At 38.0% G+C, this 144,179-nt stretch overlaps 1 pseudogene; it reads left to right on the plus strand.

Moving 5' to 3' along the window:
- The first annotated feature begins 1,341 nt into the window (after positions 1-1,341).
- On the plus strand, positions 1,342-2,155 carry LOC125361639 (annotated as a pseudogene).
- The last annotated feature ends 142,024 nt before the right edge of the window (positions 2,156-144,179 follow it).

Raw genomic sequence — 144,179 nt, forward strand, 5'->3', positions numbered from 1 at the left:
TCGTGGACTTTGCTGCCTCTGATGACTTCGAGCTGTGATCATCAGATCTCAGCCTCTTGTATCTTTCATCATAGGCACGACCCACTGGTGAAATGTCTGTATTGGCTGTTTAATTCTAGTTTTTCATAACTCCACTTTCAAACAGTTGCTTTCCCGTGGTGGACAACGTGTCTTGTGACTAGAATTTGCTTTGTTGTGTAGTATCTGAACTCCTTGTATTTTTCAAGAGCTATTTTATAAGGAGATGACGTATTCTTCCATTGAAAATACAAATTTTAAAAAAGAACACAAACAAGTGAGTGAATAAAATACAATGACTTTAAAAAATTCTCAGTGTGATTTGGGCACACAGGTGGCTCACATCTGTGATCCTAGATACTCAGAGGCTGAGATCGGAGGATGCTATTTCGAAGATAGCCATTGAGGCCCTTAGTTTACATTAACTAAGCTCAGGGACAGAACTCAGGGCTGGAATTCAAGTCCCAGGATCCCTCTCACTCCCCTTCAAACCAATATTACTCAGTAAATTCTGTGCTTAAAATGCATCAGCAGTATGAGTTCTCCTTAAAATGAAGAATTTATACGATCATAGGTGTCATTATTGGGGCTCTGTTTTAGCTAATGCTGTGTCTCAGTCTATGCTCAGGCTTGGTAGTTTAGGAAGAATAGCAGTTGCTTTCTTCGACTCTGAGTGTTGGAATTCCAAGGGAGTGTTGCCAGTGTAGGAGTAGGCCTTGGTGTTGTGTCCTAACATGACAAAGGGAATTGCACGACAAGTGAGCAGGAGAGAATGACGTTGATGCTCTTCCTCCTTTATAAGGAAAGCCATTAATGCCACATGGATTCATGCTGTCTGGGACTTCTCTAACCATAACTGATTCCCAAGGCTCCGCTTGCAAATACTATCCCTGTACAGACGGGGGATTGTGATTAAGTTTATAATGCAGTAGACAAGAATATACCCCCGAACACCGACACATACCCATCTAAACCAGAAAAAGAAAATAGTTCATTTCCTTTTATTATGTGTGTGTGTGTGTGTGTGTGTGTGTGTGTGTGTGTGTGTGTGTATACACACATGCATACTCATGGCCTAGTGCTTGCTAGGAAGGTGGTGTAGAAGGTGATACATAACTCCAGTAGTGCTGTTAGAAATGTTCTTTTAAAAGGTGTCCTTGGGGCTCTCCGTGGACCCAGTGGAAGACAGGTTTGTCTCAGAGGCTAAGGGGAGGCTCAGCTCGCCCTCCCGGGCCTCCCCGCCCAGGCCCGTGGGTTCCCTCCTCTTGTAGGCCTCTAGTGTCTGGTTTGGGGGGTGGGGAGTTGAAAGCGGGCCAGGGAAGGCAGGGACCGCCTGGCAGCCGCTGGCGCTGCTGAGATGATAGAGGTACCAACAACACCTGACATCCAGAATCTTCTACACTCGCTGAACATCCTCCTGGATCAGGAGTGGAGATGTCAGCCAAAGGTCTGGGGCTTGAGACTGATCGCGTCTGCCCATGACAGTGGTCTCAGGATGACTGTGAGCCTCAGGGACTTTGAGGTCAAAGATTTCTGAGCCTGACCCAGTCCTTGGGCTTTGACGCAGAGACCTTTTCTCTGGCTGTGAATTTACTGGACAGATTGCTGTCTAAAATGAAGGTGCAGCCCAAGCACCTTGGGTGTGTTGGACTGAGCTGCTTTTACATGGCTCTGAAGTCAGAAGAAGAGGAGAGGAGTGTCCCTTTGGCAACTAACTTGATCCGCTGAATCAGTCAGTACAGGTTTACAGTTTCAGACTTGAGGAGGATGGAGAAGATTGTCTTGGAGAAGGTGTGTTGGAAAGTCCAAGAGGCCACTGGCCTTTCAGTTTCTGCAACTCTCTGCTTCCCTCATCCAGGAGAATGTGCCATCTGAAAGGAGATGGAGCCTTAATTTTGAAAGACTAGGAGCTCAATTGAAGGCATATCACTGCAGGATCATATTTTCTAAAGCGAAGCCTTCGTTGTTGGCCTTGCTGTCGTGGCCCTGGAGGTCCAGGCCCAGAAGACTGCAGAACAGAAGGCATTGAATGTCTTCAGAAACATTCCAAGTGAAGTGGTCAGGATTTGATCTTCTGGCAAGAACTGCTATCCAAGTGTTTAACTGAATAGTCATGCAGCAAGTGTTCCAAACTGTACATTCAAATGTTGAAGGGGATTGTTTCCAGGCAGACACTCAACAGCTGAAGTACAGTACAGTTACTGTAGAATAAGTCACCTCCCAACCATCCCCAAAAGGTTTCTTTTAAATGGGCAAATTTGGCCCTCTGTGTAGAATAAAAAAATAAAAAATAAAAAAAAAAACGTTTCCAGTGGTAGTATTTTCTTCTCCCATTGAAGAATTGCAATATGATCTTCAAAATAAGCCAAATGGAATTGGAAATAACCTTACTAATCTAGTCAGTAATACTGGAAAGCATTGATTTTTGTATGCAGCAGAACCACCTGCATTCCTTGAATTAATTCCTGTAATCAGTTTAATTCATTACCTCCCCTTTGACAATGGGCATCATTTCAATCACCAGTGTAGGAAACTGTGGCCTCCTTGGTAGTCTGAGTTTGTAAGTTAGCATGGAAGTAGTGATTTGTATTGCCTATCTTGCTGTAGATAAACCCCAAATATAACTCAAAGTAACATAAGCCAGAGTTGAGAAGCGGGACCAAAACTCTGCGCTGTGTAGAGAGACTCGGGTGGTATTGGCACACAAGCCCTAGCGTTTCAACCTTGGTGAGAAATGAGGCTATGGGCAGTGCTTATCTTTCTTCACCCTGTATTTTATGTGTAATGATATGCTTTAAAAAAAGGTAGGTTTGGTCACATTCTCCACGCATTAGCCCTCCAAATTTCCTAACCCAGTTATCATTTTGTGCTCAAAAGTAAATCTTAACATTTAACAAATCTACATATAGTTATGAATCTTAGATAGGAACTATTACTTTTAGAAGCTAGTTGATACTTAGGCAGACTTCAATGCAATTGGGATTTTTGTTGACTTAAATTTGTGTTATTGAAGAAAAAAATAAAACCCTTTGGAACCTTCCTCCACGACCCTAAGTATGGATCCCAAGTTATAATGGATGTAAGCTTTGAAACGTTACAACACCACAACTATAGGTTAGCACTGTAACGCAGACCTGGCCAAACTGGCTAATGAACGCTTAGTACGACTGTGCTCAGATTTGAATTCATCCGGAAAGCATTCAAGGCTAAAGGTATCAAGGGGAAATAATAACAAACCTAGGAAGATAAACTGTGACTCTTCATTTCTTTGCTCTAAGTTTCAGTATTGGATCTATTGTTTGTAAATGGTATTAACAAAGGTAAACACTTAATGTAAACATTGACATTGTAAATTATGAAGTTTCCATTAAAACCAACATTTCACAAATGTACTTTAAGACTTCAGAGTTAATATTCTAGGCAGTAAATGGCTTCTTGAACTCAACACAGGTAGCAGGTAATTCGATGAAAGGGATTTTACTGCTAAATATGAGGCACATTTGAATTTACAGGCATTTTATATAAAGTAAAATAAAAGACCTGGGAAGTTTGGTATATCATCTTTAACATTTCTCCTAAAACACAAGTGGTGTTTAAATCCATGGTGAATTTTTATAATCTACTGACTTAACTCTAGTCCCACTCATGCCCATTGTGGTAGTAACTCAAAACTCAAGTGTTACTCTGAAAACTTTTACCTCCACTAAAATAGCTAACAAAACTAAATAACCCACTCCAGTTTTTATAACAGACTGATTTTTTTATAAAACTTCAATTGCTTCTAATGCAGAATTTTGCTTTTAAAAGAAGAGATGGTATTTTCACAAACACCCCTCTGTGTCTTAGGAAAGATCATCACCCGCATAATCACAAGATGGCAGAAGTAGTAGTGAGTATTGTTCCCTTTGGCAGGTCGATGTAAGTAGACATAGAAAGTGTTACAGACAGTACTTGCATAGCCCGAGTCGCTCCAAAATGGTGGTTAGCAATTCTGACCTGTTACGGATAAATGAGTGCTGAAGAAACAAACCAAAGCCCCACAGAATATATTTTCCCTGTCTTTTGTAGACCGTGCTTTATGGGTAGCCTTTCAGTTTCCCCTAAGTCCTGATTCATTTCAACATTTTAAAAACATCAATATTAACTTTTGAGTTGGCAGATGCAGCCTGACCAACTACTGCTTGGTACCTTTCAATAAAATGATTGAAATGCAAAAAGAAAAAAAGTGTCCTTGCTTCAATTCTCATATTTCTCACTATCAGAAAGAACATCTTATCTGAAGACAGAAAGAACTGTACTCAAATTCTTAGGCTTCTGCTCAGGAACTGGGGGGCATGGAAATGGCTTCATTGGCACACAGTTCTTCATTATCCCAGGGGATGGGAGGGAAGGATAGAGGTGGGGAAAATGTATCACACACTTATTTGTGGAAAATAAAAATGAACATCGGATAATGCATAAAACTCATCTAATGCATAGCTCTTTCTTTCTTCCTTTTTTTATGGTACTGGAGTTGAGCTGGAAGAGCTTGATTGCTTTTCTGATGCTCTGCAATCTGAGCTATGTCTCCAGCTCTGATTTCACTAGTTATTTTGGAGATGGACTCTAGTGGAATTTTCTGCCTGGGCTGGCTTCAAACAATCATCCTTCAGATCTCAGACTCCTATCTTGCTAAGATTACCAGCGTGAGCCACCAGTGCCTTGTGCCAATCATCTGTCTTGTGTATGGTTAGAGTTCAAAAGCGTGCGTAACTCTGTCTTTCATTGTTTTTGTTTATCTTCCTGACTTCCTTCATGCATGCCTTTTGTAGCATAAGAAAGCAACTGAAAAGTTGAACTGACAAGAAACTCGGTGTGGGTGGTTCGTGCTATAATTCTAGCTACTTGAGAAGCTGGTACCCTAAAGGACCCTGGTTTCAAGCCAGCCCAGGCCGAAAAGCCAACCAAAGTCCCACTAAAATTAACCAGCAAAAAATCAGGCAGTGGGCATGTCTCAAGTTTTAGGGCACCGGTCATGAGTAAGCAAGTAGAAAGAGTGTCAGGCTCCTTGGTTTTAAGTTCTGGTAACAGAAAATAAAAGGAAATTCGAGAAATTTGAAGTAATTTGATTTTTCTAGCATTTGATTTCCAATGTAAAAGCCTGACTCTTAGCGAAGAGTTCTGGATATTATAGAAAGAATTCAAACACTTAAAGCTTTCGGGCAACATTTAGACAAATGATAAGAATGATTATTTGGAGACCTGAGCAATACCACTGTAAGTGTCTGAAAAATAGTTATATTGACTTTATATTTCAGGCGCAAAACAAACTTGTGATGTCACAAATGAGCCAGTACAAGCCTGGCTACACTATTCACTCCTTCCAACAAATCTGTTCTGCCAGTTTCTAAGCAGAGAACAAATCTGTGTTATTAGTCATGGGACAACTACTCTGCCTTAGAGAAGGTAGCAAATTATGGTCTCTTAAAGCCTTGTCAAGTATTTTCCAGTTCTGTAGGGATTCTGGAACACCATCATTTAACTTAGTTTTATCTTTGCATTGATGCTTCTGTTTCCATTTTAATGTCTCAAATGTACTCGCTTCCAATTATTTATTTAAGTGGGATCAACCTTGTACAGAGCCACTGTTCACATAGAGAGGAGCTAGAGCCACTGTGACATTGTGAACTTAGTCTTTAACTTTCATGTAGTGGCATTTTCTAATGAAATCCTGATATTACTAGATCTCTCAGCACTACTAAGGACTTCGAAGCTCTCCAAGGGGTATTATATAACTTTTATTTCTGGAAACATTTTGGTTCCTCTGTAGGGAAAATGTAGACTTATTTCAAGAAAAGTAGCAGCTGAGTCAGGAATTGGCAGAAAGTCTGGCTGAGCTGTGTTAGTCATGATTAGCCTCATGATTGCCTGGGGAAGAAAGCAAGCTGGTGAGGGCTGGCAGGATAGGGACAGTTTCTCTTTGAAATTCATGTTGAGGTGATGGGGGAAGGTTGGAAAGACACATCTTCTAATCTCTGGCAGACAACTGCACAGGAGATAGAGCTGATGAGGTAAAAGGCCCCTGCCTTGGTGCTGCTTGGAATAGATCTGCCAGGCATAGTGTTTGGGCAGATTGTGTAACTCAACTCATACTGTCACTGTCTGAATACTTTTCATCTCTCTGGGTCATTCACAAGGGTACTATGTACCCAGGCCAGAGGATCTGAACACCTCTTGGAACTATCTTCTTCTTCTTCAGCCTCTATCCATCATCAAATTTTATTAAATAGTCTGGAGTATATTCTAGAAGGCTTTCAAAATCCATCTACTCTGTGACAACTTTACTATTACTCTCTTGGGCCTAACTACATTAATGCTGCCCTAAGTTACTACAAATGGCTTCTAACATGCTTCCTGAATGTTCCAAACAGCTCTGACACAGACTTTGCCACCCCTAGTAAATACCAAGAGAAACATGCCATTCCCCTATTTATAACCCTTCTATGTCTGGCTAGTATTTCCAACCTCATCTTCGACCTTCACTGCTATTCATATAACAGTAGGTTTCTTTCAGTTCTGTGCCTTGACTATCAACCTTTTATTTTCTCTATGCTTTGCTTTTCCATTTGCCTGAAATAGTGATTTGTCCCTCACAGACTTCAAGTCTTAACTGAATCACAAACTGTTCAGGAGAACATTCTTATTCACGTTAACTCTGGTCAATTATTCCCCAGGCGTTTTCCTTGTATCCTATTCTTTCTTTAATTGGTATACAACAAAATGTTTAAAGACTAATTATTGAAAACTTAACTACTGCAACTCTAGCTGGCTCTATTGTGTACCTATTTATTTTTATCTTTCCTTGATAATTAGGTTGTAAAGAAAAAAGCCAGATATATTTGCCTACATAGATGTAACATTAAAAACTTACTTGGTGCCTAGTCAAAGGATTATTAGTGAAATGAATGGCTAAACAAACCCTCCTCCTCCTCCTCCTCCTCCTCCTCCTCCTCCTCCTTCTCCTCCCCCTCCTCCTCCTCCTCCTCCTCCCCCTCCTCCTCCCCCTCCTCCTCCCCCTCCTCCTCCCCCTCCTCCTCCCCCTCCTCCTCCTCCTCCCCCTCCCCCTCCCCTCCCCCTCCCCTTTCCCCTCCCCTTCCCCCTCCACCTCCTTCTCCTCCTCCTCCTCCTCCTCCTTCTCCCTGGGCCTTGAACTCTGTTCCTGAGCCTCACTATGTTCAAGGCTAGCACTCTACCACTTGAGCCAGACTGACATTTCTGTTGCAGGGATATAAATAGCTATTTTATTTGGGGGTGATGGAAAATGAACAACTAAAGTAACTGCATGCATTTCTAGAAACAGAGGGAACACCCTGAGAAATAACAGCCAGGGACCGAATCCTCGCCTCTATCAACACCTTAATATTTTCTTCTACCAGAACTATTTCTGAGAGATATGGCATGAGAAAAACGAACCTTAGCGAGGTGGACAGTATGCTTTCAAAATGAGGAAGTGGCAGATCCAGGCTCCGACATCGATTTACTCCTCTCAAATCCCAGTTTTCCATCAAATTTCAGATGCTGGCAGAGGTAGGATTCTGTAACTTTCTCTTAAGGACTCTGTGCCTTCTTACTTTTCCAAAACTCAGGTTGACCTACAATATAGCTCTCTAGTCTTAAGGACCATTCTAATCAGTTCTCATTGGAAAAAAAAAAAAAAAAGGAAAGAAACCTGGTGAATCACGGTGTTTGGTCCAAAATCAGAGGATAAATTAAGTTCCACGCTGCCACGGCACTTTTCCCTAATGCATATGTAGTATCAATCAAAATCTCTCTTGATGACTTAGTGGGAAAACACAGCAGGAACCTCTTCAATATCCAGCAGGAGGCCTGGTCTAGGGCCTGCTCCAAGCACTGAGAAGAAAGAAGTTGGCAGGAGGCCACAGATGTGTATGGTTGGGTAGCCAAATTCCAGTTAGGCTGAACTCAAACTTTCCCAACGTATTCTGATGCCTTGCATTCCTAAATCAACAATAGCACTTCAGTCCCACCATTTTGGAGCATGCAAAAGACACCTCCCATATTCCCAGGCAGCATTAAGATAAATTTTCATGGTGGAGAATATTTTTTCCTATTTAAATCTCAAAACATAAAGGATTTCACTTTTGCTTTTCTTCTTGCACATGGTTGGCAGAAATGAGTTACAATGCAAGATAAGTCAAAGTCTTCAGTGACCCAGGAAAAGTTAAGCGTTCCATCCCTTCCTCTTTGGCTTTCTGACAACGGTGTGGTGAGAAATTTGGCAAGATAATTTGGCAAGAGACATTTGGAGAGATTATTTGGGCAGTGAATCTGTTGTCTACTTTCAGCTCTGTATTGTTTTACAGGGAGCCACTGAGACTGTTCCAATAATAATAATGAGTGACAACACCAGTAATAATATAACACAACCGCCAACATTTGTATATTAATCAGGACTTTCCTCATCATTCAAGACCCAGTGTTTACTGTATATCCTTCTAGGGGGTGGGAGGATGGTCAACCAGTAGAAAATATGAAGGCTGAAATGTCCTTTGGTTCCGCACCACCAAATACAGGCTGGACTACCAATCTGATAAATCTAAGTGCCTTTTTGTTTCCAAAGTGAAACACAGTAAATCTAGGTCCTTGAATGGAGTTATAAATATCTAACTGTACCTTGGCCATAAAATGATTTCCCATGCCACACGTTCTATGTGAAAAGAAAGATTTCTGTCACTTTTTTTATATTACTCAGAGCGAAGTATCATAGCACCTCATTCGTAGTGGGTACTTTGCAAACAGTTGTTAAATTCAAATATGAGATGAACTTTCTATTTGCAGTGACCACTCATCTCTGTGTCCTTTTCTTTATTGAACATCGTCATTGCCAATGCTGACAAGCACTGACAGCCTCTGCTTTCTTCGATTTTCATGCTTTTTCTATACTAGCGGATCTTATTTATCCTCACATCTTAAGAGGCCAGAAGTGTGTCTAGTAGTGCCTTTAAATAAATACATTCTTGTAGACTGAATATTTTGGTGGTGATTCAAAGGAAGCCATTCATATTTCTGCAGGTTTTTAGATTAACTAGAGTTCATCCTCCTCATATTCTTCTCCAAATAAGTCTTGTCTTTAATTAATCATAGCTATTACAAAAATATAGCATGACTTTCTACATGATGAACACAATACCAAACTCTGATGTAGTAATTATTATATACCAGATATAATTCTCTCTCCACTTCTCTCTTTTAATAACCCTCCTTCTCTCTTTCTCTCCCTTCCCCTCTCTCTCCTCTTCTCTCTCACACACATACCCACAAACACATACATATATCCACACACTAGCACTATTGCTGATATATTTTTTAATGTCTCTATACTTTTTCTTTTAATGAGGAAACTTATTTTGGGCCACAGTAAAATAGGAAGTTACTAGAACCAAGATTACAAACTCAGCAACTGTGCGCTTAAGTTCAGGAATACCTTCGCCTTGATACTTCTTTTCAAACAAGGTGTCCATGTAGATGCATTGTAAATTGTATCTACAGTGATTCCATAATGCTGTTACTACTACATTCTTTTAGCCTATAATGAAACCAAGACTCAAAAATATTTAGTTAACTTAGTTAAATCCTATATTTTGCAACTGTCTAAATTCAGTATTTGCCTGAATAAAACTTTTAATTCAGTGTCCAATACATTTTGCACGCTATAGTCCATAATATATTTATTAACTATTCTTTCATACTTTTTCATGTTTCTTCCAAAAGGACATTAAATATTTTAAAGGCAAATTATATGTGAAATGCTAGTGCAACTACTTCCACATTGATCTTAATTCCTGGCAAATAAGAATTAACATCAATTATTATGCTCTTAATGAATATTAAATGAGGCTTGCAAATGTAGTTATAAGCCTGTGTATGTTGAAGAAATGAGTGAGATACAAAGATGAAGACATGGGCCACGCCAAGAGAATTTTAAGCAAAATGTAGCCACAGACTTAAAGAAAATTTATGGCTTTGGGTTATTATTCACACAGCATGAAATTGAGAAGTAATTTGGTCTTGTGGGTAAAACACAAGGAAGTAGAGAGTTTTAAGATCTGTGCTTTAAATATTACTTTATATGACTTGCTTCACAAAGCTTCTCAGTGTATGAAATGTAGATCATTCAAATGTTGTCAAAAAAAGGAATCAAATTTTCCACTGAGCAGCTCATACAAAAAGTACTAGACAAACACACATAACTCACCTGAAGCCAAAGCCAGCTAATTCTGCTACCCAGTATGTGTGCAACCCAGCAACACTACTAGCTTGAAGCTTGTTAGAAACTAAAGCTTGGGCCTCTTCCTGGATGCACAGGTTCAGAAACTGCAATTAGAATAGAAACCCAGAGACCCACAGGCACAATAAGGCTTGAGAGGCAGTATGCCCTACCAGAGGAGAGATCAAAAACCCTATTTCAATCAACTTTTCCAATCTTAAAACCCTATGAACCGCTACTGAGTTACTCCATCTTTTTGTTTCTTAACGTATGTTTGATTTTATCAATCATTCTTTAATTCTAGTAAGAACAATTAACAAGAATACCTTGAGGCCAGGCCTTTGTAGTGTTCTTATTTTATGTTTCTCTAGTAAGATTTGAACAGCACTTTAATGAGTTTTAAAAATTAATTTTTGGTTAAACACATTAAATCAGATTGTGAGACTGGGCAATGTAATTCATCTGTCTTGAATTCAATTTGGAAAGCCATTAATGAGAATGAACTATATGATTTCCAAGGTCTTCTTTGATCTTAGACTGTACTTATAGGAAATATCCATCATATAGGAAGCAAGTGATAATTTCATGCATATATTAAATACAATTACATCCTCAAAATATGAGCCATCTTAGAGTATACAAACAGTGCATTCACATCACATATAAAAAATAAACTTAGCATACATTCTAGGCAGGTATGAAACCTGGCCATGATTTATTTTTACCAACAGGGATCCCCAACCATTATGAAAATAAATAAAGTGGTTTTGCCTATAAATTCATAATCTTGGCTTTTGTATCTTTTTTTCCATTCTGCTTTAATCTAACAAGCCAGTGACTTTTATTTCTTCATTCTTTGTAGTTTTTTTTTAAATTTTTTAATTTAGTTTTATTGTCAAGGTGATACACAGAAGGGTTACAGTCCCATACCTAAGTTAATGAGTACATTTCTTGTAGAACATTGCTACCCCCTCCCTCCTTTTAAAATATTTTTAAAAGGATGAATTAAGTTTTGGAACAATAGAAACATTAAGGCTCATACTACATTTGTAGCCAACCACAGAATGAGCTTGCTTATGTTTTTACTATAAGGTCAGACTCCATATTCGAGGCCACATCCTACATAAAACAGAGCAAATAGCTACGAACTACTACTCCACCCAAAACATTATTTCTTTACGTTGATGTTCCGTAATTGCAACCAATGCCTGATGCCTTATCATCTATTATCAAAGTCATTGTTGCAAATTATGCCCCAATTCACCCTGCCACAAGATAAGCAAACTAGTAACAAACCCCATATACACTTATGTATGTATTTTATCTCTTCAACAAGAATTTTGTGTTATATCTAAGGCCAAAATCACTGCATACAGAGACTAGCATGGGCCTGACATCAAGCAGATAAGATGGCCTTGGGAAGGGAAATCATGAAATAAAGCTCCATGAGGTGAAGCTGTCCGTGCTGCTCATCCTGAACCTCACTCTCTGCCTAGCTAAGCTTTACTCTGTTTGATAGCAGTAATTCTAGCTGCTTTGTCTACATGACTCTAAAACCTGTGATTTTTTTTCCAATGAGCTAAAACTGTACTTGCTATAAATAAAACAAGATTTGAAACAATCCCTCAATAGGCTCAAGCTTTGTCCTGTATTGATGCTCAATTTATCCACAGCTACCAAGAAAGGGCATCTCAAAGCTAACAGTAATAGCAACTGGCAAGTGAGCATGGAAGGGGAATCGGTTTATAAACTAATTTTTAATATTGTAACTGAGTTCACGATTATAAATTTAATATTTTGCTGTACAACGTTTTGATAACTTCAAAGGTAAAGGCAAGAAAAGAAAAAATATGTTTTTACTGCAATAACAAAGCTTCTTGTATATCTGCTTCTGTTTTTCAGGTTTTTAATATTTCTATCCGACTGTATTCTTAAACAGAAATAGAAAAAAGTGCCTGCCACCAGTGGCTCACACCTATCTTCCTAGCTACACAGGAAGCTGAAATCGGAAGATGGAAGTTCAAAGCCAGCCTAGGCAGGAAAGTCCATGAGACTCTTTTCTCCAACTAAATACCAGAAAACTGGAAGTGGCTCTGTGATTCATAGTCCTTGAGTGCTAACCTTGAGTGAAAAAGCTTAGGGATAGTACTCAGGCCCTGAATTCAAGTCCCCAAAGGGGGGTGGGGAACAAAACGTCAGATTGGCAGCACACATTAGGGGATTGAAATGAAAAGCCTACAAGAAGGCAGGGACAGACAGGGAGGGGAGAGTCATGCCTGTTACACAGAGTTCTCAGCAGGCAGCAACCAGGAACATGGTGGTTCCAGGCCGGCCTGGGTAAAAAGATATAAAGACCCCATCTTAACCTCAAAACCTGGGAATGGTGGCATGTATATGTCATCCTAGCCATGCAGGAGGTTTAAGTAAGAAGATGAGACTCCTGGCTTGTTGGAGGAGTTGGGAAGGGGAGAATATTACAAGCCCCTACCTGAATCATACTGAATCACAGCTGGTTAGGTGTGCAGTTTAAATGATAAGAGTACAAGACCCATAATTCAAATGACAGTGCACTCTTCCCTCCATCACCTCCTCCTCCAAAAAAACAAAACAAAACAAAAGGCAAAAGAGACCTTTGTCATAATGGAGTGAGTTTGGGTTGGGCAGTAAGTCTGCCCCTTAGCTCCAAGTACCAACAACTTCCACAGAATAAAATGTCAACACGGATACTTCACCAATTCCTCGGAATTGAGATTACAGCAAAGGCTTGGTAGACACCACATGACATTCTTGTCCTTACTCGGAGTGCTGCGTCAGTTACCATAAGCAATATTCTGTATAATTGCTTTGGGACAGAAAGAAATGCACCTTTGAAATCTGATTGTTTCGTGAAAACCAAGACATCTGATTCAAAAGATCACTTTTACTTTCCTCGAGAACATCTCTTCACTTCTCACTTTCTTACTTTACCCATTGTTTTTTTTATGTCAAGACTCCTCTCACTCTTCCAGTGAGAAATTTTTATTAGAAATGAATCTTTCTTAGAAAAAAATCCTACAGGAATGATCAGATCCAAGCACACCTTGGCTTAAATATACCAAATCCCTTTTATTTAAATATTCATTTAAAATCAGTAGAATTCCAATGTCACATGTAGAGAGCACATGGAATTTTTGCTTGAATTAAAGAAAATGACTCATGGATGGGGCTCTTGACAGTTTGTTTTTGTGCCGTTCCTGGAGTCTTGAACTGAAGGCCTATGTGCTGTGCCTGAGCTTTTGGTTTTCAGTCAGTGCTCTACCACTTGAGCCACAGCTCTACTTCCAGCTTTTTGGTGGCTAACAGGAGGAAGAGCCACATAGACTTTCTTGCCCCAGCTGGCTTTGAACCACTATCCTCAATCCCCTTAGTAGTTAGAGTTATAGGTGTGAGCCAATGGTGCTGAGCTGAGAAGATTTCAAAATAAGGTAAAGGTGCATGAGGGAGACTATTATTGAGAAAGACGGATTTTAACAATAAAAGTATTCTTGAATTATTAATATAATACTTGAAGAAAGTTGGCATCGTTTGAATGTTACATGGGTTTAAAACTGGAGAATACATAATTAAAATTCATTTTTTAAAGTAAAATAGAGTGGTGAATATAATCAAAGAGATGTGTAGCTAGAAGCAAATTGTATTTATCTGTGATCTTTTAAAAAGCAAAATAGACGTTAATGAGTAGTAGCAATCAAGAAAAGGAAGAATTCAAATATGCATATCTGAGACTGACAGCCACACTCATCAGAGAACAATATTTTTATGAAGTTGCCCTTCACTCAATGGGAGTAACAAGAGAGTGGCACAGAAAGTGTGCAGGTGAAAGCACAGTCATGCACACCGAGGCAGAAATGAATCTGAATTCAGTATTTCAAACTCAATAGATGTAGGATGACGGGGGAAACCCTACACAGCATCAAAATAGACGATCGCCCTAGCCAGGCCCAGTAGCTCCTGCCTGTAATGTGAACTACTCAGACAGCTAAAATCTGAGAATCAAGGTTGGAAACCAGCCAGAGTCCATGAGACTCCCCCCGCCCCCCCCCCCCCCACACACTCGCTGCCCCGTTAATCACCAGAATCCTGGAAGTGGAGGTGAGGATCACGTCATCATGTCCCAGCCATAAGCAAAAAAGCTAAATGAGAGCTGGAGCCACCGGGTTCAAGAAAAACAACCAACCCACCAGATGGATCTCAGGGCCATTTTCTATGAGTCAACTCTTCATTTTCTCTTAAGACAAAAGAAGTCCTTTTTCTTCACCTACCAGTCAAATGGCTCCCTCCTCTCAAGGCAGGAATGGACACATTACAAGAAGCCCTAGTAACAGAAATTAGCATTCAAAGTAAGGTAAGGCGTCCAACGGGACTCCTATGGCTTATAGGAGTTAGTAAATACTCAAAGTACAATAGGTAAACTTATTTTCACTTATCACCATCACTGTTTGTAAAACTCTGGGGTTGGAACTCAGGGCCTGACACTTGCTAGGCAAGTGCTCTACCCACTGAACCACACTTCCCACACTTACTAATTTTCTTACACTATTTGTTTATTGTTTTACACAGAGTCATCCTTCCTTCCAGGAATGTGCCAGCAAGGTCATTTGCCTACTTGAGGTTTCCCATCCTAGCTAGAATAGCAGGCATGTACCACCTTACACAGATCTTTGTTAGGAATGGGTGTCGAGAACTTTTCAGCTTTAGCTAACTTTGATCTCTGATCCTCTCAATTTGAGCCTTCCATATAGCTTCCATTATAGGTATGAACCCATAGAGGTCAGGAGATACACACACACACACACACACACACACCCCTGTGCTCAATTGAGCAGAGCTTTGTCTGTCTTTTCATCCAGGGTTTGCCTTTTAAAAGAAAGCAAACTATCTTTCTGCTCTGTCATTCGTTGTTGTCCAAATATGCGTGACAGAAGAATATCTCAAAGGTCATACATTTTTAAACATAGTTTGCCGCACTTTGAGATATTTAGTAATCTTTAAGTTATAAAAAGAGGAATTGCATAATCCGAGATTTTTTTTGTCTTTTTAGTACTTCATAAATTGAGTAAGGATACCCCCAGTTTGTAATAATAGATATTTAATCTGACCTTACCTGATTACTTTGAATTTAATAAATGTGAAAGCGAACTACAATGCAAAGGCCAAACTGTTACCATGTTATAGTAGTTTCCTATTGCTATGATAATATATTACATTACATATAAAAATAAGTTTCTTCTGTAGTTGTATAGAGTTCTGTATTCTGTAGAGTCTTGTAGACTTTGGGAGAGAATTATTTTTACTTGTCTATTTGGAATCCAAGTGCTGCTTGGGTTCCAAGTCATATCCAAAGGATGCCTGGGTCTATCTAAGGTTTTTAACATTTAAGTATTTTAGGCTCTCTGTGACAAGGACCAGTGTTTTTACATTGGGCACACCAAACCAATCAAGATAATCTTTCTATCTCTGAGTTCTTTTGCCTTTTAAAAGAGCATATTCACTACACATACATTTTTTTCATTTTTTATTTATTAATTAAAAAAAATTTGACATGGTGTTATGCAAAAGGGGTACAGTTACATAATAGGGCACTGTGTATATTTCTTGTGATATCTTACACCCTGTTTTTCTTTCCCTTCCCTAGATCAGGTAGACATATATACAATACACAGTGTAGCAAAAACATATGCAGTAGCCACGTGGCCTACGGCAAAGGAAATTCACCAAGGACTTTAAATGTAATGTCAACAATAGAGTTTGCTTATCCTTGTCTTATATGAACATACATACATAGCTTTTGAGCTATTGTATTCCACTGAGAGGTCTATTTTTGACCTTTATATGTTGAGTAGTTGTTTGGTTTTAGTTACATAATGTTGGGTCTCTGACCCAATCCTGTGGGAAATACCATTTGACAAGAGGTTTTTGGTTTCACAGACCTGGTCTCTACTGTCTCTCCGTCTCCCCATCTTAACAGTTATATATCAGGGACATCATGCCCCTTTGTTTTCTGTGTTCTGGGCTTGTCTTGCTCAACATTAATTGTTCGAGTTCTGACCATTTCCTTGCAAATACCAATATTTCACCATTCCTAATCGCTATGTAGTATTCCATTGTGTATAGGTACCATATTTTTTGGATTTATTCATCTGTGGAGGGGCATCTGGATTGTTTCCAGATTTTTGGCTATTGTAAATTGTGCAGCGATAAACATGGAGGTGCAGATGTATTTTGATATCTTGAGGCCTGTTGTTCAGGATAGATGCCTAGGACTGGTATGGCTGGGTCATAAGGTAGGTCTATGTTGAACTTTTTGAGGAACCTCCACACTGTGCTCCAAAGTGGTTGTACTAATGTATGCATACATTTTAGAGAGGGCTAATATTTGGCCTACAAAACCTATTGAGTGAATTATTGTGAGAAAACTATAATCGAAGAGAATCAGAATCTGCTTTAGAATATTTTTCACTGGAAGTAGACTCTAAGGCTCAGAGGTTTTTGTGCATTAATATTATTGGGAAATATTCCTAAGTAGAAAGTCTGTGAGGGAGTAGAAGCTAGGAGTGCTTTGGCTCACCGTACATGCATTTGGGAGAAGGACTTTGTCGGATACTACAAAAATCTAGCAACTCAGATTACCCTTTTGAGGTTGGATCTGAATTGATGCGGGAAAGTCTGTGAGAGACCTTGCTGGAATGTGAAATCTTATGATAAGTAATGATATAGCATTTTCTTCGTTAAATTAATATCCCATCCTCTCCATGAATATGGCATCCTTGAAATCCATTCACTCTCCTAGCAGCTGCTATGCCTTTCTGGCTCTGTGTCTTTGTGATTGCTGCCTACCTGTTGACAAACAGCATTTTAGACAGACACTGTTGTAATCTGAGCTTAGCGTTTGTTTTCTCAGCCAGAAGTGGAGGTTGGAATAGATCCTGAAGTGAAAGCCTTGGAGCAGTGTAAGAGATCTTGACTTTAACCAATGGGGAAGGCCACTTCGACAGATCCAGAAATTTCGAAAGAATGTAGAGGTTAGAGATGGCAGATGTATCGGCCTGCATAGGCTCATTCCAACCCTCAGAACACACTTCTTCCTCAAGGTCCTGACCTCGGTTCAAGAAGGCTTGCCAGGTTTGAGAATTTAATCATTTTCAGAACTTCATGACACATATAATTAAATTCTGAATCTGTTCTTCCTTTTTTTTTTCTGTCCCCCAGGTACAAGTGGTGAGAGTCTTTACAAGCTGTCAAGGAGGCCTTCTGGCTTTAATAGCTTGATTTTAATTGATGATTATGTTTCTTGGCTTTCATGATCATTTCTAGCCCATCAACAGTACTTAGAATTAGCTACTCAACTGCGTAGTGCTTACAAGTCAGTCCTCAGTTCTCAGTCCTCAGTCCTCTCCAATACCTGGGCCACTACTTCTTGGGCAGAGCCTTGCCTTCCATGATGGCCCACCGAGGTTCAATTTCAGAAAGTAGTTACAACATGAAGGCTATTGGCACTCCATCCCTACACTGTCCACTACAGAGTGACTAAATCAATATTCATGTTTGGATTTCTCAAACGTCTTCACCAACCGATCATCCCACATTATCAAGCAGATATGTATATCAGGAGCCAAGTAAAACAGTCCACGGGGAAGGGGGAATGTTTGAATAAATGAGAGAGAATGTGGGAGGAGGTAACAGTGTTGAAGAGCAAATGTACTCATTACCTTACTTATGTAACTGTAACCCTTGCTTATCACCTTTTCAGTAAAGATTTTTAAAAGGGAATTTGAGAAGCACATGTGGCCAGAAGAGACATCTGAGTTGAGATACATCTGGGAGAGAGACTTCAGCATACTCTAAGAGGGAGGAATTCTTGACACAGAATCACTCTTCAAAGGAAGTCAAAACTTGAGACTGTTCTTATCTGTCACTCATTGCCTATAGACTTCCAAAAGAAGAGGCAGCCTAGGTTAAGGTAATTGTAGAGGTGCAAACATAATGAGAAATTAGTGGTCAGTTGTGCGCAGCTCATGCCTGTAATTCTAGCCACTCAGGAGGCTGAGATCTGAAGATCAAAGCCAGCCCTGGCAGGAAAGTCTGTGAGACTCTTATCTCCAATTAACCACCAGAAAACAGAAGTGGAGCTGTGGTTCAAAGTGGTAGAGCTCCAGCCTTGAGTGCAAAGTTCAGAATTTAGACTAACTTTACTTCTAGCTGACTGCTTTCACACCTTAATTGGTTCTTATAAATGTATTAAATACACACACACTATATGTATACATATCTTATGCACCCGAATACAGCAGGAAACATAAAATAGGAAGAATATGGGTACAGTTGGCTTGGACTAAAAGCAAGATACTATCTCAAAAACTCATTTGAGGAAAGGGCTGAATGCATAACTCAAATGAGAGAGTACCCCCCTCGTAAGTGTGAAGCCCTATATTCAAATCCTAGTAACACACACACACACACACACACACACACACACACAATAATTGGAGATCTGAATAGAAACTTTGGCTTTTCTGTTGTCTAGCTTGTCATATCTGTCTCTGTGACTTATACCCTCATCTCTAAAATGGAATGATAATCACCACCAGAAACATCTGATTACCTCAGTGATCCAAGAACACAATGAAAACACTGACTGAAAAAAATGTAATCTCCTTATTATCCATGGCAGTGATTTCAATGAAGCTCTGAACTGGTGAGATTCTAATTTTCGAGAAGTTTTAAAGATAGACTGAAAATGGGGAATTCAAGAATTTAAAACAGAATAAAAATGTACTATTTTTCTTTCTTAAATCTATTGTAGCATCACGAGATTCATTTTGGAGTACTTTTTTCTGAACTTGTTATGCTTCTTATAACTTCAAAATAGTTAATAATAATTACAAAGGTTTGTGTAAAGAAGAACTAGTTGAGGTTGCTTTTATTGCCATAGATAAGATTTAGACCAAAGTAGCTAGAAGCATTAATGCAATAAAACACAATTATCCAGCTGAATTATTCTGTGAATTATTGATGCAATATTGACTCATTTAGTATCTCTCATAACAAATGGGCAGCATATACATTTACAGGTTAATATGCCTACCAAGGGAAGAAAGGCAGTGCAGCCAAACCCATAAATTCAGTAATTTTATCACCCCATGTTTTATTAAAATCCATTAGTTCCTTCAGAAGCACAAGGTCAAAGAAGAACAAAAAAAAATAGGTGTTCTATACTAGTTTAAACACATTCAAATAGATATAAAAACAATGCCAATTATGTGATGTTTGGCATCTTAATAATCAGCATCCATTTTTGTTTATTTTCCTTAATGCAATGATGTGGTTAAACAGTAGAAATTGTTAATAGCTCATGGCCTCACTGTTCTCTAATTATCTATTTCCATGTGGACTGTCTTTGTTTTCCTGGAAATCTTCTTACATTTACTATTTTGCTAAGAACTATGAATCATCGTGACACACATTTAAATACCAACAACCCCAAGGATAATGCTGTGCAGACAGCAAATTATTGGTACATGATTTTTAAACTACACAAAACACTTCTATTTTCCATTTTCAACAACTCATATTTTATTTACATTTACATATTTATTATTTATATCTATGTATTTCTTCTTTCTTAATATCTAGTTAGCATTGTGAAAAGAGTCATGTTTTCAGCTGTTAGTGCATCTCCCAAAGGTTCAGAAATTTTACTACATTCAGGGATAAATATGTACAGAATTACTTAAAATGTTTATCAGTTGTCAAATGCAGGCAAAATAATATGGTGTACTCTCAGTACACCCTGAGCCTAAATATTCAGCTACAGTCATTTAACATCAGTTTTTTTTTTAATATAAAATAAATGCTGTAGCAAAGAACAGTGAATATCTTCAAAGCCTTTTTGATCAAATAAAATTCTTTGGATAAGCTGTCTTGTAATGAGGTCCTGCAGTCAACTAAAACATTGAGCTTTATGGAGTTTCCAGATAATTACTTTGAGTAAATAAAGGTATACTGAGTCCTTAAACATAAGGGCAAGTGTTGCTGTTCCGACATTTCAAGTTCACGCCTCAAACTTCCACAGAATTTTTAGGACTTGTTCTTTGTCAGTTTCTTTCTTGTCAAAGGAAGCACAATTTCACCAGGCATTAACTATTACAACAGTACATGAAGAGAAGACATAGATGGATTTTCCCCGCCTCTTTTTCCTTCATGATCAGTATTATGTATTACGGTATTATGTATCATTATAATAGTGTGAAGGGCCAAGTGTACTGGAAACAAAAATTTTACTGAGGAGAACATAATTTCTTTTTTTTTTTTTTTTTTTTTTTTTTTTTTTTTGGCCAGTCCTGGGCCTTGGACTCAGGGCCTGAGCACTGTCCCTGGCTTCTTCCCGCTCAAGGCTAGCACTCTGCCACTTGAGCCACAGCGCCGCTTCTGGCCGTTTTCTGTATATGTGGTGCTGGGGAATCGAACCTAGGGCCTCGTGTATCCGAGGCAGGCACTCTTGCCACTAGGCTATATCCCCAGCCCACATAATTTCTTAGTCCATTTTTAAATGAAAGGAAATTATTTTCTATATTTACTTTAAATTTTATTAAAGAGGTGATTATAGAGGGGTTACCATGTACACTGCAGCATCATTTACTGTAGCTAAGATAAAAAAAAAATCAACTCACATGTCCCTCGGTAGATAAATGGATCAAGAAATTATGGATCAAGAAAATATGATATGTATACACAATGGAATTCTATGTTTCCATCAGAAAGATGACATTGCCCCATTCATAAGGAAATGGAAAAACTCAGGAAAAATCAGACCCAAAGAAACACAGGTTGGGTTTCCCTCATTTGTAATAACTACAATATGTCTATAATTCTACAAGTTAATCCAATACATATTAAAAGACAAATAATTACAATTGGACACGATTAATTAAACAGTTAGCCCGTTTTTATCTTTTAAGTCTCCACAAAAGTAAAACGCACTTCAACAATTCCCTTTCTCATTCTCTGAATGTGCTTCAGCACTATGATGGAAATAAGTTCTACCCTCCTTCTGGATCTAAAGCCAAGCTACAGAATGACAGGAGCTCCAGCTGAAGTTGACGCCTAAAGAAAAGGTTTTCATAGGGCTGGGGATATGGCCTAGTGGCAAAAGTGCTCGCTTCGTATACATGAGGCCCTGGGTTCGATTCCCCAGCACCACATATACAGAAAATGGCCAGAAGTGGCGCTGTGGCTCAAGTGGCAGAGTGCTAGCCTTGAGCAAAAAGAAGCCAGGGACAGTGCTCAGGCCCTGAGTCCAAGGCCCAGGACTGGCCAAAAAGAAAGAAAAGAAAAGGTTTCCATAGCTTCTTTGTGTCTTCTCTGTCTTGTCTAGGGAATGAGGTGGAGCCCAGTGGTAAGGTATACTCCGCATGCACGACACCCTGAGTTCTATCATTTAACAGATGTGCAAAAGTGACATGGAACCTGTAAGATGAGACTTAATAATTAAGTTGGAGATTGCTGAGGTATTATTTCCAAATTTGGAAAACAATTATCTTTTTGGGCTTGGACTTAGGGTCTGAGCACTGTCCCTGGCTTCTTTTTGCTCAAGGCTAGCACTCTGCCATTTGAGCCACAGCGCCACTTCTGGCCATTTTCTCTATATGTGGTGCTGGGGAATTGAACCCAGGGCCTCATGTATACGAGGCAAGCGCTCTTGCCACTAGGCCATATCCCCAGCCCCGGAAAACAATTATCTTGTGATAACTTTCACCTGCTTCATCCCTCTGCAATGTGCAAAGTTCATGACAATCCTCTGAGCATTACCAGAACCTCCAGAGTTGAATCTCTTTATGATCTACGCTGCCTCGATCTCCAATACATACTTCCATCTCCACACGTCTCAATCAATATATGCACCACACCTTTCAGTTGAGAAAGACTGTGGATTCTTTGAAGATGGATGTCTTCTATAGCTATCTGTAGGAACCAATATAATTTTGGGAGTATAGAAAGTTTTTTTATTAAAGTGTTATTAATAAAGGATCAATAAATATTCCTTGCTAGAAGTTTTCCCTCCCACCGACCCTCATGTGATTTCCAGTTCTTCGGATGGGAAAGCAAGATACAGTTGCACAGGGCCTATCTGTTCCATCTGCTGGGTCTTCAAGTTTAGTGTAATGGGAAGAAAAGGGGAATATCGAGAGGGGAATCTATGAAAAGGTAATTAGAATCTGGAAGTGCATTTCAGAAACCTTGGGCTGTTTTTCTTCTGATCTTGTCTTACTTAGAGTCATTTCATAACTTATACCTATTTATCACTAAAGTACACAGTACAATGACAATATTATGATATCTTATTTTAATTCTTTACAAGGCATTAACCTTAGTCGGCTTATTTTAAGTATCGTTTATGCATTGTATAGAGAAGTATTTACCCAGTGTCTATCCACTCCGCTTTTCCATAAGTTGGATTATGTAAACTAGAGCTGATATTACTGCTTATACCTGTAGGTGTCTAAAGACCCCCCCCCCTAGTTCAAACAAATGCTTAGAGCTTTTGTTGACTTAGTTGATTTGAAATTTAATGATTGTAATACATTATATGATAGTATTTACTAAGTTTTTAATACTCTCAAATGTTATCTGAGACTGTTTCAGATTTCTCAAGCAGAAATGGCATACCTGAGAAGTGAGAAAGTCGAAGTCTTAAAATCTCTCACATATAGCAATATAGGTGAGAAACGAAGAGAAAAGTGACAGTGTTCAAATGCATCTTCAGAGAAGAGAAGAGAAATGCGAAAGGAACACAAGCAATGGAAACCAGGCAGCGCAGAAATATCAAAACTTTTAATAGGCAACTGTTTGAAGACTGAAGTAACTACGTGAAGGAACCGTTACAGTAATATCCAGATAAAAGCATGCCTTTATTTTCTGGTGATGGAAGGTGTATATTACCAAAGTGTTTTACATAAATTGAATATTGAACTCCATTAAAATTAGTCTAAAGGGGAGGGAAAGGAAAAGAAAGAGTAGAAGAAAAGATACATTTGATCTTCCAGACAGACAAGGCCATGTGGCCACAATGATCACTAGGCTTCAGGCAGCGTGCAGAGAAGAACTCTCCCTGAACCTCCTAGAAAACCTTGAGTCCGTATTGCCTGCACAGTCTCCCACCAGTAACTAACTTGTCATCCGCATAATGTATGCCAATGACGAATACTTTGAAAATGTGTATTTCACTTTCTTGTCCCACACAAGATGCTAAGCTCATGGCAGAAGTGTCTTAGTCATTTTTGTTTCTGTGGACGCTGATTTTTGGATGCAGCCAGTTCTGAGGTGTGGCTTCCAGGCTGCATGCTCTTATTCAACACTCTTGCTCAAAGCTGGCGACCGAGCACTTGAGCCCCACCCCTGGAGAGGCATTTGGCTGGTTCCCTGGAGATACATTCTACATGTTTCCTGCCTGCACTCAGAATTATTTATTCATTTCTGATACAAGCTCTGAGGAATGGAATTGAAGTAGATCAATGTGGGGTAGGGAAGGTCTTCGTGAGCGAAGGACGCTTCCTGGGTGAGCAAGTTGCCTTCCTGTCCCTTGCTGTTCTCTTTCATGCCATGTGCAGCCCAGGGCTCTGGCAGCTGAGGGAGCACGCCTGTTAAACAAGGACGGCAAGGGAAAGGATTTGTCACCAGGAGCCTTTGACCTAATCTGGAAAATACCTTACCATAAGCAAGGAAAAGGGAACGAAGATAAAGGAACTTTATGTTCAGAAACAGTGAAGGAAATTACATTCGTACCTTATGTTTCTGGGTAATGACACTCTACATGACCAAGCTGTCAATTAAATCAGGCTTCCCATGTCTCTTCCTCTCTCAGACCTAATCCTTCACACTTTCCCCTCCCACCTGTCTCCTATTTGCTGCCTTTTTCAATTTGGGTTGAATGGAGTATGTGATTAATTCCCCATTTATGTCCTTCTCTGAAATGTTCATGAAGACAAACAAAGATGGCCCCCTCCATGGCCTTTGTGGAATCCTTTCGTGCCTTTCCCGCTTAAATGGATGCTTTAGCGTTTACAAATCACTTTTGTTTTCTCCTTGTCTGCTAGGGAGCCTTGAATCTCAGTGGTGGCTTTCTTCTCCAAACACCACCGTTTTACAAGGATCAAATAAAGTTAATAGTGGTTTATCTCAATTTCTCTGGGAAAACGCATATTTCAAAAGGAGAAAGTCAGAAGAAGTCAACAGCAGCAACAAATAGTGAGGGACTTCCTTCTGTAGGCAGCTGCTTCCTCATCTCCACTAAGAAATGAATTCACAGTAGAGTTTCAAGATGAGGAGATCGGTACTCAGAAGACATAAAGGGCAAAAACAGCTGAATAAAGCATAAAATGACACCCCAAAAAACAGATCTGGAGAGCACCTGTAAAACACAAGGGAGAAGGACACAAACAACCAGAATACTCCACAGAAGACCATGGAACAGGTCAATGGCTGAATGGGTGGGTGGTAGGCAGACATTGTAGCTGTCTGATGGTGCTATTTCGAATAGCAATGGAGCTTTCTTATTATTTATACAGGCTGTAATGTTGGGCGATGCACTACAGAGACACATAATTTATGCAAACCATATATTGTGCTATCATATATGTTAATTTTCAAGTAAGGAGAAGTATATTCCCAGTGGTCATACACACCATTCATTAAAGTATCCTGTTAATGATCATTCAGAAGCAGGCTTTGAAGTATATCTATACCACTCAAGCAGTTATTAAACAAGCTTATTATACTGTAAGTGATAACTGTTTGCTACAGCATTGTTCCCCAGTCAATCCCTAGTTGTAAAATCATAACCAGTATGAAGAGTGTGGTGTTGTGTGGAGGAAAAAAATAATCTCTTTAACATAATTGTTCAACCCTCCTTCCCTCATCTGTTAAACTGAGACATTATGAGCATCTGTCCCAAAGTTACATTGATTAGATAGCTGATACATGAATGGTACTTGCAATCACTGTTTGGGTTTATACCAAAGAAAGTAATAAGGGGGTAGAAGTAACACGACTTATGATTGCTATGGAGGTGCCAAAATGGTCGTAGCTAAAGGGGAGGCAGATATAAAAACAATGAATTATTGTAATAGAGACATGAAAAGAATAAGTACAAAAGAAAGTGTCAATATAGAGCTGATTAGAGTTGGTTTATTGCTCAGGCGAACTAAAAAGCTTATGCTATGATAAATATCAAAATGATGATAGGTTTTGGAGAGAAGAAAGTGTTGATCACATGTAGTGGTGTAGCTCTTTCACTTACACAAGCATCCATAGTATTATCATTCTTGTTTTCCTTAAGGAATGAGACTCAGAGGATTATATTCATAACTAATACTTTGGGGTATGGTCTGCCTAACTCCAGACACTATGTGCTTCCCCCATAAATCAAGGGTGACATATTTCAGATTTCTGTAGTTAACCTGGACATCTTGTCCAATAATGTTTACCATTCCTACTGTGTGCCCTCTTTGAGGGTATGAGCGCGATGCTTTTTATGTGAAAGATCAAAGTACGGAACACACAAGAAAACATAATCATCATATCTGAGAGAATAAAACAAAACGTCAGTTTCAATGCTGCTGTTGCTAACTGTATGGTAAGACAAGATGAAAATATTCCTGTGAGTTCCTACAGCTATAGAAACTTAATTTGCCTAAGGAGACAAACGCTCTGGTATGGAATTGTACAAAGCGGTGATAATGTTTCACAGTATTATACTGCATATCTCAACATGCTAAAAGGATTTGAAAGTTTTCATCATAAAACAAAATGTCTCAGAAGATGTATCTGCCAATTGTAAATTAAAACATAATTCAGTAGCTAGGTGTGTTAAAAAGTAGAGTCGATTCCATTAACATGTATTTTGTATTTAAATTTCTATCACAATTGTAAAAGATATGTAAACTTTATTGTAAATATATTAAAACAGTAACAGGCCAAAGGCGTGGACTCTGAGAAACAGAAGTGACCAGGTAATCCAGGAAAGATTGATCACCACAAGCAAGCTTCTCAACCATCCTACCAGTGCAGTTCATACTCTGCATCAACTCACCAATCTGATTCATGGTGGAAATTGGGAGACTCTGAACAACTAATTAAAATACAGCGTGTGCGTGAGCTCCTAAATCTTTCGGACTCCAAACTCAACTTACTTCATACAAAATATTTAAGTTGGACCAAATCACACTTAGAAAGTTAGGGTTTGGTAAATACTGTCTATGTACAGGAGTGTTATGGGTAAATCACCAAAGTCAGCTGGTGATAAGAAGAGCAGCCTAAAACAAGTGGGAAGTTTGGGAAGGAAATAATGAAACCAGATTCCTTTGGAAATAGGAATTGGAAGTTCCTAAACTACAAGCAGGCTTAAAGATGGATGTGTAGATAATAGACATGTCTGCCTAGAATTTTATTCTGAGAAAATTCTCTGGGAGGAACATGGTAACTTACATTCAGAAAGATTTAGTAAGTGCTGTCTATATTTGACGAAAAGAGCTAGAATGAGTAGCCTATAGTAAAAGACAAGTTCTCTATGTTTATATAAGCTTATCCAATTTTACTCACAAAAATACAATTATGAAGGCTATATTCATATGGTAAATGTTGTACATTTGATGTAAAAAGGCATATTTTTAAAACTTATTTGTGAATCTGGAATATAACAATGATGTTAAATCAATTACCATGGGCAGTACCAGTATAAACATTCAGTAGTTCAAGAAGTGTATGGAATTCTCATGTAATATATTAATTTGGTGGTTCTATGATGTTTTGGTGTGTGTGTGTGTGTGTGTCTGTGTGTGTGTGTGTGTGTGTGTGTGTGTGTGTGTGTGTGTGTGTGCTGATCTTGGAGCTTGAACTCAGGATCCTGGGCATCTGTCTCTGAGCTGCTTTTGCTCAAGGCTAGTATTCTTCCACTTGAGCCACAATGATACATCTGGCTTTTTTTCTGAGTAGTTTTTAATCAGAGATAAAGAGTTTCACAGATTTCCCTGCCCTGGCTGACTTTGAACAAGGATGCTCAGATCTCAGCCTCCGGAGTGGCTAGCTTTATGAGCATGAGCTACCAGTACCTGAGTATGATGTGTTAAGTTAAGAAACAAGGACCCAAGATGTCATTTTTGGAGATGAAGCTTTCTTTTCTCTGAGTACATTAGCCGAGATAGCATACAAAGGAGTACAAATGAGCAGTGAAAGCGTACTCAATGTGAAGCACAGGAAAAAAGGAAGAAGATAGCAGGACAGAGCCTGGAGAGAACTTGAAGAAGGAATCTATTGGAAAGAGAACAGACTAACCAAATATCACGTGACTGAGCCTTGACATGGTGCAAAAGTGTGGTTCTCGATAAAGTGAGGCCACATGAATATCTTTTGCAGCAACATAGTTCTAGGCTGCCCAAGATGCCATAGAGTTTTCTTTTCATTATGAGATTCATCTGTACAGAAAACACTGCAAACAATTATAGATTTATTAACAAGGACACATTACTTATCTTTTTGGAACCTTATACCCTATATTTTAAAAGGTGAATACTATATTGTAACTATTTTGTAGGATTATTCTGTGAATGGCAAGGTATGAAAGTATTTTGGATAATGAGTATTTTAGTAGGATTCCTTACATAAAACTAAGGATTGCTACTAGTAGAATGAACAGTTGTTTTTGTTTGTTTAAACAGACCAGAATTGGCTTTAGTCTACTTTAAAAAAAATACAACCAAGGAGTTAATACAAATTTCTTCAATAGAAATTAAAATTCCTTGTATATTAATTGTGCTATTATGCTGTTTTAAATTTATTTAAAAAAAAAAAACCTTTAAAAATTGCCTGTGGTGCAAATGCTAGAAGAAATACCATTACGAAAAGCACATAGATGGTCTGCCATATGATGAGTAAATAGAAGCCTTCAAAAGCATACACACTGGCCAAAGCTTAAATAAGCACACCCATTCACAGGGAGTAGAGTCAAAGATCAGAATAGAGTAAGAATCACAAGATTCTTCTACACCAGCACTTGGCTCCTCAACGATATTTGAATGCCATTCCCTTTCTTGTCCTATTATGAAACAAACTCTCTTAGAATCTTGGGGTCTTAACGAATATTACAACTCCCCACAGAGCTTTCTATGATGCTTCTGAAAGCTTATAAAGACCTTTCCTCCTAATGTAAGACTTCATGAACACCCTAAGGAAATAGCATTTTGATTTAACTTCTCTGGGCACACAGATCTTGCCTTTCATTCTTAGTTGAGCGTTTTTAGGTACATCTTGGTATTTAGCAGGTAATTCCTTAATGCATTTGTATAATAACTGGGTGAATGGCCAGCCAGGTTCATTACCTCACCTCAGCTGTAAACCAGTGTCAATACAATGTGTCAAAAATGGCAACAACATCCATTATTACTTCAGGTTCTTTGGTGGGTGAAGTGAACCATGGTAATCTGGAATGTTCCCTTGCTCTGACCTCTCCCATACTCCCCATCCTGTAAGTGGGAGTTTCTCCAACTCCTGAGACATGGGGTGAGCTTCTAGAGCGAGGTAGAAGCCAGCACTGTGTAAACCCGAGGGTTAATATTCCTAAGGGAAGTTAGTGGGGACTTGCATTGTACACAATGAAGACAGGAAGGAGCTTGGGCACACTTCCACACCAGGAAGTCTGCCACACCTGTTTTCACCTCGTTTTTGATAAACCAGTTCTTACTGACAATAGAAAGTCTACATTTCGATCTGATTGATATTTGCCTATTCTCATGCCTTGAGACTACAGCAAAGTATTCCAGACTTATGCACAACTATTACTTAGGACTTTTAATTATTTCAAAAAAAAATGAAAGTTCATTAGTGTAGCAATAAATAATATAAGCAATATTGATATGTGATATCTTTTTTTTTCTCAAATTTTTATTATCAAACTGACGTACAGAGAGGTTACAGTATCATACGTTTGGCATTGGATACATTTCTTGTACTGTTTGTTGCCTTGTCCCTCATGCCCCCCTCCCTCCCCCCCTTTCCCTCCCCCCCCCAGGTGTTCAGTTCACTTACACCAAACAGTTTTGCAAGTATTGCTTTTGTAGTTATTTCTCTTTTTTTACCCTGTGTCTCTCGAATTTGGTATTCCCTTTGAATTTCCTACTTCCAATACCAGTAAACACGGTTTCCAATATACTCAGATAAGATTACAGAGATAGTGTAGGTACAAACATAGGAAGGTGATACAAAACATTATCAATAATAGAAACTACACATACACATAGGACGTTGAAAGTAGTTACAACTGTGATATATCACTTGTTTCCATAACATGGAGTTCATTTCAATTAGCATCATCTTATGTGTTTCTAAGGGTATAGCTATTGGGCCTTGTGATGCTCTGCTATGGCTTGCCTAAACCTGTACTAATTATTCCCAATAAGGGAGGCCATAGAGTCCATGTTTCTTTGGGTCTGGCTCACTTCACTTAGTATAACTTTTTCCAAGTCCTTCCATTTCCTTACAAATGGAACAATGTCATTCTTTCTGATAGAGGCATAAAATTCCATTGTGTATATGTACCACATTTTCCTGATCCATTCATCTATGGAGGGGCATCTGGGTTGGTTCCAGCTTCTCGCTATGACAAATTGTGCTGCGATGAACATTGTTGTGCTGGTGGCATTACTGTGATATGTCCCTTCTTTGTTGACAGATATGTTTAGTACCTAAATGGTTAAAATGCTGTGGTTAAACTATTAATATTCATTTCATCATATCCTATCAGAATTTGCTTAAAATATTATAATTAGTGATGCATCTGATGTTAATTTTCTTTTCACAGTTAGTAATTTACCCATTCACAAAGTAAAGAAAACAAGATCAAGGATCTTCTTGATATAATTCTATGTCTGTGTGTAGGTACATGTTGACTCTCTTCCCAGGCTAGAAGTCTAGCTTGCTCAGTGTAAGGCTTACTGATCCTCTTTCTATTATATTTTCACTCACAATACAGTATCACACACACACAAACACAAATACACAGGTATATTATACATATATGTCTTATATAAACATATGTACCTATATAGTGTACATATGTGTTAAGAATGCATAATGAATAATATATGCATTATAAATTACCTATACATATACCTATAATATGCATATGTATCATATATAATAGATATATAAATCTGCATTTAATTAAGAGTAATGAAATAAATGCAGAGATGCATAGATTTAGTAACCAATGCATTTTTACATTTCTATAAATTATCTGAAATGAAAATGTAGACTTTTATATTCAAATTTTTTATTAAATTTCAAAGTACAATTTGTCATTTCTAAACTTACAATTTAACTAGAAGATGGAGAAACAATAAGCTAAAATTAACATTTCCATAGTTTAGAATAATTGCAATATTTTGGTATGCTTTATTTCAGTTTGTTTTTGTTTATGCAAAATTTTATATGAAATTATGAATTAATTATCATATAATATATAGAGTTAAATATCTAATTTTATTTCTCTTCATATAATATATATACATACACACACACATATATATACATATACACTAAGAAGCATTTTGAAGTCTGTTCTTATGTAAGGTTTAAAGAGCATTATGCACACTACATTGTGTCTGTGGGTTATTTATACCATATTCAGGAAAATATGCTGAATGCATCATGCTCCCAACAAAAGAACGTTAATGCTAAACATGGGGCACATAATTTATATGGATTTTAATTGTCGTAGAAAAATATAACCATAAATCCGCATGCTACATTGAAAGCTTTATGAATTGAAAAGGCTTTTAAATGCCTATTTCAAGGTTGACAGTGTCATGCTATTTCAACCAGAATATCTTTTGTGCTCAAGGTGCAATGAAAAGATGCCAATAAAATTTTCCCCACAAAAACACCAGAGAAAAACATATTTGAGTACTTAGAAGTTTATTCTAGCCAGTCTAAAATAATGAACAGAATAAAAAAAACCCTCCAATATCAATATTCCCAATTTGCTATAAAAGTATTTTTAGAAGTTGAATTGTTCTCAGTAATAGCTTGCATAGCAGAATAATTTAGTACTGTGGAAAGACCAATTCTCGAAGTTGAACAGCTGTTTGAGTTTCATATTTGTAATTGAAATAATTTATTAATCTCCTCCAGTCCCAGTTAACATATTTTTTGAATTAACAGTATTACCATTAAAAGTAGGGTTGTTTCCTTAGAAGCTAATTGCAAAGATTAAGTGAAAAAAAATATTTTGAAGTGCCTAGAAGACTTGTAGCCCATAACAAGGATTCAGAAGGGACAGTCCTAGGCCGAGAATGGGGAGGGGTGTCCACCATGAGGTGAGGTTTTATCCCTCATGGTCCTATTCATCCTGGAGTTGTTCTGGAAAGCTGTGTCATTACACCAACAGGTTCAGTGGTGGAGCTTCCATGCATTTTTAAGATATTGACTTTCCTTGTAATAAGAACACTGTAACTGAAAATATCCACAGAGGAAAGAAAAAATAAAAAGATCCAAGCTAAACCAGCTTAAAGCCAAAAATAAATTAATTACCATTAATTCACATAATTAAAATTTCAGCGGCAGTTCAGAGGTTTAAATATAGCTTGATTAGAGGCATGAAGTCTTGAAGCAAGAGAGAAAATTACATGCATTGCTGCCCTTCTTCAAGCATTAGCAAGTGGAGATGGTGTGGGTTCTAATTGGCTTGGCTCAGGCGCTGCACTTCTTTCCGGAAGCCGGCTTTCTGACCTGTGGAAGGGAGGAGGACTAGTCCATCTCATGCTCCACACCCCAGATGGACATCCAATCCCCAGGGGAGGAGGATGCCTGAAACACAGCAGCCTTGTTCTGCACCAGCCAGTGGGATCAAACTCTCAGGAAAAGCCAAATAAGCACAAGATCTCCAAGAATCCAACGAGATACAATGTAGGTGATGCTGGTACTATCAAAAGTCACGATGAAATTCAGAACCATAATGACATACACTTCTGTTTTGTTGCCCATTTAATAAGTTCATCTGAAACTTAATTTTAGCATTTAGCAAAGGTTAGCCAAGATTACTCTCCCAGGAAAAGAGAAACTAACAGAACTAAGCATTTCTTTTTTTTTTTAATGTATTCTATTTGATTCCTTTATTGTCAAAGTGAAGTACAGAGGAGTTGCAGCTTCATAGGTAAGGCAGTGAGTACATTTCTTGTTCAACTTGCTACCTCCTCCCTCATCCCCCACCCTTCCCTCTCTCCAGCATGAGTTGTACAGGTGGTTTACACCAAATGAGGTAAGCATTATTCACTATCTTATTTATGATTACTAGCCTTGTGACTAGTGATTTCATTAGTAAACAATAGCACTGAAAAGCAAAAGACTGAGTTGTGATGAAGTACAGTTGACTAGTTTATTCCTTTATAGAACATGTGAGCATCTTTGTATATGAGGAAAATGCCTCATCCAAGTCACAAAGAAATTCCAAGTCTTCCTTTTTATGTTGAGCAGTTAAAGATTTAAGCTGTTTATATACAATGTGATATACAGAATAACATGTTTTTGTAAGTAGCTATTCAATTGTTCTAAACATTTTATTATGTTGATTCTTTTGAATGTTTCCATATAGCTTGAATTGTGGTATTTTTCTCTGCCTCAAACCTCCTGCCTGTGAGTAAATTCAGCTGTTGAAACAGGTAACCTCCTCAGTGTCATGGTTTCAGAATAACACATCTGGGTCTGACGCTTCATCTGGGTTGGAAGCCAAAGGGCAGATCAACATGCTCGAACTCAACTGCTTCTTAGGCATTCAGCACAGTGCCTAACTTTTAACACAGACACTGTACGGATACCATACACCCTTTATCCTTTTAAAATTAGCCAAAAGCACTCAGAATTGTTAACTGGGTGATTTTAGCATGTAAGGAGCAGGATGGGATTTATTTTTAAATCCCACTGTCTCAAACAAGGGTTTTTCTGAAGGAATAACATTGGAAATGGACAACGTGAGGCAGATCTTGCATGGAAACAGCCATATCGCCACCCCCTTGAGCTGTCCTGATGAAGGAAAGCGGGGGAGAATAGTGGGCGATATTTTTACAGCCTATCCCGAAAGACATAACACAAGTTACTATTGTTGCGTGTAAAAAATGAAGTAAATTCAGTATATGAAAGACAAGTTGAGGTGTGGAGAATGCTAGGTCCTGGAGTATTGTTTGAAAGAGTAAGAAAGAAAGTGTGGGAGAGACAGGAAGGGGAGTGGGAAAGTAGGACTGGTCCACATTATAAAGATTATGACTAAAATCGAATGTTACTCCAAATTTTCCTGTGTGTTTTTGGTTTTCAACCATATATATATATACATATATATGTGTATATATATGATAATCACCCCTGGAGATTTTGCAAAATGGTGCGTGCTGAAGTTTTTGAAAAGAATTAGTCATGAAGTACCACTAAGGTACAATTCAGGGCTTGAATGCTTTCAATTAGCAACAGCTGGGCTTGAACATAGTTCATTTTCAATATCATGATTGCGCACACAGTGAAGAGATTATAGCAAATTTAACAACCAGTAGATATTCTTTAATGTTATATTCTCTTCTCCTAGCTTCTCACAAAAACATAATGAAAGCACGTGAGCAGTTTTCAATGCAAAAATAACTTCTAAGTTATTCCCAAGAGCTATGTATGTAGAGAATTTATTGAGTTGTTCTATTCTGGAAATAATGCTGATGCTGACCAGTTGTTATTATTCCATAATATCAGGTATGCTTCTATTTGGGGGGGGTGATGGGGTAGAACACAAAGAAGAGAGAGATGAAAGACAGAGGTCTTTATTACTGACACACCTAAAGGCTACCAAGAAGCTCTTTTAATGACAGCTGAACAATAGCTACATGGGATTGTGAAGCGTGGCTCATTAACGATGAGGGAAGATGATATGATTTCATGCACTTTACCAAGGTATTAATGCTAAGGAACGCAGGCGTTCTTCCTTTGTATTAGGGACTATACATTATGGAGTATCTAGCATGAGTATGAGCATATTGTAATCTAGGATTATCAGCCCTCAAAAGAGAAATCAGTGCCAGGAAAACTTAAACCGATTGCCAAGGAAAACTGCAGATTTTGAGCCATCACTGTAAGATAAACCAAGACAGCATTTCTGAAGTGGTAGATATGAAAATTCATGTATTTCAAAACATAAGCTTTGTGTAATGCCAAAAAGGTTGCATTGCGATTTTCAAGTGTTGGTCTTTGGGTATCCCTTAGTTAAATCGTCCTTGTGGGAATCTCACGGAGAGGCAATTCTCCTTCCTCCTACAGAAACAAGTAGGCCAGATAATTGTGCTTCTTCCTTTGGCAGCAAAGCTTGAGCATGTGACTGAGTCTCATACTATCAGAAACAGTAGCCTAGAAATTTGAATGTAGTTCTCACAAGTCCTACAGGAAACAATTTTTTTCCTATGGCCATCCTTATATCCGTGAGTAGGAGAACAAATCATGATGTCACTAGCTACAGCCATGAGTCAGGTGCTCCAGGAGCAGCCCCAAATAATGCCCTAATATGTGATTTTAGCCTCTCAAACTTTACTTGATAGCCTAGGTGCTTCTTAACTCTAGATCAAACCACGTCTTCTATAAAATTTTTCATGACTCAACAGAGCTGAAATTCATACTCTGGGAGACCAATAGAGGATATGCTTGTGCTAGCTGTGAGAAGCAAGGAATTGTAATTTGATCTTAGAAGAATTTACTCCAAAGTCTGGTGTATACTACATACTGCTGCTAGGAATGATGAAACTATCTAAACAAGAAGTCATTAGGACCAAACCAACCTATTCTACATTTGCAAATTGAAGAGAAATCTACCATACACCAACATCTACATATTTCCCGCCATTGGATGTCATAAGGTATATCTCATGTCATCCCTGAGTTAATCCATCAAACTCTTAAATTCACACCCCTCTATTCCTGTTTCAGAAAAGGTCAGTCCGAAACATACTACTTTTAGAGACCTGTGTAGTTGAGTAAGAAACAATACTATCTAAATGAAGTAAATATTTACAGAAAATAAGGTACTCATTACCTGTCGTATGTAACTGGAACTCCTTTAGACATCACCTTTACAATAAAAAATAAATTAACAAAAGAAAGGTTATACTCCAAATGAATACATAAATAAATATTGACCTTACAATCTAAAATATTATGCTACTTTTTAGCACATCATCATAGAGTGAATTCAATCATTTGGCAGGGAAATGTTTTTTATTGAGTTTATGCTTTTATGTATACTGTGGCAAAAATTTCGTTCTATGTTCTCAATATTAGCTCATCTTCCAGGGTCAATTGAAATGCACCATTTCTTCTTTTCCTTTCTTTTATTTCCCCTTCATCCAGAATTTATTAGCATGTGTGCTATCGCACAGGGGTGTTTCATTGTGGTGTTTTATTCATGGACACAATGTATTTTCTGTGTCAGGCTTTCCCCCTTCATATCATACTCTATACAACTAAAAAATAAAAAAACAACTTCAATGGGTTTCATTGTCTATTTGTATAGAAAGAATTTTAATCATATTCATCCTTATTCATTCTCTCCAATGGTGCTCCCTCTTCATCTGGTACAAAACCCTCTCTAACAGAGCATGCCATTTTTAATGTATTATTTATCGATCATATAAAAGGATTTCCCCCATGGTTCTGAAATGCTCCATTTCTTAACCTATTTTACAATCACTCTGGAAACACATGACTTGAGTTTTAGCCAATGCAATAGAGGCATGATTCTTATAATCTACTTTCAGCCCTGGTACTTAGAAATATGAGATTTTATGCCATTCTATTTCTCTTATAACCCTTGCAGCAGATAGCATCACAAGATAAAAGGTGCTGGATGCTCAGTGATGGAAGAAGGACCTTGACCAGCCATGTGCACCAAACTTGGCATGAGCAAAATTAAATCTGTACTCAAATAAGCCACCGAGATTTAACAATTTATTGCTAATACTGGACACCCTAAAGAAACTACCTCTTATTATACAAGCATTTCTCTGTTGGCATATGTAAGTTTATGGCAAGTTATTCTGAGTTAGAGAAATTTCAAATGGCAAAATAAACTTCCTCATTTCTAAGTGGCTAAGAAAGATCAGTTTTATTGGTTTTGGGTTTGTTTGTTTGTTTGTTTGTTTTGTTTGTTGTTTGTTTTTGCCAGTCCTGGGGCTTGAACTCAGGGTCCTAGCACTGTCCCTGGCTTCTTTTAGCTCAGGGATAGCACTCTGCCACTTGAGCCACAGCGCCAGTTCTGGCTTTTTCCATAGGATCCTGAGGAATTGAATCCAGGCCTTCATGTATATGAGGCAAGCACTCTATCACTAGGCCATATTCCCAGCCCCAAATAGTTTCATTGTTTAAGGTAATAAACTGGCAACTTATAGAGAAATCCAGTGAGTTATCCAACACGCAATGCTTCTGCCTATTGACATTTGGTTAGTGCTCTGGGCTTCAGAGTATGTTAAACAACATACTCAAAATCACATACCTCTTAAATGGAACTTACTGAAGTTAAACTCAGATCTGTCTGACTGACAATGATTCAGGGTACTACATTAGATATAACCATCCCATAAAGATACAAAATAGTAAGTCCAAATATTTTTTTCTATAAAATATATAGCTAAGCTACCTATATGCCACAATTTCCTTAACTGATCCCTTTAATTCTGAAAAATCAGGTTGGTTTGTTAATATGCTGATATATTTACAGAGCAAAACTTTCTAGGAATAATTTACCACGTGAAAAAACACTTCATTTTTGTAATTAATGCACATTATGGGAACATATGAATGATTACATTAATATATATATACATGTAAAGCATATTCTATATGCTTATCTTCAAACCTTCTTCACATATATTGTTACATTATGTCATTAAAAAAACAAAAAATTCTATTGTTTTGAGTTGAATTTCCTTAATCTATAATTGGAGAAACACCCTTTTTCACCAATGTTGTTTAATATTATATCTATTTATATATCATAGTTGATTTTTCTGCTAATTTTCTCTCTGGTAGAACATTCAGTGTTTTCAAATTCCTTTGTTAATGAGAAGTATCAGTGCCTTATGTTGTCTTGTTGGTCTCAACAAAATAATTCAGCTCTTATCAGACTTGACAATTTTTAAAAGTATTTTTCAGACAATGGCCCTCCTATTTTATTTCATTTCTATTAAGGGTGTTGTAAGGCTAGAAACACTGTAATTAGTTGTAGTGCTAGATCCCAAGTTAAACATGATAGCTCACAGACAGTCCAGAGAAATGTTGCTTTAAAGCATAACTGTGTTTGTGTTAGAGACTTTTTGTTGGCTTCTCCTGGTTTTGTTTCTTCTATGGGAAGGATATTTGCATGGTATTGCTGTTATGTCAGAAATGCAGCTTACCCTTCACTTGAAATACAACAGTGAGAGCTACACAGTCAAAATACTTCTTTCGATGCTTGAAAAAAATATATCTGCAGGCAAGAAATATTAGCTAGGGAGTGACAAATACATTTGAGACTTGCCCTAATGTTAAACACAGAAATGTAAAACTCTATATAGTATTGTCCTCTCATTATACAGGCCTGTTCTAAATACACCTTTAAGTACAGTCTCGACTTCCTTTCTTTCTAGTTCTCATTTTCTTTTTCTTTACTTTCTTTCTTTTCCTGTCAGTACTGTTGTTTGAATTTGTGGGCTCAAGCTCAGTCAGCTTACTGATATGTCCATCACTCTGCCATTTAAGCCACAATTCCAGCCCAACTGTTTGCTGGGCATATTTGGAGATTTTCTTTTTAAATTTTCATTTTATTATATAATGTGTATATAAAGTTGAATTCATATATAGTTATATATTAATATATCTAAAAGTCTGGTATTTATGCATGCACAAATGCAATCACATATATATTTGTACATACAGAACTATAGACATCCATTCATATACATATAATATATATACATATTGTATATATACATACACACATACATACATGCATACATACACACACAGACACATATGAAGTGGCTTCTCCTTCTAAATTGAGCATGACCAGAATAGTGCTCAAGTCATATCCTTTTTTCTAAAACATGATCGCTAGGTTAGCTCTGCTGCCTCACATGTAAAATCATAGCTGATAGGGAATCTGAGATCTGACAATCTAAGCGTGAGGCCAGTCCAAGCAGGACACTCATGGGGCAGTTGCTTGTTATTAACTACTAAAAAAGCCAGAAGTGGAACTGAAGCTCAAGTAGTAGAGTGAGTGAAACAAACTCAGGGACAGTGCCCAGGCCCTGACTTTGATCCTCAATACTAGTATGCAAAACTGATCCTTAGAAAATTAAAGTCCTTTGGATATCAAACCACTTTGAGGGCTTGATTTAAAAATTTTTTAGATGAAAGAATTTTTATCATCAAAGTAATTAAGGAAAGTTTAAGCTAAAATTCCATTTTCACAATGATGTTCTTTGATAATGCAAACCTGAGAATCACAGCCATATCAAGAACTGGGAAGAGGGATAAGCCAATGATATTCAACCTAACAGCAGGATTAGACAGAGAGGCACTGTTCTCATAGACACTGTTCTGAGAGGAATTTCTGCCCTTCCATCGGCAGACCTTTGACAATGTACAGCATACCCATGTTTGTGTGTGTGTGTGTGTGTGTGTGTGTGCGTCTGTGTGTGTGTGTGCACATATACATGCTCACGTGCACTAGTACCGGGGTTTTTAACACGGGACTTTTACTTAGCTTTTCTCACTAAAGCTGGTGCCTTACCACTTGAGCCACACCTCCACTTTGAGACTTTGTGCTTGTTAATTGGAGGTAAGAGTCTTGTGGACGTTTCCTGCCTACGCTGGCTTTGAGCCACAATCCTCAGATGTCAGCCTCCCTAGTGGCGAGCGATGACAGCCATGGGGCTTTGCTCACGGCTGATTTTGGTGCCTGGTCAGCTTGGACAAGAAGCCAAAAGTGGAGGCATTGCTCACTTTAGCTGAGCATTAGATTTGAGTATAAAAACAAAAGTACCAGGGCCTAGTTTCTAAATTCAAGCCCCAGTGCTTGTACATGTACACACACATGCACATACGCGTACACACACGTACACACCCGCATGCACACACATATATATATACACACACCAAGAATCAAAACAACTATTTTCTTCAACTCAGAGTTGCCTGCTGTAAGCAAAACGAGCCGGGCCAATATACCACAATAAGATGTTCAAAATAATAAAATAGAATGTATTCCCTTTTCTTAGCCTAAGAAGTAAAGGTTACCAAGTCCAAGCCTACCAGTCCTTCTACTGGACGCCGTACCCCATCGTTCAGTGACTTTCAGTTCACAGGCATTGTCTTCAGTCGCTCCGGACTCATCGGCAGGTGTTCCCCAGAATGTCCTCTTCTTTGCTTCAGCGGTGTGTTTTGTTTTCTTCATGGAACTTGGGTGAAATTACTCATTGCCAGCCTGTTTGGGGTTTCTCTCACCTTCCCTTGATCACTACCCTTCTGTGAAAGATAGACCAGCTGAATACAGATGGGCACAATGGTCCTATTCCCTGCCTGTACCCTTACTATGTAGGAAAGTATCTGGCACAGAGTAAGGTCCCAGGATCGATGTGCTGACGAATTGTTTAATGAATACATGATATCTTCAGTATCCTTTCAATAAATTTGAGCTGGGAATAAGCTCCCCAAAGAATATAATGCTGATCAAAATAGAATTCAATGATGGGCTTCTTTACAAGACTACCTCTGCCTCCACTTAGTTCTTCCAGATTCAAACACAAAATGCCTGGGATGCAAACCTGTAAGGTCTATGAACGAAGAATCTGTAGAAACTGCTGCAGTGCTGTTAATCCTCTGCTCAGTTTCCTAGGGAGTAGAGGAGAGGTTTCTAGCAGGAGCTCTTTGCAGAAATTAAAACTCAAACTGGTTGTCCCCTGCTCATTTGCCACACAACATAGGTTTCTGGCGACAGTCAGCTAATGAATTTTCTTCATGATTAACTACCAGTGATTGTGGCCATTGTAACAGAAACACATTCAGCTTGTGAGGTGCCCCCTTACAAGCAAGGTGGTTGTGTAAAGCCTCATTAATAGAAGTGAGCTAAAACTGTCTTCTTTTATGAAGTCTGAGGAAAATCGAGCTTGAAAAATATTACTCACAATCAAACAAATTGCTGAAACAAAACCACGCTCTGGTGAGCTGTAGCATCCATTCTTTTATTCTTTTATTGGAAGAGAAGGTAAAGGTTTTGCAAAATTAGACAGCAAATCCACGAAAGGCCCTCTTTGTTTTTCGCCTCCTTCTCGAGACACATTGGTGGATGGGTAGAAAGAAGGAAAAGACAAAGCAATTGCCCAATTACTATTATTATTTTAATTAACATTCTCTTATTTGCTTAGGTTGTCAGGTGCCTCTGTGGGATTTAACTGCAGGCAGCCTTCCCCCATTGCTTAATCTGTAGTGACATCTGGTGGCGTGACTTACACAAGTAAACACACACCTTCCTGAAGAATATCTTTTAAGAATTCTTAGCAAAAATCCTGTACCTACTTATTCACTCTTAGTAATTACGTGGGGCATTTGATCTTCAAGTGCGCACGAGTGACATTAGGGAAGGAGATATAGTGTAACTGATTTATAAAGACTAATTCCCCCCCAATGAAACATGATAAAGGAAAGTGTTAAGTATAAACTCCCCCTTGTCAAAATGATGGCTTCCTACGATACACTAAATTTTGTGTTCTGTGTGTGTGTTTGTGTGTGTGTGTGTGCGCACACGTGTGCCTGCATTGAGGCTTTAGCTCAGGGCTTCACATTCTTGCTGGGCTTTCTCACTTAGAGGTGGTGCCCATCAACTTTGGTCTTTAGCTGGTTAATGGGTTGGGCTGGGCTGAAACCTCAGTCTTCCAGATTTCATCTCCTGTGTAGCCACAAGTGTTACAAGGGATGTTTAGGTACAGCAGATTAGTAAATAATTAAACACGTTCATCACAAAATACTATGGATACTTTCAGAATATCATCAGTCCAACCAACGTTTTTATTTCCTATGCTAGGTTACCAGAGAATGCGAACATTCTTGTTTACCAATGGAGAAATTGATATTAACAGTGGCTTCTGGCTTCCCTGATGCCCTAGTAAACTTTTTTAAGATTCCCGTCATATATATATTTTTTTATCTTTTGACAGCTATAACTCTCAGAACCTTAAATATGTATCTGAGAATTTAAAAGTTATCCATGCTGGATCTGCCAATTGAATGTCCCCTGATGGCTGTTACACTCTTTATTTCTCATGAAATAACTGCTGGTTAAAAGACTAACGCAACAATAACAATGCGTAATACATTCTACTTTTCTCCTGTTCACTGGGAGCAGTAGCATTTCCATCCAGCAACACAAGTCAGGAACCAGGAAGGTATTTTAATTCCTTTCTTCCCACACTTTTAAATCTGATCCATGACCAAATCCTATTCATTTTATTCTGAGATGATTTTTCAATTGGCTAGTTCAGTATTTTGCCAGAAATTCACAATGGGTTTCCATTTCCCCATGCTCATTTGTTTAACTCCTCCAACCTCCAGATTACTTGGTACAGTTTGGATTTTCAGGGTCCTACAAAGCCTTGTATAAAGGCTTGGTTCCGAGCTTGTGCTGTTGGGTATTGGTGGAAAAGGTCCGAGGTAGACCTTAGTAGGGGACCTCAAGTCTTTGAGGTTGTACCGCCCCACTGCCCACAGAGTGAAGATTGGTTCCCAGGATGCTTTGTCTTCCTCTCTCACCTTTAGCCCAAGAGATGAGTGATTGTGTTCCACCACATGATTCTACCAAGACCACTTACCTTACCACAGGTTTACAGCAACTGGGCCAATTCTCCTTGGATTCGAAATAGACCTTCTGTCTTTATAAGTTGATTCATTGTCTAAATAGTGCTGGATATGTGACTAATATACCTAGATAGCCAGAGAGGTCTACTCTGAGCATTATCTTCTCAGGTCATCTCCCTGCTCTCTCCCAATGGCTCCCTATTGCTCTCAAAAATATGTTTTGGCGCATGTGATTATTTCTGGGGCTTGAAGTCAGGCCTGCATGCTTGCTACGTACTCATGCATTCTGGGACTTTTGCCCCCCATTTTTTATCACATTTGGTTCTGTGCATATCACATTTGGTCTTGCATTTTTTTGCACAGGCCTAGTTTGCACTACAAAATTCTTCTACCTATATCTGCCACAGAGCTGAGATTCCCATCATGCTCGTCTTGCTGAAATGTTACCTGAGATGTCCTTGAACCACAGTCCTTCTGATCTTTGCCTACTAGATACTGTGATTATAGATATGAAACATTATGCTTGACTCTTATTAATGCAGATTTTTTTTTCTGGTGATTCTGCCCTTTGAACTCAGGGCCTCACATTTGCCAGGCAGGTACTCAGCCTCTGAGCCCTTCCACCATCTTATTTACATGAACAAGGAGGAATTAGGTTTCAGATTGCTAAGCATTACCACAAGAAGAAAACTTGGACAAGCCCACAAAAGCTCGTGAAACCAGAGGTGGGTGTCAAGGGAATAAGATGTGCTTTCATGTTTGAAACCTGAGGCTGGGGTGCTGAACAAGAAACCCATTTGCTTTCTAATGCTTCTGTGTGTGTGTGTGTGTGTGTGTGTGTGTGTGTGTGTGTGTGTGTGTGCATGCGTGCGCATGTGCACATGCGAGTATATATACACATGTGCACACATATGCAAAATGATTTCATCACCCATTATTTCCATTTAAATATGGTTTCAGATTTTCTGTTTTCCTCCTCTTTCAGAAAAAAAAATGAGTTATACAGTATAAAGATACATACAATTAGGCTGGCACTGACGGCTCATGCCTGTAGTCTCAGCTTCTCAGAAGAGTTGAGACCTAGAGAAACTCCCTGTGAAGCTACTTGGGAAGAACAGCCTAAGAGACTCCATCTCCAAATAACCAACGAACAGCTGATCTGGAGATGTAGCTCATGTGGTAGAGCCCAGTTCAGAACAATGAAGCCAAGCCAGAGCTTGAGGTCCTGAGTTCAAGCCAAGGACCAACATATACCAATAAGATTATAGAGACAGAGATGATTGGACTATTTAGAAATATATAGCTTCATTATAATGAGGTAATATCTAAGATGTATTAGAGTATGAGGAATGAGCCACATATCTTTGTATCAAATCAACTTATGCTTTGTCCTATATCCCTATTTCCACCCTCCATTTCACAATTTTTCTTAATTTTTCAAGAGTGTATAGTGAAAGTCGATAAGGAAAAATAATAATAAACACACACCCTGGGCAGCTCATGGATCAAGAAAAGAAAAGAAGCAGAGCATTTTAATTGGGCCAACAACTAATTGTTGCATGTTTCAGTCAAACAGCCACAGGAAAAACATGTCCGTATTCCAACCTTTACCAATGGAAAACAGAAGCCTTAACAGACAAAGCCACCATGCATTTACTCTACAAATGCTTTCTGTGATTTTAATGAGCATACCTGCTTAAGAATGCAGAAGTATAGGCCAGCAGCATTGGGTCTAAGGGGAATTATTTCCTTACCAATTTATTCAATACCTTCCAAACACATTATGCATTTCCATTTTTTATGTATTTTGTTGTTAAAGTTCCCTCAGGTCCCTAGCTGTTTTCTCATTATCGTAAATGTTCCCTACATTGCCTAATCAGATATAAACCCCCACCCTCAAATTCACACTTAAAAATATAACAATTATTTCATTATTTCCAACAACATTGAATCACAGTATGTACCATTGAACTATATGGTCTTTCCAAGCAAAGATAATATTTAGATCTATATATAGGTAGGCCTTTTGTACAGTGTGCTGGACACAAAATATGCAATGTTGTTTGAGAAGAGGAAAAACTCAATAAATGAGTTACTTTCTCAACTTTGAACTTGCATTCAAGAAGCTAGAACAAGTTATGAAATAGAGCCTGTACTTTACATCTAATATCTCATCTAGACTTTCAATATTGTAAATCAGAACGGTAGGTGTTTTTTGCTAGTTTGCCCATTTAATTAATACTTCAATATCTCTGTTTCCATATCAGAAAAATAAGTATTAAACAATCATGCACTCATGGAGTGCTACCATAAATAGTAAATGTTAATACATATGCACAAAATTGCCAGGGGAATATTTGCCTATTGAAAGCACTCAGCAAAGAGGGCTTCATCATTGGAACTCAATTTGAGAGACACTGTCCTGTTCAATGTCATAATGAAAATTCTTGGAAATTGTCTTCTCTGTCTTTTTCTTGCTTCATATTATATTACAGCAAAGTAAACTCTCATTGAATTGATAGTGTCTCTTCTTAAAGAATCTAAGCACTTGTTAGAGATTCATCAATCAATAAATTCTGTGAAGCATTATCATAATTAATATGAACCATTCAGTTTGCCAAAGAAAGAGAGCTTGAATTTGGAAGAAACTCGACTACTATTTTCCTCTAGCTCTCTTGCAATTTTAATCAAAATTCCCTTTGACTGTCCTGTGACACTTTTCAGAAATCACAAAGCTTCTGAGAATGACATGTAAAGTTATTTAAGGGTAGGTTAAATGAAATTTACAGAAAAAGTTTGAGTTGCATGAAAATATCATGCAAATGATGAAGATATGCAGTTAGCATTATGATTTGGAAAAGAAAAAAGGTTTCCACCAATCAAGAGTCTCAGTTCCTTCCCCTTTAAACCTCGAACTTTAATATCTACCTCACAGAGATAGTTCCTAAATGCTGCTATTACTTTTTCAACCAGTTAAAATTACTTAGAAATATATTAGGTTTCTAAATCCAATAGAAGAATGACTTGAATATTAGCATGGTAAGTTCAGGTTCCTCAGAACCACAGAAATTCACATTGGTCATAGGAATAGTTGGCGCCCACACAAAAACCAGCTTCAAAGCTGTTTTCATGAATGGCATAGAGCTAGGCTGGGGGCCTGACTCATGAGTTCCCCTTCCATCACGAATGACCTTCAGGATGAAGAAGAAGAATCCTTCGTGCAGTCCCTGCCTTTGTAAGGCGATTCACCTTTCTGCTGGAGAGATTTCCTTGCCAATGCATATTTAGGGGACTGAGAACTGTGAAGAAGATGAAAGCACATCAAACATTTACCGCAAGAGTTTCATTTTCGGAGGAATCGCAGGTGTGTCATGCGATTTCTCAGAGGGGCAAACACACCTCTGAGTCTCCCCTTGTGTTCGTGGAGATGGATGGCGTGGAAAACATACAGAATTGTATGAGGATCCAAAGACAGATATTCCACTTAGAGAAATTGGGGCCAGGTATGACATTGCTCACGGGACTAAAAGTCACAGAGACTTATCCAACGACTGTGAATGAATGAAAAGAAAAATCTTACAGAAGGCAGTACTAAAAATGACATGAACTAAATCTGCGGTATCTTTAAATCACACTATTAAAAGCCCACCAATGATTACCTCCATCTGTGAGCCATTTCCTCTCTCTTGTAATCTACCTCTCTCCAGACACATACAGCCACATGTTCGTACATTCCAGAGACACTTCCCACGCTGCCACTCATGTGACAGCTTGTTTGTAAATTGCTGTGAAATCTGTCCACGACTCAAATATCTAAAGAGGATCATGAAAGGACATACAATACCTCAAGTGGACTGCTTTAGAATGCTTTGTGATCATTACATAATAAAGAAATAAGCATCTTTTTTTACCTGTAGGTTTTTTGCAAATAGCGAATTCAGTTTATTTTTATTGCTATTTTTGTTTTTCTTTTCTTTTCCTGGGGCTCGAACTCAGGGCCTGAGCACTGTCCCTGAGCTTCTTTTTGCTCAAGGCTAGCACTCTGCCACTTGAGCTACAGCGCCACCTCTGGCTTTTTCTATATATGTGGTACTGAGGAATCGAACCCAGGGCTTCATGCATGCTAGGCAAGCACTCCTCTACTAAGCCACATTGTCAGTCCCGCTATTTTGGGTATTGTTGGTTGTTTTTTGAGACAGGTTTCACCATGCAGCACAGTCTGTCTTTAAAGGCAATAGCCTCTGCCTCCACCCCCAGGTCCTCAGGCAACAGAATACATTTAAGTTTATTAGGCACAATTCTGTGAACCTGTTAGCAGGTGTTATTCCAATTGCTTTCCATGTACTAATTAATCTCAACTTCAGAATTTTATAAGTTTATTAGTTGCTGTTTTTACATTTATATTTCTAGAAATAGAAGCTGTGAAAGTTTAAGTAATCTACAGTTAAATATCTCACAGATCCTAAAGCTGATGTTTAAACCCAAACTGTTTCTAGAGCCTTTGTTGTGAACAGGACCCAGCACAGGTGGGGACCCAGCTTCTATGGAGGCTGAAGCAGGAGGTTCTCCACTGGAGGCTAGCCGGGGGCAAGGTAAAGCCTAGGTAAAAAAACAAAAAATGTAAACTAAAGGATGGTGATGTGGTTCCAGTAGCTGAGTACTGGCCTCAAACGCACAATGTCCTGGGTTCAATGTCTACTACTAATAAAACACACACACACACACACACACACACACACACACACACACAACTAGGTAAAAATAAGTGAAAACAATCTTCAGGAAATTTATTGTTTCAAAGGTGTGTTTTGTACCGTGGGCGCCTAACTTTTCTCTCCCTCTCTACTCTAGTGAAACACCGAGCTGTGTTAGTCTACCTCCTCACTGTGGTGCCCATTCGGACTTTAATGACCCCAGTGCTGTCTTGGACCACGGCTCCTCCAGCAGCGCAAGAGACACAGGAAACAGGCTATAGCTTCCACAAACATAAACACAACAACCACCAAGGTGGTTACTGGAAATCAGATAAGCAACACTCAACTGGATTCGAAAAATTAGGAACTCTGGTTGTGACGTTTAGGTGGTGACACTCACTTGGGTTCAGGTACCTTCTCATGTATTATATAGTTTTCTTCACTCCTGATAATGATTGCCCTCAAGTCCATACATTGCATCACACCGCATTCATCTTACTAGTGTTTCAGCATCGTAATGCTAGTGTTTTTAAACCGTTCTATGACCTTTTACACGAGATTTTCATTCCTGGACCCTTTCAACTTCATTGCTGTAACTCTTCTTTGTGGCTCATTAGATATAAAATAAATCCTCATGAAATCTTTTGGCTTTGGTAACTGCTTTTGGTTCTTCATTGCTCAGATAAAATAAAGAACCAGTTCAATATCTACCTTTGTGTAAGAGGCTTCCACTTATTAAAAAAAAAAACCCAATCAACTCACATTTTCAACAGAAATGCGTCTATAATAGTAATTAGGAAGTATTCATGTTACATTGATCTTACATACATTCTGGTGTAGAATAGAATGTAAATATTTGGTATATTAATAATTCCTTAGCCCATATTACTAAAATCCAAACTGATGACAGAGGCAAACATCGATTGTCAAATAGCATCCCGTTTTCAGTCCTTGCTTATAAATACTGATAGCAATTATTAATAATAATACCTTGACAACTTGATTTAGATCCCATTTAATTACAGCTAATAGTCTTCTTTTTGGTCTTTGAACCTTAGTTCCCCCCCCCCCCGGTTTATTTTTAATTTAATTCAATGATATTGTAAAGGTGATGTACAGTGGGGTTACTATTATGTAAATAGGGTAATGAGTACATTTCTTGTTAAACAGTGTTACCCTCTCCCTCATTTTCTCCCACAATCCCACTTCTTCCCAAGTTGTAAAGTTCCTTTCCAACACAATGCCTCATGAGTGTCACTGTTGTATTGGTTCATCCTTTGTCTCACTGTTTTGTGATTCCCCTTAGAGAGGAAAATTTTAAAGTCTAAAGTACCCTCATGTGATTCCTTTGCTTCACTCTTTGTAATGATTTTGTATGATCCTTTTAACACGGTAACACCTCTGATGTCTTTCCCGATTCCTCCTCCCTGGTCCTACTAATCTCTCCAGTTTCATCCTTCTCTAATTCCAGCTCTATCTATCTGTCCCCCCCTTAAATATCATGCTTTGCTTAAGGCATGCCATATTTATTTTTGTTTTCTTTTGGCCATGCATATTTTTTTGAATATTGTTAATTCCAGGTTTGTTTTTGGAACCACTTCCCCAATCGTTGATCCACAACTTTCTATTTCTTGGCAACCATGAGGTTTAAGGACTTTGTTACCCCTCACCGATTCCTCACTCCCCTCTTTTGCACAACTGTGTTACTGCTGTTTGCCTTTTTCATCTTAGTGTATCACCCAGGTTTATTTTTATTTCCTGTTCTCCTGTCTGTATGTTTCACTAAGCTTTAGAAACAGAGTTCATGAACTGTTTCATAGAACATAGTGTTTCCAGAGTGCAACATATTCCCTTGCCCACAATGGGGATTAAATAAACAGTTGTTTAGTGAATGAATACAAATGATTGTTTAGACCTTTAATTCAGCAAAACTTTAAGATCAATGTGGAATATAAGAAAATTAAATAAATCTCTCTCTGCTTCAACGACATAAGCTAAAGGAAATTCTGTGACTGTTGTTGGGGGGAAAACAACAATTATATCTTTCTATCTTGTTTTACCAACAAACTACAAGACAAGGTTATTTTAAAGCAGAGTCAACATTGAAGGAATCTAGGGAGCATCGTTCGTCCTCTGTTTTTTATTGTAAAGTCTCTCTGAACATGTTTTTCTGATGCTCTTCCCTGCTACCAATATTTTTTATTTCTAAAATGGAGAAAGGAATTTTAGCAGTAGCTATTTTTGTAAACTACAGAAATGACCCAATATGTCTTTGATGCTCAGCCGTGAACCACATCTAATCAACCAAATAATGAATTCATCCATCTCTACATGAATTTATCCTCTGTCTTAGTCCCATGATCATAAGCAAATAACTCTGGCTAGCATGGCTCAAAAAGAGATGTGTTCTTCCTACCGGAGATGGCAGGATGCGAGGATGTAAGTTCCCCAAGTGGGTTTGTATACTTGGTAAGAGTTAACCTGTAGAGGATGATGAGGCAAAGGAGAAAAGCAGGATGAGATGTAGGTAAAATCTCCACCTGTGGGTGTACTATATACTCCTGCAATCCGCCTAGTCTTGGCACTGACTCAGGGTGTTGTGTGAATTGGCTGGTTTTCATTTCACTTATGTATTTATTGTGTATGTGGGGAGGGGGTATGTGTGCATGCTGGTCCTGGAGCATGCACTCGGGGCCCGGTGGTGTCCCTCTCTGCTTGTGTTCAAGTCTAGTGCTCGACCACTTGATTCCCAGCTTCACTTCCAGCTATGGGGATATTTCATTGTAAATAATGATCTCATGGGCTTTCCTGTTTGGACTGTTTTCAAACTGTAATCTTCCAACTCAGCTTCCAGACTAAGATTAAACCCATGAACCACCAGCACCTAGCCGGCCTACTTGTTTTAATAGTCCTATAAATGTTAAGGTAAATCTCTTATCTTCTGTTCAAAGTCCCAATTTATCAATAGAAAACATGACATCTCTATTGTATTTGTGAAAACAATGTGAGATATTGATTTTCATCATATGCCGGTTTCCATCAGGCCTTCAATAAACATGCATCTTATTGTTTTTGTATCTGAATATGTAAAATTCTGGTAGCGGTCCCGTTCTTGCCAAGACATTATCCAATTACTACCTATAAATAAGTTATACTTGATTCAAAACGCATTGGTTACATTATTAGACTATAAGCTGCAAGGTTTGTGTGTGCAAATGTGTGTGGGTTCTTCAGTTTCCAAATACAAATAGTTATCTTGTGGGATACTTGGTGTTTACCATTCTGTTTGTCACTCACAATACTCCCCTGAGAGGGGCTTTATATACTGTCTACTTTTTACATGAGGAATCTGTACTAGTTTCCTTGAATTGTCCAGCTCATATTCCCAGGACTCCTGGACCAGCCTTTCTCTCTGACTCAGACTTTTACTTTCTCCAACTTTTGTGTTTGGTCTTTCATTTATAAAGACTAATATAATTAGCTCCTGACAACCCAAGATAATTGTTCTCTCAAGGCAATTAACTTAGTGCTATATGCAGTATCTTTTAGACTCAAAGGCAATGAATGCATTCATAAATTCTTGGGTAGGAAGCAGTATCTGACCTCCTATAAACTATTTCTACAAAAACAAAAAATGATTACCCTAAAAGCTCACTTTCAATCCCATCAGAAACCATTGGTTTTGAAGTGCAGGTTTTTCCTCAACCATGATTGCAAAGCACATACTCTTCTGTACTGTATCTACAATGTGTAGACATTGCTTCCTATCACTCTCCCTGTTGCTATAAAATATATTGAAAACTTAGTGTGGATTGAATCTATTAGTCTGAAGAATAGCTGTTTGCTCTGGCCTGGAGCCTTTCCCTCCACTGTGGAGACTTGAATCTGTGTGCTTCGCTTTCTCCAGGCAGTCCCAAGACATTCATGTCCTAGTGATTTACTCTGTGTACAAATCCCGGCACCCACTGAGCTTCCTGTTGGCAAGTATGACTGTACAATAGACATCATTCTGATCTTAAATGATTGTGAAAGCCAGTCAGTCAGCAAGCATTTATCGAGTGCCTAAAAATGCATTTCACGTAAGTCAATGGTGCTGTATAAGTCAATAAGGCAATCATTCAAATGTCACCAATAAGATGTCGGTCCTCAAATGAAAGTTTGCAGAAATGTTCAGATTGTAAAAGCACAGGAAGTAATGTGACTGTAGGGCCAATGATCCTTCCGAGATATCAGTCAGGGTAATACCTCCCTGGCAATGGCTCTGCTTGTCTGTCTCTTCTTTTCTTCCTTCCTTCCTTCCTTCCTTCCTTCCTTCCTTCCTTCCTTCCTTCCTTCCTTCCTTTTTTCCTTCCTTCCTTCCTTCTTTCCTTCCCTCCCTCCCTCCCTTCCTCCTTCCCTTCCTTTGTTCTTCCTATCTACATTTTTCCTTTACATCTCACACACACACACACACACACACAAAGGTGTAAAATATTTTTAGCTAATCAAGATATTTACTTTAAGTGAACTAGCATCTGCCATGAGTTGGAGTCTAAAGTACTTAAGCACCTCTATTGCCATAGAATAGGGATAAAATATGAATGCTTATTTTTGCATGTATTATGTGCAGTGTGTGTGTGTGTGTGTGTGTGTGTGTGTGTGTGTGTGTGTGTGTGAAGGAATTTGTGGCCTTGAACTTTTGCTTGGCTTGCTTGCTCATGCCTACAACCATCTTATGAGCTAACATTCCAGCTCAGCATTTGCTAGTTAATTGTACATGGAGTCACATGTAAATCTGTGCTCCAGGCCTTGGCCTCCTGGTACATAGCTGCATTGTACTGTAAGGTAAGGGACCGTTACACACTATCACATCTGGCTAGGTTTTCCTATCTTTTTTTTTTTTTTTTTGACAGTCCTGAGGCTTGAACTCGGAGCCTGAGCACTGTCCCTGGCTTCTTTTTGCTCAAGGCTAGCACTCTGCCACTTGAGCCACAGCGCCACTTCTGGCTTTTTCTGTTTATGTGGTGCTGAGAAATCAAACCCAAAGCTTCATGTATGCAAGGTGAGCACTCTACCACTAAGCCACATTCCCAGACCCAGTTCTTTACCTAATTAAATTAACACCCACACCTCACACAGGCAATGCCCCATTACTGTTCAAATGACCTAGCTAGTGATCTGTTTTCTACTATGCCATGATCTTCTACCAAGATCACTCTGTTTCTTTCGTATTCGTCTCTTACCAGAGCCTGAATCATAGTAGAAAGTGCCATGGAATCTATAAGATAAATGTCAAAAATTGTGTTGCACATTCTTACAATTTAGAGAGTGTTATACAGTGCTGGACCCGTGTGAATCAAGTATGGCACAGAACCCTGTTCCTGCTTCCCCCACATGAGAGAAGCTACCTCCTTGTTACAGATAGCCGTCCAGATTGGGGAAAATCTCTATGTCCCTTGAATGGAAGCATACAGATGGCCCGTATTTTTCTTTGTGCAAGGGGACGAAAACATCTATTATGTTAAGATAATGGACTCCGCAAATCAACAGCTCTGTGCCGTATTGCTGGCAGCTTCAAGCTAGCTTCTCAGCCCCCAGGGAGCTGAGGAGCCAAGGAAATTCACACAGGTATTACCTGCATCCCTTACAGTCCTGGGCAGCTAAACTCTTCTAATAAGAGTCTCTATCCCTGATTAAATCAATTCAGACCTCAAGTTTCATGGTATGTTTGTTTTTTTTGGGGGGGGGCGTGTTTATTAACTTGGCAACTTTTTTTCAAAGGATATAACATTTAAACAGTAAATGAAATGGGGAGGGGGTAAAAATATTCAACAAGAAATGTACTCATTACCTGACTTACATTACTGTGACCCCTCTGTACATCACCTTTACCGTACAATATAAAATAGTAAATGTTGGATTAGTTAGAAAAGCCTATGAGGTATGCAGTAGAAGGAAATGGCTTAAAACTAGTGATGCAGAGTGAAAGTGTTGAAGTAAATAAGGATTGGTGGTGAGGGATATCAGAAGATAGAGTGGAAGAGGAAGGCTGCCTGCTAACATAGAACTACACTGAATACTAAGATAAAGACACAGTTAAGAAATGGTATCAAGTGACTTTTAGCACAACAATTATTTAGCAAATTAACTTTGATAAACCATTTAGGGCTTAATGGTGTTTGTTGAATCTTCATACTGCTTTATGTCTGGCTACTTCACCGTAATGAAAACATGATTATTGCTATTTTCCCATGCTAACATGTAAAGAAGAACCTGACAAGTCAACGGAACCACTTAGGACACAGCTATGGCGCCCACTTCATGACGCTATTCTGGGTATTCACGCCCTACACGGCACTTCCTAGTCTTCCAGTTTCAAGTTGCCAAAACTTACATTTCATCCTGGAGTTGATTTTGTTTACCCGTCTTTTCCCTACCCTTAATAAAAAGAACTCCTTCCACGGGGAAGATACTTGCAATCTTACATATCAGTCCTTGATTACAAACATCAAAATGGGATTGTTAGAGCTTCTCCGAGCACATTAGAAGGATTCACTTGCTCAGTATTTTTTTTCTTTTTCTTTTTTTTTTTTTGCCAGTCATGGGCCTTGAACTCAGGGCCTGAGCACTGTCTCTGGCTTCTTTTTGCTCAAGGCTAGCACTCTGCCACTTGAGCCACAGCGCCACTTCTGGCCATTTTCTGTATATGTGGTGCTGAGGAATTGAACCCAGGGCCTCATGTATATGAGGCAAGCACTCTTGCCACTAGGCCATATCCCCAGTACCTCGCTCAGTATTTCTTGATGACACAAATGTGCTCTAGAAAGGTGCATGGTATCTACAGTTACGAGCAAGGTCGATTAGGTCCTTGCTTTAGCCATAGGCAAGAGTGTTCCATTACCAGAACCTAGGAAGAGACTTTGTATATGCAACAATATCACAGACGGATACTATAATGACACTCTCTGACTGCCCAGCCTTCTTCTCGACAATATCAACCAGTATTCATGAATAAATACTTCTGAAGATGACTTACATCCCATCTATATTTTATTTTCTCAAGATTCAGCATTAGGCTCAGCCATTGTGGTCATTGCAGGTCCACACAAAATAATTTGTAGCCACACGCTGTCACAAATAACTTTTACTCATTTATAAGATGCATCAAGACGAAAATGATGGCTTCAGCCATAGAATTTGTGTTTTGCTTTTATTTTTCGTTTTTAGTTGTTCATGGGGCTTGAACTCAGGTCCAGGGAGCGATCCCTGAGATTTTTATTTATTTTTTATTTTTTTGGCCAGTCCTGGGGCTTGGACTCATGGCCTGAGCACTGTCCCTGGCTTCTTTTTGCTCAAGGCTAGCACTCTGCCACTTGAGCCACAGCGCTACTTCTGGCCGTTTTCTGTATATGTGGTGCTGGGGAATCGAACCCAGGTCCTCATGTATACGAGGCAGGCACTCTTGCCATTAGGCCATATCCCCAGCCCTCTCTGAGATGTTTAAAGACTACTTCTCTACTCCTTTGAGCCACAGTACCACTTCCAGATTTCTGGTGGTTCGTTGCAAAGAAGCATCTCTCAGCCTTTCCTGTCTGGGACGGCTTCAACCCCCCATCTTCAGATCTCGGCCTCCTGAGTAGGTGGGATTACAGGTGTGAGCCACCAGTGCCTGGCTTTCAGCCGTAGTTTTTAATAACAAATGTAAGTGCGCTACTAAAGAAAATCAGAAATATATTGGGAGAAACAAAAGCATCAATGGAAAATACATTTTGGGCAGGGGGCCATGGCTCCAGAGGGTGATCCTAACGGCTCAGGAGGATGAGAGCTGAGGATAGAAGCTTGAAGCCAGTCCAGGCAGAAAAGTCTCAGTGAAATTCTTATCTCCAATTAACTACTCAAAAACAGGAAGTGGTGCGCTGTGGCTCAAGTGCTAGCCTTGAGCACAAGGACTCTTAGGGACAGTGTTCAGGGCCTGAGTTCAAGCCTAATAACTAGTCCAAACAAAGAAAGAGAAGAAAAAATACTTCTGAATCATAACTTTAATATGCTACTCCCAGTGACACCCTGAAGGTATCTTGCACTCTCAAGAAGTATTTTACCCTTCATTGAAGGATGTATTTATAACCAGTATCTCCAAAACTACTTGCTAAACTAAGAGTAGAATATGGTCATTCTTGTTGTTTTGATTCTCAGGTCATGTATTTAAATCCACAAAGATTTCACAGAGGATCAAAATTATATTTTAGCAAAGACAATTTATTTCTCTACATTTTAATTAAAACCTGGAGCTGTGCACTGATTATTTCAACTTGAATTCTACATGGATCACAACAGAAAATAGCATCTGCCATTCCAATTATTAAGCTAATTTTAGGAAACATAGATTTTACATTTAATACTTGAGAGTTAAAGGGTCCACTAAATTTGCCAGTTGATCAAGGAACAATATTATCAGACCTCATAGTTGATGTGTACCACTGAGCTACATCTATGTGTGGGTGATTTTTAAATATACATGAAAAAGATTGTTTCATAAAATGCATATCTCTTTGGTACTCAAAGGAAGCTAAATATTTCAAATTCCAAAACAAAAAATTATCTCCTTATTTGTAAGCTAGATCATGTATAAAAAGAATACATTTCATAGTTTTTCCTTCACAGTAACATTCATATATAGGTATAATATACATCTATTATAATGTATATTGTAATATCTGAGCATTTATAATACTTGCAGAAATTGATGTTGAGTTTCCTTCAAGCTAGTTTCACTCTCTTTTTCCCCATTATTCATAACCACTTCATTTATTTTCAAAATATGACATAACTAACACTTCATTCAAAATCTGTCCAAATGATTTAAATACCTTCTACTATTTAATGTTTCGTATTATTTAGAGAAGATAAAACATATTCTTCTTTGCTGTATACTATAGCAATTTTCCAGTTCTCATAGTTCAACATAGTGGGCTTCTAACTTTGAGAACCAGAAAGCCAAATATAGAATATTCATTAAAAAAACAATCATAGGAAGAAACACAGTGGCACTTACCAGACAGCTTATGTCTTAGCACCCATCTCCAAACAAATGTGACGCTGAAATTTAAAAAAATAAAATTAAAATGTAAAGGTCCAAAATACAAGAATGAATGTCTCATAGCAAAGTTAGACTTTTATTTTTCCTTTGCCAGAAATAGGCTTGTATTTTTTTTTTTTTTTGGCTCAGTTTTGGCACTCCAGCACATTAGCCACAGCTTCGGTTACAACGTTCAGGTGTTTAATTGGATGTAGATAAGAGACTTGGAGTCCTCAGTTGCCTGGGCTGGCTTTGAACTGCCATCCTCAGATCTCAGTCTCCTGAGTAACGAGCATGAGCCACCAGTGGCTGACTGAATATGTTTTCAGAGCCATGTGAATGTAGCCGAGCGTTTCCATGTCTGACTTGCCGCTTGGAGATGGACTTCCTGTTCCCCTCATCTACAGAATGCCCTCTCGTGAGCACATTAACTCCAACCGAGGACGGGTGGCAGCTCAACAACAGCGTTCTCTGCCACTTGATATCTGGTGAGTCACTCATTGAGTTTCCTACTCCCCCAGACAAGCTGACTACTAGAAACTAGAAGAGCAACTGCGGCACACGTATCCAATGGAAAAAATAAAATAAAAATAAAAGTGTCCACAGGTTGAGAAGAATTGAAACTCATTTTGAATGACAGTGTTCCCTTTTAAGGCCTTTGGCATTAGGTGGCCCTGTGCTTCTGCTGGAACATTCCTAATGCTTGGCTGAATTCCAGGAGCCAGATGTTTAAATTTCCACTAACCACAAAATGTCAAAAGTTTGCTTCATGAGACCTTTATATTCTGCTCATTATTTTGGAGGAAAGTACGGCTCTTCAACGATAAGCTACTGAAAGTCATGGGGATACTTAGTTACAGATCCTGGTCTCCACCGGATTTATACGTTACTATCGAATGCTGCTCACATGGATACATCATACTTTGGAGCAACAAGTATTTGTGAATGGTGAATATTTTTCAAGTCAATTCTTGTTATAGAGAAGACAATAATAGTTGATAGGGGCCAAGAAATCTGTTTTCTTAGCCTACTGATGGGTGCGGGATAATAAGCAATGGACAGAATAATTACAGTGTGTAGTAAATGTGCAGGATGACAAGTAGTGGGTAGGTTTAAATGGGCAAGGGAAGGGGCTTGAGAGATGGAGGGTGGAAGCTAAGTTAGAGCAAGAGAAGGGGAGTTTGGAATTTTAAATTGCGTGCTCAAGCACATTACTTTATATTTGAGGAAGAGAATTTGAAAGGTGAGAGCAGTAATTTAGGTGACTATTTCCATAAGGAAATATAGAACGTGGTGAGATACAGAGACAGAGAAAGAGACGGAGAGAAAGAGAGAGAGAGATAGAGAGATAGAGGGGGGCAAGTCAGGATTATACACATGGCATTCTCTCGAACAAAATACTGCTCTACAACAGAGCTCAGTCCTAAAGAAAGATGAGGTTTCATGTGAATGTTGAGACTTCTCCTTCCTGAGTAGATTTGAGCAGTGTACCCAACTCTGTAATCTTTATGACTTCCATTTATATTATCAGGGAAGGTAGAGAAAGAGTTGAGGAAGAAGGAAGGAATCTATTGTGTGTCTGCTGCCAGGTAAGCAGGATTAGCTCAATACCACACAGCATTGTGGGAAACTGAGTTGACTGTCCCAATACTTCCTCCTTTCTCATAATCACAACCTTTGCCCTTCATCCCTGTACTGTAATGTAATTGGGACTGAGTTCTAACTTTTTGCTTTGCCCCTTTCATTAAATGAACAATTAGACCGTGATCGTTCCCAGTCCAATCGTGAAGAGAAGTTGTGCATCTGTGGGTCGTAACCTACATTTTCCCACTGTGGTGGTGAGAAGAGTGTCATGCACAAGGAGTCTCCTCAACTGGCCCTCGACACACACACACACACACACACACACACACACACACACACACACACACACACACAAACCCCAAGAAGAGCAAGCCTCGCTGCTACTCGCGCAGAAGCAGAATTAGTCCAGGAAATGTCAGCCGCCTTGAAGATGTGACAATAGGCTGTGTTGGCAGTGCTTGCTGCATGTCCACCGCGGAGGAATGCAGCCGGAATGAAATCATTCTCCGTCTACCAGACTTTAAAACAAAATAAGCAACACTTGCCTAAAAGGTTCCAGCTGCCAACCACCTATCTTCGCTTTATATTTTTCAATGAGGAAAAGAGATTGGGAGGTAAGTTGCATATATAAAATTCTTCAATATAAAATACCAAGTTTTACCTTGATCCATCCCAAGAGAAATTTTACCCTTCTCTAAGTTTTAAACTACTGTAAAAAGTTTGGGACATTGTGAAAGTTTTCCCGTGGGATTGGAAGCCAGAATCAATGGTATACTGTATGGGATCAACTGGTCTCCTTGTGAATAGATTTATGGGATAAAATCCTTGATGCCAATTCTTTCCAAATGAAATAAATATACCTAAAGGTAAAATACTCTATTGTTTAGGTGTTAACATGTTGTCCCTCCGCTACTATTATATTTTAAAATCTCAAAGTAAACTGGGTGTCTGTGGCTCACACTTTTAGTTCTAGGTTCGCCTTCAAACCCCTTCTCAGTCAATAGTGGGGCACAGTGATCCACCACGGTCAGCCCAGCTGCATGGGAACCTGAGATCAGAAGGACCATAATCCTCGGCCAGTTGTGGCAGAAAGTCTGCAAGAGTCAAGGCTTGAAGGATGGATTTGGGTAGAGTAATAGATGCTTGTCATCCCAAATACTATAGGAAGCAAACAAGAGTAGAATCATGACCCAGACACAGGCCTGGAAAAACAAGTGAGAGCCCCATCTTAAAAATATCCAGAGCATAAAAGAGCTGGAGGCATAGCTCAGTGACACAACACCTGCCAAGCAAGCAGTGGAAAATCTACCTAGCAAGCCAGGGACCCTGAGATAGAATAGCATTATCACACACACACACACACACACACACACGCACACGCACTCACACACAACTGAATGAGAAAATTTGAGGTAAACTATATATACATATATGTATTCATGTTTATATGTATTTACAATCATTGTTATCTGTGCATTTCAATGTGTGAATTTTCATGCTGAGTAAAATTCGGTGGCAACCAACACTCAATTCTCTTAGGTAATGTTTGTTCATTTTTAAAGTAAGTGAAATTTTGAGTTGCCCGGTGTATATATGACTTCTGGTGTTGCTCTTCTTTTTCATTTTTTCTCTCATGCTGGAGACAAGTATCATTTTCTCCTTAGGGTCACCTGCTTTTCATTGTTCTTGGTGATTTTGCTTTGTAAAATGTTCCTCAAGTGTGAAAATATTTTGTCTAGTTTTCCCATGTACTGTGTTGTGCCTTGTGTGTTGTTCTGGAGAAAATAAACATTTTTCATTACTTGGTTCAAGTACCAGATGTCATATTGTTTCCTGTGAGTTCAGTGTCAACAAATCAACTACTTATAATAATCACTTCATCACCCATAAACAAGGTTTGCATAAATTGAGATACCAACTGGGCCTGACCTATGTAATTCCTACTGAAACAATGGTTCCATGCTTCCTAATTAAATGTTGCAGGTAACTTTATACATTACCCCATTGTACATAGGGTATGTACATGTATTGTACATATATCTCATATTGGTCATGGATATACCTTTGTGTATACAAAGGTACATGGAGTCTATCAAAAATAGGTGTGTGCATAAGTGTGTGTGTGAGAGCACACATGCTAGAGTACATATTTAACTCCATTCCTTAATAGTCTCAATTACTAGTAATGCTTTGCAGAATAATATTTCTCATTTTCTTTGTATCCTACCTAGAATGTTCCCTAAGAACATTGTGACAGGCTGTTCTCAGTGATGTTGCTCACAAACTCTGAGAAGTACGTGGTATCTCAGGCTGTCCTTTTGCATATTTTTTAATTGTAATATTTAGATTGTTACCATGAGGCAGATTATCATTAAAAATAAGCTCAGAGATTTGCTCTTTTTTTTAACTTACTTACAAATCCTTTTAAAAAGAACAATCTAAGACAAAAAAGTCTCATTAAAATGATGGCTCTGGAAAGATTTAGTGAGAAGTATGAAAAACTTGTGCCTAAAAAAAACCATTGCTGCCAGGTGTTGGTGGCTCACACCTGTAATCCTGCCTACTTAGGACACTACACTTAGGACCCAGAATCATGGTTCAAAGCCAGCGGTGGCATGAAAGGCCATGAGACATATTGCTAATTAACCACCAGAAAACTGGAAGGGGAGCTGTGGCTCATAGTGTCAGTGTGTTAGCCTTGAGCAAAAGAACTCAAGGACAGCAGCACCCAGGCCCCGAGGTTCAAGCATCAGGACTGACAAACAATATATATTACTTCATCTTTATTGCTTCTTCTTTTTTTTTGTACACGCAATGTTTTCCTGCGCTTTATTCTCATACTTTGTACTTAGACTCTACTATAATGATAATTTTGTACTACTTTTTTCTGCTTTTCAGCTCTTCATAGCCCATTATCTGACACCTTATTTTTCATTGCACTTGACAAATTGTAATAATAAACACTGACATGTTACCGTATCACACTGGGGTGTCCTATACCTTTTAGGTATGTATGTGTGTTTATTTCTATCTATCTCCAATTGCGATGGTAATAGCATAGTATGTAAAGTGTAACATGTACCTCAGTATAACGTACCCCAACCCAAATGTTTAAACATCCTAGGGAATTCTTTTCCAATTTTCCTCTCATTCTAAGCCATGCCTAGTCTGGCTCAATTCTACTTTCTCACATTCTACCTCTACACCTTGATGATTGAAAATCATCCGAAGAGCCACACAATCTATTTGATCTTTAGTTTATCTAATGTGTACATGCCATCATATTCCTCAAGATAGCTATGGAAATGCTAAATTCCATTGGTGATAATTCTTAGAAGGCCCTATTGGTGTGTGCACTTTGGAACAGGTCAATGGAAAGTTGGCCTCTCATACAGGCTATTGTTTCAATTTTCAGGAGGGCGGAAACCTGGGCGCAGCTGGGATGCTTTACAATATCAAGAAAGCTTCCGCTATAGGCAATAATTTTAATGTTAATTAACTCCATCTGGAAGGAAAAGCAGGTGTTGAAATTGATCACTTAAGTACAGAAAGCAAAGGCTGTTTACTAAACTCTCCCTAAATTAATTTGCCTGAGCTGGTGGCTAAATTGCTTTCAAGCCACTTTTCTATAAATGCCTCTACCAAATGCTGAAATTGGAAAAAGAAGTAGACCAAGTAGATTCTAATGAAATGTAACAAATTGGACTGAAAGGTCATCTAAAAATAAAATTACAGTTTCAAAATGAAAAGATGCAGCAGTCACTTTTCTTTCCTTTGCTGGTAGAATTTGGACCAAAGAGAAACCATTTCTCACATGTGCAGCACCAATCTTCTGCATCAAGTGCACGGTGAGGGACAGAGAAGGTAGAATTCTATGCTCCCTGCCAGTCTGAGGCCATCCAATTCCCCAGCAAGGCTGGGGAATTTAAATATATATATATATATATATATATATATATATATATATATATATATATTTTAAAGTTCTAAATCTACACTGGGTGATTTTTATCCTTGCAAAAACTTAATTATTATTGTAAGAAGAGAGAAACGCCAAATCATACTGATAAGGACACAGAGTCACACACAGAGAGAGAGACAGAGTGAATAAGGACAGTGCTTTTCTCAGAATGCAAAACCAGACAAGTTTGCGGAACACAGCAGACCCAAATCCAAGCTCTAAAGGCTGCTGAAAATATTTCTTGTGGAGTCATAGCAATGACTTGTTTATCTGTGTTACTACTTGGCTACTCCACAGGAAGACCATTTTCCTTAAAATTGCCAAGGTCCTTCAAGTCCAAACCTGGAGCACCGAGAGCACAGTGTCATACAGACTCACAGGATAAGACACCTGGAGGATGGAGCCCAGAAGTGTGCACTATTCCGATGCTGCCAGGTAGTCCTGATGCCCTGGGAGGTTTGAGAACCACTATTTATCCTGTATGGTTTGATATGTTTTAAACTAGTCAATTGTCCTGAACAAGGCATATGGGTAGGTATAGAAAACATTATATCTCGGGCTTGTGTTTCCTTGTCAGACAGAAAAGGCTCTGCTATAGGCGGTCAGAGTCTCTGAACAGGAAAGTATTAGATATCTACTACATGCCAGCACTCTAAGGGCTTGACATTTATCATGCAATAAATCCTCACACAATGTAATGGAGCAGGGTTACATATTATCACCATATTACTTAATGATAGTGAAACACAGAAGTTAAGCAACAACCACAAACACACATACTTTCTAAGGGAGAGAACAATGCATCTAACTCAGAGCACAGGAAAAAGGAAAGAGAAATAGGAAGGAAGGAAGGAACGAAGGAACGAAGGAACGAAGGAACGAAGGAACGAAGGAACGAAGGAAGGAACGAAGGAAGGAAGGAAGGAAGGAAGGGAGGGAGGGAGGGAGGGAAGAAGGGAAGAAAGGTAATAAGGAAAGAAGCAAGAGAGAAAGAAAGAGAAAGCAAGGAAGGGTGTGTGTATAAGTGTTTGTGACAGAGAGAGAGAGAGCAAGAGCGAGCGAGAGAGAGAGATTTTACTTTGCATTTCTGGAAATATCACTTTTCAAGTACCTCTTGAGAAACTATCCTTAATTGAGACAATATCCAAATTAGAAAGTTAATGAGCACAACAAAAAGAAGACATTTTGACATGTAAATGGTTCTACTTTTCCAGCATTCTTTCTCTTTACTGCCTCTGAAAAAAGCTTTTAGTCATGTGAACATGAAATCAAACATCACAGCCTAGGATTCTTCATATGCACAGTGAAAATAGTAATATCATTTAATCATAAAGAAGCTAGAATTAACACTAACAATTCATCAAATTCCCATTTTCACTCCTGTAATCCCTGTAAAAATGATTTTCAAATCCTTCTGATTTCAGGATTAACCTAAAGTGCCTTTTACAAAGCTATACTCTCTAGTTTCTCCCCAGGTAATTTAAATTATTTAGGGCTAAGATGAGATTCTAGATACTTTATTTTCAGATAACCATGATGTGTCAAAAGTGGGACTACTATGGGGAATTACTAATACGTTTTGACCTGACCCTTGGGCTTGAGCTCAGGGCCTGGGTGCTGTCCCTGAGCTTTTATGCTCATGGCTAGCGCTCTACCACTTGAGCCATAGACTCACTTTCAGCTTTTCATGTTTAAAGCGTCTCACAGGCTTTCCTTCTGGGGCTGGCTTCAAACCACGATCCTCAGATCTCAGCCTCCTGAGTGTTATTTTTAACAATTGTTATTATTTTAAAATCACGATGTATAATGAATGTGGGAAATACTGTAGGAAACTGTAAGATGCTTATAGCATACAGCTATAAAATTTATACCTTAAGGCTTTTATTTTGGGCATAGTTTAACAAATATATGAGCAATGAGTGAACCTATTTATGGTTCAATAGGTACTAGATTATTAGTTCTTTTCTTAATTACTTTTGTGTAAAGAAGTAGAGGAACAATCATTTTCTAAAAATTAAGGTTTAGTTTAGGATTTAACTTGAATACACTTGAGTGATTGTGTAATAATTGATTAGGTCCTGGATCCCAGAAGCTGAATGTAATAAATATGTCTCACTTGTTTATTATGCTTGTCTACTGAGGATTAGCAGAATTAGGCCATTGCTGCTGTGTGGTTATCCTGTTGCTATACCCTCTGGAACCTTCAACTTCTTCCATGGACAGGGTAGGAGGAGGGAGAGGCTGTGTAACTGCATTGAAGTTTCCCACTGGCCCAAACAGGAAGTGATACCTGACACTTTAATCCATAGTTCATTGGTCAGAGCCCAGACAGACCAGACAGAAGCAAAGAAGGCCTAGAACTGAAGTTTAATTTAAATGGGATCTTCTCAAAGCTTTACAATCTTGATTTTAATTCCTCATTAAGCCTAATGAATAATCATGTATCTGTAATCAATTTAAGGCTGTCCAGACATCTTGTGAGGACTGAGGATTTCAATGAATTGTACTTTAGCCCTAAAATTTTAAAATTCACTCCAGATTATATTGAATAACTCACTCAGAAAAATTATTACAGAAAAGAGCTACTTTGTATAATAGTCTTTGCTTATGAAAAGAAGACATGTTAAGTAAAGCAGAATGTTATAAAGAAGTTAGTTAAATCAGAAAAAAAGATGATTTTTTAAAAAAATCTGAGATTATGCAGATCTATAGCCTTTACCTGAAGAAAAGATGGGAAAGGCATTAGTCATGCCTGTGGGTAAGTCTATGGATCAAGTGGTAGAGTACTCAGGAACAGCACCCAGGCCCTGAGCTCAAGCCCAAGGGTCAGGTCAAAACTTTTAGTAATTCCCTATAGTATTCCCACATTTATTACACTTCATGATTAACTTAAATTACATGTTATCTAGGATCTCATCTTAGCCCTAAATAATTTAAATTACCTGGGATATTCATGTAATTGACTGAAATATGCTTTTAACTGCAGGAAAAGAATACAAAGAAAACAACCATTTGAGAACCCCACCACCACCACCACCACCACCATGCAAAGATTCGGATAATGTTCTATGTATATGGTCTCTCTTTCATCCTTGCCAGAAAGCCTTGGAGATGAACTCATTCCTATTGTGCATTTATATGTTTTTTAAATTTATATTATTATTTTATTTTATTATAAACATATATTCATATAATTTATATTTGTATTGCCTATCTTATGATAGGCAGTGTGGAGCGAATTGGTCTAGTTCACACGAACAGTACCTAGCAGAGTTAAATAATGAAACAAGGTTCCAACTTACGCCTCGAGAGGGCCAATGTCAATGTAGAGCGAATGCGTTTGACCTCTGTGAATCAGTGCTACGCTCTGCTAGGGCCTCCTTTACTAAGCCTCTGCCATCAGAGCAGGGAAAGAATACTTCTACATTAGTAACTCTTAATGCAGTCATATTCCAATCACAGTCATAGGGAGCCTGTGATAGCTTTATGTGTCACATAAACAACACATCCAGGGACAGAGGAAACAAAACAGGGAAGATGACGGCTGCATGTTTCTTTCAGCAGCCCTTGTCTATCTTTTCCTTCTGGATTTCGCAAGCATTGGCAGATCATTAGCGGCTCATTAGCAGCATTGATAAACCATGTGACAAAAACAAATGCTGTTCTGGCAGAAGGGGCAGAGTGTTCTAATGAATAGCAAATAGAATATGGAGTAAGCACCAATCACTGCATCTAGCTTCCCGTGATTCTCCTTGGGTTTCTAGTTTCTAAGTCATCCCAGTATTCAAATATCCCTTAACATCCATGATCAAGGCAATCCGATAGTCTCAAGGATGAAAAGTTAGTCACACACATACCATCATTCAAAGAGCTCATAATGTGACTAGATGATTCAAGAAATCCACTGGGCCTTTGTCAATGACCTCTGTGAATCTATGCATTTTTACAGCAAAAGCTTTCTGCTGATGTTTATGTACACATTTAGACATACACACAGCTGACCACACACTTGCTAGTAAAATTGTCAAAATAGGCATGGCATATATAGTTAAGCAAGAAAAAGTTTTGATACATATGAAAATTAGATCACAGACATCAGTTTGAAGTGTTATCAATGGCCACAGTTTGTATATAAATATCTACTACTTTTTCCCCAATTGAAACCATTAAGCTACTATATACATCCTAGAAAGTCCCAGTTCCTTACAGTACTACACTACATCTTAAGCTAATTTTTGCAGTTGCTCTTGTTCTCCTTGGGTTCTACCCTCAACTACTCATGGATCTCGGACTTGTGCCACAGGTTATAATCCTTTTACTGGAACAACCTTAACCTACTCTACCATCTAGTTTTACCATTACAATAAAACTCCTCTCACAATTCAAGATGCAGGTAATATCACCACGTATAGAAAGTCTTACTTATACTACAGATGAATTGATTGTCCAATCCCAGGAATGTACATTGAACAGAATATAGTGCATAATAGAGTCTTTAGTTGGCCCTACTCCCTCATGGACTTTAGCTTCCTGAGAGAAGAAGTTAGAACTTTTCAGTGTTATCTTTAATGGCTAATACCAGGAGGTGACAGAGTATGAATTTAATAAGTAGTTAAATGATTGAGTCAATGAATTTTGTGCTAGTATGTATGAACAAAGAGATTCTATTTTATTGTATTATGATGACTAAAATGAAAACATACCATTATGCATTGTATATGAACTGACTTTCTACCTACCCCCAGCAAAAAATATATAAATAAATAAAAAGCTGTGAGTAGAAGCTTGGTACCTAACCTGAGGTTCTATTGAGAGGTAATTGAGTTGAAACTTCAGTACCACCAAAAGAGGAAGATATTCTAATATTTTTCTGATATTATATATGCTCAGAAAAGATGCTGTTTTTAAACAAATAACAAAGGTAGTTGGGTGTATCTTAAATATCAAGAATAAAAGTCACACTAGGAAATGATGGAACAAAAAGTTCAATGAAGAAGATTGAAATATAATTTAATATTAGAATAAGTCTACATTTAACATATGGGCAAATGCTTTTTTTAAAAAAAAGATCAAATTTAGTATTTAAAAAAATCTAAAAGTGATTACAAAAACCACTTACCTCGAACACTGGGCAGCTATCAAAAATGAATGTAAGTGATAAATGCCACTAAGATATGTGAACTCACTTTCTTCGGTTTATCTAACTATGTAGCATATGTTTTTAGAGAACATTAGAAGGAGTGCATCTGTCTGTATGGGAAGACATGTCCAGACACTCATATACACTTAATTTCTAACTCCAAAAGACTTAACGTTCATTCAGTACTTCTGCTTTGTAATGGTATGGTATGTTACTGATAAGTATGGTAATATAGAGGAATCTCAGTTCTCCTGTCTGGAAAGGCTATGCTGATGCTCTGTTCACATAATCGAAGTACTGTAGCCAGGCACCCATGTCTCATGCCTGCGATCCTAGCTACTCAAGATGCTGAGACGTAAGGATCACAGTTCAAAGCCAGCTGGGTAAGGAAATTCCATCAGACTCTTATCTCCAATTAACCACCAAGAAACTGGAAGTGGGGCTGTCTCTCGAGTGCAGTGCCAAATCCTGATTTCAAGCCCCAGGACAGGCATGTAGACGTACACCTGAACACACACCAAATTCGAAATAGTAACAGGTCTCTTCCTAGTCAGGACTCTTCCACAGGTGACAGATGCCTTGTGCACCTAGGCACGAAATCCAACACAGCTGGAGGAACTGTTATATCCAGGTGAGAGGGACAGATCACCATTAATCACCTGTGTAGCTGATGGTTGAAGAAATTTTCCAATGTTGAGATACATAAACCAAGCAATAAATAAGAAGAATTCATCTCCATAAAGACAGAAGGAAACAAACTCATGATCATGAGAAAGGATGATAAGAACTGAGAATGAACTGAGGATTCATATCACTGTGGTAATATTTTTCTTACACAATGAGAGTCTACACTACAAATCTAGACCAAATACCAAGAACGACCATGGTTAGGATCAATGCTAGAGTACAAAATAAAAATCAATATTGGAAGGAAAAGAAAAAGGCAAACCTAAATTGGTTGAGTAGTGAGTTCAGTGAATATCCAGTGAAATATAGTATATATATATTAACCAATGAATAAGCAATGTTCATATCTCTAATATACTTATATACAAGTACATATATATAGTAGGATTGACACACAAGGTATAAAATTGTGTGTGTAGGACTAAGGAATACAGTGTTCTTTCCATTGGAAGGGTGTTATGAATTTATAGTGCACAGTATCCTGAGGGAAGAGAAACTTGAGCAAGTCAAGTGGAGGGCCAAAAGAATTTTACTAGAAGAGATGAAATTTCAGTCGGCATTCCCAGACTTTGCAAAAGGAAGTATTGTACGCCCTAAGAAGATGTCCTGAGTTTCAGAGTGTAACTTTTGAATGTGTAAATGTTTACATATTTCCCTATCCTCTTAACCCTGACTTTTTCAAACAAGTCACGTGACTTGTGCCTTTAAAATATATCCCGTGTAATTTACCCTCTTTAGGGCAAACTCTCACCCTTACCTCGCACTATATCCTACACACACACCTGAACTAAAGTAAAATGACTCATCTGTGCACAGCTCAGACTTACTGCTTATCCACACATGTGTATGCACACCTTTCCATCATCTGGGGTCATTTCATACTTCACAGTCTTCCATATAAATATTTTACCATTCATTTTATAACACTGGTAGTCCACCACACCTTCAGTGTAACTATCAACCTCACTATATTCGGGGTAAATACCCTTGTCCAATCTGCTGTTTGAACTCCAGTTGTATTCACAATCCCAATAATATCCTCGATATCACCTTATCTCCAGCAGCCTATGCCAGAGAGGAGATTATTTCTGATCTCTCTGTAGATCGCATGATCATTGTCTCTTATAGATATTCATGTTATAGGTATTTTTGTCCTCCTTCCCTTGTTTGTACTAGAACAGTTTTTTAACTTTCAGTTTGCATGAGGACCTTTTCATGAGTAGCCATGTCTAGGACACGACTTAAGTGATAATTTTCCTTAGGTTTGAAGGTATATTATATTTATTGGTCCCTTGATAGTGATCTTAATTGATAAATGCTAAAAATTCTATCTTTCTACAGACATTGTTCATTGATATCTATCATCTATAAATTTATAAAATATATCATGTAACTCAGACTATCAAGACTTCTGGGTCTATAAATCTCTACCCCTTAATGTTGTGTTTATTGTGTTAGACTATGAGTAGCTAACTATAAGTGAGGTCTTTACATGCCGTTATTCATTCCACTGCATCTCCAGGTTGTAAAAGACGAAACAGACAACAGTCTGCATTAGCAAAGAGGGAAGGAATACAAATTTCTGACCGCCTTTTTCAATGAAAGCGACAGAAAACTAAATATTGCCCATGGTACCGGATTTAAATGCCCCTTGGAAGAGTCAACTTCAAGAACAAAGAAAAGAAAAATAGCAGTAGAGAATAGAGGCCAAGAGAGAAACGTGACTGACGAATTGGTGGGCTGAAGACTGACATCGCTGTGCACGTTCTTCACGATTGAACCTTCCAGGGCACGAAGGGCCGTCTGCTACCCTCTTTCCTCTTGTGAACCAGAGCTCATATTCCATTACCCACCCGCCAAGGGGCCTACTGATGCTGCAAGTCACATTCTTCCTTGGGACATATTCTTAAACAAGGGAATATAGATTAGGCTCTCACATGTGTATATTGGGGGTGAGGGGCTGAATGTTATGACTGGCTGGGAAAATGTTACCAAGCCCTGGTCTTGTGTGTCTCTTCTAATCTGCTCTCCAAGCATAGACCAGCTACATAGAGCTATCTGGGATTTTCTGGAGCAATTTCTCCTCCCTCTACCCAATTTAACTTCCCACTGCCCTTTACAACTTGAATACCTACCAAAAAATCTTCCTCGCTGTTTACCCATTTAACATTCAAATATCAACGTTTCTGCTGTAGGTAAACCCAGAATCTGTGTTCTGAGAGAAGCCAAAAAAGACAAGAAATATTATGACGCACGTGGTATTGAGGAAACTGGAGTTTCAAGGTATTAAAACTGCTCCAGATCCTGCTAGCAAACAAAATTCTGATTGAAGAGAGCTTATGAGATATTATCTGATCTATGGAGATCAGTATGTTCATTTTCTTTCTTTGACACAATTTGAATAAACAAATCGCCAATATTTACTTTGAAAAGATGTACCTGGTAGCATTAGAAATGTAGATAGAGATATAATGGTTACCTGTCGTCTTAGCTATCTCTACTTGTATCTATACAAATTGGTGTGTCAAGTGAACACAAACTCTTAGAAGTGTGACTTCTTTCCTTTTATTATCATGTGTATGGGAGCATGACAAAAATAAACCCTTTTATACCCCCCCAAATTACAGTGTTACAAAGTTTCCCATTCGTGTTTTAATCTTCCCACAAGTCTCAGACAGTTGTCCATGATTTTGAAAGGATTTGTGAGGCCTAATGCAGTGGTCTAAGTCTGTAAACCTAACTACTTGGGAAGCGGAAATTAGGTGATCATAGTTTGAGCCCAGCCCTAGCAAAAAGAAGTTTGTCAAAATATCTGGATATGGTGATGGCCACCTGTCATCCTAGCTACAGAAGTATCAGTATGGCTGGGCACCTGTCATTCCCAGGAACATGAGAAGTACAAGTGGGAGAATTACAGTCCAGGCCAGTTTGGGCAAACAGTGAGAGGAGAGCCTACTCCACAAATAACTGATTGCAAAAGTAGTTGGAAGTATTGCTCAAGAGATGAGTGCCTGCCTAGCAAGCACTGAGTACTGCTAAATGCAAACAGAAACAAAGCACAAAGAAGGGTATGATGAGGCACCAAGAGATTGAACCCTTATCGCTTCCAAGCACTTGGTGAAAAGTGGTAATGTCGGGCATTACACTTGAACTTCACCTGAAACTTGCTTGAGGACTTTGACAAAGTCATGTCACCTGTCTGTTTCAGTGTCTTCACTTGAAAATCAGCAGAAAGATAAAGTTCCCAGAAGTTTTTATAGGGACAAACGGTAGTGATAGATTCAAGCTCTTGCCACAGACCTGGCTAATAAGAAGAAATAAATGCTAGCTGTAGTTACTATACCTATTCCAGGAAAAGTGTGATTACAAAATTGTTTGATTCTCATTTCTCTAGTTGTAGTTATATGCCATTAATAAACCTAAACAACTAGCAAGGTATCCCAAGGTCAACCATTTAACAATAACTCATTAATTATATTTTCATTTTAGGAAATCATTACTGGAACAAATCATTATGTGACCTTTTTTGGTAACAGCAATCCAATAAAAGTTACATTAGCCAGAGTTTCGGGAACATTAGTCTAATGTGCTCTCGGAGATCACCTTCCCTGAGCAATGTAATAAGTTTGTGTGAAAAGCATAAAGCATGTAATATATAATATAATAAAATTTGGACTTTAATGAACCATCTTGGCACATTGACTGGTACTATAATTCAATGGTGACCATTTTTTTTAATTAATGAATTTAAAAAGCTAAAGCTAGGAACGTTCTCCAAGTTGGAGACTTGCTTATAGGTTCACTTATTTTCTCTTTTACTAGTTTTTCCTTAGTCATTGAGTCATTTCAACGGAATCTTAAGTGCCCTTGGTTAGAAAAACAACAGGAAGGTTTGAGTCAAGTGTTGTCTCAGAACACACTTGTGTTCATGCCTCCCAACCCCCAAGCGATTAGCAATTCAGACTTAAAATCATTTAGAAATTCAGGACAGCCATTTACCAAATAATGTCACTAATGGGAATTACTAAAAGAAAACAAAATGCTCCAAATTCACTGGGTTAGACATAGTTAAACATCTACTTTAAGAGAATTCAGGGGTATAGGGCCAGTAGATGATTTCAAAGAATAACGTCAACTTCATTGTTTCCATTAGAGGCTTGTGTACAGCATGTGATTCACTTGATTATACTTGGTCCTCTCATGTCCTCCTAGGCACCAAGCATGCATACACACATCAGTGCAGCTTTTTTCAGGTATTCATTTTAAAATAATCAACTACAAGGGCTGACAAAAATCACCTTATAAATAGCCAAGGGATAAATAGCCAGAAGAAGTTCTTCATTCATGTTCGGATCGCTCACTAGTAACGCACTGATTATCTGTGTTTTGTTCAGATGCGACAGCAGTTATCACAGAGCAGTTATTACAGACCACAAGTTATAAGCCTAAAGTGCTAGCTACTTGGATAACAGAGGTCAGGGGATCACAATCTGAGGTAAGCAGAGGTAGAAAAGAAATATTTGTAGGATTCCACCTTAACCAATGTATGGGTTGCTTAAACTCACTTGTATTCCAGCTGCAGGGATATCACAGTTCCTGGGCCCAGTGGATTCTCCTGTCATCCCAGCTATGCAGGGAAGCACAAATAGGAAGATCACGGTTCAGTTTGGCTGTGCACTCAGCAAGACCATAATTCAAAAAAAGAACCAAGGTACGAAGGGCTTGCAGAATGGTTCAAGAGACAGAGCTCCAGCATAACCACTGAGAGGCCCTGGGTTGAAATTATAGTACAAATTTAATAAAAGCAAATCCTTTAACCACTCTGATGAGGAAAGAAGCCATCAAAGAGATTATTGGAGCCTGTCTTCTTCACTTTCTTTTCTTGTGATAGTGCTAGAAAACTAAAGATACTTTTTACACTTGGGTAACAAATGGAACTTCCTGTTAGATGTAGCAACTATTACAAGAATATAAATTTCTTCTGCAATTTATGTAAATGAACAGTAACAAGAAAGCAACAACTGAAAAGACTGTTTCCAACCTTAGGTACTATACTTGTGTGCAGTGGAAATTATTTAACTCTAGAAATGAAGGGGAAACTTTCAGGTTAATTTTGTTAAGTTTATTTTTTTACATCTAATGCACATAAAAATTGCAATTAATATGTGAACTATTAATGTCTTCTAACCTGGTTTATCGTTCTAGTTTCTAAAACAAGAGTAATGGCAGTATAGTTAAAGGAGCATCTTATAAAATACACTGTAAAATGACTAGACATACATGTTTAAAAGCTACTATGGTTGAGATAATCTGGTAGCAAGAGAATATTAATGGTAAACTTTCCGAGAAAACTGTATTAGGAAATTTCAGCGTATCTTGTGACTTGGATCTTAGCTTAACAAAATCAGATATATAACATTATCTAGCTTCAGCCACATTTAATATTTTGGAGAAAGTTTAGTGTATTGCATTGTGATGATAAATGTCTACATGACAGCTTGGTGTGGTGGTGCACACCTGTAATCCCAGCCATTCACAAGGCTGAGTTCAAGAGGAATGTAGTGAGGCCAGGCTAGGAGGCCATCTACCTCAAAAATGAATAAATAAGTAAACCAAGAAAGATGATTGTATGCCTTTAATCCTAGCTAATAGGACAGGAATCAGGGTCAGGGGGAGTAGGGTAAGTACTAGGCAAAAATTATGAAGCTATCAAAAAGTAAAACAAATAAAAGTACAGGATGTGTGTCACCTGCTAGAATCATTGAGGGGCTCAGTTCAAAGCCAAGCATATGTCTCGCTTTGATTTACCCAAATGTTGTGTGACACACAAATTGCGTGTGGTACACACACTTTCGTCTCAGAGGTACCTGCTAAATTGCTCAATGTGAAAATCACACATTTTTAAAATAAAGAATATAGTTTTCCATCTCTGCTCTTTCTATCATCGTCCGGACTCTCCGGTGCTGTTCCGTGCTGGGTCTCCTCTGTCTGGGCACCCAGGAGACAGCGTTGCTCACTCGCTGACCAGACAGCGCAATCCTTGGAATTCACCTTCATTAGCAGAGCCAAGTGCGTTGTCTGTAAACTGAAAATATTATTCTGCCTTCACAGTCCATCTTGAGACAATAAGCTTTTTTTTTATGATTTCTTTCCCCTATAATGTACACACCTGAAGCAAATTGTGCTGATTAAGATTGCCAGGTCTTGAGGCCATAATATTAAATAAGGTAATGCGTATAAAATGGCATGAACACTGGCTGTTGGTAGTCTCAATAACCAGTGACCAATCAACATCATTATCATTGGCAAATGGACTTGCTTCTATATCTCCCATCATTTCTTCTCATGAATATTGAATAAAAGACCATGTAGCATCAATATATATACATATATATGTACATACACATATATATACTTATGCATACATATATGTGCTTATTAGCTGGAAAATAATACAGTAAAGAGCAAGTTTTTAGTGTACAGATTAGGTTGCACAGAGAACGCAGGCATCTTCCTCTTCTTCAAATGCTAATCCCTTTTGTAGTACATAATTGCACAACTTGGAAAGCAAAATGTTATGAAAATCCCAGGTGGTTCCTATTCACCTTCAGGAGTTACTTCTTCAATTGTCACAGAAAATGAATCCTTAATACAGGTCTCACAAATAATTGTATAAATAATGACCATGCCAAGCAAATAATCAATCATTAGCTGTGCACATTTTACAACAGTTCATTCCAAGTGCAAAATGTTGGCAATTTTAAAAGTCAGAAGTTGAACTTGTTAATTTTCTAGCAAGAAGGTTAAATAGAACGGGAACAATTCAAACATATGTGAGCAGCCAGACTCCCTGGCATAAGAAATCCCTCAACAGCTGTGGAAGAGAACAGACTGTTGGGGATACATCTGGGCTGGGAAATGAGAAGAGGAGGAATCGGGCAAAGGAAAATTACAGATGTTTTCCTGGAGGTCTGTTTGATCTTTTTCTGTCAAAAACTTTTCCAATTAACATTGAAACTTCAGACACTGTGAGTAATGGCATTATAACAGAAGGCTTTTTTGTTCACTTGTTTGGCAAGTTTTAGATGTGATTCTATCATTTTGTCTTTGAACACTGAGATGCTAATGATATTATTCTAATTTTCTAATTAAGTAAACGGAGTTTAGGATGGCATGTGTGTCTCTGCTCAGTTAGGTTGTTTTGTGTTTGTGTTTGGTGGGGTTTTGTTTGTTTTCGCTCAAGGCTGGACTCTTACCTCCAGAGCCACGCCTTGATTTCTGGCTTTGGGCTGGTTAATTGGAGATACGAATCTAATGCACTTTTCAATCCAGGCTGGCTTTGAACTATGATCTTCAGATACCAATCTCCAGAGTAGCTGGGATTGCAGGTGTGATCCACCTGTGCCTGAGGCCCTGTTGGGAGGTGTCAATGAACTGACCAAAATAAATGATAGAATTGGGACTCTATTCTGTTCACCTCTTGCAGAGCACTATTCTCTTTACAAAATTCAACTATCTTCTTCAAGACATATATGTAATGGTCAAAGAAGATTACTAAATGCATAATGCCTCAATGTTTATCATATGTATTTAAGACAAACCATATTAGATGGAATTTTATGATCTTGCCAAAATTGGACCATTTTGACCATCAAATTAACCACATAGTGTTTAGCCTAACATACATGCCAGAATGTTCAATTTTTAAGTGTGGAACTCAACATTCTTTCCCATTTTTACAACGGAACCACTTCTCTATCACTTTACTTTCCCTTTTCATCTGTTTGCCACTGTTGATAGACATAGTTCAAACATCATTTCTCTTAAACATCTTTACAGGAAAACACTCCCATGGCCTTAGGTAGGAGATGACTCTTATTTCCTTAAAGTTACACAGTTGAAGCCCTCTTGAAGAATTCTATTCTCCTGTATTTTAGTTAGAATACTTAAAGTATTTAATTCTAAAAGTAATTATAATCTCTTTTGAGGGGAAAGACTTGACGTTCATCATATTTCAGTTCCCAAATACTGGAACAATAGTATTTAGTAAACACACAAATGACAAATGACAAGTTTAAAGACCCATATGTATGCATAATTATCACTATTCAAATAACTTTGAAATTGTCTATAAATTGAACAGGGAAATTGAGTCCGTAACAGCAGGGGCTTTTTCTTGTTTATCTTTGAAGTAGCCAAACTTATTCCATAATGAGATATAATTGGTTTTTATTGAATGCACATTTTATATACTCAAGTCCCAACTGTACCCTTGAGCCTGGATAAATGTGGCTTTCATATTTGCTTGCTAACTTTGAGTATACTTCAGTTACATACTCCTCCCTTTCTCTTCCACAACAAAAAGCTTTTTACAAAGCTACAAAGTCAGTCACCAGTGGCTCACACCTGTAATCCTAGCTTCTCAGGAGGCTGAGATATAAGGATCATGATTCAAAGCTAGCTCAGACAGGAAAGCCAATGAGATTCTTACCTCCAATTAACTATCCTAAAGGTAGAAGTGGTCTGTAGCTCAAGAGGTAGAGCACTACCCTTGAGCAAAAAAGTTCAAGAACAATGCCCAGACTCTCAGCTCAGTCCCCAAGACCACCACAAAAAATTAAAACAAAATAAAATTGTAAAAAGATGGAAATGATAGGTAGTCAACAGGAAGTTTTCAGGTACTAGTTTTCAGTAATACAGGTGTATCTGTCTATCATTGTTAATTGTCCAGATATTTTATGAAATGCAGACTCAATATCTTGCCTTTATTTTAATGGAAATAATGAAATATACAGATTTATCACGTAAAGAGGTCTACTTTTTTAAAAATAAGATAAGATAACCATAGCCACTACGTTGTAGACTCTAACTAGATTTTGTGTTTTTATTTGCTTAATACTCAACATTATCCTTTAAAGCTGAGTGATGGTAACTTGTGCCTGTAATCCTAGCTACTCACTAGTCTGATATCTGATAATCACAATTCAAAGCCAGCCTGGGCAAGAAAGTCCAGGAGACTCATCTCCAATTAACCACCAGAAAATCAGAAGTGGTGCTATGGCTCTAAGTGGTAGAAAGCTAGTGTTGAGTGAAAAAGCTCGGGGAATGGCACCTAGGCCCTGAGGTCAAGTCCCATAAGCAACAACAACAAAAAAAAAATCCTTTAAGTGATGCATTATTATACTGTTGTAAGGACACAATATTATAATGAGAAAGTAAGCAACGCAGTCACTGTCACACAGTGAGCAATTTCCAGAGATGCAATTCGATCTTGCTCTGACGCCACAGTCCATGTCACATTTATTTCACACAATCGTTCTGAGATAGACAAATGACAAGAATATTTTTTGCCACAAACAATGGGTGGTGTTTTGTTTGTTTGTTGGTTTGTTTGTTTTTAGTTTTGCCAGTCCTGGGGCTGGGAATCAGGGCCTGGGCACTGTCCCTGGCTTCTTTTTGCTCAAGGCTAGCACTCTACCACTCAAGCCCCAGCATCACTTCTGGCTTTTTCTGTGTATGTGGTGCTGAAGAATCGAACCCAGGGCTTCATGCATGGAAAGCAAGCACTCTACCACTAGGCCATATTGCCAGCTCACACTGTGTGTTCTTATAACATTGTTTCTCCTTTCAGAGTATCCAGACAGAACACAGTCATTCATTATATAATCAGGTTTCGATATTATAAAATCCCTGGGAGAGCTGACAGTTAACTGGTGTTTTCCATTTCTAGAAAGTTCCATAATTTCTGCCAGAGTCTAATGGTCATCTAGAGCCATTCCAGCCTTTTAGTTAAATACATGTGGCAGTTTTCCCTTACCATTTTCTAACACTCTTTCTGGATGGGGCAGAACAGCTATATTTTTGCATATCCCACACCGTCTATTTTCTTCCCTCTATAGTTATTAAACAACTCATCAGAACTGGTCTCATTTTTTTTTTACCTCAGTTCTATACAAAAGTTTCCATCTCTATCTCATAATTTATTCTTTGGGATGTTGATCTTAATGCCTCAGGATACTACATCCTCTTATTACACAAATGACCTCATGTGTATTGGATTTAACAATCAGAATGTAGTTGTTACTACTGACATATACTTAAGACAAGTATGCCATCTGGTAAGGAGAAACAAAGCTATAAAAACTCCCAAACCAGTCAGATGCTATTGGTTCACACCTGTAATCCTAGCTACTCAGGAAGCTGGGTTCTGAAAATTGTGGTTCAAAGCCAGCCTGAGCAGGACATTTCATGCCATCTCATGTCTAATTAACTAACAAAAAGCCAATCCCTAAGCAGAGCTGTGGCTCAAGTGGCAGAGTGCTAGTTATGGGCAAAAGAGGTCAGGCACAGTGCCCAGATCCTGTGTTCAAGCCCGAGGACTGGCACCAAAAACAGAAAAGGAAAATGGGGGAAAAATAACTAGGACACTAGTTGTCAGTAACAGGGTGAAATATACTTTCTGAGGTGAAGGGGAAAAGATGTTACATTCCAACCTTGACGCCTATTATACATACTGGGATTTTGGAGGGGAACACACACTTCATTTGTTCGTGCTTCTTTGATTCACTTTACCAAGAAACATGGAAAGCCATCAGTTTGAGTGAGAAGTAGAACAGGAAAAGCACTCTCTGCCAGAGCGAGGACAATGACTCTGCTGCATGGCTGTATGAACTAGCAGATCCAATGGCACTGTTGCATTCATCGAATACAGGAATGCTTCAGGGGAAAAAATGTGCAGCTACTCCCGTCGTACATATCTTTAGATGTAGGGGGAAAAGTATGATATATTCTGCAGACTTTTTTTTTATTTTTGCTTAGTGCTGACATTTCAAAAATCACACCTGACTGTGATCTCTCAACATATCATGTAGCGTTGCTCTCATCATGAGCTCAATATCATATAATACACCACTCCATAAGTTGAGTGTGCACAGCATTTCATCATGAAATATAATTTTATCTAGAAGATTGGACCTAGGCACATGCTAAAGGACCGTAAGTTATGTGAGCAAGTGACATAGATGTTCATAGCCAGCAATCATTTATTTTATATGGCTTCCTTCTGATATACATCAAGACTTTGTGGGAAGCTCTCTGTGGCCAGTTATATAAGAAAAAAGTTGAGCAGGATTAGAGCTGGTTCTACAAACTATAGTGATGGAGACCTATTTGGGTGAGGCCCTGAAAGATAGTGGTAAATAACCTCCCCCCCCCAACCCCAATTGAAGCATCATCCCAAATGCTCATTTATTGATGGGAGAGAGAGAGAGAGAACAAGAGAGAGAGAGAGAGAGAGAGTATAAATCATGGGGAAAGGAAATAGCTAATAGTTTTGCTGGAGCCTTGATGTCTTACAAGGGACATACCTAGAAAATGAGTGAAAAAAGGAAGCACTGAACATATGAGCATGCAAGTTTCCGATATGATTGTTCAAAATCAGCGATAGTCCAGGAAAATAATACTAAGTGAGCAATACACTGAAATCCTCAATCATCCTCTTCATCCAACAATTGAGTATTTTTCCCAGTTATTTCATGGCATAAAGGAGTCTTGGCAGGAAGAACAGAGGTTTTGTGAGATCCTCATGAAATATACTTCACTCATCAATGACAATGTTGCTATAACTATCGCTAATGGCCCAAAGAGCCAAGATTAGAAAGCAACACTGAATTTCCTTCTGCCATAGGTTACCAGTCATTATCAGGATCGCCTGCATACTAGCAGATTGGTTAGGATTTTTCCATAAAAATAGAATTGCTTTATTTTCACTGAAAGACATAAATGCTATAGGCAAATTGACCATCCTGAATTGCTGTGTATTTATTAAATTTACCACTATCTGACTTATAAATGTTTGTTTATCATGACCATATTTGATATGCCATTGCTCTTGACAGAGGACTCACATTCCCATGGATACATACTGACAGTAGGTTTGTCCTCACAACACTCATGAACCTCAATATCACCTTGAACTATTAGGCACTATAGAACAGTTCAAGGGACTTTTTAAGACTCATTACAATCTTGGGAGCAACTTTCTTTGGGCCCAGAAGAAATACTACCCTCTATGACAAGGAACAGCTCTAAAGCAGAAACAGAATCCTTTATTATGCTAAACACTAGTGAGATGCAAATAGCTCATACACTACAAATATGCACCTAAAAATTAGCTTCCATGGGCCCTAGGAAGTTTGCTTTGAGTTTCAAATGATGACTCTGTAGGAAATGAAGTGAACCTGACTTGCAGCATCAGGAATGTCAAGTGCATAGAGTGAATATTCCTATTCCCACAATACCTTTATGGAAAGGTTTTCCTGCTTAATAATTTTTCTTGTTCAGTTGCACACAGAGTAAAGAATTCTTCTGGAAGAATGTGGATGTTAACATTTTTAAAGAAATAATAAAGTTGCAGCATTTACTTTAATGAATGTTCACTCATGTCAGCCTGAAAGATACTGCCAGAAGACTGATTCTTCAACTGCTTCTTGTGAGTCAAAGTTATTGCAAACGTAATTGAGAGGGAAAGATATCAGCATAAATCCCACTTATGTTCCCTAACCAAAGAGTTACCTAGGACTTTGAAAAGTGAAACAGCCACATGGACTATTGGTAGTCTATCCATATAAAGGGAAATGTTTCATATCTCCATGTGTGTGATCTGTTGTATACACCGATGAGCAAACACATGGAACAAGCAGAATTTATTTTCTGGTAGGAAACCTGAGCTCTTTACTGAAGTTGGAAAATAATAGGTAGGAACTAGAGAGAGTGGCAGTGTGCTCCATTGAGGAGCCTAGACTTTTTCTTCATCCTCGAATCTTTTTTTTTTTGGAAAGGCTTGTGGGGTAGTAACAGTTCATTGCACTGCTTTATGTATCTTTGACAAAAATAAACTAAAAAATAAATAAATAGGGCTGGGAATATGGCCTAGTGTTAAAGTGCTTATCTCATACACATGAAGCCCTGGGTTCAATTCCTCAGCACCACATATACAGAAAAAAATGGAAGTGGCACTGCAGCTCAAGTGGCAGAGTGCTAGCCTTGAGCTAAATAAATAAATAAAATTAACTTAAAATGAAGAAAAATAAAATTAAATAGCTGAACAGAGAAAACAGTAAGCTCATTGTAATTGACATTACAGAAATAGACCAACAACTTTGGCGACTTTGCTTTAATTTCTTTTCAGCCAATTAAGCTTGATAATTATAGCACATGACTGCTAAAAACTGTCTACTGACCATTGTCTGAGTCTATCATATATTTAAAGGTAAGTAATAATAAAAAATGAAGTGCCTTGAGGTTGAATTATCCATCAATGGCAAAGATACCCACAGACATGACACCCATAGTCTGCTCCCTCTATTGTTTTGATAGTCCTAAGTTACCAAATGAAGAATTCAGCTAGCCCTGGCTTCTGCCACCAGTGAGCTTGGGTTCTCTGGGCAAGGTGGTCACATCTATGTCTGTTGTTTTTTTCCTACAAAAATATTTAGAATGGCAATATAATATGGTGCTTTTGTACTATACCTTTAAAAAGTACATGAAGAAATAGTAAGACTCCAAGTTGCAAGTATTGCAGTTGGCATACAGGTTGTCCTCAAATAATTATGAAAATACATCTGCTCTTGAAATTTCATTCTCCTGACATATTTAAATATTTGCCATATGCCACATTTTTTATCACTTTCGATGAAAAAAAATATGATTTTATTTTTTATCATTCCCTTGTTGTTACCAACCACCTGGTGTCCTTTGGCTCGTTTACAATTCGGGGGCACACTCGATTAATAACAATAAGATACCGCCATTATGGTATGTAACCCCATATTCTAAAACTAATTATCTACTGAGACAAAGAACCATTGCTGTGACTGTGTCTTCACAAGCAAATATCACAAGCTATATGTCAACCTTTCTGAAACCATAAATAAAAGAATACAAAATGACAGGCAGTTGTTAGAAACTTCACAAATAATCTTCACAAACCCTTCAGAGTAATCATTTGCCTCTGTCTCTCCATCTTGACAATAAAGGTAGTGTATTTTGTCAATGTTTGCCTCCTTCTCCCTAACCCCATCTTTAACCATGCCTTATTTACTTGGTTTCTAATGAGCTCCTGCTGCTTCTTTCATCAAGTTGTCACATCTGGAACAGAATACGTGTACTATGAGCCCTATTTAAGGCTACTTGAAGTACCTCCTGCTTTCACTTACCTAATCTGCCAGCAATCAAGAGGAAGGAATGGCCATGCAGAGACAAGGCTACCCCAGTTTTGGCTGCATTGTCCAAATGGGACAAGATGACCTCGTCAAACAGCCATCCAAAATGGTACCAGGCAGAAATGAAAAATGAAATAATCTCTCATATGAAAAATGATGCTTGTGAATATCCCTGAAACACGCAAGCTTACGAAAACCATGCAAATGGGAGCAACTGGAATAACACAATCCTCTAAAAGCAAGACAACATGGAACTTCATTTTATATGACTTCCCAAAGCTCAGACTGCTATCAGATTCTCAAATTTGATATTATTAAAGTCACACTTTATTAGTAAAATGAAACAAATTAAGGTGATGAATTCATGCTGTCTTTTATGACTCCTGGCTAAGGGTCACATCGCATGAACACTATTTTCTGTCTCTATTTAATGATATCTATTTATTCACTTGTCCTACTTTCGGAGCCATTATGGCCTCTCAGGTTAAAGGACGTGCTTAGTCAGTAGTAGCACACATTCTGATGGTGCAGTTATTTTTCCTTGGTAAGCTAGAAAGTGGCACCTGTCATGCAATCACTTCAGGAGTGGCCTTGCACCTGCTGAAGTTCTGTGACATTTCCCACTTCTCCAAGGGCAGGAAACTTCATCTGTACCTTTGTAGTATACAGTTCTTCTTCTCTTAGTTCTCATCTACAAAATAAAATAGACTCCCAATGGCAGGATAATAGAGGAATTTACCCGAGATTCCTTTATTTATTTATTTATTTTTGGTAGGGGGGGGAAAAAGAGAGCATTGAATCCAGCTAGCCCTGGTGATTCTCCGACCTTCCTCCACTGCAAGCTGTCCTAGGCCAGTACCAGTTTCTTCATCTCTGTGTCATGTAGAGTTTGTTCAAGATAACATCACATAACACTTTTAGGAAGGCTGAGGATTAAGTGATAAAATAAGTGCCTTCAGATGTTTTGCAATAGTAAAATGACATGTTGGATTAAAACTCCTTTGTAATCAATTACACCAATGCCCAGGAAAGTAATTGCTTGGCCATTGTGTTTAGTTTATTGAGGAATCTCTATACTGCTTTCCAAAATAGTTGAACAAGTTCACATTCCCACCAGGAGTGCACTGGGGTTCCCCTTTGCCCAGATCCTTGCAAGCATCTGTTAGTGTTTGTGTTCTTGATAATGGCCCTTCTCACTGAAGTAAGGTGGAATCTCACTTTCTTTTTCTTTTTCTTTTTTGTCCTGGTTTTGGGGCTTGAACTCAGGGCCTGAGTACTCTCCTTGAGATATTTTACTGCAAGTTAGTGCTCTACCATGAGCTATAGATCCACTTCCAGATGTTTGCCTGCTTATTTGGAGATAGGAGTCTCATAGACTTCCTCCTCAGGTCCGGTTTCCAACCACGATCTTCGGATCTTGGCCTCCTGAGTACCTACGATGACAGGTGGTGCCTGGCTTTCAATATTGTTTGGAGTGGCATTTCTTTATGTGCCAGGATACTGCAAAGCCACCTGTACAGCCATGTTCATGGCAGCATTATCACCATATCCCATTAGCCCAGGTGCCCCTCAGTGGACAAAGCAATAAAAAATACGACATGGAAGACTAAGGCAGGAGTTGTCTTGCTAGCCTCGTACCAAACCTGTCACTTAGTAGATAGATCAATACCTGTGTAGAGAGCCATGTATGTACATAAGGTAGTTACATTCCTTTTATGCACAATTGTACTGCTATCTAAATAAAATGACTTAGTCACATAAAGTGATACACAAACTTGTTCTCTTGATAGGAAAGTTAATTAATTTATTATCAACAATATTAAATATCATGTGCAAAAAAAATGGACTGGGGGCTCCATATGCAATGCCTTATGCAATCATTATTATAACCCCTGGAGGCAATTACTATTCTCATCTTAGAGGTAAGGGGACTGGATTTTAGAGAGAATGCTGTCAAATATGACAAGTCTCCAGAGTAATGAAGGTGGATGAAAAAACTCTTGTCTACAAGAAGCTGCAGCCCAGCTGTCACAGGTCTGTGACGCTATGACCATTGCTCTCCTGGATAATAGCCTTCCGGACTAGAGCTGTCACCAGCACAGTTGTAATATCAGTGCTCTAAACAGTACATTCTAGGAGCTTAGAGAAATGCAGGTAGAAAAATGTCCAAAAAGGATTTCTCAGGAAAACTTCAGGTTTCAGGGACTTGGGCTTATTAATTGGCATTTGGGAAACATAACCAACCTCTGCAACCATGAACACAACAGTTAGGCAGGGAGCAGTGTGATCAGTCAAAAATAATGACCATCAGAAACCTGGGTGTTGGGCTAGAATTTCTGGGAAGTCAAGAACAGAGCATCTTTACCATATTTAACCACCACCTTGAAAATTAGCATATGGGGTATTAATTCTCAGTGATTAGTAATCTTATTTACGTCAGGACTTTTTACATTTTTTTTGTTCTTTTTTAATAACCTTTATTTAACGTGCATTACAGAGAACATATAAGCAAAGTGCAAAGCATTACTGCCACAAGTAGTTCAGTTGGACATGACTGTCTAGATCCTCCATGTACACACACCTATGACTTTTTAAATTTAAATCCTGTCTTTTCATTCTTATTAGGCAAAAGGAAAGCTAGTTGGGTCCCAAATATTTTGATTTCACTTTTTCCTCAGAGGTGGAAATTATATATCTATAAATATTATATGAAATATATGCCATAGTTTAAAATGATATATATGTACATATATATATATTGCTTCTTGAGACTGCTCTAAAGGACATATTCAGGTTCCCAGTATGTTGCAAGTTTGCCACCTTTCAGTGGTGGGAAAGCACTGGCTTTTCATGGGCCCAAACTGTGGGCATTGCAGATTCCTACACTGTTTACCTGGCACAGTAATGTTATCAAGTATACCAAGGGAAGTAGATATTTGAGGCGAACGGATACCATTCCATGTTTTGTAGCCTGAGACACGGGAGGTAACCCTCTGTTTAGCTTGGCAGAGTGGAACAAATTATCTTTCCATGGCTCATGGGAGTCTAGGAGCACTGCCTTTCATGGCAAGGCACATTTCTGTACTCTGAAATCATGGAGATTTGAGAGACTTGTTTGCCTTTCCTCAAGACCATACAGCAAGTAAATGACCCCAAGTCCTCAAATCTTGCTTCAGCATCTCTCTCTTTATTCTACTGAGGAAGGCCTGCGTTGCCACTGGTGAGCACCAATCCCAGCCTTCTGAGGGGAAGAACCTGGAAGTGACTTAGTGCTCTGCATAGTCCCGGATGCCTGAGTTATTAACAAAACTGAGACTTGATGAACACGGGGAAGTTGCCTTACTCCGCCGCGTGAGAGATAGCACTTCGGTGACGTGGAATGATTTCTTGACTCTTCTTTTATAACTAAAGGTGCATTTCTAGGCGATCCTACAGCATAGAAGTTATACGAAAAATATAATTGCCATTTCATGCAACTTAATGAACTGGTTTATCTTGTTTATTATACACTTATTTAATAAACCTACACAGTTCCTCACCATGTTACAGGTATTTTGCAAATAACAAGAAATAAAGTAATGATTAAGACGTAGGTCCTAATTTTAAAGAGTCCATGGTGCTGTCAAGATAAAACAGACAAGGGCTGAAAAAACTATTACAGAGTAAACAAAGAATTTATATATAAAGAACCATCAAGGAGAGACTGTTGAGTTGATTTTCAGAATCAGGGAAAGCATCTTGAAAAAAGGCAGTGAAAAGTCAGGAAATGTCAAAGGTTGAGAGGGCTTAGGCTAATTAAGCAATTTGCCCATGTAGAAAATGGCAGAACTGCATTCCAAAGTCTGTACCATGTTCACTAATGGACACTGTTGTGAGAAGGACTTTGGCAAAGGAAAACAGGAGTGGATCAACCAAACAAAACATAAAAAAGTACGACCAACATAGCTTTCAACGTTGAGGCCCCATCCGAGGTATAATCTCCAGAAACAGATGAAGAGACCATATGTGCACATTTTGCGGCTACCTTGCGGGTTAAATAATTCTCATTATGGGAATTGTGATCTAGTGTTGCTAACATCTACTGCTCACACACCCTCCCTTTGATCCTTGGATTCCACCACCTGGGACAGAGCCACAGTTTGACTCCAAACTAGAGAGGAAAAGGCTACGTCCTTTCTAGACGAATGCCTGCAGAAGCCGTTGAAAAGAGGATGCTAGGAACCAGAGGGAAGTGTCCCTAGGCTGGTCCCATCCATTATCCCAGGCACAGAAGACTTCCGTCCACCCGAGGGTGAGCCATGCTGTGCAGAAACAGCAGCCCAAGAGCAGCAGCTGTACACAGCTGCAGCGCAGGCCGCATGAATTTGCATGAGATGTAATTTTATTAGATAGATGGCCCTATTTGATTAATCATAGCAACTAGTGGGAAACACTATTTGCATAGAGCATATATTTTCCCGTCCCTGCATCCATTTGTATGTGAGATCCGTTCCACTAAAAAAAAAAAAAAAAGCAGTTAGAAAACGGGCATCAGGCTCATAAAAGGTTTATGTTGTTTTTACGAACAAAATTGCTGTTTACAAATACCACACAGCAGGTTGTCTGCTTTATGGACAGAAATAATTCACTCTTAAGCTATAAAGGTCTTGCTAAAATGGGTTTGCTCATCTCCATCTCATTTTAAATCATGAGAAGCCCCTGCCACCAACCCAAAAGTCTGAGCCTTTCCAGGCCGCTCCTTGAATACTTACACACATCAGCCAAAGGATGAATAGAACCGGGGTGATCGCTGGACACACACCATTTGCAGCATGTTAGCTAAATAGCATTATTATACCTTTTTTTTTTTTTGCAAAATGCATGCAAACTCAGAGGTTTCTGTTGCAATAAAAATATTTTAAAAAGCTCTACTCTTCATTTTCCAGCAGAAGTATGTTTCAAGGAGAAAGGAGAACAAAGATTGCAGGCAAATAAAAAGTAATGTCCATTGTAAAACACTTTGAAAACATATTCCTAGAAGCAGTATTTTAAAGGAATTTAAAGGATAAACTTTTTCATCTATTTTAAGTACTTTTTTCCTTATTATTGTTATTTTTTTTTTACCTTGGATTACCAACAATCTCCTTTGGAAACTGGGTCTGCTTTTTAAACTTATTATTGATATAATTAATTTAGGAAAGAGGGAAGCTCTCCTCTGCCCAATTGTTCGATAGATAGATAGATAGATAGATAGATAGATAGATAGATAGATAGATAGAATTTCTGGGCTGATATGAAAATTAAAAACACATTATGTTATCCCATTTATAGCAGTATCTTATTGGCTATGAGCAAGTATAATTTTAAAATATCTCAACAGGGTTTTAAAAAGCAAACATTTATTAACTTAAATAATTTCAGACTTTACTAAACACTATAGTGAAGTGTATAAAACCTTGTATTTCTAGAATTGAATGGAAACCCAAACTATTTGATTTGATTTGAAAGAAAAATGTAGGGAAAGACTATGTTAACATTGGAAAAGTCAAACGTTACTTGTTAAATTCAATCATGAAAACTAGATTAAATTGTTTTACGTGGGTAAATTAACCCCCAAATACTGAATATATAGAAGATTTCACATGGTACCTACTTATATTGTTTTAAAAATTGGGTAATGTATGCCTCTTTCTCTCCTTGAAGTTTAAACATTAGATAACCTTTAGTAACCTTTGGTAAACATACATGATTGCATGCCATCTTACAGCTTAAAATGACACACAGGTTTTAATACCGAGGTTCCACCACAAATTTTTCAATCATGAAAATAACGCCTAAACAGTATGTACAACATAAATCTACCCACTATTAAAAAAGAAACAAAACTTTATATACATATAGTGGTATAGAACTGAGAGCATTAACTGTAATGGGAGGACCGATTGAGGGGTTAGGAGAGGGGTTGGTTGTAGATGAGTTTGATTTTCTATTTCTATTTTTTGAGTATACATACTTCAGAAACTTACCTAACTCCTAATTTTAATTTCCAATTCTCGAGAATGAGAAGACTGACATTTAATAGAATATACTATGATCTCAATGATGCAGGAGAAAAAATGTGGGAAAATCACAACCCAAGACGGCCTTGGGCAAAACTACAAGACTCTCCCTTTAAACCACTTGAAAAATAAAAATGGGCCAAAGGTGAGGCCCAAACGGCAGAGCACCCGCTTGGCAAATATGAATTCAATAGACAACATAAGTACTGCCAAAAATAATTACAATGAAGCTGAGTTAGAGTGGTGAATGTTCCCATGAAAGTTATGGAAGCTAGTCAAGCAATACCTGACACAAAACAAGCAGGACAATGGGAAAAATTAAATGTAGGAGTTCAGAGAAGAAGAAAAGCAGGAGGAAGCCTTTGGAGGTTTTTGACTCTAGGGGTTGCATGGATCACCAGTTGAGAAGGCAGATACAGAAGCTCAAGACATACAAAATACATGGAATATTGCATACCCTGAAGAAAATGCCGAGTGGATAAACTGTTCTAATCTCTAGGGGAATCATTATAGCTAGACAGTCTTAGAAAGGCATTTGTCCCCTTGATGGACAGAATCACAGAAAAGGTTTGTTGATTTATGTATGTTTGTTGCTGTTATTTCATGTCAAGAAAATCTAATGAAAAAAATCTAGAGGTAGGTAAAAATAATTGATTTCATTTCCAAGATTTGTGGCCAATGGCTTGAGGATCTGGCACTTGTGAATTAGCTGGCAAGTAAAGCTGTATGCGGGTAATTTATGGAAGTATTGTGAGAAGCCATTGTTTGATACTTTGTCAGTAAACGTAAGGAGATAGGACAGGGTTAAAAATATGTCAACACTGGTTGCCAGTGGCGCATGCCTAGCTACTCAGGAGGCTGAGATCTGAGGATCACCCTTCAAAGCCAGGCCCAGGCAGGAAAGTTCATGAGATTCTTATCTCCAATTAACCACCAGAAAGCTGGAAACGGAGCTGTGGCTCAAAGTGGTAGATAACTAGCTTTGAGGAAAATAAATTCTGGGACACTGCCCGGGCACAGTCAACATCCCAAATTTTTCTCAAATATTAAGACAAACCTTTTTAACTTGGAATATAGGAAATGGTATTTCCTTGGTCTTCTTGGTTGGATCATTGAAATGCATCCTTATAGAGTTAAACCTTGATCTTGTCCTAAGAAATGATTTCAGGAATCAGAATTTCATTAAAAAATTAATCATTCCATTGCCATTTATACACCAATGTCTAGGGATCAAAGAACAGAATGAGGCTCGTAGTTTCTTCGGAATAACATTTTAGTGGTTGAAAAAGCTGATAACACAAAGATATTTTGTTGACTTTCAATCTACAGATCAGTACATTTTTACTCTGTCATTATATAACAGGAGATGCACAGAAAATTGATTTTATTATTGCTCAGTACAGTCACTTTAAAATATTGAACACAAGTGCTATGTAATTCTTTGATAATTTAGGTTCTGCTCTGGGTTTTAGTGTGTGAGTACGTGCGTGCACATGTATGTCTAAAGGATCAATTACTGGGTTTATCTGCCTGCACCTGCTCTACCTCTCCACCCCTCAGTTTCTCATTCCTCCTTCCCAACATTCCTTCTGCATATGTGGCCATGTCTGAGGCACACGAACACAGAGACATAAAAGACATTCAATTCACAAGAGTAAACTCTTTTTGTAAAATAGAAATTTTGGATACCAACGTGCTGGGAATGTGTTCAGCAAGTGCTCAGCAAGGGCTTTAGGAAGTGTAACTAACTTCATGAACCCTGAGATGAGTCTCAAAGCGTGAGGACGGTTGCAATGGGTGGAGGGACAGAGAGACTTTTAGGCACCGGAGGAACAGAATACTAATGGATACAAATGTCTTGTAATTTCAGGGCTACTCCTTCACTGAAATGATTTTGCCAAGTGATTTTTAATTACTGATTGCATATCCATTTTTGGAAAGATCATTTTCTTTTGCTTCTACAAAAATTTTACTAAGAATTTATTGCCAGGATGATATGATTATTAATCCATAAGTCTTTCAGAATCTTAACGTTGACTGACATACTTATCTACCTCATTGCCAAAGCCAAAGCACAGGCAGGGCCTCGGATGCTTATTTCCAAATGCTTAATTCTACTTCTTGTACATTGTACGAACTCATCTTCCACTCCCACCATCTTATTGGCTACGAGTTACTAACGATGCTTTTTCATTCACTTACGTGCCTAACCCATTAATCTGAGAGGGATGCTTTGCCCCACCCAATATCCAACTAATTACTATGTTCCAGTAATTATTTCTCATGGATAAACAACAGCATCACACTTCTGCCCATCTTTTCACTCCCACAGACAAAAGTCTACTGCGTATATGAATTAATGAGAATCTTAAGTTACAAAGTGGTTCTAAAAACCACTTTCTTATAGATCTAAGGTTATACATGAAACCCATTTTGTTTGTTTTATTTTTATCACTACATCGATCAGCAAATCATGGTGATTATTATTTAAATGCCCATTCATAGTTAAATACCGAGTTCTTGTAACAAACATAGCTCAAATTGTTAGAAGGAATTGAAGAAGCAAATATTTAAGAGAAGAAATTTAAACCTGATAAACAACTAGAACAGAGAGAAACTAATGTAGATACATACTTGAGATTATATGACCCTTGGTATTTAAAAAAAAGCTAGGAGTGGTGCAGTGGCTCAAGTGGTAGAGCACTAGCCTTGAGCTAGAAAGCACAGGAACAGTGCCTAGGCCCGGAGTTCAAGTTCCCTGACCAACAACAACAACAAGGAATACCATAGCTAGAAGAATCTATATATTATTTCATATAGACCTAATTAATTTATATAGATCTATATTTATCTCTATCTATCTATATGTGATGTAGGAAAATATGGTGATTAAAGAAGATTTGAAATTTATTTTGATGAAGGACTTTTAATGTCTGAGCAGTATAAAAATGAAACACCTGCCCCAAACAATAGTTCTCTATTTCTGTAGGAAATGGTCAAGAGACTTCTCAGGAGATTCAAGCAGGGAAGGGCAGACCTTGAAGACCATCCAGTCTAACATGTTTGTCAACCATATCCAAAAGGTCTCTATTTCACTACTTGGAATCACTCAAGACTTTTTACTTTAGTGTGAATAAACAGTACCCATGATCTCTCCAAATCACATTGAACTACTACTTTCAAGTGCAAATACACATACATACATCTTGCTCAGTCATGGGAGAATCTTTCCACACTGAAAACTTCAAGGATGAACAAAACTCCTGCCATGCTAACTGCAGGCCTCTTAGCACTTCTCCCTGGCACACAATTGAATAACTGTTCAACTTCCTGTTATATCATATAATTAGAGAGGAGACATTTTAGATGTAGTGGTATATATGTGTATGTGTGAATGCATGTCTGTTTGTCTGTGTGTGTATCTGAAAAGAACACACAATTAGCAAGAACTAGCACTCTCAGTTTCTGAAGAATGAGCTAGAAAATCTCAACTGGACTGTGACCCATCTGATAGCATCCAATATGAAAGATCAATTATTCTCCTGTTATAGGGCAATTTCAAGGTCCTATGAACCATTGCAATGGACACAAAAGATTAGTAGGATACAGTTCATTTGGCCATTTTCTTAAATCATTCAGAGTGACTACTAAAGGCCAGCATTCTGCAGGCTTGGGATTGAATAGTCATGGTCACTTCAGATGAATTTACAGCACAGTGAATTTAATAGACAATTGAAGAATTCAATTGAAACCTGAGTTCATAAGGTATTTGGGGTCCTGCAGGAGCTTTCAGAAATGAAACAATAATTCTGATACAAAGTAGAAAATTAAAACACCAATTAAGTACTCTAATGACAAAGTAAGAAGCTAGTCTGTACTGAAAGGAGTGTCACCTGGCTTCTGGCAAGAGACCACAGGAGAAGGTTTAGTAAGTGGGAGACGTTAGAAGAGTAGGAATGGATGTTCTTTGGTGTTGATAAGAACACAGCAATTTTTTCCAAGTCTTTCCATTTCCTTACAAATGGTAAAATATCATTCTTTCTGTTGGGTGAAATAGAATTGCACTGTGTATATACACCACATTTTCTTGTTCCATTCAGCAACTGAGGGGCATCTGGGCTGTTTCCATACCTTGGTTGTTGTAAATAATGCTGTAATTAACATGGTTTTGCTGGTAGTTTTAGCGAAGTCTTGTTTTTGATTTATTGGATAAATGCCCGGTAATGGGATTGCTGGGTCATAAGGAAGCTCTACGTTTAGTCTTCTGAAGACCTCTACACTGCTTTCCAGAGTTGTAGGACAAACTTACATTCACAGAAACAGTGTAATAGAGTTACCTTTAGGCCACATCCCCTCCAGCATTTGTTATTGTTATTTTTCTTGATAGTGGCCATTCTAACTGGGGTGAGGTAGAATCTCAGTGCTGATTTGCATTTCCTTTATGGCTAGAAATGGGTAGTATGCAAGAGGTTAAAAATAAACTAACTGAAATATAATAGTATCTTTGGAGAGGTCAAATAGTACAATTCTTTTTTTTTTTTTTTTTTTGCCAGTCCTGGGCCTTGAACTCAGGGCCTGAGCACTGTCCCTGGCTTCTTCTCGCTCAAGGCTAGCACTCTGCCACCTGAGCCACAGCGCCCCTTCTGGCCATTTTCCATATATGTGGTGCCGGGGAATCGAACCAAGAGCTTCATGTGTAGGAGGCAAGCACTCTTGCCACTAGGCCACATTCCCAGCCCAGTATAATTCTTTTAAAAGACTAAGTCAAAGCCAAACATAATAAGTACTAGGAAATGGATAAGGGGAGGGTAATGGGTAATGGGTAATGGGTAGGAGAGGATAGGACCAAAGGAAGAGGAATAGAAGAATGAAGGGGGGAAGAGGGAGAATGCAGGTAAGAATTCATAATACATACCACAGAATTAACAAATACAAGGGAAGAGGTCAGTTGAAGGTGGTGAAGAAGTTGAAGTGATGAGACAGATCAAGATACATTTTGTTTATAAACTTCTAAAAGTTAAAAAAAATCAAGACACAACCTAAAATTAAGAGAAGTGTGAGAAGGGGTAGTTTGGGAGATGCAGGTGAGAATGTTGAAAGAGGTGACATTGTTCAAGATGCACTGTATTCATATACTGCTTTGTTGAATGAAAAACTCCTTTATATGACTACTTACAGGTCATAAAATATTCAAAATCAAAACAAAAGGAATACAGCGTAAGAGGAATAACTGGGTAGTGATGGTCACGTATCATGCAGCAGCGTAAAGGATATAAAGGATGAGGCTAGAAAGGAGTCCTTTCCTGAATTCTAAAGGCTTTGTAATAGTGACCAAGGATTCTGAATAGAAGGAATTACACAGCATTTTTGTGGCTGTTGATTTTGTTTTTTTCTGTTTCCTTTTTAGATGGGATGAAAATCTGGAGGGTGGATGGAGTTTCATAGCAAGGCAGGACTTAAAGGAAGCTTTCAGTTATCAGACAATAGTTAACATAAACTAGGATCAATAGTATGAAACTCAAAAATCAAGGCCTAAGAATAGTCTGTAAATAACATTGAAACTCCATATCACCCCAATTAGAATGGCTAATATTAAGAAATCTAATAACAACAGATGCTGGTGGGGATGTGGCTAAAAGGGAATGCTCCCACACTGTTGGTGGGGTGTAAACTTGTTCAAATTTTATGGAAAGCAGTATGGATATTCCTCAAAAGACTAGACATAGAGCTCCCCTATAACCCAGTAACCCCACTTCTAGGCATTCACAAAAATGATCACAAACAAGCCCATACTAAAGCTACCAGCACAACCATGTTCATTGCAGCATCATTTATGATGGCTACGATATAGAACCAACCCAGATGCCCCTAAGTAGATGAATGGATCAAGAAAATGTGGTATATATACACAATTAAATTCTATGCCTCTATCAGAAAGAATGGCATTGCCCCATTCATAAGGAAAGGGAAAGACTTGGAAAAAATCATATGAAGTGAAGTAAGCCACATCCAAAGTAACATAGATTCCATGGTTTCCCTCATTGGTAAAAATTAGTGCATGTCTAGGATAGTCCTAGCAGAGGACCACAACAGCTCAATAGCTATGTACATATGATCATGTAAAATGATGCTAAGTAAAATGAACTCCAAGATATGGAAAGAAGAGGTTTTTCTTTCTTGCTGTTGTTTTCAATGTACTATGTGAAGTTATTTCTTTTCCCCCTACTATGGGTTATCCCTGTTTTTATTGTATTTGACTTTGGTACTCTGGGTACTGGGCATATGTTTATCAGAATTAGGGAAGGGAAGGGAGACAACAAATTTATGAAACAAAGAACAAAGGGTAAACCAATGCCACAGTAATACTCACAAAACACTATGTTGGAAATGAACTGCACAACCTAGGGGAGGTTGGGGGAAATGTATTCAATGCTTTATATATGTAACTGTAACTCCTCTATACATCACCTTGACAATAAAATTAAGCAAAAGAAAAGAATAGTTTGTAGTCCTCATGCTAGTAATATGGTTTAGCTGTGAATTTGTTCATAATTTGTGTTGGCTAAACACAAATGTAACTTGATGTAAGATGTTCTAAGAAGAAGAATGTTTAAAAATATTTTTAAATTGTTTGCAGCAAAGGAGGTACTCATTATTCTCTCACATCAAGTACTAGATCTGCACATTTTTCTACCCTGTGGGATACATATCTGTAGAGCTAACAACATAACTTCTTTAACAGGACACTTGTCGTTTAAGGCTTTTGTAATTTCTCATTTTCCCTATCATTCCTGAGAACTGAGCAATTGTTTAAGTTTGGGTTAATGATTACATAACCCATCTCTCAAAGATGTATGTGTTCAAGAATCATATAATATTGACATATTGCCTCTATATAATATTGCCATTAGAAGGTGGTAGAACCTTTAGTTGGTAGGGCAAAGCAAACAGTTCTTCAGTCATAGGCTTAATATGGTTGTAAAGTCTCACCCAACCATGAAAGCAAATTCATCCTCCAGATTTGTATTATACCTTTCTAGAAGGAAATTAAACCCAGAGGAAAATAAAAGAATTGTGGATATGTAACTCCTTTTCATTCAGAATCCTTGGACACTATTAAAAAGTATATTATATTTATATACATATATTACAATATACATTTTATATATAAATATATATTACATATGCATATTATAATATGCATTTTAAGTATTACCAAAGATGCATTCATGGAATACCATCAGTTCAGAATGCTGTTTCCCAGAATAAAATACTTAAAATATCATAGAAAAGCTTTGAAGGAAATAAAACATATTAAATATGACCTATAGTAAAACAATCTCCAGAAAAAAAGAATAACTCTTAAAAGTACGTGATTACTGAAAAGAATTTAATAGTCGCTACATATTTTGATAAATATAGGAACCAGCTGCAGTAAGCCTGGAATATAAAACATGCAGACAGAAATGGAAATATGCCAGCAATTGTCATAGTGACTTATATAGAATTTTTTTGTCACATGAAAGTCAAATATTTCAGTAAGAGACATGCATCCAAATGTAAGTGCAACAACTCTAATTGGGCATACTTTAGTTTTGAATTCCTGGCCTTGCCCTTCCTAAGCAATGATCTACCACTTGAACCACATCCCAGTTTGCCCCTTAATGTAGGCATCGGGATGAAAGACAAACCATTATCTTACTTTGCAAACAAGGCCTAACTAATTTGAATAAAATGTCCAGATCAAACTAATAGTGAAAGAGGACAAATAGTCAGGATCTGGCTGAGACTCCTATATGAGCTTTACAATTACTAGCATGCAATTATTAATGCTCCTTATTTTCTCGATAAAGGAAACCAACGAAAGTAAAGTATTTGTGAATATTACCCATTTAAGTAACTCAATACACATGCACGCTATCAATAAATTGGGAAGTTTTTTTTCCTTATTTTTCTGATAAGGAAGTCATGCCACAAGAAATTAGACAATCTATCCAGATACCTAGGTAACACAGGAAGTGACAAAGTGATTCCAGGGCAGTGCTAAATCATAATACCATATGTTTCCTTATTCATTGCTTAAAAATTATTTGGGCAGATATGTTAGAATATTTATGCATTTTATTCCATGCATTTAAAGACATTTGCAAGCATTCTTCTGAGAAAGGGTCCAAGAAAACTTCAAGATACACACACTGTCTGTTTTTAGTAAAAGGGTTAAGAAGTGAAATTCATGTTGCCTTTTAATAGTCTTTTTAAGTACTTAGAAGTCTTAGCTCCTAGCATTTGATTGTTATAGACCACAGGAATCTTGCTGAGAGTTTGAGGAGAAGACAAGCAAAGTGGTTTTATAGCACTAGGGGAGTTCCGAAAGTTGCTCTAGAAATTTAAGATGAAGTTAGAGTTGTTTACTTCACACCTGTTCACAGTATCTTAGAGCCAAGAATCACAAAAATCTGCCAATTGTCAAACACATTTCCTCAGGACACAACTGAGTTCAGCTGCAAAATCCTTGAGTGTTATGATTAATACCATGAATCTCCCTTGTACCTTGTCATTTGTCCATGATTTGCAGTAGGGGAAAAGATCAAGCTAGCTTTTGTATCACAAAGCACCTCAGTGTAAAGCAGGATGCTTGGAAGCCATTTGAGACATCTTTTATTCTAACAAGACACAGGTTATCACAGCAAATAATATATGGCCTCTCCCATCTCACAACTCTGAATATAATTCTCTACTCCCTCATTTCTTGGATATATATATCTCAGGAACGTCTCATTTTGTCAACTAAAATACAAGACTATCAATATCTCTTTCACTGTTAAGGAGTAAATAGGTATACAGTGGGTGTTAGTTCCCTTTGAACCAAGCACTATTTCAAATATAGTCATTGCTACTTCATAACCCAATTGTTTGTATCTGGATATTACAATAGTTTCTCCCTAGCCTTTTCTTCTTTTCCACAGGTTATACTTTGGTGAGGAGAATTACGGGTATCTGTATGCTCCCTGCAGGGCTGGCAAATAAATCCAGAAACAAGGGTAGAAGCAAGGGAGGCAAAAGACGTTGGATCAGGATTCCTGTCAACTACATCTTAACAGGAGCCTGACTTTGAGAGCACTTTACATAGGAGATGGTAATCACTGACTAGTAGAATCGTTCTGACAGGTAGAACTTTCTGACCAAATGATGCGCGTGTAACCCCAATTGCATAGCCAGGAGATGCTACTATGTTCTGAGAATCTCAAAAACAATGACCACTCTTTCATCGGGTCATTACTGCCACTGATTTACGCTCGCACACGCACGCACCCTCTGACATGGCACACACTGGACAGGAGTCGGCTGTACCGGCATCTTCTTGATGATCACCAAATGAAGGGCAATGAAATGAAACAGAGTGGGTGATTATGTTGAAACACAAGAATAAGTCTCCTTGAAGTTAGCATTTTCTCCTTAAAGGTAAAATTATTTTAATAATTGCATGTGTTTGTTGTAAGGGTTGTACTACCCATACAAAAGATCTCACACAATAGTGTTTTTGTTAGCATCTATACTTGCATGAAGGAGCTGCATTGTTCTATTTCCATCCATAAATATAATGTACTTTGCCCAAGTTCACCCCTTCCACTATTCTTTCTTACCATCCCTTTCCCCTTTACAAACAATTTCAAGAAGTGTCATTACTGAGTTTACATACATGCATATATACAGTACTTTACTAATATTTACCCTGCCTTTACCCATACTCAGTCCATTCTCCATTCAAATAGCTCCTCTTTACACTCAAGCCAATTATTTTTTTTTCTAGTTTCAGGTTGTGCAAATGAGAGAAATCGTATAATATTTGTCATTCTCAATCTGGCTTATCGTACTTTAAACCATGGTCAGCAATTTCTTCCATTCTCCTGACACAATGATATTATTTAGAGGCTATTTTCCAGTTTTTGAGAATCATTTATTCAAAGCCAATTATAGTTTCCAGATGGGTAGATTTGGAGAGTAGATACTGACAGGTAAACACATGCAGTTTGATTATCACTGTTGTTGGGATGAAGGTATTTATTATTTTCTATGAATGAAGAAAAAGTCTCCTGAACAATTGTCTTTGAATGTGTTTGAAGTTCAGCAGCTTAGATTCTGTGTGCTACCGAGCAAACCAAGTTCAACTCCTTCCTCTGTGTCTCAACCAAGTCCAGATCAGCTACACAAAACCTAAACAGATGTCAATACTACTCAGTAGTTTATGGAACAAGTTTTACACCATCTCCTTTGAGGTTTGTGACAACCTATATTAAATGTGCTTTACTTGAAGAAGTATAACTGAGTTCTGCAGAATCTCAATTATTAACCTGAGTAGTGATATGAAACTCAAATTATACTTGCAGAATCCCTGACCAATTTTATCCTATTTTGTATCAGTACCTGGGAAGGAAGGCTATGTTGTGGCCTCCTGATGCTGATGCAAAATGGTCTTTTTCCTCTTTCCCTCCCTGTCCTTCCCCTACCCTCCTATACCTGTCCTGTCCTCTTTCTCTGACCTTCTCATCTCCCCTCTCCCTTCCATATGTGATATTTCATGGCTTCTATGAATTCCTGTATAAAATAATAACATGAGGAAACTATGAGCAGAGCTGGCAGCACACCGCAATCCGAACTACTGTGGAGGAAGTGCTTGTGGCCCAGGAAAAATCTAAACAAAAGGCAAGTGAGACCCTAACTCAAAAATAACTAAGGGGGCTGGGAACATGGCTTAGTGGTAGAGTGCTTGCCTAGCATGAATGAAGCCCTGGGTTCAATTCCTCAGCACCACATAAATAGAAAAAGCCAGAAGTGGGTGCTGTGGCTCAAGAGGTAGAGTGCTAACCTTGAGAAAAAAGAAGCCAGGGACAGTGCTCAGGCCATGAGTTCAAGCCCCAGGACTGGCAAATAAATAGGAAGGAAGGAAGGAAAGAGAAAGAAAGAAAGAAAGAAAGAAAGAAAGAAGGAAGGAAGGAAGGAAGGAAGGAAGGAAGGAAAAGGAAGGAAGGAAGGAAGGAAGGAAGGAAGGAGGAAGGAAGGAAGGAAGGAAAAAGAAAGAAAGAAAGAAAGAAAGAAAGAAAGAAAGAAAGAAAGAAAGAAAGAAAGAAAGAAAGAAAGAAAAGAAAATATTGCTTGGATATGCTCAACTAGTACATATTGTCCAGCAAGTTCAAAGTTCAAATATCAATAAACACACACACACACACACACACACACACACACTAAAGTACTGGCTACTTCTGTTGGAGTTTCACTATTAGCCAACAAGGCAGCTTTCACCACTAATATCTAATATTACATATAATCCAAAACAGGGTTTAGCTTGGTGATGGAACTTAAGGACAGAGAGTTCTCGGAGGGAGTAAACCCACAAGGCCTTGCCCTAGTTTGCACTTGATTAACTATTCCAGCAAGGAGCACATAGTATAATTAAGTTTAAGTGCCTCCTTAGGTGCTTTGCAAAAACTCATTCTCCTGTAGTTAAACCCATCCACACAGGGAGGGGTAAATTGAACCATGTGAAAATAGCATCAATTTTTTACATAAAGTTCATCGGCCCCTGCTGTTTATTACACACCTGAAGCCATAAGTGTGTTCTCGTGACAGGCCAAGTACTTGCTGTATAAATGATGATTAATACGGAAAATAAGAAGCAAAGTCTCCTTTCTCACACAGGTGTTGCTACCATCTGAGAGAGAGAGAGGGAGGGGCTCCACTTAGCATTTCCCAGAATGTAAATCTCCTCTCCAGGTTTCCCACATTTTGGAAAAGATGAGGAGGCGACCCCGATCTTTTTAAGGCATATCTGCACAGGTTACATGGCAAGAATCCACGTTCCTCCTGTGGATTGCGGGTAATTCTTCGGTGCTCCAGAAGAGCCTTCCACGAGGTAATCTGGTAATCAGCAGCACCAGCTAAGAATTTGCTGGAAGGAAATCTCCTTTATTTGTTTTTACTTTTTTTTTTTTCGCACAAGATGGTAATTTCCATAGATAATGTAATTCGGGTATGATCCTCAAGTCACTAATTATTCTGATCAAATTGGACCTCTCCAAGGTCCAATTAGTATAGCCGTGCCCCAGAGACTTAATGCCCATTCAAACTGCTGGAGCAGTCAGAGTGTACCACTCACTTCCTTGCCTTTTCTTCAGTTAGTGGTGGTAGGGTTGTTTCACAGGACATTTCTTCTAGGATGTATTATTCATTTATCCTAAACTATCATGAGTATTGCTAAAGTACCTGCTGCATGTGAGACACTGAGAGATGTATCCTTCGTTTCAAGATATGTAATCCAGTGGCAGTGGTACCTTCAATGTAATTAAATGTGCGTCGGAATGAAGTAAATCTAATCGTGGGACACAAGAAGGAGGCAGAGAGGAAACTTGGTTCATTTCTAGAGGAGCAGTTTGAGCATCAAGAGGGCCATCTTAGAGAAGGTGACTGGGTTTCTGAAGCTAAACATTGAAAAGGACAGTTTGTTGCTGATATTAAAGAGGTGGGAAAGGTCTCTGTGAATATGACAGTTCTTTACTGGGGTGAGAGGTAGGAAGCTGAGTATTCACTTGGCATTTGGTGCATTAACAAAATTGGTGCTAGGTTACACGCCTAGAAATAATAATTGCTAATATCTAACAGCAACATAATGGATGCAGACATTTCTCAAAACATTTTTATTCATTCATCTATTTAAAATGTGCATGCCAATATTGAAGTAGGTATTATTCCCGCTTTTAATAGAGGAGGAAAATAAAGTTTGAAATTTATCCCAAATCCAGACCTAGCGAGAAGTAGAACTAGAATTTAAGCCAAGTCATCTAATCACATGAAACTAATTTTAATAATAGTAGTATATATTGAACAGCTTACAAGCTATTCCAAAGATATTGATATGATCTCAATTATGGGTCTTCCTCAGAAAAATGACACTTTCTAAAAGGTTTGAGGGGAAAGGAAACAGAAAACACCAAGGTCATACTGTAGCATATTCCAAACTTGCCAATCCACCTAAGAGGAGTTGAGGTGTCTAGTTACAGTGGTGGCAATAAAAACGGAGACAAATTTAAGAGTAGGTCAAGGGGTAGGTTTGGGGCAGGTTGGAGAGGTTAAATCTAAACAAGAAGTGGATGGTAATTTGTGAGTTTCCATCACAGATCAGCAGGCACAAAATCTTTATGTTATTGTTAATGCAACAATCTCCATCATTATGCTATTTGCAGAAATGAGAGAGCGTCACTCAACATCTCACCTTATACTGCAACTCAGAAAGCGCAGTTTGTACCCATAGTGCAAGATGTAAGCACTTTGCACATCTGGAAGAATCCATTCTCTAGGCATTATATTTCTTTCAACACACTGTGTTAAGCAAATTTTCTCCTCTCATATTATATACAGAAAATAATTCTCTCTCATCAATCTCACAAAACCTGCTCATCACGCCTTTAGATCCCCAATGACCTTTACTTATTGTCTGAGTAATGCCTGACTAGCCCATTTTGTAACAAATACAGATTGCTTCCCTTCTCCTTCTGTCTGGTGATGGGCTGATTAATAGCAGCACAAGTGGCTGCTCCTTGAGATTAATTAATTACCTGTCATAATTGTTGAGCATTTAAATAACTATTAATCCGGATGCTAGTCAGGGTGAAGGTTGACAGGGTTAGGAGAAGCAAGTGCTCTCTAAGAAATGAGGGCTATGTCTTTTCTTGCATGCCTTCTGAAAGGCAGATGGTGCTATGTTTTGGACATGAAACTTTTTTCATAAAATTTTATTTTATTGTAAAAACTTTGTACAGAGGGTTTACAGTTATGTAAGTAAGGCAATGAGTACATTTCTTGTTAAACATTATTACCTCCTCTCTCATTTTTCTTCCACTTTACTCCCTGCATCTCTATCCCCTCCCTTCCTGTTGTGAGGTTCATTTCCAACAAAATGTCTTGTGAGTATTGCTGTTGTATTGGTTCATCATTTCTCCTTTGTCTCATAATTTAGTTATTCCCTTTTCCTTCCCCAGACCAGATAAACATATACAAAAGACACAAGGTATGAAAATCAAAACCAGTGACATCAGGAGAAAAAAAAAAGAAGAAAGGAAAAAAAAACCATGAAAGGAATAAAAAAAAAAAAACCTTCTCACAGTATATTATGAACAACAAGAAGAACAACACCCAAAACCTCTTGTTTCTGTATTTTGGGATTCATTTCGCTTAGCATCATTTTATAATATGTGCATATCTACTGGGCTACTGTGATCCTCTGCTAGGACTATCCTAGACATATGCTAATTATTACAAATGAGGAAAAACAGGCAGCCTATATTTCTTTAACCCTGGCTCACTTCACTTTATATGATTTTTTCCAAGTCTTTCCATTTCCTTATGAATGGGATGATGTCATTCTTTCTGATGGAAGCATACAATTCTACTGTGTGTATATATATACAACATTTTCTTGGTCCATTCATCTCTTGAGGGGCATCTGAATTGGTTCTATATTTTAGGTATTATGCATAATGCTGCAATGAACATGTTTGTGCTGGTAGTTTAAGTGTAGCCTTATTTGTGACAGTTTAGGTAAACTACCAGGTGTGAGATCTTAGGGTAGTTCCTTGTCTATAGTCTTTTGAGGAATCCCCATACTGCTTTCCAGAAGGACTGAACAAGTTTACACTCCCACCAGTAGTGTAGTAGAGTTTCCTTTTGGCCACATCCTCGCCAGCATCTACTATTACTAATTTTCATAGCCATTTGAACTGGCATGAGGTGAAATGTCAGTGTGGTTTTGACTTGCATTTCTCTTATGGCCAGAGATGTTGAACATTTCTTGATGTGTCTATTGGTTATTCTTATTTCCTCTTCAGAGAAGTCTCTTTAATTCTTTAGCCCACTTATTGATGAATACGTTCTTTCTTTGAGAATTTTTTTATTGGGGGTTTTAAGTTTTGAGCTTAGGTATATTTTTTACATGAGGCCCTTTTCTATTGTATATCTAGTTAAAATCTTCTCCCAATCTGTGGCCTTTCTATTTATCTTGCTAGCTGTGTCCTTTGCTATGCATATACTCTGCAGTTTAATGCAACCCATTTATCTAACTTTTCTTTAATTTGTTATGTTTCTGGATCTTTGTTTAGGAAGTTTCAACCTGTGGTAAGGAGCCCTAGACTATTCACTATCCCATCCTGTAATGTTTTCAGGGTATCTGCTCTTACATTGTTACATTACATTGAGTTTTTTGATCCTTTTGGAGTTGATTCTGGTGCTAGGTGATATATAAGGCTCTAACTTCAGTTTTCTCCATGTTTAGCCAATTCTGCCAGCACAATTTGTTGAAGAGACTGTCTTTCTTCCATCTGATGATTTTGGCTCCCTTATCAAAGATTAGGAGGCCTCAGGTCTGTGGTACCGTGCCTGAGTCTTCAATTCTATTCCATTGGTCCTCAGGCCTGTTTAGGTGCCAGTACCAAGCTGTCTTTATAACTATTTCTCTATAACAGAGTCTGAAGTTTGATATTGATATCCCTTCAGTACTGTTTTTCCTGCTAAGGTCTGTTTTTGCTATTTGGGGTCTTCTATTAAAGCTATCTACAAATTTAGTGTAATACCCATCAATATCCCAACAATGTCCTTTAATGAGATAGCAGAAGCAATTTAAAAATTCATATGGAAATGACTCTTAAAGATTCAGTTGCTGACTGCTTCCTATTCAGTGACTACAGTGTGCCTCTTGAAACAATAATATAATTATCATCATGTAAATGAGAAGCAACATTGACCTAAGAGTTGTGGTTCAATATTCATATTTACAATGGAAGGTGGCCTGGAGGACATAGGAAGGGCCAAAGGAAGGAGATTTGCTGACTGCAAAACAAAAAACAAAAAGGAAAAACAATAGAAATGTGAAATATAATATGGAGGGGGATCACAGAGTTTCGTCTTGTTTTTCCCATTTCCTACACATGAATGAGGCTCTAGTAGGTTAATTAAAACTCATTCTAGTAGCTCAATACAAGCATGAGATTTCCTTCTGATTCCCAAAGAGATTCCTTTCCTGTGGATAGGGCTCGAGATGTTCTAGAAGACATCATTAAAAAAACACATGCGAGGAAAACAATCTGATGGGGGATACCAACTACTCGAGTGGAGAGTTTCAGTTCTTTGTATGAAACCCTTTGAAAGTTTGCGATATTAGCATTATATGAGCTGATTACCTTCTGGTCTATCTTACATTGCTTTCTCTTCAAGTAAAATGAAGGGAAAGGAGAACGATTACTAAGCAAATATTTGGGGAGCTTTTAGAAACATGAAATATGGTCGGTGCCAATAACATTGTTGACTTTGTACGTCTATTCTTCTTCTTCTTATTATTATTATTATTGGTAGGATTCATGTTCAAGAAGTCACATAGCATACACATCCCATGCAATTTATGTGTGTGCTACTAAAATCTGCCTTCACAAAATATCTATAATACACATACATGTATACACACATTATCATCAAATATCCATAGCAAGCCTTATTCTCTTTTATACTCTCCTTCATTTTTACTCATCGTAACAATAATAATGATAAACTAAGACCAAAGAAATTCCTTTGTCTCTAAATTTGTTTAAACTCCAACACTTGAAAGGTTAAAATGGGTCATTAAAAAAGTAGAACTGGAAGGAGAGGTTTCTATTTAGAGGAAATGTAACTAGAGTGGAAGGATCTAATTCTGAAAGTAGTGTGTGTGTGTGTGTGTGTGTGTGTGTGTGTGTGTGTGTGGTGTTTTATGTCCAAATCAGGCTAGCATATACTAGCCTGCTTGCTTGGTGGTTATAAAACATACAGCTGCCTCTGCTGCTTTACGTGTTAACTAGGGATGACTTAAATTCTTCATAGGACTATCATGAATATGTAGCTAATGGAAGATTCATTGCTGTTACTGAGTTCAGAGTAAGCATTTAAGAAATGATGGAATCAAGAACAGAACGGAACCTTGCCATACATCACTAGAAACCACAGTCCAGGTCAATGCCAGTTAGTAGTACTTACCACCATGCTCCCAGAGTCAGACCTAGATAGAAAAGTCTTCAAGACTCCCTCTCAAAAACAACCAGCAAGATTCTGAGACAAAGGTCTGCTCCAAATGAGCAAGCAGGCTGACCAAGTGCAAGGTCCTGTGTTCAAACACTACTACTAGAAAAAAGAAAATATATATATATATATATATATATATATATATATATATACCTTCTGTATAAACACTCTCTAAAGTCTCATACCTACCATTAGGCAATCAAAACATCTCAGTTGCTATATTCTGTACTAAACTAATTAGTCTATATTAAACTAATTATTCTCTATTAAACTAAAATATGAAATGTGTGATTATGTATTTATTATTATGTTAAATTGTGTGTCTCCAAATTTTTATGTTGTTGGAGGCTGATAGCTTACATCTGTAATCCTAGCTACTGAGGAAACTAAGATCTGAGGATTGCCACTTGAAGTGAGACCCTTTATCTCCAACTAATCAGCAAAAATCTGGGAGGGAAATTGTGGCTCAAGTGGCACACCATTAGCCTTGAGAAAAAAAGGTGAAGAATGAACTCAAAGCCCTGCATTTAAGCCTCAGAACTTGAACATAAAAAAAAAAAAGAATATATTGCAGCCTTAACCTCCAGTATCTCAGAGGTGACTTTACATTTGGTAGGACCTTTAAACAGTAAGCAGGATAAAATGATGTCGTAGGTACAGCCTAATCTATTATGACTTCTCTACATTTGGACATAGGCACGCAACACATGAAGATGAAAGCAGAGATGAAGGGAAGCTTTTTCAAGGCTACAACTCCCCCCCCAACCCCTCCAGCCCCCAAACACGCACACACAATCTAGCAAAGAAACTCAGAGCAGATTTTTCCTAGCAAGCTTCCAAAAGAACTAGGCCAAGGAACAACCTGATTGCCCAAGTTAGTTTCAAAGACTGTGAGCAAATGTTCGGTTTCCACTTAACCAATGTTAAACAGAATGATAAATACTTGAGAGAAAAAAATTATTTTAAAATTGGTGAACCAATATTCATTTGTAGTATGAGGTAGTTTTGTGTGTGTGTGTATGTGTGTGTGTGAGAGAGACAGAGAGAGAGAGAGAGACATCTTTTAATCCTCTTCATCCCTCAGTATCCCTTCCATCACTCTTCCATTTCTTCTTCCATCAATGCCCTCCTAGAGAGTTTTCTTTGTAAATTCATATCCCAATACCATTGCTATCATCATCATCGTCATCATCATCATTTTATGTTTCTACTCCACAATTGATCAAGAACCTATGACACTTGACTCTTTCAATTTGGTTAATTGTCACTCAACATGATGACTTCTAGGTCTAACTATTTTATTGTAAATGATATAGCCATTTTCCCTAGGGCTGAGTAATTTAAAATGAGGAAACTATCGTGTTGACTCATGGTTTCAAAGGTTTCAGTCCATAGTTATTTAGCTCCATCACTGTGGATGTAGAAAATATGGAAGACAACAGAACAGAAAGAGAAAAAAAAGAGAGCTGGAAGAAGGAAGAATGAGGCAGAGAAAGAGGAGGAGGCAGCAGCTGTAGTAGCCCTGGCAGCTGGGGAAGGCATTTCAAAGAGCTTCAGTGGCCTGCTTCCTGAAACTAGGCCTCACCTCTATAAGATACCACCACTTTACAGCAATGCCTAATTTTCCATATAATTGTAAATCCACCAACAAATTAAACTACTGTGAAATGCAGAAACTCTGATCCAATCACTTTTCAGTAATCTTATCAACCAATGGGGAACCAACTCTTCAATACCTGAGCCAGCGTTTGGGGGATGTTTTATATGTGAATTATAATACGTCCTTGGTGATCATTTGTTACACCAACCCTTGTGAACTGGTAGAATGCAATATTACCTTTTCTGCCAATCTTTTTTTCTTTTTTGCAAGTCTTGTCCTCATTTTTGGTCTGAAGAAAAATAATGACTTTTTTCTTCTAAGCCCAACACAGGGAGGATTGCTTAAGATGTGCACTTTCATATGTTACATTGGAATGTCAAGACAGAAATTAGAGGCTATGCGAAATTTGGAATATATAAATAGTATCTAGCCCTTTGTTTTTTAAAATATCAGCACATATGATTTGAGTGAATTGGCTTATTTTAAAGCCATAATATCTTGGGGGTACATTGGTGTTATATAGTTTTTATTCCACTCTGTATCTTAATCCAACTTACTTCATGCTAAATAAGAAGTATAGCTACATATGCATGCAAAATACAATAAGTATATATGTACGGAAAGAAAGCCACATCTGCCATTGTGTGATTATTTGTTTATGTGGGAGGCAGACAGTGTTGACATCCAGTTGAATTATGACAAATGTCTAGTCATCATGTGTAAGCTGATTAGTGAGCTACTGGTATAAGCAATCAATATTCCAGCAGTGCTTCAGTTATTCTGAACCAAATATTTGTGAGACTTGACCTATAAATTACATTTTTCAGAATACTAGAATTTAACAATAAATGTATTATGATTAATAGCCTGGTGCCAGTAGAATTAATGATTTTCTATTAGGACATACTCGTGAGTCTTGGTTATGAATGTATGAGTGAGTCCACTAAGCCATTTATCCCTAATAGATTGCGGTTTTATAAAATGTCTGGTCATTTCTAATAGCAGTACACAAAGTAAACCTGAATGCATGGAAAGCTAACCATTCACACTCAATAAGCCTTAGGAGCTATCTACCCATTTTTTCTAAATCCATCTTTATACTGTGTAAGTTATATAGTGGCAATGATATGCTAAATATCTTCCATAATAATTTAGATGAAGCAATACTCTAAGTACTTTGGGAATGAGTGCATATATTGATGAATCAGTGAATAAAAATATAATATTGAAAATATTGATGGATAAATATAGGTGGAAAATTTCTCTAAAATAAACATCTGCAATTTTTGTCTATTATGTTAAACTATAATTTTGTGGATGAGCTACCTGAATAAAAACAATAGTACCTATAAATGGGAAGTTTTGCTTAAGCTGGGAAACAAGGTTGTGTCTAGAGTTAACTCATTATGAACTGGTGATTATTGTAACTAGAAGAGATTGTAACCCAAATGGATTAATGGAAAGTCTCTTGCTTTCCTTTCTCTTACTTTCTCTCCTTTCTTCCCTCTTCCCTCTATCCCTCTTTCCTTTTCTTTCTCTCTCTCCTAGATTTTAAATGATTTACAATAATTGGAACTCTTAGGTATAAAGCTTGAAATTTGTGCTGGAGGGTAATCTCTTGATAGAAATGAGGAATTTGGAAATAAGGGTGGCTTATCTCTTGGAATTCCTGTTGAGTATGAAGGTCTCATGAACATCAGACATAGTCTAATATACATTTTTAAAAGTAAATATATAATTTTTTCTAGATTATTTTTATTTGTTAATATTTTTCTTATATTCCCTTTGATCTCTGAATTTTATCAATGACTTTTTGAGATATATTGACAAGCTTAAATATATTGTCAAAATAATCCAAACTGAAATTCTGGATATACCAACTCCAAAATGGAAGGGCTGAACTCCAGTATGGTAGAAGACTCAAAAATTTGGATATATGTTCTGAGAGTGACTCTACCTCTCTTTGGGATTGCTGACCTCCTTCACTGAAATTACCTTCTTTTGGTGCCCTACATTTGCATTTTCTATCATAAGATAGTTTGTGCTTATTGATAAGTATCTTCAGTGGTACAGTGAAAAATGCCTGGCACAGTGTAGTCATTTATCAGCATACATGATGACAACTAAGGCTCTGAAATTCTCACATTTTTTTTTAATAATCAGTCTGGAACTTAACAAAAAGATCTAGAAGCTCCAAAATTTATTTATTATTTAATTTTTAATCCTATATTAGTTTTACAGAATGTGTGTTTCATTGTAACATTTTCCGTATAGGCATACAATCTATCTTGATCAAACCCACCCCCTCATTGCTCTCTTCCACACCCCTCCCATCTTGTAGAACACTTTCAGCAGGTACCGTTGTTTGTTCTGTTTTACTATGTGTAGATAAAGTTTGCTGACCTTCCTCATCCTCATTCACCCTCTTCGTGTACCCTCCCACATTCCACTGAAACTCAGTTCCTAAAGGGGCCAGTTTCACTTTCCCATCTTCCCTTTTATTTAATTATATTATCTTATTTTATTGTGGATGCCTTGGGGAAAAGAAAGAAAGAAACCGCAAGGTTATTTTGATTAAGATACAATTCATACACACCAGTAAAAACCCCTTGTCCAATCAATACACACTGTTTTAAATAATTGAAACTGACACACTCAATGGAATACGGGGAATCACACTATGAAAAATGCAAATCTGGAAACCACTGATTAGAGCTCCATCCCCAGAGTGTTCTATGCTCTCACAGTTCTATTCTAAAAAAATTTGGGAAAAGTGAGGGAAGAAATGGGTAGAGATGGGATCAGTGAGAATGTTGAAAGAGGTGACATTGATCAAGATTCGTTCTACTATAAATTCCTTGTTAAATGGGAACTCCTTTGTACAACTACTTAAATAAAATGAAATAAAGAAATTAATATTCCTAAGGCTTCATTTGATTAAATATCAAAAGTAGAATTTATTATTTGCAATGCTTACTTATGAATTAAGTGAGACCAATTAACACCTTAATCTAGCATTAAATCTAACTGTAAAATTAACATTCAGACCAGAGATAGCAAACTGAGATAAAAATTTCATGCTTTATTTTTTTTTAAGTGTAGATATGTTCTGGTCTTTAACTGTCCAAGCACTAGATTCAAGACCCAGTCCCCTATGCCAACTTCAAACCAAAGGAGCATTTCACAAACTTGCTAGAAAGATACAAATGGAAATGGTGAGCATTGTGTCCAGGGCTAATTGACGACAATGCTGATGTCATTGCCTCCCATCTCATCCCACTGTCTCTATGGGCCTAATATTGATTGCTGTCCACTGAAGTTTTAATCTTCAAAGGAAGACAGCAGAGCTGTTGTCATTCTGGGTTTCTAAGTGAGACATGGAATAGAATTCTAGAGCACTGCAAGAGAACTAGATGGCATAAGAAAGAAAATGTTTTATTACATTAAGCCTGGGAAATTTAGAGATATCATTATATTCATTTTTATTACTCCTGCCAGTCTAAATATAATTTGAGACTAAGTATATGATGCTGGCTTAGTGGCTAGGCTGTTAGCATCAAGGAACCAGAGTGGTTTAGAAAGCTTGTAGATATCTGTTTCAATCTACCATAATAGTTGATAAAAAATCTGCTCAATCTCTATATCTGTAGGGAAAAATGGTTCAACTAAGGCAGAGTGTCAGTTTTTGCTGTTATTGGTTGTCATGAACATACTTATTAGGACAATAAAAAAAAGGTTTGAATGATTTTCAGACAGAGGTCAAGAAAAACAGAAAGCCTAGCAATAAAATTTGGAACAATTTACTGTTATTGGGCTTCAAACGCTGTTACGTTATTGTAACATATGGCTATGAAAGTCCCATTTTATCTACACAAATGTGAATGTTTCAGCTCTTATTAAAAGTGGTACATCCCATTTAATTCCATTGTTTCGAATGACTTCAAGACAGACACTATGGAATTTAAAGTTACATTTCTGTAGATGACAAATCTAATGAAAACAATTCTGAGAATAATATCTAGGAATTGTTGTTAAGCTGTTTTTGAGTATTAGAACTTGAACCAAAGCATGCTAGATAAAGGGCTCTATCACTTGGACCTTGTTCCCAGAAAGTTTTTTATAAGTAGTATTTGAGAGAGAGTTTTTGCCTCTAATATTTTGGCTCAAGTTCTCCTTCTCTATCTCCCAAGTGTCTGAGATTACAGGCCAAGCTGGGCACAGGTGCCTCACACCTGTAATCCTAGCTACTCAGGAGGCTGAGACCAGAGCCTACAGCAGGAAAGTCTGTGAAACTCTTCTCTCCAATTAACCAGCAAAAAAGTCAGAAGCGGAGCTGTGGCTCAAGTGATAGAGCACTAGCCTTGAGCAAAAGCAAAAGAAGCTCAGAGAGAACATCCGGGCTCAGAGTTCAAGCCCCAGGATTAGCATAACAACAACAAATGTTAATGCCAACTTTCTGATGACAATTCCATCTGTTAACTGATTCGAATTATTAACGTTAGGAAACTACATATAGTATTGAGTTAACACAATTTTATTTGTTTAAGTACATCACTGAAGTTCCTTTTTGCAACTTAAACTGGTAACTGATATCATTAAACCAAAACTCTACAGAAGTCACAGTCATTAAAAATCAATTAATGATTAAACTTAAATACATAAATATTTAAATATGCCACGTATCAGTTTGTATGCATGTGTCTGTATGTGTGTATGTGTACATTTGTATACATGTATTCATATATATCTGTATATTAGGTAGCTGAATTTGCCATTACAAAAGGCCAAGTTAGCTTAAGCCACAGTAATCTGTTTGCCTACAGATGGAGGATGGGTATTTCAAGAACAGTGTTCTAGCAGGGTTTGATTCCTCTTCCTGCCTTGCTATGTGCCCATATTTCCATTATGTACTCAGAATGGGGGGCATGGGGGATATAAAAGAGTGAAAAAGGGGGCGGGGAACTAAGGGAGGAGAGAAACACTGGAGAGCAGGAAGAGGGGTGGGGAGGCTTGGGGAGGAAAGACAGAGTTTAGTCTTACATTTATGATTTCAATTAAGCTTAATTACTGCAAATTCGGGCCTATTGAGTGTTAAGGTTTCAATAGATGATGTAACTGCTCAGCAGTGTGGATATAGACATCTAAATATATGAATAATTTTCCTGTAAATGGTGATGTGAATGTCATTAGAACGGAGTAAATTTTATTTTTCTACCTAATGAAGAAAGTATTCCGTGACGGAAAAGGAAAATAGCACAATCATGTTGTATTCCCACACTTCACTATAATTGTTCATCTTTATAACACTAATGACAACATCTTTAAAGTTAAAGGTTCCTCATAACCATTGTTTCTCACTGCTAATATATTTTAAAACTATATTGTATAAATCCATCTTGCCTAGATACTAATGACATCCTCATATCTTGTCTCGTGTGACAAATTCCTGATTCAAACCCTAATTTCAGAATAATAGACTATTTAAAATGTTATCTTCATTAACACAAATACTTACTGTTTGCCTCATGACACACGTGATAGCAATAAAAAGTTTCTTGGGCACTCTCTAAGTTTTTATTAACTGACAACTTGTGAAACTCTTTTTATTTACCAATTTAGAATAAAGAAATATCTGACAAAACAAAGAAAAATGTCCTCCCAAGTTAATTATACATTACGGAAACTATTTATTTCTTGTATTTAACAATTTATTTCTTGTATTTGAAGAAGCATAATTATGTTCAAGTTTACAATCTAACACGATCATTATTTCCAAATTGATCTTTGTCTAGGAGACTTGTCAATTAAAACAATTAGAGTGTGATTGGTGCTGTAATCAAGAGGCCACAAAGGTTCCCACTGTTCTGTTTGTAATATGTTCTTACCCAACAATCATTAATTGCATCTTTCTTAATTGAATGTTACATCATAAGACAGAATATCACTGTCTTCTATTTCCGCATCAGTTAGCCTAACAGATTCCTCAAAGCTTCATCTCAACAATTAAGCTCTCTTTTCCCTCTGCCTTTATTGCTGTCAAATAGTCAAGTGAGTGGCTTTCACTTTTACATATCCATCTATGTTTGTGTGCCTGAGTCAACAATGGGCCTTGGGTTAGGGCCCGAGTTCTCTCCCTGAGCTTAGTTACTCAAAGCTAGCACTTCACCATTTGAGCCAGTGCTTCACTTCTGACTTTTGGCTGGTTCATTGGAGATGAGAGTCTCACAGGCAGCTGAACTGAGCTATAGCAAATCATGCTGAGTGAGACAAGGCAAGCTCAGAGAAACAGATGGTGCATGTTTCCTCTCATATGTAGAAGTGATGTCTTGCATACACTGGGACATGATACATTACACAGGACTTTCGGCAGTCACACTGGATGAGACCGAGAAGGCCACTCTCAGGACGGAACATAAAGGGGCAATGCCTCTGTGTTTCTCATCATAAAAATAATATTTACCCAGCTAATGTTTACCCAAATTTCCAGGAAGTGGAAACAAGAGACCTTGGTTTGTTTACAAGACAACACGTTGTAAACTAACTGTACAAGAGGGAGGGACTAGAAAGGGGAGGAGAGAAGGTGGGAGAAATACGAGGGAGGTGAGTAACAAGTCTGACAAGAAATGTACTCACTACCTTACGTATGTAACTACATCCCCTCTGTACTTCACCTGACAATATTTTTTAAAAAGAAAAAAAAAAGAACAAATAAATAAATAAAAATAAAAGAATCTCAGCCTTTTCTTCTTGCACTGGCTTCAAACTCTAGTATTCATGCCTCAGCCTCTCAAGTAGCTAGGATTTCACGTGTGAGCCAGAGGCTCGCATCACCTTTTCCTTGTACTTTAAAGAAGCTTTCCAGGACCTATGCCTGGACCGATACACTGGAATAATGCAATGTGCTTTGATCACCCCTCTGTCACTGTCCAGCGAATTCAAAAACATCATGCACAGCACAAGAAGATACACAAGTCACATATTTTATGATCCTATTCATGTGCAATCTGGAATGATTAAAGCCTGAGTAAGAGAAATCAGATTCACAGTTGACTGGGGCTCAGGAAGTGGAGAAAGGAAAGCGGGTATTCAGTGTTTACAAATCTCTTTGGGGGATGATGGAACTGTGTAGAACCACCGAACAGGAGACTATTGCTCAAATGGTGAGTGTATTACATGCAATCAAATGGAAAATGTCTAAGTAGTTCACTTACCTGTCACATGAATTTAATCTCCAAATTCTATAATATTCACACATATACCAACACTCTTATTTGGTCTTAGATATAACTTACCGAGTGACTGAAAACGACTAGCTTTGCGATATCTATGCGTAGGTAGCTAGAAAATACGTTGGCTCTAACGTACCTAAAATTCTTTCTGCCTCCTTATTTTCTTTTACATATCCACTGTTTTGTGTTTTGTTTGTTTTATCTGAGTAGAGACTGAGGGAATGGGTGTGTTGGGGAGGAATATGTGACCAGGTTGAAACGGGTGACATGAAACAAGATTCAATGTATTAACTAACTGCTTCGCTAAATGGCAACTTCTGTGCTCTGCTACTTAAAGGTAATAAAAAAACATTTTAATCTATTCTATGATTCCACCTAGGCATGGAATCAGCTGCAATTCCTGTGTATATGCTCTATTCCCCATTCAAATCTCATAATCTCACTCATTGTTTAGGTCTAAGTGGAACATTAAGTATTATGAATTTAACCCTGCTTCCTGTCTTTGTGTTAACAGTCTGCTGAAATCAGCCACTTCGGTTCCTTGGCTTGTTCTCTGCTTCTTCATGGAACTTCCTGCCCTTTACTCTCTCTCTCTCCATCAGCCTCCCAAATCCTCAAAGCTGCTTACATTTCCTGCTACATCTTTTCAACCCTCAGACCTTATTCCCTATGTCAGTCCTTGCTGTGACTAGCACGCCACAAGGGTTCTCCAGCTTGCAGAGTCTGCATTAATTCACTCCGTTTATCCTGTGGCATTGTGGTTTCTTGAATTCCTTTAACTGAAGCCTATTCCTTCAGTATGAGTGAAGGCTGACCTAGCTCAAATGGCTGGGGACAAAAGGCACAATTCAAATCCCCTCCCCATCACTTTGTTGGTGGCTTCATACTACTACAGATAGATTTTTTTCTAAAACAAACACAGAAACACGATGCTGGACTTTTATCTGTATTTTGTGTCAGTTTAATGATATTTCCTCAGCACACAGAGGTTCCGTAACAAACAGTGGACTATAGACCAGTGAATATGTATGGTAATGAGTGAATCAATCTGCATAGACTCTATTACTTTACACATCACAATGGTAGATTATGGATTTATCCCTTTGTACAAGTCATTTGTTCAGAATTTGAATGTTAATTCTTTCTATTGGCATAAATACCTTGTAGAGAGGGCTTCCATTGTGATACTTTTACACATGCACGTAATGTACTTTGATCAAATTCACCCATTAATATTACTCTTACCCCCACTCTCTGTTTCTCCTTTTTAATCAGTTTCCTTAGGTATTATTATAGTATCTATATCTGTATATATTGTACTGTTATCTCTATCAATATATTACACTCTATTACACAATCTTGCTCTCTATATCTATCTGTCTATCTACAGGGATAACTAGGCAGGAAGTATAAGTAGGGGAATTGTCATCTGTTGCCAGACTGAGGCAAAGTGCAAGGTGTATCTGAGAAACAAGAGAAGTAAAAAGGAGCAAGGAGAGTAACTCAGGTGCCTAAACACTTGACTAGCATGTGCAATGCCATCAGTTCTTACCCACGTTCTACAAAAACAGAGACCATTTCTGTTTTCCTCTGTATCCTTCTACTATCCTACTGTTACTGACAATGACCCAAAGGTACACAGTGCTGAGATAGAACCAGCAGAGCTACGTGTGTACTGTACACACAATTCATATATTTTCCAGTATCATATATTTTCCAATATCAGCTTCTTTCCCACTTCCGGTTAATCTCCAGCAGATCTATTCATATTTGACCCCATGTTCCCCCAAATGGTCAGGAATTCAGAGGCTTGACACAACACCAAAATACAGCAGGAGTATAGAACAAGTTCAAAATTCTCAATGCATTATAATTCCCAGTTTTTCCCTTTGTCAATGCAAGTTGTAGCAGAAGGCATTTATTCCAATTTTCCATAGGTCATTGCCTATAAGAAAGTAGATTCCAAATCAACATGTATACTATGTACATTGAAATTGCTAAATGAAGTAATCCAAATGGAACCTCATCATATGGTCAGTGAAGATTGATCTGTCTCCAAGCAGGTAGCTCCAATTCAGAGTGTGGTCCCTCTACGTCTTGGCTGCAGCAGACCAAGTCTCCCATTCACATGAAGAGTACACGGTCACTCCTGTGCTCAAAGCTGCTTTCCTTACTCTGATCCTCTCGCTTTCATGTGAGGCTCAGGGGTGTCCTTTCATCTCAGAAGTGCAATTCTCTTTCTTATTCTTTTCTACTAAAATTTGTCTGGATTGTCTGCTTGTTTTTCCACTACTTCACAAGTGAGTGATCACAACCCAGTGTGACTGAGCTCAGTTCAGGCTGGCAGGCACGCTCTCTCAACGGTTTGGATAAAGATGATGCAAATACAAATTATCCATGTGGGGGCCTGCCATTGCATAGTAGGGGTACAAACTGAGGGTAGAAAGGCTTTTCTCTAGGAGACAAGTTATCTGCGCACACTAAATTAATTTTTATTTCATTCCACTTCCAATATGCTGCCTTTTCTTGTGTTGGGTCATTTGTAACTGCTATTCTCATGGAAAAGGCTCTTCCATGAACATATCAGATCAGAGGTAGAGGTCTTAAACAAAACGATGCCTTCTTGTAAGGTTAGTGTCGGGAGCTAACAGCGAAATTCACCCTAACTTCTGGCTTACTCTCAAGGGCGTGCAAGGTCACGGCTTAGGGAGCCAAAGTTTATCCTAACCTCTGGCTATGTTATTATCTCAAGGACATGCAAGGACAAGGTTTACTTGAAGGACAGTACTAATCCCGAGATGTTTTATTATGTCAACAAGAGTCTGTTATGTAAACCATTCAACCATACCTTGTTTTACTGTCTGTTGTTATTTACCAATTTCAAGGCCTTCCTGTTTTCTTTTTTTTTTTTTTGGCCAGTCCTGGGCCTTGGACTCAGGGCCTGAGCACTGTCCCTGGCTTCTTCCCGCTCAAGGCTAGCACTCTGCCACTTGAGCCACAGCGCCGCTTCTGGCCGTTTTCTGTATATGTGGTGCTGGGGAATCGAACCTAGGGCCTCGTGTATCCGAGGCAGCCACTCTTGCCACTAGGCTATATCCCCAGCCCCCTTCCTGTTTTCTTAAACCTTGGTTAATCCTATGCTATTTCCTGGTTGTCAAACTGTATATAAGCTGGAATTTAAAAATATATGGGGCTGCAGTCTTGAGGTTCAACCTTGCGGTTGCAGACCTCCCGTACCCCATCTTTGTCTCTTGTCTTTTTTCTCTTGCCTTATTTTTCCTTTTCCGTATCCCCGCCGCCCCTCAGTCAGGATTCCTGTTTCCCTGCCGGCTGGCCCGGCAGGGGTTAGAAATTGGATTGACTCTGTATTCCAAAGAATATTCTAAAATCAGTGTTTCACAATCATTTTATACTTAACTAATATAAATAATCCCAGCTAACTTGGGATTTGAACTGTATGACTTAAAGGAGAGTTTCTACAATACTCTGCCTATCCCATTTTGAGAACTTGAAACAAAAGCTTACCCTGAATCAGAAGCACAGCATTCGAAGCTGTCAGATTCTGTCAAAATCACACTCAATCTAGCTAGTGTTAAAATTAAATGTGATCTCTTCCACAACAATAAGGTGCTAATTCCACTAAACAGCAGCCCCAAGTATTGGAAGAATGAGCCTGAGGTTGGCTCTTAATACAAACACAGGTAGCCAGCATATTGAAAATATTTCCATAAGTAGCCGAGCATTTCCCCCCAGGATGCATAATTAATAGCACACAGAATCTATCAGCAAACAGAAATAAAATGTAGATTCAATGTACAGGACTTCTGAAGTAAGGTCAGATGTTTCAGTGCACTGGGGCTCTTGTCAGTCTTCCTCTAAGGAGGCAAAATGTTAGAGAAGTTCAGAGAAGTTTCCATGGTGATCCATGAACACACGTGTTTACTAAAGCTACTAGTTACGTTCCAGCAGCTGGGATAAAATTCGCAGTGCAAATAGTATACTTTAAGCTTTTTATTATCGTAATATAAATTGGAGTTATAAAATTTTAAAATATAGGTAAATAAAAATCTCACAAAATACATTCTTAATAATAGTGATTTTTTTTTTCTCTTTTTTACTGGGGTTTGACCCCAGGGCTTCACATGTGATAACGAAATGCTACACTATTTGAGCCGTGCCTCTAGCCCTTTCTCCCTCCTGTAGTCCTTGAGATAGGGTCTCACTTTCTACCCTGAACTAGCCCAGACCCTGATCCCCCTGCCTACTCAAGGATGACGCGCATGCGCAGTCACCCCTAGCTGTTTCTATCGAGACGGGATCTTAAGAATTCTTGTTGTCCTTTCTGTTGATGTAGAACTGCAGTTCTCTGATTCTCAAATGTCTGCATAGCAGGGATGGTAGCCTAACACTATGCGTATGCCTAATGATTCGTGGTCTTGCCAATATCTTAGCTGATCTGGCTTGGAATTAGTATCCTTCCCATCTTAGTCTCCTAACTAGCTAGGATTCCAGGTGTGAGCCATGCTACCTAGCTTCACCAACTCTTTACAATGAATCTTCCCATCCTTTATTAGAATAAAGCAATCACAGATCCCTTGAAATGTCTCATTCCCATCACGTAAAAGTATGTCCTGAGATATTATTAGAAGCTATTTAACTTATCCGTTTACATAATTTTCCAAGGGGGGGGGGAAATGTAATCAGGTTTCATTCCAATCATTTCTGATTTTTTGGTCAGCTGTGGAGCTTGATCTCAGAGCCTGGGTGCTGTCCCTGAGCTTTCGTGCTTAAGGTTGAGCTATAGCTGTGCTTCCAAAACTGTAGCTAGGGAAGAAAGAAAAATGGAACACTAGATCTTGCTGGTCAGAAATGCTGAAATAGAAGCTTGTAGAAAAGATGGAGCCAGATTCACTGGAAATACTGGTTGGAAATTAAGAAAGATAGAGGGGGTCGTATTGAGTCCTTGCGGTCAAGTTAATATTAAGTCTCCTCCACCTACAATGTTCACGTATCCTTTCTGAGAATTTAAAGCTTTTCAAGTTTTGGATTATTGTGTACAGATTCAACACTTTCCAATTCAGAATACATTTTGCCAAATGTTTCATATAATCTTTACAGTCCCTTGGAAACAGCAGTAAGGAAACTATTTTTCATTTGGTATCTAATTAAATTATTCATACATGGACTCACTGATTTATTTATTCCCATAGATACTTACTGAGGACTTGCTATTTGTTATTCATAGCTCTAGGGGTTTTTACATCCTAAAGCATTTGAGTGTTATTGTTATTAAGTCAGATTGACATTACTCAACCACATACAAATACTGTATGGAGGAGAAATAATTGGAATCATTTGGGGGCAGAGCCTTTCTCTCCGCCTGTATTACCAGCTGCTCAAGAGGTAGAGATTGGAATGACTGAAGTTTGAGGCCAGCCTGGGAAAAGTTACCCAGGTCTCAATCTCAATAGACAAGTTAGACCTGATGAAATATATCTGTAGTCCCAGCTATAGAAAGCGTAGGTAAGAGAACTGTGATTTGAGGCCTAACTAGGAAAAAGCTCAAGACATGTTAAAAATAATGCAAGTGAAATGGGCTGTGTGCATGATTCAACTGGAGCAGTACCGGCTTAGCAAACACAAAGCCTTGAATTCAAATCTACTTCTGGAATAAGAAGGGAATAACTCTAATCCTATTGTCTGAATTTTTGCTAGATTAAAAAAGAACCTTAATGTTGCATATAAGATGTGAGAGATATAAATAGGTGCGACTACACAGGTTGTAAAAATTGTAGATGTTGACATAGTATTTTAATCTTACTAGTTATCTTGTGTCTTAACACTTCTTTCCCCTCAAGCAAAAAGGTTTCAGTTTCTTCCGGCTATTTTATCCAGATTGCTTGAGGATACTCTGCTCACAGTATTCTAATTAGGCTTTTGTTGGCACAAGTGATAACCCAGAGGCAGAAAACCTAAATGAAGTGTAGTTTGAGCTTATGGCAAAGTTAAGCTGTTGATATCTTTGGTATCAGGGAGCTCTCCATCTAAGCTCAGAGTCTCAGCTGTACCCTAGAGCCATTTCAACTCAATGACAAGACACATCTAAATTGGTACCATGTGCCCAGCCACATAGAGGAAATCTGGAAAACCTTTTATGACAGAAAGATCGCATTTATATGATAACGTACAAGTGCAGGTTGCCTTAATAAAGGAATAAAAGAAGACACTACATCTTCCAACTAAAGAGTCCAAGAATAGGACATGTACAGATTTTGACTTCTTCAAACCTGGGTCTAATGCTTAAAATTCATCAATTTAATAGTCCAAGAAGTAGGAGAATGCATGTATTGATCCTATATCAATAAGGGGGCATTTATGCTTTCCAATGTAGATACATTTTGAAAACAATAAGATTGATGTTTGTTGTTTTCAGAAAATCTCAGAGTAATAGATATTGATCATTCTGTCAGTTTATTCATCTACAAGGGAGATCCAACTGCAGTTCGTTTGCCTCAAAGGGAACTGTGCAAATTACTGAAGATCGTAATACATTTTGCAAATAGTAAGTTATGATAGAGTGGTAGTGCTGCTTGAGTATATTGCTTGCTTCTGACAGCAAATGTGTTTGTTCCAAATTGTGAAATAAGAATCCAACCACTGGTGGCTCACTTCTGTAATCCTAGCTACTCAGGAGGCTGAGATCTAAATTTTGTGGTTTGAAGCCAGCCCAGGCAGAAAAGTCTATAAGACTCTTACCTCTAATTAAAAGCTGGAAGTGGTGCTGTAGTTCAATTGATAGAGTGTTAGCCTGAGGCAAAAGGAACATAGGGCTAGCACCCAGGCGAGTTCAAGGCCAAGATCAGCAAATACGATGAAATACAGACTGACCATCACAGCCCTGAATCCCAAACTCACTTTCATCTTTACAAGAATAAATTGGTTTGACATCGCAGTATTTCTTTCCTAGGGTCTGAATCATTGGCCTGTGCGTACCCCAAATTTAGACAAATGAGTGAGTTGTGCATGGTAGCACATGCCTGTAATCCCAGGATGCAAGAGGAGATCAGCCCGCGATACAAAGTAAGATCATACATCAAAGCAATTAATGACAAATCCTGCTGAACTACTGAATTGCTTAACAGTTTTTATTTCTTACAAGAATGTCTTGGCATCTCTCTTGCTTCTCCAAATATTATATCGAATTAACACCTGCTCTGTAAATTTCCCGTTGCAATTGTTTTACCATTGGATCCTGGTGACCCCCAGCAGGCTGCATAATATTAGACAAATGATATTTGAGAGGAAGCTGAATTGTAATGAGGCAGAGCGTGATGTCTTTCCCTATCAAATGGGTACATGGAAACAACTTAGGAGTCAAAGTGTCTGCATCTGAGCTCACATTGTGTTCTAGCCCCCCAACCCCGGGAGTGGTTATTACACGCTAACGGACTGCCAGTTGTTTCTAGTATGGGATTGAGTTCCTCAGTCTTCTCAAAAGGAAAGTAGGGTGGCTAAAGGCTAGCGCTCCACCACTTTCAGCTTTTCTGGTGGTTAATTGGAGATAAGGGTCTCCTGGACTTTCCTGCCCTGCTTTCGTGGATCCATGATTCTCAGATTATCAGTCTCCTCAGAGGCTCATGAGCCCCTGGCGGCGCCCTGTATAACTTTTCTTAATATTGTTTTACTTCCTTAGACTGAAACATGTGGAAGATATCATTCAGACAAACTACTTATTAAGTCACAGCTTAATTTTCTACTTGTACAGATAACAAAAACCTAATGACTGAAGTTTCTCGAATCCCACTTGCCTGTGGAAAAGGGGTTATGGGTGAGGGCAGCCAAGCAGCTCAAAGAGCATTGTTTGGGACAGTTTGTGACCTATTCACAAGTAACTTAAAGGGAAAAAAGGAATTTTCCCTACAGTTCAGCCAGGCAGCATGCATTATCATTGACACCTTTGCCACACAAGGCAGTTCCTAAAGATTCCTTCCCCACACTGGCTCTGTTTCTAGAAAGATACTTGGTGTTTTCAGAATCATAAAGGAGTTTCCAAAGTGTTGCTCTCTTTAAATATGTTCTCTTTAGTTTCTGCTCTTGCCCTTACTCTCAGGCTTTTGCAGATACAGATATAATGATATTGTAAGTGACAAAGAGCGCAGCTTTAAACCACCGGTACAGAATTTTGCATGTTGTTTCCGTTGAGAAAGCACAGCTCTATGACAACAATATGAAATCCAGAGGTAGTCTTTATTATTCTTATTTTACTGCTGAAGGAAAAAAAAAGGTTTAGAAATTCAAGTGTGACAAAACAGAATCAGACATTGAAATTGGTTTCATTGTGGTAACTTTTTCTAATGGCCTTCAAAATATCAGTGACTGGAAGTTGAAAGATACGGCTAAAATGCCAAACCAATGCCAGTCGATACCCAAATGCCCCTCTCCCAATGCCCATTTATTTTTCTGTCTGACATTATTTTTATTGTCAATTAAATCGTCTACACTTTTTTTTTTTTGGCAGTGTATACCACTGTCTTGAGCACATAATATTGACCTTCATGTTCTGTTCCTTTATGTTATCTCTTGGCATATATCTGGGTTGCATGTTACTTACAAAAATGTGCTGATCTTGGGGCTTGAACTCAGGTAATGGGCGCTATTCTTAAGCATTTTTCCTTTTTGCAAATTTTTTTTTTGAGCTTAAGGATGGTACTCTACCCCTTGAGCCATGGCTCCACTTCTGGCCTTTTGCTAGTTAGTTGGAAGTAAGAATCTCATGGACTGTCCTACCCGGGCTGGTTTCACCCCTTAGCCTCCTGAGTAGCTAGGATTACAGTCATGAAACACCAGTGTCCAGCTATAAACTACCTTTTTAATCATTAGTATTTTCTTTTGGTATCTTGAATTATCGCACTGATTCTAGAGAGAGCTGAGCTGCATTACACATTGCTAGTCTGTATACCGGAATTTCATTTACTTTTCAGTTGTGGAAGCATATCATGACATTTATTTTCTCGTACACTAATTCAGCCTTATTTTTAACTACTATTTTTTTTTCAATCTAGAGATTATATAACCAGTGTTGCCTCAGAACATGAATTTCCTTTTTAAAAAAAAATTGCCAGTCCTAGAATTTGAATGGGGCCTAGGTGCTGTCCCTGAGCTCTTTTTGCTCCGGGCTATCACACTATGACTTGATCCACAGCTCCATTTACATCTCTTTGTGTGATTAATTGGCAATAACAGTCTCACAGTGGACTTTCGTGCTCAGGCTGGCTTCAAACTGTGAACCTCAGAACTCAGCTTTTTGAGTATCAAGGATTGCAGGTGAGAGCCACTAGAGCCCAACTTAGTCAAGGATTTCTATAAACATCTTTGGTAAGTCCCAGAACAGTATCAGAATACATACCATATTGTGGTGTAGAGTAAAAGTATGCGAGTTGACATGGTGAAGCCATCAGTAACTACATCTCTGCTGAGTGGTAAATGGCTAAACTATTGCGATGTTTTTTGTTTTGTTTTTCATCCGTCCAATTTCACTCTGATGAATGTGCTCTATAGAAAATACTGGGCATACCCTAAGCACTGAATACATTGCAGTCATTAATGTTAATGGTCATGGTCTTGACTGAACCAGTGAGTAATCAATAATCCGTTTCCCTCTGTTTCATAGATCTAGAAGCTTGCTAAACAATTACCCAAGTTTCCCTAGGAAAACAACCAATAGGATTCATGTGTGATTATATATATATGTATATATATATGAGATTATATATATCATATATAATATATATACAATGCTATATACTATATGATATATATATATAACTATTTTACCTAAAATATATCAGACATATAAAATAATGAATTGCCTTACATGATTACGGAGACTCACAAGTCCCAAATTCTGCAGTCAGGAAAGTGGTGATCAGCCAAGAGGACTAGGCCTCGGCGATGCCCGAAGGCACAGGCGGAAGTAAAATGTCTACCAATTCAGCAGACGGGCTTTTGTGGCCTAGGTCCTTCACAAGCTAAAAGCACATCACCACCCCACAAAAGTTAGAAGAAAAATAAACCAACACGAAATCTCTCCCCTTTCCTTTTTAATGCAATTAAAACAATTGTTCCATTAAGCATCTCAAACACTGCATGCTCACCCATGCTTTCCTTCCCATGCTAGATAGTTTTAAACTTACACTGCCCCAGTTGTATCTCTCTCAGCGTCATGAAGGCAGCTGTCTGTTTTCTTTGCTGAAGGAAGCTTCCTACCTTGGGGTGGTTTGCCTTTTATTTATTTTAGATGAAACTGTACTGTGTGAGGGACTGACGGGATGGGCATTTCATGGGAAAGATACAAGGAAACGTGATTTTTCTGAAGGAGGGATGCCACAAAATGTAGAAAAGAGATGATTGAGAACTGGGAACAGGAAAACCTGTCACTCCTGATGCACATATTTTTTCCTTTGTTAATGTTTGTTACTGCCTATAGTTTATTGTGGAACTAAAAGCCATATTAGTGTATTGGAAATCGTAATGAGTTCCTAATGCATATGTACATATATACACGTATGTATAATGCATATATTTGAAATGTATGCTATCAATTTATCTTATAGGGCTTAAAATTATTTACCTATGTCAGAACTCCTGTGATGCTACTAAAACATGACTTAGTCAATTAAGCACATTAAGTACCCAAGAAGCTATGATGAGTAATGGGAAAGAATGCTCTCAATGTGCCCGAAGGTGCATATAGAACTAAAATATCAACCCACTTTCCAAAAAGGGTTTGGTGATCAAGTGGTCTTCAGTATTTTTTTTAGCTTTTATTTTATTCCTGAGTGGAAGATGTTAAACCTGTGTAGGAAACATCAATTTAAAAAAAAATAATTGGTCTATCCAGTGTTTGCATTTCAAATGGTTTCAATTTTATTTTCTGATACATTTTTGGATGAATTTATCTTTTTCTCTCTGCTTTCAAATTATTGTCAAACAAGGATAATATTATTATTGTTTAACTATGTTTCAGTGTCTCTTATATCTGAAATTAACTTCCCATTTTTAATATTACGATATTTGAACATTTCTTTCTTTTTATCCATTTGTTATTTCCAAAGATCATCTGTGTTTATGAACCTAGGCTCACCTGTCTGTGGAGGGACCATTCCTCACAACGCCATGTTTAGGGTGAACCATGAATAGTGACTGGAAGAACAGATAGAGTTCTTCCTAACACTTTACAAAGGCCTAGGAAGTGACAAAGAAGTGGATAGTAAGAGCATGCTATTTTTGGTTAAGAGTTCTGGATCAAAGAACAGATCACCGTGGTAGGTAGGATTCTGACCCAGGGATTTAATGCCACAAAGGTATCTATCACAGCAAAAGATTTCCCCATCACTAGATCATGTTGGATTGAAATGGCAGCCGTTTATCCACAATAAGTATATGTCCAGTTTATCAATTGGAAATATATGTAAAGATATAAACAGAGAACTAGGGAGAAAAGCAGGTAAAGTAGGCAGGGAAGGACTGAAGAAAGTAAAAAAGAAAAGACAGAGGAGTAGTTTGCATAAAATAGTTCGAAGAGACAATTGTTTTATCCTTTATTAGCATACAAAAAAGTTTTGTTTTGACTTTATTTTCTTACATGTATGCTTTAATCAAATTCACCTGCTATATTACTATCTAATATACCCGACCTCTTTTTAACATATTTTAGTGGGTTACATTATGTTATTTTTATATATAGGTATAATGTACACAGATAATTCCAAAGAAAATGACAACTACATTGGAGTTTGAAAAAACAGGTGTATTTGGTGCCAGAAAATGGAGATGTGGGCCTCTCTTTGACTCATAGTATTTGTTTGGTATTTAGATAAATCCCTCAAAGTTTAGATATCTATAATTAGTACAAATGTAAGCAATATGAAAAATATAAACCAATTGTGATTTTATTTAAGAATGATAAACAGGAAACATACTACGCTGTGTAAGGAAAACAGAGAGGGTGAGACTTTGAGACTTGAGGAAAAAAAAGATTGAATCACTTCATGATCCAAAGATTGGAGAAGTCAAGGTGCTGCGGGGTGCTGGGAGAGTTACAAGGTCATTGCGTGAAAGGGAATAGAGGAGTAAGGAAACACACAGAAGGAGAAGCTACTTTGAGAAATGACACGATACCTAGAAAGATTAAATCAAAGGGCGTGCAGACAAGGAATTTGGGGATCACAGAAAATCCATTTGAATTGAATGAAGTTTCTCCAGTAATGGTAAAAAAAATAATATATATATATGTATATATATATACATATATATATATATATATATATTATACCCAGGAGGCAATTTGAGATGACAGAAAAGATTTTGAACAGAAAAATAAAATATGATGATATAAGAATTAAACTTAAAATAGAGTAATGAAGATTCCCACGGAGAGATCATTACAATAACCAAGGTGAGAGAAATGACTGAGAAGACGTGAGAAACAAAAGATAATGATGCGAAGGTTGCTGATCAATCAGAATTGTAATGGTTTGACCGTTGATTCAGAAAGAAAACAATGGAGAGCTCCAACAAGGTGACTTAGATTGAATCAGGAGTACAAATAGGAATCTCCCATGCAGAAGCAAAGAAATAGAGAAAAAGCAGATAGTTACTGTGAACTTGGGCAAAAATAGAAGTGAATGATTGCAAATGGTAGCTGATGAGGACTCAAGAAAAAAGACACTCAGAAAGGAACATTAGAATCTTACAAAATGGTATACTCTAAAACAAATTGAATTTTGAACTAAAAAGCTTTAATATATCAGGTGCATTTTTGTGAGGCTTAAAACTTAAAAGTTTCAGAGATTAGAACTTTTTCAAGAGAAAAAAATTAAAGAAAACAGACAACAGTATTAAATGTTAATATTACTTGTAGTTTAAAATTAAATAATAAATTTCATGACAACAAACTAATTTGGTAATTAGTAATACCATACATATTACAAAGCCAGAGAAGAGGAGTTTTAAAACTATTTTCTTGCTACTAGTCTATTTTTGTTCACCAATTTATATGAGTTTTATGATTTCATATAAAATATATCATCGTATTCTCATTCTATTTACTTTATTTTACTTCCCATACTGTCATATAGTTTTAATTTTCACTTCCATCATGTCATAAATATTGTTTCAAATATAGAAAATAAGCTTTATTTTCATGTATGATTTGGAAGTGATGAATTTTTTTTCAAAGCTTAAACTTCAGGTTATGTAATTTCCAACCTCTTGTCTCATTTCTGAAACTCCGGGTTTGAATGGTGTACTTTGAATCTATTTTATCTCTTTGGTCAGCCTAGTGAACAGCAGGAGGGCTTGGGAGGAATTTCCTGACATGTGGAAGGATCCTAGTCATTCTAACCACACGTAGCTCAGATGTACCTGACTAGCTAACAGGTGCCCTAACACTGCCTCACACAGACTACACTATTGCCTCTGCTGATGGCAATACCGTATGCCAAGGCCAGAGAATAGCAAAAACAAAGAACTGGGAGTGAAAGCAAAAAAGGCCAAACTTAAACTTCCTTATTATTTGACTCTTATTTTATAATGCTATATAGATATCTATGGTTTGTAAAGGATCCAGGAAAAGGAAGAACCTAGAAATTTATATTGCAATAGCTTTGCGATAAAGTTGCCTTTGAAAAGAAAATGGAGCTATTTCCTTTCTTTCTGATTTTTTTTTGTTTTTTAATATTGTTTTCTACAGAATGGGAGCACTATATTTGACTGGCGGAGGATTTGAAACCAGTTGCACCTCTAGGGAGAAAGATCTAGTACTTGATAATTGTAAATTGGAGGTGTTGAAGGGGAAATAAACAGAAGGGAAATCATCCTTGGAAATGTAGTCACCTGGGGATACTAAATAATTGAGTATTAAGAAAACATACGACCCAACCTCTTTAAGGAAGATAGATCTGAAGGAAAGCACACTAATGAACTGTGTCCAAATGTATACAAATAGCAACAGCAATGTGGCTTGAGTCTCATTTCCTCTCCGCTGTGACCATATGCTTGCTGAAGGTGTTAATGGTGCTAATTGCTTGGGGAGGACTCTGAAAAGTGTATTTTGTACACTTTAATGAGAAATACCACAGATAACATCAAATCTCAAGAATGCTGTGTACAGTATTTCAAGAACGGGTGCAATTTATCTTAGTAGGATTTAATATGAAGAGAACAGCCTGGTCTCCCATTTGCCAAATCAATCACTGTTCAACTGAGGGGCCACAGTTCTCCAAATGAACTCTTCATGGATGGGTTGCTGGGCACCGTTTCTGAGTCAGTACAGATGGCATGCACACTGTAGTTCTGCTCCTGCATGTGATTTCTGACCCTACTCCAGGATAGCCAACAGTGGGAATGTGGCATTAAAGAGAAAATGAAAGACTCTGGCTCTCAGTGTCATCAGTGTTATTTCATTTGTTAGTAATTGGCTATCGAGAGATTTAGCTTTGACAGCACTAAATTACCAAAGTAAACCAGAAGTTGGGCCTCCTCGTGAAGTACATGTAACAGCAGAGTGATTCAGTAGGGCCTAGAAAATTGACAGGTGATCAAAGTGTCAGACATGACTCAAAAGCCACAGGAAAAAAATAACGAACATAGAGGAACATGGGAAAGACATTCCTGGCCTCCAATCTCTGAAGACAGTATTAAATGTCAGTTAAAAAGAAGTCTACAGGAGATAGCTTTGCAGAAAAAAACAGAAGCATGATCGTGAATGCAAACAAAAGGAAGACTGCAATAGGACAGTAGGAGGAGAGTAGGGGCAAAGAGAGGGTGAGGTGGGGAGAAAATGGTCAAAGTACAGTATGTACAATATGAAAAGATTGTAATGAAATTCATTTCTTAAATATTGCAAGAAAGACAATCAACGAGGGTACGAAGGACAGGGAAAGGAGATACTGATAGGGAATGTAACTACTTTGACCCCTTCCCCCAGTATTGTACAATTCATAGGCACAATAAAAAATAAAGAAAAATGTGTATGGGACAGAGCAAAGGCAATAGCCTGTCTTCAAGAGCAACTGAAGTGAAGAGCAGAAGAACTGCCTTTTCATCTGGCTTCTAGTTCCTCACTGAAATTAGACTCTCTCTATTCATTAGGATCCCAGATAGGCAGAATAGGCCATTTACAGGAAAGTCTTTTCATCCAAGCCATTTATAGCATGAGCTATCACTATACTTGACAAACTTTGAGTTATTTTCAAGCATTTCATTGTAGGTGGAATAACAAGGATATCATAAGACAGAGGGTGAGTGATTTAAAAAATTAAGTGGTTTCTTATACCATCAAGATGCCTTCTTACACTCTCGTTTTAATCAAAACATAGGGCTTTCTAGCTGGATGAAGTGACACTAGCTATCTCCACAGATCTCTGTCAAGAGTGTTTGAAGGGTTTCCATCCTTGAGAAATAAAGCACTATTGAGCTAAGGCTATACATGCTGGATTTGAAAAATGTCATCAAAACGTTTAGTGATTTGCAGACCAACAGGAGGCTACATAAAGTAAGTTGTTAAGTCATGTACCTGCCCACATTGTTGGTCAAACTGATGTGATTATAAACTATGAAAATATGGAGAATTTTTCCTAACAGAGCCCTTCTGGGGGCTGGGGGTACCATAAATGGATGCTTGAGATGTCCTGTCCAAAGGTACCCCCGGGGAGAGGAGGCACTTGGGGCCAGTACCCAAATGGATGAGATTATATGGCACACATTTTGCTGATCTACTGAAAGAACTATCCATCTCAGAAATAGTCTCCTTTGGCATTTATGAGCAAGTCTTTTCATCCCAAGCCACCCAGAGCTATGAGCCTTCCTAGTGGGGTAAAACGGAAAGTGCACTGCTAAACTTCCCTTGGCAGACAGCCTCTTTTCAGCCTTCATGATCAGGATAATTACAGTAGAGGGTCCAATCTTTGATGTGAATAGGTAGATCGGAAGCACAACCACTTCTGCAACTCATGAGCTGTGCGAGCAGAAGGAAAGCACTTAACCTGTCAGCCACAAGTTTCTGCTTCTTACCTCCACTTCCACATCTGAAATTTTCTGCAAGAATGCAAATGACAGAAACGAGATAACCAGGAACCATTAACAAAAAAAAAATAGTGATTGGTGATTTTATTTCTCTCAATTCTATTTCCCCCATGTTGAAATAATTTGGATTGGCGCACTGCAAATACAGCAGTACTTTTGATTGATACACTTTGATTGAAACATAGTATATGCAAATTGCCATATCCTAGAAGTCGCCCTCTACATCCTTGCACTAGCCTTTATCTGGGTAAAGAAAATAATTGCAATTAAATGGTTTGAAGGCACCACAAAACGTCATGTGTTGGGAAATTTATTCCAGACATGGATGTTGAGAGGCCCTAGGTTGTGAGGATCCGGTCATGTGTCATGAAGAAGCTCGTACTCTTATTGTTAAAGTGAGGTCTTACTGAAAAGAGTTCAGCTCCCCTCTTCTCCCTTGAGTTAAGTGATCACTTATAGATCTGATTCCTACCATGTGATTATGTAGTTAAAAAAAAAACAACAACTTCACCAGAAGGAGACCCTGAGCCTTTATTCCTCGGCTCCAAAATCTAAGAAATACACACTGTCTCCAGTGTTCTGTTATCATTTATGCAAAACAGACGAAGATATGGTGGCTCCATGAATCAGTGGCTTCTCAAGAGAAACATAAAGGATCTAGAAAATAATTAATAACACTACTTCTTATGTTTTTATTTGAGACTGTTGTCTGAATCCCTTGAAACTATTTTAATATGGTCATAAAACTTTACTGAGGAGCTTCTTAGTGAACACAGAAATAGTTTCTTCTCTGAGATGTTTCAGTCCAGATGGGAAGAAGCTCAAGAAGGGGCTGAAAAGCAGTGCATTCATTTATTGATGGATTCGTTAATTCATTCATTCCATGAATATTTGTTGAGTACTTGACCTATTGTGGCGACTGTACCACATGCTTGTGACAGTCAGATGTAGCTGACCTCTTGCATAAAGGAACTCGTTGTCTGATGGGAAAAAGACACAAGTTTATCAATAACTGTATTCCTATAAGTAAGTGATACATTTTTCCTATTTTTCAATTGTCAAATTGAAGTACAGAGGAGTTACAGTTTCATAGGTAAGGCAGTGAGTATATTTCTTGTTCAACGTGTTACCTCCTCCCTCATTTTTCCCACATCTCCCCCTCCCCCTTTCCCTCTCCCCCGATGAGTTAGTTGTTCAGTTAGTTTACACCAAATGGTTTTGTGAGTGTTGCTTTCTTTGCCCAATGAAAATGATTCTCTCAACTTGTATTTTCTGTTTCATCTTGGACAATCAAGCTTTCTCTTTACAAGACAGAACATTCTTAAGGCCTGATTCTCTCTCTCCTCTTCTCTTCTCTTCTCTTCTCTTCTCTTCTCTTCTCTTCTCTTCTCTCTCTCCTTCTCTCTCTCTCTCTCTCTGTTATGAAACATTCCATCCATTTTCAGGGTTCATTTTTCCTCTGTCTGACCTCAGTCCATATGCAATTCCAATTACAATATTTAGTCCACTTTATTATTATATTCAATGAAATCTTACTTATTGCATTACTATTTTTTCCATTAAGTTGGAAGTCACTCAAAGGCTAGCTTTTCTTTGCTTTAGGGTCTAGACCTGTCTAGTTTAGTAATTAAGTTATATGGTCTCAGGGAAGGCTTACACAATCAATGAAGGAGTGTAAAATTTTTACTGAAAATTTCAAAGAGAGATAAGAAATCCAGTGTAGATGAATTTTAAATATTTTAAACCAATTCAAGTTGCCATTCCAAGGCATATATAAATTGGAAGTAATAACACAGGTCTCCTTTCCAAAATGCATATAGATTTTTAGCAAATATTGTAAAATCACAAAGAAACAAAAAACTGTGTAAGCTGTAGGCTGTTTTGGGGACAGGAACAGAGCTGAGTCAACTGCTAGTCGCTTCCCTTCTATAATTCCAGGCTGAGATCTGAATATCTTGGTTCAGTGCCAGCCCCTGCAGAAAAGTCTGTGAGACTCTTATCTCCATGAAGCTGGAAGTAGAACTGTGGCTCAAGTGGTAGTGTGGATGCTAGCCTTGAGCAAAAAATGCTCAGAGACAGTGCCCAGGCCATGAATTCAAGCCCCAGGATCAGAAAAATAAGAGTTGAAATTATAGTGCTTTGAGTATCATTTTTTTCAACTGTGTCCGTGAATCTAAAGCAGTATAAACCTTATTCTACCTTGTATCATTTCTACAGATTAAACATTAATATTTTTTACTTCACCTAAGTTAAAAGGTTGGCATTGCTGAAGCACAAGTAATTATGAATGTGAACCACCTCAGGCCAAAAGAATGATTCTAAAGCTATAATAAATATGCATCTACTTGGGACTGTCCACAGCCTGGCACTCAGCAAATGTTCTACATTTTTAGTGCGAGTGAATTTCAGAAGCAATGACTTCCATACCCACAGATAAAGCAGATGCTTCACATTTTACCAGTGTGAATGGAGATGTTCCCCGGATAGCAGATGACCAGGGAGATAATACACCATTATCAAGAGGCCTCAGCAAAATGATTACCTCTCATTTTTCTTCCAGCAAGTTGAATGTGAGTGAATGAAATGTGACTTTCTGGAAAGATTGGAGCTGGGACACTCAGTGAACAGTCCATGAGATTCTAACCTCCAATTGACCACTCATAATCAACAAATATATATATATATATATATATATATATATATATATATATATATATATCTGTGGCTCAAGTTGAAAAGCACAAGACTCGAGCAAAAGAAGAGGAACAAGAGGAAGAAGAAGGGCTGAGAGATAGCACTCAGGCCTCAGGTTCAAACCACAGCAGTGCGAGAAAAACACGGAGGCCCTAAGAGAGCATGCTACATCTCTCCAATCTATTTCACATCCCTTCCATCTATTCTGGCCCCAGGCAAGTTACCATAAAGGATTAAATTTTCCCTTACTAGTGACATTTCCTAAGTAACCAAAACAACAAGCCAGATTTGCTTTCAAATAAAACTGGCTGTCTTTCAGACTGTGAAAATGTGCATGCGTGTGTGTGTGCACGTGTGTGTGTGTGTGTGTGTGTGTGAGTGAGTGATGGTTTAGATAAAAGTCTTGATGCAGTGAGAAGAAGGAAAGGTAACAATGTACTTCTGAGATTAGGCAGGTAATTGAGAAAGCTGAGATATTTCACCTCCCTGGGGTAGACAGACACACAGCCTGCCCTCAGAATCAATAATCAAAACAAATCTTCCCTCTGCAGGACATATGGTATCTGTCCAGTTAATAAAAGCCTGGACTCCTATTTTTAGATTTATTTTCACACTAGGGAGACAGCAGTGACACAAAAGAGTTTTGTACAAAAGCTACTGGCCCCTTTCAGAAGCAAGTTTTCCTTTAAATAGCTTTCTTTCTTTCTCTTTTCCTTTGCTCCTCTTCTAATTAAAAGTGGGTCTGGGGGAGGAGCACACATTTTTCTAAGCCATATTTTCTGTTTCCAGAGCTGGCTCTGAGTTTTCTATTCGACGAATAAAGCCAGTGCTCTGTATGCTCACAAAATGAATTATTTTTGTTACTTTTTTTTACAAAAAGAAATCTCAGTGAACCTGAGGGATTTAGAATCAACTTTTATGGATAGCTTGATAAATCTCTGAAAACCTACTCTTGTTTCAGAGGAAAACATCGGGTACCTGGCTGACAAACTTGTAAATTTACAGAGTTTAAGAAATAACTCTTAGACAATTGAGATCCAAGGTGTAGGAGAATCAAAGTTTTATGTAACTGGACAAAAAGCAGAGTCATGGCTGTGGTATAGCATCATGGAGAAAAACACAGGATCAGGAAAATGTGCATTTTAGTATGGTTGACTTGTGGGCACTGGTGTACACATAGAAGTAATTCCAGTAGTCATACCAACAAGGATGAGTACAGATAACAGTAAACGAACTGTGTAGTTCCAAATCCACAGGGTGACTCAGTGAGCAAGTACAGTCTTTATAGTCAATGTACATTATGTAAAATCTGGGCTATGTGAACTAAGTGTAGGAACAGGAGGGAGGAAATGGGAAAGAACTATGGAAGGGGTGGCAAGCTAAAGCATTAGCTGGTACTGGAGAGTCGTGTATGTCATAGTAAACACCTTGGGCCTCTGTTTCTGAAGGGAGACAGGAATTTCTGGGAAGTTCAGTAAGAAAACTGCTTCTCAAACTTGCATTTAGATAAAAGCAGTACTCTTAACACAATGTTAACAATACTAATGTTTCTATTGCTTCCAGGAGAATGGCCTTTTGCAATGTTTTGACTCCTACTGAGCTGCTTACATTTTCTTATTTAGCTGGAACCTCAATTGCACATCCCTGAAAGGCTTAGGCTCCCGTGATAGCCCAAGTACCTCGCTTCTTGGGCGTTAAATCACCATGGCCTCCTCTCCGCCAACACTTTTTCCATCCCCAAATCACTCTTCGTGATTAAATGAGAAGGTAGGAGAAAACATAACCACCCAAGTTTATTTTCATAGGCCTTCTCACTAAAATGAACAAAGGAATGAAGTACATGGCAGGAGCTGAAAAGAAACAGGGACTCCAGTGGTGGCAGAGCTGGGACTTAAAGCCCTGTCTGTCCATCCCAGAGCCGCAGAAGACACACACTGTGCAGCTAGCTTGCTCCTGCTGCGTGGCTTTCTGCTCTCGTTGTAAACAGCAACACTAGAATCAATAGGCTCTGCTGCCAGTTCTACAGTAGATCTTTTTTTTTCAGACGTTAATTTTTAATAGAAACAACACTTCAGGTTGTTTTCTTGCTTTGCAGTGTTGATACACTTCATAGTTCTCCTCCTCTTTTCCTGAGTGAAGGTACACTGTCCATTATCTCAGAATACCTATGTGCTTCAAGACACTAAACAGCCACCTGTAAAGAAGAGTTGCCCTTTTAGAAATGTCCCTAGTCATAAACACAAGTGACATCACCAAGGTATCAGATGTTATGCCTAGACAGCAGACTGCGCCTACATGAGTTCCTTACATCGGGTCAACACTTCCCTCCTGAACGCTGAGACATTATGATGGACACGTTTTCTCAATCCATCCAGTTAATTGCAATTGTGCAGATAATCAGCCTCCCAGGAGAAGTCTGGGTACAGTAAAAACAACAACAAACAACAACAACAATCAAAAGCGTACCGTACTGGGAAAACACCTTCTGAAAATGAAGTCTCATAAAGATCTTTTCTAAAGCAGTGGATCAAAGTGAGACAGGACGGCAGGTCTGGGATTCTCGGAATGCCCCAGTGTATACCGAAGATTCAGTGTCATTGGAGGTGGAATTCTCTGGTCCTGCTTGCGAGGGGAGGGGCCACCTCGAAGGACTGCTGTGTATCTTGAATCCCCCCCACTAATTCTGGGGGCAGGCAAAATCAACTGCAGGAAAGCAAGAGACTATTCCCCCAAAGGGACACCAAATCCATACTCTCCTAGTAGGCAAAACAGGGAGGAAAGAGAAGCAACAAAGTCCTTCTGATTGAAGTGACACGGTTAGTGCAATCGCCACCATCAGATGTGACTGAAGACTGTTTTTAACCACAGAGCTTCCTACTGATGCTGAAAGTATCTCGGTCTTGATTTCTTTTCTTTTTTTCTTTACTTTTGTATTAATCTCTGTTCTTCTTTTAGTTGCTTTACATTATTTTCCTTTTATAATAAAAAAATTGACTGTGAGTTAGAATCAGTTCTACTTGTTATCAGATTCTAACTCTGTGTCCTAGTCCTAAAACGAAATGGCTCTAGGAATGTGATTCATCTCAGAAACACTTCTTTAGTGATGATATAACAAGATAAATTATTTTATTTAATCATTTGCAAATATTAACTGCTTGATGTATTCATTTGAATCAAAATTATGAAGGAAATCACTCTAGCACCTTTTATAAAAATGAGTTTCATTTAGTAAAAGCTCCCTCGTTATGTGTTCAGTAGGAATGAACACACACACTCCACTACAATATTTTCACCATGATTCCAGCAGAAAAGTAGAAAGCAAATGTAGTGTATGTGGTCCCGTTTTTCCACCCTGTTCATTAGAAGAAGGGAAAGGCTGCTTCCTCGCTGTGGACACTGCAATCACTACTCTGCCTGAAACTCAGGGTCCTGCTGAAAACCTCAGCCTCTGTATTGTTCAAGGTGAGACCTGGGATCATAATTTGATAACTTCACACCTCCAGCAGCCTTAAACCCAATGTACAAATTGGTGAGACAGTAACTGTTCCAGTCACTGTCTTCATTGCCTTAGTGAAGAAAGGCATATTGTGTGTTTGCCAAGCAAACTACATTTATCTCCATTCTCCTAAATACAAGATAAATTTTTGGAGCAATATTTCTAGGTGCTAGAGTATAATTTCTAAGGTATTATTCATGTTGTTATGGCTTTGAATGTAGTAGATACTAAAGATTGCTAAATACTTTAAAATATGTATTATTATCCAGGCCATAGAAGACATATATTTGTTAGTTAAAGGGTAATTATGTTCCCATGTTTCCACATGAAGAAAAATGTGATAATTTTCCTCAAAATACAGAGATAAATGAAAAGGTATTTGTACTAGAAGCCTTGTACAAAATAGCCACTCTCTGCTACATTCAAATTTTCTTGAGTGCATGTTTCGAATTCAAAATGCAGTTTATAAAGTACTTATTTCTAATGAATAAAGGAGAATTGGAAGTACAAGAGAAAATGTTATTCAACAACTTTGCTTGATATTTGAAGGATTATTTAAGAACCCAGTCATGAAATATGTCACATCTACTTATTTTGAAATCATTCAAATGCTTTCTGAGTTTCGAGCATGCTGGGCAATCATTCATTCTATTAGCAGGAGTTAATTCATCTCTAGATGCACTGTCACAGATGGATATACACGGATGGAATCCAGAACCAACTCTGGAAAATGTGTACAGTAGCAATCAGTGAACACTCTCCATGACATAATTCATAATTCACTACAGCTCTGAGGCACTACATTGACCATCAGATAATAATTACTGAATTCTTCCCTCATTCAGTCTTTAAGACCTTATAAGAATATCATAAAATCTGGGTTGCATTTCAGCATCTAGTTGTAACTTGGGAAAATACATTTGCAAATTATGCAAACGCATACATTAAATTATGCCAATTTTCAAATAATAAAGACCTTTGACTGCTAAAGTCTACCTTCTTTATAATAAGTTTTAATAATGTGCAATCAACTCTGTTCATAATTTTGGTGCTATTAAAGCCTTATAACAGACACACATATACAATATACATACACAACACACACACATATATGTTAAATGTGGTTTTATAATTTTGACAAATTTCTTTAGACAATATTGTGTTCGTGCATGTATCCTACTTAGAGTGAACTTTGAATGCTTGCCATATGGATAATTAGAGATGTCAATCGCAGATGAACAGAAACACATCAAAGGAAAATCAGTGTCTATCCCCTGCATGATTTGAGACAGATTCCCATAGGACTTGGGGTGTGGCAAGACATGGAGGAGACATACTGCAGCCTTATCACGGGGGAGATTAAATAAAACGACGCCGCCGTCTAGTCTGTCTTGAGATCTACTGGGAAGCTGCATGCTGGAAGTAAGGCTCAGGACCAAGTCCCAAACATCCCTGAAGTAGTTGCTGCTAAAGAAGGCTGTAGCTATCCCATCCCCTGACTTAAGGTCAGATTTGCTGTGAAGTCCCCATGCTACTCCATTGTCCTGGAGCAAGAGCTTGGCCTCCATGGTGCCTTCCATCCATCAGGCTCTAAGACAAATTCCACCTTGGAATCACGCCTACTTTGGGATACTGGGTGAGTTGACTCCGTAAATTCATTCCATCGCCCCACTGATCCAACCTGGCAATCCACGCAGGTGATTCTTCCAACCTCCTATCACCTCAAGAAGAGCCGGCATCACCATCTTGATCAGTTACCCGTGGGGGCTCCATGAGCGCAACTGGAGGAAATGCCTGGGCTTTGGACCAAGCAGCAGCCAGGAAGACCTGGCGATCCTCCTGTAGCCACAAGAAGCAGCCCAACAGACCTTGTTGGGGAGCTTGCCTCTGTGAACAGGCCCAGAAAGCAGATAAGAAGCTAGGTCACCCATCTACAGACCTAGGCAACAGCACTGCCCGGTGCCTTAAGCAGGTCAGCTTGCAGACACTTGAGGGTGTCTACTGAGCTATTTCCACCAAGCACACTGCCACACCAACTCCGGTCCAGCAGATCATGGCAGAATAATTCATCACCCCCACGTGAGGTGGGTGTGCCATGCCCAGAACCGCTAGCAAAGGGTATGTCCTACCACCATGGAACTGTGAGCATTTATAGAACCAGAATAATTAGCGATGGTGATGAATCCACGGGAAAGGCAAGCGCGTGAAATGCAAAGGTCAGAGAGTTTTGCTGCTGAATTGACGAAACTTTTAGCTATCTAACGTTAATTCTTGCACTACCTCAGCACCATAATGTATTATTCTTTTGCATGCCTGCTTTCGACATGAGGATTAAGCTAATCATATTACTATCCTTCACCAATGCCTGAAGAACTGTAGGTATTTAGCTCACACCTGTAAAAATATGTAGGTGGATATATGTAAGGGAGTCTGCTACAGAAGGAAAACATTTTGTTTTCAACCAAGGAAAGTTACATTTGAAATGTGCCAAATTCACAAAGTCACCGGCTTCATAAATAAGCTAAGTGATCCAGTGATCCAGTTTATGTTCTCTCTATAAAAGATGCATCTGAAAGACTGCACAATAGGAAAATATTATATACCTACAGACATTTCATTGGTTGTTTTGGTTTGCTTTACATTTGTTTTCTTTTATTTTGTTTTTACTTTGTGTGTGTGTGTGTGTGTGTGTGTGTGTGTGTGTGTGTTCTGTTACCGGTAACTGAATTTAGGGCCTTGAGCTCTTGTTGGTCTTTTTCACTCAGGGTAGCACTGTACACTCGAGCCACATTCCCACTTCCAGCTTTTTATTTTTAGTTTTGTGACTAACTGGAGATCAGATTCTCAAGGATTTTTCTGTCAAGGCTTGGCGTCAAACTGCTGTTCTCAGCTCTCAGACTCCTGAGTAGCCAGAATTATAAAATTCTTGTAACTTATCATCCGTAAGTGCTTAACATAATGAATAAGATTTTCATAGTTCAAACCAAGCACTTTATTTGTGAGGTCTCAGAAGCTTGGTGATCTGGTCTATGCTCATGAACTAGTTAAGCATGTGAAGTTTATGCTGACTAATTTACACAGTACAGAATAAACTTTTATCCTTTTTTTTTTTCTTTTAGGAGAAAGAGTCTGCGTATGAAATTTTGCTCTCACTGTCAAAATGACAATTTTGGTGCATTCCTCTTTTGGTTTTGTTGTTGTTGTTGTAGGCCGGAGCCTGGGACACGAATTCTGTACCTGACATGAATGTGCATTAGCCAGCACTTAATTAGCCCTAAGTAGATCAAATCTTGAATGCTGAGTATTGCTTGCTTGTTTTTTTCTTCAACCACTTCATGCTTTGTTATGTTGGTGGATTTCCTGGTGGCTTATATTTTATCTCTTCCTTTCTACTATGTCCGCAGGTCAAGTTTTACTGTTTTTCTAGTGGCTATCTCAAATCATTTCTCCATTTTTGACTGAGTAACATTTTGTTCACTTTTCACACTGCTTATTATACCAGTTTGGACATTATGCATTTCTAGCTAATCAAATTTCACTTTTTCATCTTATGTCTTATACAAGCCTACATCTTAATTTCCTTTGTTTCTTGTAAAGAATGGGGCAAGAAGTGTTTATGTAATGTATATGCTAAAAATCATTGCTATTGCTTTTACATTTGTTGAAGAGTTAATATTTTATGTTAATGTAAAATACGGAATTATCCTTCCTTGGTATGAAAATGACTTTGATTATAGTACTTAAAGGCAAAAGCGACTGAATTGTAATTAGCTTGCTTTATTATGTAATTGGATACTGTCTGGTAGATTATTCCAATATAAAAATTTCAAAGAAGCCTAAAGATATTATTGAGCTATGTATGTGAGTATGTATGTATGTATGTTTGTATGTGTGTATGCGTGTATCCACATAAATTATATATTTGAAGTAAAATATCACTTTGACAATAAATAATTATTCAGAGAAAATTAAAATAAACAAACAAACACAAAAGGAAAATCAACAGGAATTAAAGCCATAACATGCAAGTAATAGCCAATCCAGTCTTGGCTCTTGGTTTCAAAATAGAGATTTATTACAGTCAATCAGGGGCAGGGTGTAGGGCTGGGGGAGGGAGATATCACAAAAAGAAAACAAAACAAGAAGAAATTTTGGAGAATAAGGGAGGTAATCTATACTATTGTGAATTGTATATGGGATGCATACAGGTGCTGATCTGTGTGTGTGTGTGTATGTGTGTGTGTGTGTGTGTGTGTGTGTACGCACTGGAGCATGGGTACATGGGTATGGGAGCTTGAACTCAAGGCCCTGCATTTTTGCTCAGCTATGTTGCTCTACCACTTGAATCATAACTCCACTCTTGAAGTTTTTTTCTGGTTAATTGAAGATAAAAGTTTGTTGGATTTACCTGTCCAGGTAGACTTCAAACCAAGAACCTCAGATGCCAGTCTCCTGAATAGCTAGGTTGACAGTAGTGAGCCACCAGTGCCCAGAATCATGAGGTAAACGGAAATTTCATGTTTCTAGTAATAAAAATTTTTATGGAACATCAATGCTAACAAGTAATTTAGAAAAATAAATAAATAATGTTGATATGTAGAATAATTTAAACGAGAACTAGAATGTATTCTATGCTTCTGATGAACAGAAATTCTTTGAATCTTTAAACATTTTTATCATTTTAATTGGCTTTCTTGGAAACTACCATTATACTTTTTTTCTATAGAGAAGCACCCAGAGTCATATTATCAACCTTTTAGTAAGATAGGAATCATTTTATATTCACTAAGGAGAACTTGAAAGCTTTAACAATTCAAAGCAATTAATTTACCATAAAGTTATTATTCTCCTTTGGAAACCAGTAAACAAGAAAATTTGCTTCTAGCAAAGATGAGTGAATTTTTTATCTCAAAAGTGTATGCAACTTTCTCTTTCAATATGAAACAAAACAAAACATGAAACAAACCCAAAAATCATTTAATGCCGTTCTTCTTTTTCTTTAATAGAAAGAGAGTATCCAATGTTATTCTTGGAAGAAAAAAGTTAAGTTCCACTTTTCTTTGGAAAAGAGGAAATAGTCAACTCTGATGTTGCTACCGAGGAGTTTTAGGCTTACCCTGCTAATGTATTGTCAGTTTCAATCACTTGTTGGATTTTGTTCTTGAATGCGTGGATCCAAAGTAGATACTTCCCCAAGAATATATCCAGGACAATCCACTACTTGTATGAAAGCAATGACACGGCTTTAATTCAGAGCCTTGCACAACCCTTCTACAACTTGGACACCTCTTGCACCAATTTTCATCGTGGATATTGGCATCAGGGAAAATGTCATTATGTAGGTTCTTAGGCTCTAGGACAATTTTTTGGATTTATGATCTTTTTAGTTAAAAATATACAATGCTATCTTTCTTAACACCCCTCAAGACCTTGATATTTACAAGACTATAATCTTAGTGACACAAAGATCTCTGCATTGATTGGACCAGAAAAATTTTCAGTTGATAGAATAGGGACATTTTCATCCTTGCAAATGTTTTGGCCATGGAACTGTATACTCAGTGTAGATCTTGCAGCTTAGCCACAGGGCTTGTCATGACTATTTCTACTGTCTTACCACCAACAGATAAAAATCATTGCAGGCCCAGGAGACATCAAGTAAGTAACGAGAAAAATCTGTAATTGCTCTTGCTTTTCAATATTGTTATAAATTTTTGTCTAATGATTTCTTCTTCCAAAACTAAACAATAACATGACTGACACAACTACAAAGCTATTCCTTTCTTTTTTCTTTTCTAAATCTAGCCAATGTGTCAGGCCTTAAGCAAGTGAAGCCTATCATTTCTATCATCAATGTTAGTATACATGCTGTGTTCAGATTCAATGAGACCCATTCGTTTAGGGTTACTTACTGAAATTTCTGCACTAGATTTGTGTTCTCTGTTTTTGCACCTTGTGAATACCTGATCTTACTGCTTTTATGCTGAAACTGACCAAGCTGTACATATTAGACTATTCACAATACATAGGAAAACAAACATCTTTTGTTACCATGGCTTCACCAACTCATTATTTCTCCATAATATCCATATAAATTATATGGGTGAAATTCTTCAATAATCCCTACAATTTCTAAAGAGAAAACATTCCCTTCTCCTAATAGTTTTGTTTTCCAGAACAGTCTCAAGTTACAGATCTATCCATTATTAAAGGCACAGTTTAATTCTATCCTATTCAAAAGACACTGCTGGATTTACAATTTGGTCCTCAGAACCTAAAAATAGTAGTTCTACTGCCTTTATTATTTAAAGTTTTATGTTTTGGCTAAAAAAAAATTCTGTTCCAGAAATAACATGGGAATTTTCATTTCCTGTTCTTAATGTGTACTTCCTTATGTTGAAGGCTTTGTTAAAGCCCATTGTCTCCTACATGATTTTTCAATGAGCAAACATTTTAGAATCATGTTACGTATTATCGGTCCCCAGGAAAACTTCTCTAAACTTCAACCTTTAATGCTCTTTACTGTGCCCCAATATATCATAATTATCCATGGATGTGTCCTTTAACCTTACCAGACTATGTGCTATTGCATCTTCAGCAATTTGTCTAAAGTCTATGACATTTGCAAGGAATGAAAGACGTGGATTAAATGTTGACTCCAATATCATGAAAAACCCTAGACCAGGACTGCCTTGTTACGTTGCTTCTAAAACTCTGCTTCAAAAATATATAGTAAATAATGATTATATGTATATAAATATGTATATATAATTACTTTTCCAACTTAGGGTGGTGCAAATTCCCTTTTTCAGCAATTGATAATAAGGACATTTATAAAGTCCTTTGTTGATTCACTGCTTAGTTCTAATCATTTTTTATAAGTACCAAACATTTCTGCCAAATATTATATTTCCTTCCAATTGCCCTTCTTCATAAGAGATTCTTTTCATATATTTTAAAAATTCTTCTCGTTATACCTGTTCTGGAAGTCCTGATAGCTCATTGACTTCTTCAATAAAATCTTTCTCTGTTATTTTCTGTCTCCAGTGTTTTGCTTTCCTTCATATTCCGCATTTTGAATGTTTTTGTATTCTAAAGCAATGTACAAAACACCTTTTATTCTGTTATCTTCACCTATCTTCAAAGTGCTATTTATTTGTTCATTTCCCCGCTTACTCAACAGACGTGAAATGCCCTAAGGAGTGCCTGGTAAATGACTGTGAGATGAAAGTCGTTTCAATGAAGAGTCTCAGCTCTTTTGAATTTATGGACAAATCAATATGGAATTATAATTTAGGATGACAACTGCCATTATCAATGCCAACTGTTTTTAAATGTCATTCAAAGGAGAATTAAGACACAAGTTACAACAAAAGTTGAAAAAGAGTCAGGGGTCTCAGTCACTTCAATGTATAATGACAATGAGAGTATGACAGATGGTGGTAAACCAATCCCAATAATACCAGATATTTCATAGACTGACATAGAGCAGCTATGAGGAGTAGCGCTTGACAGTATGGGGTGCCCGGCAATAACCGCTGGATGAATTACGTAAAATATGACAACATAACTAGTTTCATTTGAAACGATTGAACAGTAAATCAGATCCACAGAAGGATGAGCTTGCTTGTGCTTAGATATAAGGAAGGTAAATATTCAGTGACAAGTGTGTGGATGTATTGGATTGCAAAGTTTCAACATTGAATACCCATTCAGGACAATGGAGGGAGGGAGGATCTGTCACCTGGAGGGAGGTAGGATCTGTCACCTATAGGGAGATGGGGAGCTTCGTTCATTGTATTGCAGTTTGAGGAAAGTAGCAAGTGTGCATTACAGAAGATGCAGAATGCTCACAGACAGTCAAATCGCATATGGTATCAACGCCAATGGGTTATACTCTGTGATAAGTTTAAATTATAATTATACTCTACTTGATTGACAGTAATTAGGAGAGCCCCTCACACTTGGCACAGTGTATTACACAATGTAGCCACTGAAATATTTATGTTGAAGTACTCACCACACACACACACACACACACACACACACACACACACACACACACTATTGTTTTTTAATAGAAAGATACCAGGGAAAAGCAATAGAAAACATCATCTTTTTACTCATAATTTGTATCCATCAATGAAGAATGGAAAGATGATAGATATAATATAGAAAAATAATTGACTTATTCTAATCATTCAATACATACACACACACTCACACACACACACACACACACACACACACTAAAATTACATGGCACATTGAAGGATCCAATTCTTAGGATCTGTCACTTCACATATGCATAGAAACTTGTTAAAAATGTCAATTCTTAGATCAGAAATTGTTGCCATGGGTCAAATATTATTGATT

This window comes from Perognathus longimembris, chromosome 13 (genome assembly GCF_023159225.1).
Source record: "Perognathus longimembris pacificus isolate PPM17 chromosome 13, ASM2315922v1, whole genome shotgun sequence".
Classification (NCBI taxonomy): domain Eukaryota; kingdom Metazoa; phylum Chordata; class Mammalia; order Rodentia; family Heteromyidae; genus Perognathus; species Perognathus longimembris.